This window comes from Onychostoma macrolepis, chromosome 12, assembly GCF_012432095.1.
Source record: "Onychostoma macrolepis isolate SWU-2019 chromosome 12, ASM1243209v1, whole genome shotgun sequence".
Classification (NCBI taxonomy): domain Eukaryota; kingdom Metazoa; phylum Chordata; class Actinopteri; order Cypriniformes; family Cyprinidae; genus Onychostoma; species Onychostoma macrolepis.
In genome coordinates, this window is record NC_081166.1 from 13,548,847 (window position 1) to 13,693,025 (window position 144,179).

Genomic DNA, 144,179 nt, shown 5'->3' on the forward strand with positions numbered 1-144,179 from the left:
TAGCCCACCTTTTCATCTAGCACACATCATATTATAGGTCTATAAATACTTATAATGATTGTGATAAAATTCTTATTTTTTTATATACATATAAATATCCTGGTTGGTATAACTACTGTATTCAGAGCCGATAGCAGAGGTTTCATTATATAGCACTTGCACCCACATCTAGACTGTGAATATGAAAAAGTCAAGAGGTGATGTGTCGAACAAGTTCCCACGAGAAAGCTCCAGTCGTGTGCCTCGCTGCCGGAAATGGTGGTTATTGTGGTTTGAGTTTTTGCGTAAAGCTCATTGCATCTGCCTAGCGGACACAGCGACAGTACCTCAGAGTCACTGGTCTGGAATCAGTGACTGTCGCAGTATCAGATAATGTCAAATGCAATGTTTGCAGTGTAGTTAAATCCTGTTCCTCTTTTATAAATCTCAGCTGAAATCTTACACTTCTTTGGTATTCAGGTAGCAGCTGCACAGGGGTCTCCTCCAGGTCAGGCGGCTGTGAAAGGGCACAAGTCGGGTGAAATGTGCCAGTGACAGTGACAGTATAACTGGTGCTCTGATTATTTAACCCCTATTTAAAAAAAAAAAAAATTGCTAAAAAGTATTCAGCCTCAGGCCATCCAAGATGTAGTTTGTTTTTTTATTATCTGAACAGGTTTGGAGAAATGTAGCATCACTTGCTCACCAATGGATCCTCTGCAGTGAATGGGTGCCATCGGAATGAGAGGTCAAACAGCTGATAAAAACATCACAGTACTCCGCAAGTACTCTAAACCTGTATGTTTATACTAAACAAATCTATTATTGAGTAATTTAACTCCAAATGTGAGTCCTATTGCTTATTCACTAATAAAGTTGTCTCATCTGAATCAGGAGAGAAATATGCACAGATCAAGCATGCATGACGGCACCCATTCACTGCAGAAGATTCATTTATAGGCGATGCTTAATTTCTCCAAATCTATTTCAATGAAGAAACAAACACATCTACATTTTGGATGGCCTTAGGGTGAGTATATTTTCAGCTAATTTTCATTAGTGGGTAAACTATTCCTTTAAGCTTTTAAAAGCCCTCAAATTAGATTTTATTTTTTTTTCTCCATCCACCAAACAAATTGTTTTAATATACAAGCTCACAGAATAGTGCACTCTGTACCCTGGTAAGCAGATTTATTTAGGTTCTTCCTCTATGGAAATTGTCTACTGTACAAAAGGTCATTGTGTCACTCCGTCTTTACATAACGGAAAGCTATGATGATACTAATAATAATAAATCATAACTCAAGTATGTCCTCTCAACAAACAGAACGCTGACAACATGCAGGAAGACATAAAGTAAGCACTCTTATGCAATGTTAAATAAACAAACACTGCCGATTTCATTATTGTGTAGTAATGTTAAACATTAGGATAACTTGACTTGAGAAGCTAATAACCATGATAATGATAATATTTAATACTGTCACAATGGTTATTGTGTTCAGTTGTGCACAATGAATTAATCCTTAATTCTGATCTTACTATAAATTAAACTTCATTGGTAGATACTGTACTTTTATTTTGCAGTATATAATTCTGAGTGACTACAGTTCTTGATTGCAGCATCACTAGACTCTAATGATCTATTGACTCTTCCTTATTTGTGTTTCCTTTCTCCATGGAAAATTAAGATCTGCCACTGAGACCCTGTGCATTATGGGAGGCTCTTGAAAATGTCTGTGATCCCGAAGGGAATAAGGCTGCTTGGCTTCAATCCACATCCTTCGTGAGAAAAAGCAACTTATTTGCATAGCAAAAATAAGCATGATTGACAAATAGTGGTTTATCAGTCTCACTTCTGTTATTTTTGTTAAAGTTATATGCACTTAGATACAAGTTTCATGTGAGCAGGCAGCACTTTTAACAAATGAGCACGTGTTAAAAAATAACTATATGCCTTGTTCAATAATTGATTTAAAACATTTACTGTTTAAATATACTGTAGAAAGTGTGCATGAAGCTGCACATATGAAAAATATATATTTATTCATTGTTACATCTGGAGACGTATATGTAAACAATAGGCTGGTATGTAAAAAATCAATTCAGCTATAAGCTAAATCCAAATGTTGTTGCAAGAGAAGAAATCCATAATAATGTAAAACAAATGTTAAAATATTATAAACATAAAAAGGAGTAGAAAAATAATGATTACCCTTAAACTGTATATTCATGGTGATGGCTCAAGCTTTAAAGCGATTTAATTTAATTGCAGAGAAAATGATGGTCTTTAAGAGTTTATATATGGCAAGGAGTTTATATAAATTTAAAGGAATTGCCTGGTTTACCCAGATTATTTCGATTAATAGCTAGCAAGGTTTCTAGGAATCGCATTGAGTTAGTTACATAACATTTACGTTTGACCCCAATCTAGCAGCCGATTGCATCAGTGACATGATTTAGATTATGAAACATCTATTGTCACACTGGAACAATTACTGGATACATATTGCTGACATTGTATGGGCAATATTAAACAAAATAACTCACATTTTACCTCATCACATTGTAGACACTTCCTTTATGAATGTGTGCCAATTTACTTGCAATCAGACTGTATCTTGATCTAAAATGATGATAATATTTCCATTCTTTCCATAGTTTTTCTCAAATAAAACTGAACACAATGCCTTCTTTTGTGATTCAAGCATAGCTGGAAGTATAAAATAACAAAAAACAATTGTCAATAGTCATAAAATTCACTCTTTTTTGTTTCATTGCTACAAGTGATTGCAATTCTTTGATTTCTGAAGAGAATAACTCTCTTATCTTATGTGGGTGTTGCATAGCTATAAAAGATCTGTATGAAAAATCATTATGCGTCCAGTTCCACACATCCAAATCCATTTTTCCTGAATTTTCTGAGGCAGCATGAGGATGGTTACCTTTCTGAGGTAATCGGCATCGAAACAAAAGGACTTCCATGACATTCATAACATCTTACTTGCATCTTTTACTCGGATTATCTCGGATTAATTGAATTCCAACCTTGATCCATGTATGAAAACCTGTTCAAACTGCCAAAAAACATGTTCATGTAGTCTGTATATTTTAGTTTTATCAATGCTCTGAGGTTCCCTCATCTCCCAGAAGCGTTTGATAGGAAGTGTTTGCTTGTTCAGTGTTTCAATATTTATTCCTTTTATGGTCATTTGTATGTTTTGGCACTACACATTTGTTTGCGTCCAACAGTATCATGGTCTTGTGGGATACAGAGACCAGGATCGGAATGTTCCTGTAGCTTAATTGTTATGTCATTAAAAACAAGTTCATTTTCTGCATCTCCTGCTGATCCTTTTGGCTTACTTAACATTCTTGAACTCCCATAAGCCAGAGTAATTAATCATATACAGTCATGGCCAAAAATATCGGCACCCTTGGTAAATATGATCAAAGAAGGCTGTGAAAATTATTCTGCATTGTTAATCTTTTTGATCTTTTATTTAAAAAATTCACAAAAATCTAACCTTTCATTGGATAATAAGAATTTAAAATGGGGGGAAATATCATTATGAAATAAATGTTTTTCTCAAATACACGTTGGACACAATTATTGGCACCCCTAGAAATTCTTATTGGTAAAAGTATATTCCCATTCATATTCACACTTTTGAGCACTCCAGGGTGATTATGAACATGAAATTATCCAGCCATGGGTTCCTGTTTCACATAAATATAAATAGGAGGGGAAACAAAGCCCAAATTCCCTTAATCATCCATCACAATGAGAAAAACCAAAGAATATATTTCTGATGTGCAGCAAAAGATAATTGAGCTTCACAAATTAGTGAAGTGGCTTTAAGAAAAGAGCTAGAGCAGTGAAAATTCCCATTTCCACCATCAGGGCAATAATTAAGAATTTCCAATCAACATAAAATGTTACGACACTGCCTGGAAGAGGACGTGTGTCTATATCGTCCTAATGCACGACGAGTAGGAGAGTTTGAGTGGCTAAAGACTCTCTGACGACCACAGCTGGAGAATTGCAGAAAATAGTTGAGTCTCGGGGTCAGAAAACCTTAAAATAAATTGTCAAACAGTACCTACATCACCACATGTTGTTTGGGAGGGTTTCGATAAAAATTCTCCTCGCTCATACAAAAACAAACTCCAGCATATTCAGTTATCAGACACGACTGGAACTTCAAATGGGACTGGCTTCTATGGTCAGATGAAACTAAAGAATGAGCTTTTTAGCAGCAAACACTCAAGATGGGTTTGGTGAACACAGGATAAAAAGTACCCCATGTGTACAATGAAATATACTGCTGTATTTTTGATGTTGTGGGCCTATATTTCTGTTGGAGGTCCTGGACATCTTGTTTAGACACATGGCATCATAGATTCTATCAAATACCAACAGATAAAAAATCAATAAGTGACTGACTCTGTTAGAAATCTTATAATGGGCCATGTTTGGATCTTTCAACCGTACAGTAATCCAAACACAAACCTCAAAAACAACACAAAAATGGGTCACTGAGCACAAAACCAAGCTTCTGCTGGCCATTCCAGTCCTCTGACCTGAACCCTGCAGAAAATGAGTGGAGTGAACTGAAGAGAAGAAGCACCAACATGGAGCTGGGAGTCTAAAGGGTCTGGAGTGATTCTGGATGAAGGAATGGTCTCTGATCTCTTGTCAGGTGTTCTCCTCATCAGGCATTATAGGAGAAAATTTAGAGCGGTTAAACTGGCAAATGGAGGTTTCAAAAAGTATTGAATAAAAGGGTGCCGTTAATTGTGACCAATGTGTATTAGAGAAAAACATTTATTTCATAATGATATTTCCCCCCATTTTAAATTCTTATAATCCAATAAAAGGTTAGATTTTTGTGAATTTTTTAAATAAATGATCAAAAGGATTAACAATGCAGATTAATTTTCACAGCCTTCTTTGATCATATTTACCAAAGGTGCTGATATTTTTGGCCATGACTGTACATAAGGTGCAATGTAAATTTTCTGGTGTGAATTGCATTACAGAGGATCATCCTGCACCAAATTGGTACAATTTAATAATCACTAATTTAATTCTAATTCTACTTATATAAGGCTCACTGGTCCATTATTCAGCCTATTATTGCAACAATAAAGCAAAATAAAAAAACAAACACAAAAACAAAAAACTTGCATTAAGTTAAGTGAAGGGTAATGGGAAGAACAAGATGAGAATGATTTGTAAGTAGCACCATTTACGTTTTAATTTCTTTTAGACATAATACAATCTTTCATATATTTTAATGCTACAAAGAAAGACTGAAATACAAATGCTTGTTACTTTAAGCTACTATCCTGAGAATAAACAATCATAGACTCTCTCAAAGATATACGATTAAATTAGCTAAATATATTTTGTTAAGAAACACACAGAAACCCCAGAGTATCACAAGAAGGTCACACATCACAAAATTTAATACAAAATCTAAAAACCTTAAACTACCATATATATATATATATATATATATATATATATATATATATAGATATGTACTGTAAAATAGAAAGCTACAGATTCATCTCTGTGTACTGTACGAGTACCAAGGCACTTCTGAACACCAAATACAAACATTTTTTACGTGTTACAGAGATCTACAGAGACCTCATCTAATGTAGACACAATAGATATGTTTGTATGAGAAAATAAAATGCAAATTTAGAGTTCAGTTTTCAAAGAAAGAAGATGGGAGTTATTTTAGAGAATGGTTAGTGTTAGATGGGCCTGAGAAGATGGCCAAGACATACCACTACACTAGGGCTTTTCAGTTTGGTCTTCCATTTGCATGTTTTAAAATAAAGTGCTTTAGATGACAGAAACTATACATTTAATACAGCATTTGTCATAATTGTGAAAGGAATAGAGGAAGTTCTAAATGGGAAAACAGACATGTTTCTGAGCTACACAGAAGCAAATATTTAAGGCAATAGATTGGCAAAACACTTATCCGTCATTGATTTATGCAAATACAGTAGTTGTATTCCAAGCTGAATGAATAACTTACAAATAAAACTACCATTAAACTACATATATATTATTGTATATTGTATATATTCTAGTTAGTTGAGATATAACTTTGCAACAGTGAAACATCTGGTAAATCTGATTATAAATGTTAAGAGCATTTAGCATCTGAAGGCACAGGACAATATTAGAGTTTGAGATAGCACAGAATATGGTACATCTGAACACATTTTAAACAAGTAACAATCAGATTTTTCAAATACATACTAAAATATTACACAGGTCTTAAAGGAAAATGTACAAATACGTCCAAATAAAGGCTGATGATACATGCGTAAAAGACAACAGCATAATAGGTAAAGATGGGTGAATGGATCACTGAAGAAGCTCTGGGTCTATGTGGTCTGGTCTAAAGCTCTCAGGAGGTCTCTGCCCTGAAGCAGATGCAGGTTTCCCTGTAGAGGTACATTTACCTCACAGTCATATCGTGTCAGCTCTGGCAGACAGTACGAGTCAAACGATGGGCCAAACAGTTGACTTATCATGCCTGTCAAAAATAAAAGAGGAATATGCACTACCATTCAAAAGTGTACGGTCAGTAAGATTTCTTTTTAAAAGAAATTAACCTTTATTTGACAAGGACATGGACCAAAATTGACAGAAAAGACTTCAATAATTTGAACTTTTTATTCATCAGAGAATCTTGAAATGCATCAGTTTCCACAAAAATATTAAGCGGCACAATGTTTTCAACACTGAAAATTGTAAGAAATGTTTCTTGAGCACCAAATCAGCATATTAGAAAGGCTGGAGACTGACCTGTGTGTTTGTGTGGAGGCATCATGTGGTATTGTCTGAATGACTCTGGGAAATGCTGTTTGAGATCCTCTGAGCTTCCTTTGAGAGACTGACTGCAGCCGTGAGGAGCCACCAATCCACTTTGCATACATGTAAATTTATCTGTCAAAAAGGAACAAAGGAGTGTGTAAATTTCAGTATAGAAAAACTAGAAAACAAGATGTTTAAGAGCGAGTTGATGTACCTGTTAGCACACTTGTGCTGAGAGACTTTCTGACAGAGAAGGCACAGCTGTCGACGTTCATCGTCTTCATCCTTTTTTGCATTCCATCTGCAGACTTGTGAGGAGCTACCACCTGCTGAACACATTAATATTAATATTAATATTCTGTCTTTGGTCTCACTATGTGAACTTTACGCATTTCCATTAATCTACAGATGAGATCTGAAAGATTACCTTTGGAATATCAGTGAAAGAGCATGATGAACTGAACTCTGACAGCCTCTTCCGTTTAAAGTTGTTGACGAGAGCTATCTGACCCACACTCATGCGTTTCTGTACAGGGGCAAAGCTCTCAAAAAATCTGAAAACACAAAGAAAAATGAAATCGATGAATGAACGTGACCGTTGTTATAGTACATTACCATTCAAAAGAACATTTTCTTTTCCTTTTGAATGAAATAAATAGTTTTATTCAGCATTAAATGCATTAAATTGATCAAAAGTGACAGATATTTATAATGTCCTGAAAAAATGACAGCTGAAAATTCAGTATTGCCATCACAGGAAGAAATATATTTTACAGTAAGTTAAAATAGTAACTTTACATTGTAAAATATTTCACAATAATTCTGTTTTTACAGTATTTTTGATCAAATAAATGCAGCCTTGGTGAAAATAAGAAACTTTTAAAAACATTAAAATATCTTGCCAACTCCAAACTTTTAGAAATGTAGTTTATGTAAAGGACAGCGATGCATTGATATTCCTTAAAACATTCTGCTACGTTTATATATATATATATATATATATATATATATATATATATATATATATAATTTAGCATAATGTACACATTTTCCAGATAATATATTAAACTCTTTTGGCTTTAGTGCTATGAAAATAGAAAAAAAAATTTCCTCACAATGTAAGTGAGATTTATGCATAAAAAATATATAGCTGCTTTTATATTTGGTTGTCCTTGACATCAAAAAGTGTGAAATTCTCTGTTTAGCTGCATCCTTGTTCCAGCTACAACATATTTGCACACTAATTTGCAATTGGTGTTCTTTTTTCATCTATTTGCATGCTAATTTGTAATAGACTACACTTTTTTTGCATATTTTCAGTCATTTATAGCTGTATTTACACTATAAGATGTCCTCAAACACTGATGACAGAAAACAACATTACTGGTATTGTCATAATGAAAAGTGACTACAGCATTTTACCTACACAAAATGTAACACAATTCACTTTCTTGCAAAAGACGATTTCTTTGTGTAAATCCTAATCTAGTTAATCACTGATGCCCAGTTTATGTATTGCAATACAAAACACACTAGAAAGGTAATGATGAACTCTTCTCACGTTTGCTGTGGTAATGCAGTGGTGAAGTTGCATGCTTGTCCTGGATCTGCTGCGCTTCGGTCATCCATGCATCTAATATACTGTGAGGGTGGGTCAGGGGACCACTGAAGAATCTGTCTACCCTCCTTAGAGGAAAGTGGGACGTTTGGTGCGGTTTGGTAAGGCTGCACTTGAACCGTGTCTGGACATGTGTTAGTGCTACTCTTGTTGTCAGGAGGGAATGGACCCAGGGGCTGGAAGAGGTCAGCTACACTGCTGAAGCTGTGCTGGAGGGCTGTGCTCAGGCCTGGACCTGTGTCAGACACCGGCTCCTCCAGGCAGATGGGGTGCAGCTGGAAGTCCTCACCATCCATTGGGATGTATGGAGCAAGAGTCTCCAGGTCCAGATCGCTCAGGTCCAACTGCACACAGTTAAATAACCAAATAATTACTGAAAACATGCAGTTGATGAGAAACAAATATTGAAAGACACTAAAAATATACTAGCAATATTTTTAGAAGAAGAAAAATGTAGAATTTAGTCTGTATGCCCAGAATTGGGATGAAAGAGCTGAAAATGATCATTATACACTACCATTTAAAAGTTTGGGTTTGGTATGATTTTTAATGTTTCTTTAAAGAAGTCTCCCATGCTTAAGGCTGCTATTCTTGACAACAATATTGTGACTCTTTATAACTCTTTTCTATTTTAATATATTTTTAAAAAGTAATTTATTCCTGTGGTGGCAAAGCAAATTTTTCTGCAGATATCATTCCAATGTGTCTAAATCAGTCTTTTCATCAAAAGACAAAGACTACAAATGAAACAAAAAAAGGAAAATTGTGTTAGAATTGGAATGTCATTTGATCTATTACAGACTAAATTACTTGTAAGTGTCGTACCACACTCACCCTGGAGTCTGTAGGATTTGTTGCCACAGATTCAGAGGCGAACAGCTTCTCAGTCAGCTCCACCTTTAGATCACACTCTCCACTGCCATAGTAATCTACTGGACTGCTGGGCTGCAGACATATACACCACAACACATTAAACCACTTCAACACACCATAATGTTACATAAATCTTAATTGCATCACTTTTTTAAAGAGGCCATACCAGGAGGAAACCCCCCCAAAAAACATGGAATTTGTTTAAATATATAAGTCTTAAAGGTACATTCAGAGAAAGCCCTTGTTGAAAAAAACCCAGCATATGCTAGTTAGGTATGTTTTGAAGCATGACATCTGGTTTAAACTGGGCCTGAGCTGGTTATAAGCTGGTTATGAGCTGGTTTAAGCTGGTCCTAAGCAACTATCTCCTGCTCAGGACCACCAGCTCATGAGCTTAAAACAGGTCAAACCAGCTGCCATGCTTTGAAACATACCTAACAAGCATATGCTGTTTTGTTTTTCAACAGGGAGGCCATAAGTGACCATGAAAACTAAATTACTGTTTTTGACATATAACATAACTAGTTGGATATTGGACGTACTGTAGAACAGCTGCTGCAGCCGCTCAAGCAGGGTGTGGAACAGGGTGTGCATTTGCTCACAGACGGCATGTTGGGCAGTTTTCTATCAGGACTGCCATCAGGTGGCGTCTCCACAACCCACGACGGTGCCACCACAGGAAGCTTGGTGGACTTGGAGAAGAAAGTCGGTTCTTCAAAATCTGGCCTATCTGCAAATGCACATGACAGTAACAAGTCAACACACTTGTGGGATAAAAATAACTGAAATGAGATGCAGTCTCATAGAGTTACTACATTAAGAGCCAATCATCTAACAGTGGATAGACACACCTTAAACAACACAATGTACAAATGTTTAATGCTCACTATTATCTGGCTCAAGTGAGAGTTACATGAGAATAAATAAATAAGATGTTAAAAACAACCTCAGCCATCACCAAAAGGAAATTATAGAAGAGTTGAAAGCATCACAAGGTGGTGATTTCCATCCCATGCAGTGGTTTTACGTATGAAGACATGCATTTTGATGAAAAGAGAAATTAGTATACCCATAATAGCCCTGTTGTGAGAAGAAACACACAAACACTGCCGACTGCCATTGGTAAACCTTCAAAAGCACAGGTGATGTTGAAATATAAAATTTACCTTTATTATTTTAAAAAAAATTTAAACAAAAACTTTTATACAATACAAAACTGTTTATGCTAAAGCCAACGCTAAGCCATAAGACGCCCATGTACTGTGGAGCAGATGGATTCAGCTTTCTTTTACGTTGTCACATATTGCGTACCCTGCTGCAAAGCCAAGCTACAGTGCCACTGAGCTACAGTACAACGTCTGCTGCAACATCGCAGCTTATGACCTGGGCAGTGTACGTGTGTGATTGGTTGTGATTGTGAGGTAGAGTAAGGAGAGCCAAGGGAAGGAGCAAGAGTTCATGCATGCAGAATGGGAGTAGATTTGTAATCGGGGGTTGAGGATGTGAAGAGGGTGAAGCTATTGTGGGGGGAATGGTTGAAGTAGTGCCGGATGGCGCTCTGACCAAAGTCCAGGGCAATGATGGCGTCTCCTGGCATTGGAGCTAACTGAGCTAACTCCTCAGGCTCCTCCTTGAGCTTAGTGAAAAGAATGTCCTCAGCTTCAGAAAAGGAGGAAGCTCCACCCTGGCTGAACAGTTCTCCCATGTTACACATGTGGTAGGGCTTGAACAGAGACTCCGTCTGATCCAGGGAGAAGATGACGGACTGCTCCTCAACAGAACTGAAATATAATGACAGAATGAGAAGAATATCATAAAAGCATTAACTGTGACAGGGATCTGTGAGTGTGTCATTTAACACAATACCTCAGGACGTAGTTGAGGCAGATGATGCACTGTGGTTGGGAGTTGCGATTGTTGTAGATGACGGTCGCTTGGGTCTCCATCCAAACGTAGCCCCCGTGCTTGGCTAGCATTCTGTACTGGCCACTCACCACTTGACCCTTATTGCAAACTGAAGAAGAAAATAGATTGTTAAATGTAACAAAAAATAAAACAGATGCACAAACATTTATGCCAAATGTATAAAAGTAAATAAATGTAAAGCATTTAACAAATTTTCTTTCTTTTTTCTTTATAGCTTATCATGTTGAAAAGACCATTGATCAGGTATCTAAAAAACAGTTATTAATAATAATTATTGTATATGAAAATATATTGTATAAACTGTAATAATATTTCACAATACTAATGTTTTGGTGTATTTCTTTATCAAATAATGACTTCTTACATTTATAAATGTAATTATTATTTCATTTTACATTAAACATTATAAAACATTTGTACACTTCAGACAATTTTACTCAATAATACATTTAAATAAATAAAAATGTAAATAAAACACTAGTAAAAATATCTGTGTTTTACAGCATTTTGTGACAAATGGCAAATGAATGATTTGATCATGCCAACTTTAACTTTTCTTGTATGACATTACTTGGGATATGCTCTGTAACATGTAAATGGCGATATGAACGCAATTGCTTTAAAATGTGTAAATCTTAAACTTAATACTGTCTTTGAATAAAGTCCATTACTGCATATCATGTAAGTTTAGTCATTTTTCAAATCAAAAGATCTTACTATTATGTAATACTCCAGGTACTTATCACTGGAAGAGGCCAGTAAAGAAGACCAGAGCACTGATCTGGATTAAAGACATCAGAGGAACCAGATCAGAGGTGCTGCACACTTCAAAGGCTTGTTAGCCGCTAATGCACAAGCTAATCAGGTGGGCCATCCTGAACAAGCAAATCTGAGAGCTTTTGGGTTGTTACAGATGAAGTCAAAGGACACATAATGGGATTCAGGCCATCTACTCAGCCTCTATGCCACATGTGGCAACAGCAATCAAATCACTTTCCTCTGAATGTACAAACAAAATCACATTCAAAACAAGATTGGACAGGAGCCTTTGTATACAGTAGGTTGATATTGTGGTTTAGGATGAAACTGGAAAATGTCTATTATTGTATTTGAGGGAACTACTCTCAGTGCAACTTTACACTAAAAAAGTTATGCATTGCTTATGCCTGAGATGCATTGGAAATATAATTCATGTAAATAAATCAATAAGTAATCAATGAAACACATTCTACTGTATAACCACGAAAGCTCATTTCTGTCACATAAGAATTATGAGATGAAAAGCTGAAATTAATGACATTAAATATCATAATTAAGAAAAAATTAACACATAAAGACAGAATTATGAGAATTAATAAGTTAAAATGATGGCATCGTGTCATAATTGAGAATAAAAAGTCAAAATTGTCACACTAATCAAACTCATTACATAAAAGTACATTTTTGTATTATTTTGACGTTTATGTCATAATTCTGAGTAATTTTGACCTTTATGACATAGTGTCTTTTTATCTGAAAATTCTGACTTACAATGTCAAAAAAATTTTTTTCCCCAAAATTATTGCTGTTTGTCACTATTCAAACTTTCTTTCTCATAATTATGGCTTAGAATTTCATAACTGTCAATTGTCTCATAATTCCGAATGATTACATTTTATCTCATAATAATATAACAAAAAATCACTTAAGTTTTTTATAGTTCTCTGTAATTTTGTGGTGATTATTATTGTACTATTTACTTTCATGTAGCATTAATATTTGGTAAATATTTAGGTCAATAATCATTAATTATGAAATGCTGGTTTAGTAGGCTACATATAAGTTTTTGTACTAATTTTGCATGTTTTTAAAGATATCTTGCTTTTGCAAGGATAGGAACATTCTCAAAATTTCTATAACATTCTGTAATATTTTGTATTATTCTAGTGCTTTCTGGAACATTCTAGAACATTGTGGGACTAGTCATAAAAGACAAAAATCATCCAGCATACACTTCTGAAGTTTTGGACAACTCACTTTTGGTAACTGTTTATGCTGAACTGCCGTTAGCTCAGTATTATGCATGTACCATGTAATTTTTATGCATGAGTAATAACAGATTAGCTTGTATAAGTTGTCAACATTTTTTCTGATACACAAAAAAAAAAAAAATACTATGATTCATATTCAGCATGGCAAACTTAATTAAGAAACAAGCGAAACAAAACTTTTACAGAAATTTGTTTTTGACATTTGTCATAATTATGTCATATTATGATTTACCAAAGCATTATTTTTTTCTTATGTGGCAGAAATGGGCTTCCATGCATAAAAGAGAAAAAAATTGATTTTTTTCAAACTGTTTTAAAGGTAAGATCTACTGTATACAGTAGGTTTCAGTTCTTGGGAAGCCAATTTTAAAAGCAAATTAGCCGAAAACATTAAATCTAGAGTCTACAGCATCTGTTAAGTAAATAAATAATGCAATGCAACAACCATTGAGTTTATAAATATCCCTCAACAATTCCTGGAGCCCGGCGGGACATCTGTTTCCCTCAGTCATCAAGCCAATGGGAACGCCCCAGGTCTACAAGGTTTTGAACTCAAGCAGTTTACCCATGGACAGAGATGAGAGGCATGGATCTATTCCAGACCGCGAGTCATTTCAGGACGGAGTCGAGATTGATTTAAAGATAGGTAAATTAGCCAAAACAGCTGAGACCTTGACATATTCACACAATGAGCTCCTGCATGTTTCTCGTGAGTTTGCACCAGCACATGAAATGGAGGTACGGAGAACGAAGCAAACTGAACATGTGTCTACACTAAGACTTTGTTCAGACAGGCATTTCCAATTCAAATCTGTTTAGTCTTTTCAAGTCTACATGAAACCCAAATTGTGTTTTCGTAACCTCCTGGATTTGCGTGTGGTGGATGTAAACAGGTACTCACGATTTTGGTGGCTCTTTGTCATGCTTTCAGAATCCAAAGCATGGCAGAACTCATACACCGAACGGCCAAGAAGTTCCTCTGGCCTATACCCGATCAGGCTGCTTACTCTGAAACACAAAGATAGGACAAGAATAAGAATAATGGAAGTCAAAACAAAGTGTGATTGAATTAAACCACATCATTAACCAAGATTCATGACTGTCGAATACATCTGGTGAAAACAATCCAACTTGTGCTGCTGGGAGCCAATGCTTAGTGAGAACAAATGATTACAAGTGGGACCCTTGTTTATTGGAGCTATAAATCTCTCAAGCAAGACATTTGTACTTGTTCTGTCTGATCATTATCTATAATGTCGGTTTTCCCACTTGCTGGATTAAAAGACAGAACAGCTCTCATGTATCAACACACTGCCTTCAAAAGACAAAGGCCATGTCTTTTTTTTTTTTTTTTTTGAAGCACTTTAGCGAGTGCAAGATTGAAGACAGATGCTTGTCTATTAATCACAGCGGAATTTGTTGCAATGCTCAATATCTTCACCAAATCATTTTTTGTGCTGTTGAATTCCATACAAACTCATGCAATTGTTATTTTTCTTCTATTTGAATCTTCAGTTTTACCCTGGAATAGCCTCTCATTTCCTGTTCCAGTATAGGCTTTTAATGAACTCCGTGCGGTCAATAATGAGTCCTATTAAATGGAAGCACGCAAATATCTGACTTCATCTGTTAACCCTCCTTACAACACATCCACTGTAGTGTAGCCACAGTAACCTGCTTTTGAACTAGAGTACACACGGCAGATCCCAGGGGCCACAGGTACTACGGGGGTTACTTACAGTACCAACTCCCCTGGCTTGTTATATAAGACAATTGTGCCCTTTAGATGCTTTCAAGAAATGAAGCTAATCAATAAAGCTCATAATCACTCTCCTTTACCACACACACTGATAACAATACAGGCAGTAGCACAACAGGAGTATGATAAGAGTTCCCAATAGTGACTTTTGAAATGCACATATTAACTCACAAATGCTGCTTACCTACGCTTACATATGCACAAAATAAAACAATGGTAAACACTGTTTGTTTACAAAAGATACAGCGACCTCAAATGAAATATAAACAAATAAAATAGAGTTTTAGCAGATATACTGTACACATAAAATCTTGCAGAAAAACAGACTATAAATATTGATGACTCATCGTGAACGGCACAGATTCTTGTCCAATCAAATTCTCTCTAGTCTAGAGTGAGAATGTCCCTCCCCCTCAAACCACCTGCAGCTGACTGGCAACTATGGCAAATAATGATTCATGGCTGTAGATTAAAGTAAAATGAGCTTTACAAAGCTTTTAGATAATAAATAATAAATAAACTTCCAGATTTAATAGGAAGTACATCAACACAGGAAAACAAACAAACAAAAAACTAAATGTGATCATCAAGCAATTTCACGGGGTCTAAAGTTTATAATATATTTCTATTATATAACAAAATACTAAACTAAGTGGCTTTTATTTTACAGCATAAGCACAAAGAGAAGTTTATTAGTTTCTAAATTATAAAATAAATAAATATACATATCAAGCTTAGAAGTAAATAAAAAGTTGGTTTATGTCTCATTTGCTTGCGAATGCCTTCGGGTTTGATATTTTGTATAAACATTCTATATCTAATAATTAAATGAAATTCATAGATTCTTTTTGTAGCTTTTATGTCTAAATAAAAGCTTGGGCCACTTTCATGCACACACACAAACACATATGCAATATGCACATATATTTCAATTAGTGAACCATTTCTTGCCTCTCATCACAGTAGATAAACTTCATGTCCATACTGTGTCTGCTCATGAACGTCTTGCTGTCGAGAGGTGTGTCGACATTTGAGGGATGTGGAATCGGCGCACACAGCATAGTGACGCATGTGAGGGGTGGCTCCGAAAACCCACACAGAACTTGAGGGGGGCGGCTGCTGCACACTTGGAGTTGCCCCGTGCAGTGCAGCACCTGACAGACAGAGCGGCAACACCATATTTTACTTATCACATGCACATATGCGCTGCATGAAGATGTATGATATGCTTATGTGTTCTTACCTTCCAGCTGGCTGATTTGAGGTTGACATTGCGACCTCTATTGGTGACCGTACATTTCATCCTCATAAAGAAATCTCTGCCCGTGCTCATGTCTCTCCCTCTTCTGCCATTCAAAGCTCCTGTCAATCAAACAACTTGTGCTTAAAAATCATGCATTTACTATAATTGACCATTGTGCATGCAATAAAGCTTTTTTCATGCACATTCTGAGGACTTTGGTCTGTAAGTGGGCCGTGGACGCTACAGGTGCAAAGTTCAAATGAATCAGTCTGTTGAAACCTTAACTACAGTATATTGAGTTCTCTGTGCTATTGCATAGGGATTATCTCCAACTGACCAATGAAATGGCAAGAAAGTTACGTCACTCGCTCAAAAGCTCTAAAAGGGTCAGGTGACCAGCTCATGAAAGATACAGACAGTGAGAGACAGATAAAACAAGAGGAGGAGAAACATTCGCTGTGGGGAAAGGCCCCCTAACTCTCATTCTGAGTATGTGTCAGTGTGCAAGCACACGGTGCTTACATGATAGCAACAGAAATAGTAACTTACTGAAACTAGGCCAGAGTAAAGGCTAAGTTCACACCAAGTTTGGTGTGAAAAAATTAAACTATTCAAATAAAGTCTGCTGAATTTCTACAATTGCCTCCAATGAATACAATCAATGCTACAGTCCTGTATGCTTTTTAAAGCTATAAATCTTATTGTCTTGTTATTTCTTTTTTTAATTAAAACTGTAATGAATTAAATTCAACAAAAAGATTAATAAAAAAAATTATAAAACTGAGTAAATCAAGTTCATAAGCATGTTGAGGGTTTACAGTTCTATAAAATAAAAGTATGATTATTATTATTTTTTAACAGTGAAAATTATTAATAGCATTATTACAAAAGTAATATATTATTATTTTTGTAATATATGTAATCTTATATTTTTAATAACAACAATAATTTATTGTTATTATAATTATTTAGCTATATTGATGATATAATCGATTTAAATATATTGAAATATAATTTTTCTTTGTTTTTTTATTTTAATTGTGCAGCCCTAAAACAATCACACCAAACCTGGAGCTCTTTAAAATATTTAAAAATATATATTTTTAATTAATTTAATTAAATAAAAAATCATATTTTAAATTGCAATCACAATTTTCATATATATATATATATATATATATATATATATATATATATATATATATATAAAAATTTCTCCAACTTGTTCAGCCTTAACAAAATAGGGGAAAAAAGCCTCTAAAAGTCTCTACAGAAGGGACTTAAAAAAAAGGGGGACTTGTCCTCACAGGAACCACTACAAGAATGTACAAAATGTAACATACTGACTGTGATAAGTGCTTTCAGATAAGGACATCTCCATAGCAAATTACATCCAGAGATAAAGAGGACTGGAAGATTTTTCCATTTGGATTTTAAAGGCAACAGTGTATTCAAAATATCCAAGTAAAAAAACTGTATCAATGTACTTCTGGGTAATACTGTTCTGAGCTTACGCTCACCTGATTTGACACTGAGATTCTCTCGGATTTCTTCATGATCGCAGGGGTGCGTGAAGTCAAAGATGCTGTGGCCTGTCAGTTCTACCTGATAACAGTTTGTAAGGGAAGTAAAGTTGAATTCTTAGCCACTATAAATGAAGTAACAGAAGGCTTTTATGTTTTCTCCCTGTAATTATTCTCAAGAATAAAGGAAATGAGGTGAGGCTCACCTGCGTAAGGCCCATAAATTTACTGACATTTTCTGAAAGGAATATCATGTCCCCATCTGATGTTACCACAGCAACAAAGCCTTCCAGAGACTTCAGATATAGACTGTCCATCTGGCTGTCATCCTGTGACTGGGTTTGCTGGACTGTGCGGCCTGGGGCAAGAGACAAGACAACTTAGTATAGTGCAGTGACATTTTTGTCATTTTACACTGGCAAACCATCAAAACAAACTCAAGGGACATAGACTCATATCCTGTACCATTTAGCTTGAAGTAAACATCTCAGATGCATTTAAACAGACTCATTTATCAAATGAAATTCACATACCAACATGGAATAAAAACAAGCTATTGAGATTGTTCAGCAAAGAGAGGATGTTTGAGGTACACAATGCCATGAAAAGCATCAACAACTTGAGAAAATAATTAAAGCGAGGCTCCATGGTGTGAGGTTCATGTCTGCTTCCCTGCAGATAAGGGCCTCCTCCCCTACTCATTCAGATCAGGCAATAAGGGCCCGAGCCCTGAGGCTTTAACCCCGCTCAGACATCAGAACTGTGTGTCAGCATTGTGCGTTTGGGTGCCAGCAGGTGGTCCATGTCTGCGCTCCCACCTCAAAGCCCACGGCATTCGTCCCGGTGCTATTAATACTTTACTGTGATGTCTTATTCCTCTGGCTCTCAGCCAAATACAGGAAATCGCAATTTTCTGCCATTCTCTGTCCATCTCTATTAGAATCATTTAGGCTTTTTCTGGTCATTAACAAGGTTCTCTGACAGCCTGCTCAGCGACAGCTCTTTCATGTTTCAGGAAGTTATGTTTCAACTATCAACTTTGGCTCAGAGGTTTCTCTAAAAGTTCTTAGGAAAAATAAAAATTGACATCCACTACTGTTCAAAAGGTCAAGGTCTGTGTGGTTTTTTTAAATAAATTAATAGTTCTATAGAATAAAGATGCATTTAATTTATCAAAAGTGACAGTAAAAACAGTTATAATACAAAATATTTCTATTTGAAAAAAAAGTATCATGGTTTACACAAAATATTAAGCAGCATAACTGTTTTCAACATTGAAAATAATAAATTAACAATCAATTACCGCACACCTGCAGATAATAGATAGGTGTGGGAAAAAAGACCAAAAAAGTAAAAAAACTAAGAAACAAAAGAAAATCCTGTACACTACCAATACTTGCAAAAGTATCAAAAACAATAATTTATTGACAATGTTGGGACCGAAACAATAATTTATGGACAACGTTGAGACTGAAAAGTTGTCAATAAATTACTGTTTTTGATATTTTTGCAAGTATTGGTAGTGTGCAGGATTTTCTTTTGTTTCTTAAAAATATACATATTTATTAAGTGCTAAATTAGCATATTAAGCTTTGCCATTGCACAAACTACATTTTAAAATATATTAAAATTATAATAAAAACATAATACATACATTTTTATTATAACATTATAATAAAAACACTCTGACTTTCACTCTTTACAGAATTTTCTGTTGACAATGAGACTCCAAAAGCAAGAGAGTACAAGTCTAGGAGTTGTTAAAGAGATTTCAGTTGTGATTTTTCGTTTTGACCTGAGACCTCTTCGGTTCATCTGTTTTAGGCAATTTGATAATGAGGGTTCAAAGATTCATATCTTCAGAAGGACATTTGCTGGAAATTCAGGATACAATATGATGCCCGAATGTTTAAACAATGTCTCCCCTGAGGAAAGTTCAAAATGTCAGCCAGAACAAACATTTGGTTCAGAAGAGAATCATAACCTTGTTAACACCTGTCAGTAATATTATGATTCTATGACTATTCAGTTATAGTTCCCACACACTTCACCGAATGACATGTCAGTTTTCTGGTTTTGTAATCTCAGGGCCTTTCAAAGGTCAAAGCATGACACAGAAACACATACAACACACCGAATATCACAGGAAGGCCTGCATGGCGCCATCGAAGAGAGTGTTGTGGCTAAGAAAAGAGTGTGAGAAGAAATCATAATTCACAGAAAACAATACCACTAGCAGCCCCTAATTTCCCCACACCTCATCATCTTCCTCTTTCCCTGTTTCTCCACATCCATCCATCTTCCCCCACCCACTTCCACATCACCCACACACATTTTCATCAGCAGATTCCATCTCTTCCCTTTTCATTGTCTGATGCTCTCTCTCTCTCTTTCAGAGACATGCACACATACTGTACACATGTATGTGCGTCAGGAATGGAGTCTGGAAACAATGTGCAATGTTCTTTGTCTGTCTTCCTGCATTTCTTATTGTATATTGAGGAGTACAGGACATCTCATGGACCTACCCAGCCCAACATCACTGATACATAAACATGTTTACGTAGCTGTATATATGAGGACACACCACAGACCTCTACTGAGTTTAGATAAAGCTAATTATACTACAGACTAACCTGAACCAATTTTGCATCTTTAGTATGAAACAACATCATTTTATTTATAAACCATCTTTTTGATACCGATTAAAAGTTTGAGGTCAGTATGATTTTTATTTTGAAAGAAACTAATACTTTTATTTAGCAATAAATTGGTCAAAAGTGACAGTACAGGCATTTCAAATGTTACAAAAATTCAAATAAATACTGTTCTTTCGAGCTTTTTATTCATCAAAGAATCATGAAAAATGTATCATGGTTTTCACCAAAAAAAACAAAAAAACACAATCCATTCAAAATGGCAATTTATGACCAACATGAGCTGCCTCAAGCTTGAGGGCAATCTTGTGATTAAGTTTAAAATGGCAGAAAATACAGTCAGATAGAAATTTAACAAGCCTAATTACTGTACTCAAAAAGTTTAAAATTTTTCACCAGCTCTATGAGATGCGATGGTGTGACTCACCAACAGATACAATGGAGTTTGACTCCTAATTATAGAACATACATTTTTTTTAGCTTCATACCTGAGTTCAAGAGTTTGCGTGTGCGCAGGAAGCTGATAGCTAGTCTCATGATGGAGGCTTTGTCCAGGTGGGAGCTGACGCTGTGGGGTAACGGCAGCTGATGGGCCAGCTCATAGAAAACTTCTGTCTCTTTACTGCGTCTGCAGCGTGCTGCATCACGGGACTTTTCCTTGCGCCTTTCTGAAGGATGCCTAGAAAACAGAAGAGGTTGATGAAAACAACACAATCTATAAGCTGAGCTTCAACTTAGATACTGTGTGCAGCCAATGTTTTGTATATACTCACACACAGTACTTGTACATTTTTGTACTTAATACATTTTAATGTAGAAAGGACAATAAAACAATAAACTTTAACTTCGGTTTAAGATAACTTGTTGTCTTTTGGCTGGCACAGTCAGATATTGCAGGAAAGAAAGTCAATTATCTATTAATTAAAAACAAGGCACTGCACACAAAGGCAATCCAAGCAGCTTTCTATTGGTCAATGTGGCAAATTCGTGAGTCAAATTTCACCAAACTTGTGAAACCCAATGTGAATATTTTTCCGCCGTCATGTGTAACTACTGATTGCACAGATTCCGACTGAAATGAAATGACCCACAAAATTACGCAGTGGAAAGGTACGAGTGATAGTGCCTTAATGCATTTTTTTTATTTTTTTTTTTACTAAAATTACTTTGAGACCAAACAAAAAAAATGTAAAATTTGGGGTCCATTTGTAATTAAAATAAAATATTTTCTAAATATTTTGTTTTATGATAAGCATACTTTTTGTGCACAAGCACAAACTTCGCTGAGTCAAAGCAAAAGCATTGCAAAACCACACCTGTGAGAATCTGTGCATCAAGGTTTTAATCTAGGTTTACTCACTTGCGAAGAAAAAAAAATGAGTCACAGCAGGATCAAAAACAGTTCGGTCTTAAATTTGAGACTGGTAAATTAAATCAATCAGTCAATTTGACCTCAGGTCAGGTCACAGGGCCGGGCTCATGCAGATGTCTATCTTGAGCATGTTAGTTCATGTATAATCTGACAATCCAGGGACAGTAATATACATACAAGTGTTGACAAAATGTAATGCAGCATATAATTAAAAAAATTAGTCCATATAGCATTATAACTGTATAACTGATAACTGATAAGCGATAACTGTACAGCTTAAAGGAATAGTTCACCTAAAAAAGAAATAGAGATATAGAGTATTTAATATACCATGCAATGAAACACAGATGCTAATGAAATGATTTTATGTAACCTGGAGTTACAATCTCAGATCTCTAACAGCATCTGCCCTTTTACAAATGCTCTAATGTCTTATCATTTCTTGTAAATGATCCAATTCTTAAACACATGAAATGTGTCAATCATATGTCAAGGACATTGTCAAAGTAGGGCACTTTAATTTTCCTTTAGCATGAGAAATAACAGACAAAATTTTATATGCACAAACAAATTTTAAAAATTAGTCCATATAGCATTTTATCAATAACTGTACAGCTTAAAGGAATAGTTCACCCAAAAAAGAAAATATAAGACAGTGAAATTCTCAAGAAAGCACATCAAAAATATGTGGTCATTTATCTATCCAGAGAGAACTTTTATCTTGCCAGGCAGAAGATTTCTGAGGTTTGTGGCTTGCCAGTGTGTGAAAGAGTGTGTGGCAGAGAGAAGTGAACTCTCTATGGCCTCTGTTTGTGGTGTGCCACAGTTCACTATGCCACCCTCACAACAAACCAAGCCACACTGCGCTGTTTGTCGACAAAACACCACAAGTGCTTTCCAATGAGTCACATATTATAAGACACTAACACAGATACCAACACACGTGGCCTGCATGCAGCACTAAGTTTCAGTGTCTGTGGGAGGTCGATGCTGAGACCAGGGTCTAGTGGTGTAATTCCAGTAGCAGCATCCCAGTGTGGGTCCCCTATTCCCCGGCTCACGTCAGTCTGGCTCTGGGAGTTTTGGAAAATGTGCACTGTGTGGTGCGGGGGAGCAGGAATGCCATAACCGGCGCCTCTATTATACAGCTGCATATTTGGCAACCACGACATGCCCCCTTTCTACCCTCCCACTACCCACATTTTCACAAAAAATTTGTCATTGTAATAGTAACTATGGATTCTTCTCACAGGAAATGGCTGATCGTTTTTACTCAGTAGTCAAACTCATGGGACTTATGCATAAATTTACTGTCCGCATCTCCTCGGGACTAAATGAGGAACGGCAACTTCCATTCAAACTGTTAATGCTTTCTGTCTCTAACCATAAACAAAACCACATTGGGGTTTTAATGAGAAGAGATGAAGTGCAGCTCTAAAAATTCAGACAAAATGGTTCAATAAATGTGAAAAGATAATGCAGACTCATCTAGTTCACGTGTTCAGTACATTCATTTGTGGGAAAAAAGAGTGATTGTCTTCCATGACAACAGAATAATGTCCTTCCAGAGTTTAAGTGCTTATGCAATCAATTATACAATCTATTTATCATTATAGATTATTTAATATACTATGCAATAAAACACAGATGCTAATGAAATGATTTTATGTAACCTGGAGTTACAATCTCAGATCCCTAAAGGCATCTGCCCTTTTACAAATGCTCTAATGTCTTATCATTTCTTGGAAATGATCCAATTCTTAAATACATGCAAAGTGTCAATCATATGTCAAGGACATTTTCAAAGTAGGGCACTTTAATTTTCCTTTAACATGAGAAATAACAGTCAAATTTTTATATCCACAAACTAATGCATTAAAAAAAATTCTGCTGACTGCAAAATTTGCATAATGAAACATTTCGCTGCATTTAAACACTGCACATTGTTCCTTCATTCTGAAAGTAAGACATGCATGGAAAACCATGAACCCAACAAACAACAAAATAAACAAATGTAGAAACAAATAATTAAGCAATATCACACAAGCAAGAGCAGGTTCAATAAACAATACGTTAATACTGAGTAACTTAAATTCCAGAGACATTTTTTAAACAATTTTTGTAACGTAAACAAAAATAGTCCTTTCAAGTCAAAACAGAATCAAATGCGGCACATCTTTGAACAAAACACTCCATTTTTGGAGTATCACTCTAAACAGATTGGTATTTTAAACAAACCAGTTAAGCAAACAATTCAACGACTCACTCATAAGGACAGTTGTTATAAGCTACTTGTGAACGAATCACTTGAGTGAATGATTCAGTGACAAAGGTCAGTCACTTGTCGCCACCTACTGGAATATCAGTGTAATCTACCCGTTGCATAATCAGGGTTAAAATGCTTAATAAGGCCATCAGCATTATGAATATTGTACATAACTTGTTAGACTTTATTTATAATAACAAAAAATACACATTTAATCATTCCAGTGGTTCTGTTATGAACCATAAAGCAAACTCTTCTCTCACAGCCAGCTGGAATCAGTAACCATCACCCAATGCATGAGCTCCTAGCCTATTTTTTCAGTAACACAATCCAGATCTACACTGCCCAAACACCCCTTAGATGTTGTGAGCTGAACGTAAGGTTTATCTCTCTTCAGAGATGTAGTTTTTACAAACCCTTTGACCACATTCTGGCTGGATTCAATCCTTCAAATGAAGGGGAGTTGTGTCCTCTGCCCTCTACTATGCTACTGAGTTATGTTCCCACACAGTCCAGCTGCTGACCTCAACCCCCAGCTACACTACAAATGCTTTCGACATAGCTGGCTAAACAACTTCTGAATTAGAAATGCGCTACAGGTCAAGGTAGCCTGAAGACGGAGGCCTGCTGGCCGTTTTCGCCTCTTTGTCCTCTCTTTTGTGACCTTTTCATCTTCCGTGGCATTACTGGAAAAAAAATGACAAGACTGACAGCTATGTAGCCACTCCCACTTGTAGTGTTCTTCACGCTAAAAGTGTCAGTCAGGCTCTCAACAGGAGGATAGTCTGTATTTCAGCAAGAGATCTCAAGGGAGATTTGCGTGAAACAGAGCTGTCACGATTCCTAAAGCGTATATAAAGACCTATAGCAAACACAATGGCGAGACTGCTGTACCTATCACCTACCGCCTCAGGTGTCATCACGCACAACCAAAGCAAAAGCTGTCAAAGGGAAGAGATCATGTGATTAGCAGGCCGATGTGAACCCATTCCTCCCTCTATCTCTCTCTGCATCTCCCCTCTCAACCAGATTAGGCCAGAGTTCACCGAGAGCCAAGAGCCAGACTGTACAGAGCGCCCATTCACTACAGATAATCCTATTTTCCCTAACCTCAAAGAAATGGCCAACCTTTAGTTTCCCAAGTAATAATCTAGTGAAAGATTCGGTGTTAAACAGAATATGATAACTAAACCCAGAGTTGTACTGCATATATCACATTCCTTCTCTGCACCAAGCTTTGATAGATGTCATTAAAACAGCACAGTTAAATGATTACATTACCGACTGGCTCTAATTACAAAAGACATCACCGTGTTAATGAAACACTTAGAGCAAGTTAAACAAACCAGCTGAGAGATAAGAATCGAATAAAGTGATGGAAGTAACCAGGGTAGGGAAACATAATGGCCTGTTCACACATGAAAAAAAGAGGTGAACCCTGATCTGATAACCTCAGTTTCAATTGGAACATTACGTCCCCGTTAACTAGCCAGCAAGAAGCACAATGAGGAACATTTCGCCCCTCTTCAACATGCCTTAAGCACCAGAAAGCCAGTGTTGGCTTATTTTACTACTAAATCAAAATGTTGTCAGTATCTGGCAAAATCTGACTTATGAATGTCATCCATGCAGATCACCATGACAAAATTTTCACCAAAAACAAATATATTATGATAACTGATAAAGACATTTGAGTTGCTAGGGTAAAGACAATGACTGACTTGGCACAATTTCTGGCTAGAATATCTGAAGGGGAATACTAGTCAAGTGACTTGGCATAAAATCTCTAAAAAGTAAGAGTAACATGGCAGCGTGGCATGTAAAAGGTAAATCATGTAAAAGATCAATCTTTTACATGTTATTTACATAATGATAGAAATTGTAAAATTTCAAAATAATGCAATGTTTTCAAGAAAAAATATTAATTATTAAGTTAATTATTATTTTTTTACTGCAACAGAAAAATATTACTTCACTGCACACATGTTCACTTTGAATGTACTTACTGAATAAGAAAATCGAGCTCTAAAATCTCATGAAACAAATAAACATGACTGTAATGTTAAGTTGATGAAAACAAAATGTTTATGTACAAACTTTTAGGTAAAACATTTTACAGTGATATTTGAATTCAACAGGTAGTTATTTATTAGCAGACTCCACTAAGCAGCTGACGGTCTCTGAGGGTCCAACTCTTTGAATAAAGATTTGCTGCTTTTTGTTTTGCCTTAGTATGTATATCATGAATGCATACTGAGCAGAATAATTATTTTAATCCATTCGTTTCATAATGAGATGCAGTAAATGTGTTATTTATTTCTTATAGCAATTGAACTTGACTTTTAATAGCCTAAAGTTTCAAGTCATTTGAGCCCATTAACAAGAGCGAGCTAAAAATAGGGTCCGCGCACACCTCTCCAATATCAAAGTCTTAAATAAATTAAAATTGCGGGGTGAGATTATGGGGGGAAAAGTTATTATGTAAACCGTATGAGTTCAAATACAAAACCAGTAAGTTTAGGAAACCTTTAATGCGATAATGTGGCTCAGGTTAAAACAGCAGTTTACTCCGCTCTGGTGCCCGTGTCATTCGAGAATCTCAAATTAAGGTAAACAACTCAAGAAAATACGTAATTGATAATCCACGCAGTAATGAAAAGTTTCCTGCGCCTTACCTTTTTTTCTCTCTCTCGGCTGTCATGATGCGCCTATGCTGAAGACAACCTTGTCTTGCGTAGCCTATAATGAATTCAATTAACTTTTCCGGGAAAAAAAAAGTTTAAACCTGTATTTTCTCACAAATGCCTTTATTTAGTTATTTCTCCTCCGTAATGTCCATTCTCATGACATTTCCAGTAATGACCGGAGCAGTTAGTGCAGTCTCAGAACACTGCCGAGGATCGCACTACCTCTCCAGAGTGACTCTCACTGACCGGACTCTGCTAAAGAGCTCGCGAGCGCCACCGCTGCTCTGCGCGTGTATCAGCTCTGTGCACTGATTGGTGCTCTTCACCTCTCGCCTGGCTCTTCCTCTTCACACATGAGTGCTCTAGAGTTCTGTGCGCCTTTGGCCTGTGAAAAAGTTCAGTTTCAGTGTCTCATATAAAATAAACATCACGTGAAGTGTCCAAGAAGGATTCAAAACGATTCAGGGCTGAATTTTAATCTCTGAACGTGGACAAACAAACAAAAATGACCGCCGACCGTGGAAAAATAACAGTAAAGCGTCTTTTCCAGGAGTAGGGCTTAATTGGAACAGATTTAACTTTAGTTCAACTCCATCTTGGACCAATTCCCATTTAATAAGAGGCTTCTACCAGTGTACCATACAAACAAACATGTAATCGATCCTCTGTTATGACTTCAGAAACCATGGAGTTGATGGAAATCATAATTGTAATGGTTAGAATGACTGTTGAAGTAGCCTACATCTTACATCAAGCTCATTTGCAATAATGCACACACATGCATGTTGGTTTCACCATGTTAGCAAGAACATCTCATTGATGCAATAGTTTTCGGTGAGGGGAGGATGTTTGCTGATCCCAAACCTTCAGAGAAACCTGTTGGTATTAGCATATTTAAGGCAATATATTATTCAGATTATTTTGTGAGTCATTCAAATAATCCAAAAACACAAAATGTCCTTACAAGTCAGTTTTGTTTTTTTTAATGTTGCAACTTGCACAGTATTTCTGAGAATGTTTTTTTTTTTATTTTAATAAAAAAAAAAAAAAATTTAGACTTACAAGTACAGCCAAACCTTTAGACTCTATTTGACTTTTGCAATTTGATGTGCTGTTTCCTTGGTATGGGTGTGTGTGTGTGTGCACATAAAATTCTTGCAACATATCACCAAAACACATCATTTTTCATACATCTTGGGGTTTAATAGGTTAAACAAAACATTCACATCCTTTAGATGACAGTACATTTGGCACATAGTAAAATGCTTACGAGATAACGCTAGTGTATCCAGAAAAGAAATACCTCTGTGCACATGAAGCTTCACCATACAGAAACTAAAGTCCAATACCAGATGTATATAATACAGCACTATCATACATATGAAACATTTATGTATTTTAATACTGTATGCGCAAATATTCAATATTCAGCCAGAGAAATCTTTGCATTTAATTTAAGAGGTAATTCTTAGTTTATTTACTCTGTTTTGACTTTGAAGACAGACCATGGATGCATCCTATATATCAAGTTCATTCCTTTACAACTAAAAAGGAAACAACGGGAGAAAATAAAGCTGAACAAGACATTTGGCATGAAACAGTGAGGGTAACAGACAGGAAAGTGCCTGTGAGAGAAAAGGCTTCAAAGACAATCTGCAACATTGACCTAGCTACCGTGATCAACCCACAGACACGATTAAAAATAAAAGCAACGAAACAAAAGAAACCTCAGACAGAAATAAAAGGTCAGCAACCACTTTTAAAAGAACAATAAAACACATCTTATTTAAATCGCTATTGAATTGCTAAAGCAAAAGTCATCACATTCCAGAAGGTTTTAATTAGTACGCCTGAAATGTACCCTTTTTCGTTTTCGTTCACCTCTCCTTTAGAGTCTTTCACATTGCACAAGTAAATAAATCAACTACAGGGGTTCACAAAATTTAAAACAAGACTGAATAGTCCGAAAGATATACAGAGGTGTGTAACAATTATCTGAAATAAAGTAACACAAAAAGACGAATGACTTATTGACACAAAAAGGGAAGCATAGCTACATGTATATTGAATAAATTAAGAGCTCACACATTTTTCCACTACATTCCACAGCTTATGTACTTCAGCAAACTATGTACATGAGAACGGCAGAGAGAAGCATGAGAGAGAGAGCGAGAAAGCCTTTGGTGAAGCTCTAACACGAGAAAATCAGCACAAGAGAGAAACCGAAACAGAACAATTTGAAAATAAAGAAAAGAACTAGGGGAAATGTTTTCAGGGTATTGCACATAGATATCAAAAACATGGTTTTCTTTCTATAAACTGATGCTACTCAATAACGACACAATTTGCAAGACCATGCAAACAATTGCCTACTCTAAGAAGCTTTCACAGGCTTTTGGAGCGAATACTATGTACATGTTATGTTCTGTACAAATCGACCGGACAGCTATGGGTACTAGTCTGTCTGCCCACGACTATACCTTCGTATGCATAGCGGCGGGACACGGCACGCACATGCACGCACACACACACACACACACACACACACTGTAGTCTTTGCACAGTCGAACGCAAATGAAAAGCCATTGCAAAACAACATGAAAATATCTGTAGAGCTTCAGGAGGGCAAGGGCCTCTCGCTCTCATTCATGCAAACACATGCACACAGACACATACATGTCATGCACACACCTACTCAGGCCGACACTTCGTAACACAACCCATATACAGCAGGTCATCATTCCAAATGGACCTTCATAACACTGATGGAATATATGTCTTTGTATCTTCTATAAAATTGCTCCCAAAATGTCACCTGAATACACAAAAAGGCATTTGACTGCACAGCACTACATTTTTTAATTGTCACGTATGCAGGGTAAAATCCTCCTCAAGGGCAAGACCTTTCCATCGAGGGATTACGAAGACCCGATCGGTGTCCGAAATTGTAGTACAATCATTGGTATTGTCAATTTTGGTTTAAGGTAGTGCGTTCCGACCCTTCCTTTCTTGGGCTCTGGAGAACATTCGTTTTCTGATTGGTTGTCAAACTTGTTGAGGCCTGTGATGAGATCCATAAGCAGTACAGTTTTTTTTTCTCTTTTTGGAGATTTAGAGAAGAATAAAAGAACAAAAAAAACAGCAGTAAAGGGGAACTGAACCACAGGGACTGGCTGTTCTGCTCTGGTCCGGTCTGAGCCCCGTCTTCAGAACATTTGTAGAGTGTGTGTTCATGTATTGCGATGCGATGAGGGTTTTTGAGTGTTTGTGGGAGTGTTTAACATATATTTGAGTTGACAGACACCAAGTTAGGCTTTAAGACAAAGCCTCCTCTCCAAAGTAGGAGAAGCCCTTGAATTCATCCTGGTTGATTTGTTTGATGATGGCCTCGTCTACTGGCGTCAGCACAGGGTCCTCGCGAGTGAAGTCCTGGTCGAAGTTATTCACATCGCGCTTGGTTTTCTATAGCAAAACAGACAACAGAGATACATGGGTTTATGAAGGTTTTCTGAGGTTCAACTTTAAAAGGGTAGTTCACTCAAAAATGAAAATTCTGTCATCATGTCGTGCCAGACTTTTGTTCATCTTCAACCACAAATGAGGACACTAATGAAACCTGAGCGATTTCTCAGGCCCCTGAGAAAGTCTATTAACCCAAAACATTGACACTTCAAAAAGTTTATAAAGAGATCAAACAAACCTCATTGGTTCTTGAGGAAGCTCAACTGTACTTTTTTGACTCGTGAGAAAAAAACCTAATTGGTTCATGCAGAAGATCAATCGTGTACACTAAAAAATCCTGGGTTATTTATTTATTTTTAACTCAAATGCCATTTTTGGGTAATTTTATCAGTTTTTGGGTAGTTTTTGTGTTACCCAGCTCCTGGGTCAAATATAACAACCCAATGTTTGGGTAGTTTTTGTATTACTCAGATCCTGGGTCAGACGTAACCGAGCGGTTGAGTTATTTATCGTGGGGAATTTGCGTCGTCTTCTGGAGAGAACAGTTCTAAGCGCCATCGAATTGATGCATTTCTTTGGTAAATACAGGTTTGTGTAAATTTTATTTTATATATAAAATCGTTACTGTGCTGTATATCGTTCAATTTCATGCAGAGTAACATACAGGTGCGCGGTGTGAATCACAAACTTCGGTCTTATCGCGTGATGGAAAAGCCTAATACTCTGCATAAAATAAACTATTTTATTCATAAAGATACAGAATACAAATACTTTGGATGTTAAAATAGGATTTAAACTTAAAAAGGATTTAAGTAAATATGTAAACATTATTTCATGTATAACGTAAAAAATAAGCTATATTAGAAAATATAAAAAAAATATAACCCATTAGCTGGGTTAAATCAGCCCATTATGATGGGTTAAATAAACAACCCAAGTTGCTGGGTAAAATTAACCCCAAATGTGTTCTGTCCTATATTTACCCAGCCCGTGGGTTAAAAACAACCCGGTGTTTTTTAGAGTGTAATCAGTGTTGGGAAGGTTACTTTAGAAATGTAATAGGTTACAGATTACATGTTTACCCTATTTAAAATGTAATAAGTAGAGTAACAAGTAGTGTATTTTATATTGTGAAATTTAATCTGTAAGTGGATGTGTGTGTGTTCTTATTTATGCTACATTGTGGGGACCAAATTTCCCCACAAGGGTAGTAAAACCTGAAATTTGATGACAGAATTTTCATTTATTTTCGTCAAAACTAACCCTTTAAAAAATAATGATAATACTAATAAAACAAACAAATGTCTGTATTGCTTAAGATTCAGATTTTGTCCCCAGTGCTGTTCTAAGAAGCAGTGCAGACTTTCAGTTAAAAGCCACAGGTGCGTATGTAAATGTAGATGCTGTAGAAAGTGTGGTGACGAAACGGCAGCTCAAAGTTACTCAGAGGGCAAGAGAGTAAGTGGCGGTCGCTTTTTCTCTGAACCTTTCTGTGACCTTTCCATCTAAATCACCCATTGTGTACATATACACACACGCATACACACAACACACTCAGCCCTTCCCCCCGCCATGGGAAAGCAGAAGTTGAAAAGTGCCGTTGTGGCATCCTACTTTCAGTCTAGACCACAGACGCTAAAGACAGAGGAACATGAGAGATAAAGTCAATGTGCGCATGCTGTGTTGAAGCATTTTGCAGAAAAAAATGATGTCTATGAATTGTGATGCATTTCATGATTTACATTTTACATTTATGCAGTTGGCAGATGATTTTACCCAAAGCCACTTACATTGCATTCAAGGTATTTACACTGCATTTATACCAGATTGTGTTTTCTTTGGGAATCGAACCCATAACCTTGGTGCTGCTAGTGCTATGCTCAACTGTTTGAGCAGCAGAAATGGGTTAATTCAATGTGTGCGAATCATGTATGCTTACAATGCGAGGTTTAAAGGGGGGCTTGATCTTCCTCTGCTCCAGCAAGACCCAGTCGATCTCTCTGAAGAAAGGGTGGACTTTGATGGCTTCCTCTAGTCCCTGGGTCACCACACAGCCCAGACGCTTACTGGGGCTCTTTGTCATGAACTGAGGAAAGGGAATACATTTTACATTACATAATTCATAAAGAAGGGGTAAATACGAACAGCATTTAAGAACTTTAAGCATTTTTGTGGATTATGACAAAAAATACAAGGAAGATATCACTGAAAATGATTCTTTTTTGAGTCTTGAGAAATCACACTTGTCATTCTAACAGCAAAAAATAAATAAATAAATAAATAATCTTTTTAGCCAATCATAGAACTGCAATGCTTAACAATAAGGTTCACTAGCTAATAATGTTAGTTATGCCATGGTCTGTCTGAATACTCGATTCTGATTGGCTGGCAGGTGTTGATTAAATTCGTTTAACCGCACAGGTAGTTCCAGGTCAGTTTAATCACGTTCTATATTAATGCGCTTCCTATAAACATTGGTAACCATAGTAACATACAGTTACAGTTGAATAGTAATATAGACGAAAATAACCGTCATTTTTATCGCTCCGGTCAAATATTGCAGCGCAAATATAATTAACATCTTTAATATGTGAATGCTGGCATCTTTAATATTTGAATGCACTTCGCGGAGGCAACCACCCGACACATCGTGTACTCAAATCGTTTAATGCACAGCTAGCCGTTGATTATCCCTTACTTAATGCCTTAGGTATCATAAGAATACTTTTACAGCATTCATTAATAAAGGTTTTTGTAAATCTTTATACACAAATAAAAATGTATTCATACACAAATACATTTTAACATTTAATAATATTAACATTACATTAAAAAGACAATGTATAGATTTAATAATTATAATGGGGTCATAAATTAAATTAAAATAAAATAAAAATAATTTGAACTATAAAAAAAGATTAAACAAGATGCTTTGTCGTACTTATAGCAAAAATACTGAAGAAAATTTTCTTATGAAGTGTTAATCAAAAAAACGAGCCAATCAGAAACACTCTTTTTGCTGACACGTCTTTGGAGAGCGGGGTTTTGGAGAGAGGGTATGCGGATTGAATCAACAGATGGTTTATTTCATTCGGATGGAAATTTGCAAAACTGATACAACCGCTTACAACAACATTTCAAGCAATTCATGATTTTTAGTGCACAAATATTAGAAAAATGGATGTATGTGTATGTGTATAAAATATGCCACAAAATTTGTGTATTTGTAAGTCGGAGGTAAATATACCAGAACAGGGGGATGAATGAGGAACAAAAGGGAGGAAAATGAACAGAGGAAGGTTGGAGAGGTCAGAGGGAAAGTGCAGCCAGGTGTATGACCATACAGTGGAGCTCAATATATCACTGTTGGAAGAGAAAAGATTTCCGAACAGAAGTGGAAAAAGAAATGATAAATGGGCCAACCACCACAAACCACATACACAAACAAAGAAAAGATTACAAGAAACAGGCCGCTTACAGCTTTCAGAATACTGACGGCTTCTTTACTGAGCCACACAGGATAAAGCACGTCATCATGGAGGATGGACTCAAAAAGATCGTCCTCGTTGTCAGCTTCAAACGGAGGCTGACCAGCCATCATTTCATACATGAGAACGCCCAGAGCCCACCAATCCACCGACGGGCCGTACTCCAACTCCTGCAGGATCTGAATGAGAGAGATGAATGAGATTCAAAATTATGTCAAACATGTCAGCTGTAGGTTATGTTCATTATAATTTACTAGACTTACTTCAGGTGCAATGTAGTCAGGGGTCCCACAGAAAGTGGTGGTCGTGACCCCATTCAGAATGCCCTCTTTGCACATGCCAAAGTCGGCCAGTTTACAGTGGCCTTCAGCGTCCAACAGAATATTATCCAGCTTCAGATCTCTGCAGTGACAGGGAAGAAAAACAATTAGACCATATTTTACATTTTTTGTGACTTGCTTAAAGTCTTTTAAGAAGGCTGTTTAAAATGGTTTTATTAAGGGGTCGGCATGCATGTCAGACAGTAAGCTGACAACTGATCTACAGGACCTTGAGGGCCAGGGCCATTCTGCAGACCTTTACAACAATAACACATGGCACTCTGCCTCATTTATAACTCAAGCTGCTCCCCGTTCCATTCCTGAGATGGCTGAATGCAAGCCTAGGTGTTTGCAGTGCTCAGGGCTGAACATTTGTGTAGGTAAAAACGACAGCAGCCTCAGGTAAGCTCTTAAAACCCTTCACTTCACAACAGGCACATCAACATTCTGAGCCCTCATGAAGCCGCCAGTCATGTACTAGACAGCTCAATGTTTCTCAATCCCCAAATGCAAGCAGAAACAGAAATTATAATTTTTTTTTCTACAGCTATTTTTAAACTAAAACTACAAAAACATAAGTAAATAGAATAATACATATATTGCATTCACACACACACACACACACACACACACACACACACACATATATATATATATGCATTTCAAAAAAGTTATAAATTGATTTGCATTTTAATGAGTGAATTAAGTATTTGATCCCCTATCAATCAGCAAGATTTCTGGCTCCCAGGTGTCTTTTATACAGGTAAGGCGCTGAGATTAGGAGCACTCTCTTAAAGGGAGTGTTCCTAATCTCAGTTTGTTACCTGTATAAAAGACACCTGTCCACAGAAGCAATTAATCAGATTCCAAACTCTCCACCATGGCCAAGACCAAAGAGCTGTCCAAGGATGTCAGGGACAAGATTGTAGGCCTACACAAGGCTGGAATGAGCTACAAGACCATCACCAAGCAGCTTGGTGAGAAGGTGACAACAGTTGGTGCGATTATTCGCAAATGGAAGAAACACAAAATAACTGTCAATCTCCCTCGGTCTGGGGCTCCGTGCAAGATCTCACCTCATGGAGTTTCAATGATCATGAGAACGGTGAGGAATCAGCCCAGAATTACACGGGAGGATCTTGTCAGTGATCTCAAGGCAGCTGGGACCATTGTCACCAAGAAAACAATTGGTAACACACTACGCCATGAAGAACTGAAATCCTGCAGCGCCCACAAGGCAATCCCTGCTCAAGAAAACACATGTACAGGCCCATCTGAAGTTTGCCAGTGAACATGGGTGAAAGTGTTGTGGTCAGATGAGACCAAAATCGAGCTCTTTGGCATCAACTCAACTTGCCGTGTTTGGAGGAGGAAAGCTGCCTATGACCCCAAGAACACCATCCCCATGTCAAACATGGAGGTGGAAACATTATGCTTTGGGGGTGTTTTTCTGCTAAGGGGACAGGACAACTGCACCGCATCAAAGGGACAATGGACGGGGGCCCATGCACCGTCAGAGCCAGGGCATAGAAAATGGGTTGTGGATGGGATGGAGTGGCTCAAGAAAAAGCACATTCTCCAGAGCTTAATCCCATAGAAAATCTGTGGAGGGAGTTTCGTCAGCCTCGAAACCTTAATGACTTGGAGAGGATCTGCAAAGAGGAGTGATACAAAATCCCTCCTGAGATGTGTGCAAACCTGGTGGCCAACTACAAGAAACATCTGACCTCTGTGATTGCCAACAAGGGTTTTGCCACCAAGCACTAAGTCATGTTTTGCGAAGGGGTCACATACTTATTTCACTCATTAAAATGCAAATCAATTTATAACTTTTCTGAAATGTGTTTTTCTGGATTTTTGTTGTTGTTATTCTGTCTCTCACTGTTCAAATAAACTCACCATTAAAATTATAGACTGATCATTTCTTTGTCAGTGAGCAAACGTACAAAATCAGCAGGGGATCAAATAATGTTTTTTTCCCCCACTGTAGATAGATTCGTACATATAGCAGAGGGTAAACAACAGCAATGAGGGGTTAAATGATGGATATGTCTTTTGCTGTGCCAATACGGAGTCATTTTACTCCCATTAGGACTCCTCTCTCCAGCAGTGATTTTAGTATCACTGAAATAGTATTATAGTTTCTATTACATTATTAGTTTTTATTTTAAAACAATCCATTTATAATTAAAATTTTAAATAACGTTTTGGTAATTTTGTTGTGTTTTTGTCATTTTTGTTAAAAAACTTTACAATTCTTATTTTTATTAATTTTTATTTCAGTTTAAATTTTAGTTACATTAGTAGGCCTAGATTAAGTTAAACTAAATGAAAATGAGAAAGTATTTGAGAAAATACTTGAAGAAAATACTTTGAGAAAATATATATTTTTAAATATTTTATTTTATTTTCAGTTAAAATGTTTTTTTTTTTCAAGTTACGAAAATGTTTTCATCCAGCTCCAATCCAATAAAGATTTTTAACGAAGGTTCCCATTACCAAATGCAAAGAGATCTCATTCTCATTTCAGAAGATCGCAGAAAAAAATAAGATAATTTAGTGCAAAACAGAAAAATACCATTACAGTAAAATCACCACAATTGTGAAATATTATTACAGTTTACAATTATAGTTTCCTATTTGAATATATTATACAATTTTATATATTCCCCATGATGGCAAAGCTGAAGAAACATTTCTTATTATTAATGCTAAAAAAACTGTTGTGCTGCTTTTTTCTTCAAAAGAGAATAATTTTTCTTTTTTAAGACTATAAATATTTTTATTGTCACTTTCTAATCAATCTAATGCATCTTTGCTGAATAAAATTTCTTAAAAAAAAAAAAAAAAAAATCTCATACTGACCCCAGACTTTTGAATAGTACAACACACAAAACCACCCCATCAGCTACTTAAAATCTGGATTTAACAAGCCAGAGGACATGGAAATGCATTAATAACTCTAAGTTTTACTGAAGCAATGTGGCTAAACCCAAAAACCACAGGAGGAGCACATTACGATAATATCTGAAATGCAGTGATTGCAGAGACTTGTCCCAGCATAGATAGTTTGTTTTCTACAGGGGGATGTTTGTGCTCCATGCCACAGAGTGGAAAAAGAAAAACAAAAAAACAAAACAGTACACATACAGAGGCTGGAGATTTTGTAATGCCATTTTAAAGGTTAAAGGACCTAGTACATGTCAGCCAGGAAACAGTCAGAGAAATCTGGCCAAGGGCATTCAGTGGTAAAAGGCTTTTCAAACATGTAGAAACATTAAATACTTAGTGGGGGTCACATGACAGTTTAACGTGTTCATATGAGGCATGCCGACCATGTCAGCCAAGCAGTGTCTGCATGGTTTCAGATGGTCAGACAGTTCATTCCTTCATTACAGATCTGCAGGAACAAACACTAATGATTAATATTACTTTGCATATCTCATAACAAGCAGGTATGTGCAGAACACCAGTATATTCCTTTGTATGTGCACATTGTGTGTAGATGTGTGTTACATACAGCTGGACAAACTGGCTGGAACCTGAACGAAAGCAGGAATGCTCGGAGGAGCTAATCTGATTGTCATGCCTGATAAATCCTGTTTTCTCAATGTGTCAGAGCAAAATAAAGAAAAGAACTAACAAAATAGAAAAAGACCCAGCCCAAATATAATGTATTACAAATTACATTATGAATCATTTTAATGCATTATACTCTTTAATAACCCTTTATAATACATTATACATAAAGACTTTAAGTAAAGTGATTTTTTTTCCTTTCCCTTCTTTCTTTCTTTGAAGAAAAAATTTCAACACTGATAATTATAAGAAATGTTTCTTGAATACCAAATCAGTATATTAGAATGATCACTTGACACTGAAAACTGAATAATAAATATAAAAAATTCAGATATGCCTAAAGATTTACACCAGATTTTTAAATATGTGACCCTGGACCACAAAACAAGTCATAAGGGTCCATTTTATTTATTTATACATGACCAGTTTTTCATTGATGTACGGTTTGTTAGGATAGGACAATATTTGGCCGAGATGCAACTATTTGAATATCTGGAATAAAAATAAAATATCAAAATACTGAGAAAATTGCCTTTAAAGTTGTCCAAATGAAGTTCTTTGCAATGCATATTACTAATCAAAAAGATGTGTTTTGATATATTTACAGTAGGAAATTTACAAAATAACTTCATGGAACATGATCTCTACCTAATGATTTTTGTCAGAAAAGAAAAATCGATAATTTTGGCTATTGCTACAAATATACTCATGCTACTTATGACTGGTTTTGCAGTCCAGGGTCACATATATGACAACAGAAAACTGTTTTTAATTGTAATAATATTTTACAATATTACTATTTTTACTGTATTTTTGGTCAAATAAATCCAGCCTTGGTACGTATAAAAAACATCCTTCAAAAACATTAAAAATTCTTACTGACCCAAATTAATGTATATTTTTTTTTTACAGTGTATTGGAGCATGGCTGGTCTTTCTGTGAACTGTGCCTTCCTCGAATTGCAGTTAATGAGCCATAGAAGAGTCTTATATCAATGTACTATTCACCTGAGAATAGAATCCTCTCTGGTTCGTGTAAGAATGTGTAGAGCCACTGTTATCAAAGTCTCACTGATGTACCGACACCTTCTTCAGATGCAGCATGGCTTCTTTAGGTGAGTGACTGAGGCTGAAGGGAAGTGTACTGCCAATAAGTTTCTGTCATGCAATCTTTAATGTGGTAGGTGGAGCAGGAAAGGTTAGAAGAGAGAATGCTGGGTGCCACTATGACCTCTTGATGACCCCATGTGTTTACATGTTTATGTGTCATACTGAGGGATACAGAAGCCAGGGTGTGGTTCATCAGGTGTGCTGTTTACACACTTCTGAGATAAGGATTCACATTTCTCTTGTAAAATCTGTCTATCATAATGCAACATGAGCTGTTGTATTTTTATGATGCTATTCAAGTGATTAAAGACTACATGCATTTGTAAGGAAGCTCAAGATCATTTCTCAAGCCACTTAAAAGTGTACAGTAATTTTTTCCCCCCTCATTAAACAAGTTTTACCCTTAAAGAAAATGATATAATGATTCCTAAATGATCCTGCGACACTGGAGACTGGAGTAATGCTGCTGATAATTCAGCTTTTCCATCACAGGAATACATTACATTTTAAAATGTTAAAATAGAAGACAGCAATTTTGAATTGTAATAATATTTCACTATATAACTGTTTTTTTTTTGTTTGTTTGTTTTTTTAGATCAAATAAACAGCCTTTTAAGAGACTTCTTTAAAAATTGTCATGAACCCATAAAAAATGTTCATGCGTGTGTTTTGTGTCAACAGTTTGATAAAGCTGTACAGGACAGCAACAGAGAGCCAAACAGGCCTGGCCTTTGATGGTTGATTGGCAAAAAAATGTCAACATTTCTTTGCTAGCATCATTCAAGCACAAATCTTTTTGTGAGGCACTGTTCCGACATGAGGGTGGGACAGCCCAGGTTTATGTAACTGTACTATTTTTGACAGCAACCATGAAACTTGGAAGGATTTTAGTAATATGCACTTAACATGACAATAGCCAATAGAAATAGCTTTTTCCTGCAATCTAAAGCCAGGAGCTGTCCGCTGTACAGTACAGGTTGAGTTAAAGTGGACTGTGTACCGCTCAGGGTTCAACAAATGCTTCAGTGTTCAGGGCTTTTCAACGGACACCACTGATCTGATAGCGACAAAACTCACAATACATTTTTCTCTCACTCTATATATGTAGATATTAATATATTTCTAGGTCACCAATTAAGTAAAGACTCTCTGACCCCTTTGGGATTCGTCTTCCACACTTCCTCTGAGCTCCACCGGACAAACGTACACACATACACATGCCATGCATGGTCCCTCGCACATACACATAAGTGCATGTACACACATAATTAGGCCCTATTGAAATGCCTTCCTGTGTTCCCTTTGTGTGCAGAGTGATTTTTCCATGGAGTCCCTCATCACTTTAACATGATGCCTCTGATCAGCCCCAGTCAAAAAAATCTCAGCTAAACATACAGGAACAGAGAGAGAAAGTAAAGTGAGCTAAAGCTGAGAAACAAGATGGTTTACAGGTCTAATCAGACAGCAAGTCTGTACACAGGACAAGCATTGACCTGCACAACAGACCAAAGAGATACAATTTACTATGTCTTTGCTTTGGCTTTCTCATTCTCACTGTCTTTCTCCCCTCTTTCTTAAAGGAGAAAATGTAACACTTTATAGTAAGTATGCACTAATAAAGTACTTACAAATTATTTGCAAACTATCAGTTTATAGTTAATTCATAGTCTATAAACTATACAAATAGTGTTACACACAAACACACACACACACACACACAAAACTAGAGAGAGAGAGTTAGGTTTAGGGGATTGAATATACAGTTTGTACAGTATAAAAACCATTACGCCTATGAAGAGTCCCTGTAAACCACATGTGCCAATATGTGTGTGTGTGTGTGTCCTTAATGTATTTATAAACATTTAAAGGGACAGTAAATATAAATGCAATTAATGTTCAATAAAGGCTGGTTTAAAGCACTTAATTAATGACATTTTCCCATTTTCTGTTACCTAATCAAAAGTGAGAACTAGTCACTCCTTATTACAATTTAACGATTCCTTTGCTATGAGCTAATTAAACAATAATAATGGTGTTAATTACAGTGATAATAAATATAATATATTTTAAAATGTAATTTATTCCTGTGATGGCATAACAGAAATCATTCAAATATGCTGATATAAAACATTTATTTTATTATAAATGTTGAAAACAACTTAATATGATGCTTAATCATTTTTATGGAAACCTTGATATATTTTTTCAATTTCTTTACTGCCAAAAAAATCGTATCAACCCCTAACTTTTGAATGGAACTTTTGAATAGAAATAATTTGTATAATAAGATCTTGACACACTTTGAGTAATCTAATACACGTTGCACACAGAAATATGATATACTAGAAGTGTACACTCTGTACTTGTACATATTAGAAGCGTACAGTATATATTTTTTAGGATTTCCTCCCTAATTTGTACTCCTCACGAAAGAAGGAGAAAAGGTGGAGAGGGTTTGGTATTGCTGGAGGCTAAAGAGGCTTCTCATTCTTCAGAATGGTGCTGTAATCCACTAATACATCCTACCTCCACTTACATTCCTCAACTCTTCCCTGAGGCCAGATCTATCATGCAAAACCATCTATACATTTGCAAGACCTAATAAATTGCAAACCACAAATAAGGAAACATTTGATCGTCATATCTTTAAATCATGCAATGAACTATTAATATAATTCAGTGTGAAATATATCATTGGTGTTCCTGCAACCATTAATCAGATCGATCTTCAAATGACTACTATTAACAAAATTCAAACCCTGCAGAAAGAGCTGAGTACTAACAGCTCACTTGCATTAATGAACTAAAAAACCCTTTATTGGACTAGAAAGAATCCATATAAGCATCAAGACATTGAAATGGCAAGCACTTTTGACATGATAACAGGGAAGATAATGATGGTAATCTCAAATGGGGGTCGTGTGAAGTTTGACCTCTTGTTTCTTTGCAGGTCTCAGCAGAAATGTACTACAGTATCTACCCAAGATTTGGATAAGGAATAGTGCTTTTGTGCTTTTCTCAGAGCATGTGGCCCAGTACAGCCTCTGTATTCAGCTTTCAGCATATCTTTTTGCTTGTAACCCTGATTGTGTGATAAACAGACGGAAAGACAGCGAGATACAAGTTCGTACCTGGGAAGGAATGAATGTGTTTGGCTGTGTTTGGGGGTTTGGGGTTAAAGTAGCCCCCAAAGTAGCGCAAAGACCATATCCCAAATATCAAAACTCAAAATATGTAATTTCCTTAAGTCATTACCTAAAATATATATTTTACAGTCACTGTTATGCAGATTGATCATAAACACAGCTAAAAGGCTTCCTACCAGTGGTCATTCTTCACAAAACTTAACATCTACCACAGTTTTATCATAGGTAGAATGCAAAATGTTTCAATGCAAGCATTTCAGTCAAATGTAATTGATGCAATATTTCAGGAGAAAATCCCACGGGAGAAAATTCCGTGCAAAAAATGCAGATTTGGCAACCCTGCATCCAACACGAGCTGCATCCAAAGTGATTTAAATACTCCGCATATTTGTGAAAATGTTTGCGGGAGCAGGTAGTAATGGTCAGAAATTCAGCAGGAGCGAGATTAAGAAAACAGTCCAATGCAGCTCTTTAATACAAAAACGCATACAATGAATGGTGCCTGTAGAAAGCAAAAGCCGAATCCCGGACATTTGGTCATATGGTCACCCTAGTTTTAATCAACAGGTGTGACTCTCAAATTGTTCTGTACATATGAGAACACTGAATGCATTCGATTCACTTTCATAACTGAAGCGAGTGTGAACACACCATACTGATCACGAACGTAGTGTGCATATTTGTCAAAGGATTAGTCCTTTGAGACGCTTCACAATTGTTTAAAGTTATCGGCTTCTGTTCAAAAAATAAAAGCTCTGTCTGAACTGTATCAGGAGCGCAGAGCTGCAGTCAGCACAGAGTGTACACTGTATCTTCAGCTGTGCCTGGGGAGCAGGAAACCAGAATAAGGACTTTACTTCACTGAGAGAGGTAAGCTGATACTAAACGCTACATTAACAATGGTGTGATCTTTTGCTAACTCTCACGGGTCAAATAGGATTAGCATCTGCCTCAGAGCTGGAACAAAAACAAGCATTTAAAGTCTTTGAGTGCCAGTTAGCATCATGCCTGGGTACGGTTGGCATCATTTGTGGGAGCTGAAGTCACACTGCAATCTCATGGCATGACTAGTTCTTGTATTTAGAGTTGAAGTGTACAATTTGTACACAGTTAGTGTCACCAAAAATGAAACATCAAATCAAACTTTCGTAAATTTGTCAATATTGTGGAAAATACCAACATGAACATAAATGTGCAATAAGAACGTAAAAACAGTCAATTGTGATTGCAAATTGACTTTCAAGGTGAAGTGTGCATTTTTTCTTTGTTTGTTTCTTTAAAGTAGGTGTTCTTATCCTACCTTAATATGCAGAAACAGATATATGTAGGTAATAATAATTAGAATTTACTATTAATAAATGTAATTTTTGCATTAAGTAAAATTGACGATTGTGATTTTATGTTGACTTTTAAGTTGAAGTGTGTATTTTTATTTATTTATTTTTTATTAAAATAGGTGTTCATATCCTGGTTTAAAATGCAGAGAAACTATATGTAATAACTACAATAATAATAATAATAATACATTTTAATAAATGTTTATTTATATATGCATTTAATATATGTATTAAATAAATATATGCATTTATTAAAATTTTATTTATTTAAATGTCAGTGGTATGAAATGACCACTTTTCACAAACCACTTAATTTCTGATTGATAAAATTCTGCATTGCTTTTTTACCAATGAAAATCCAACTCATTAAAAAGTCACTCATCATTCATAAACATGACACATTACGTAAGTAAAATGGGCTGTGACAACATTGTTTGTAGATTTTTACTGTGGGTGTGTATACCTGTAGATGACGCCGTGTTGATGCAGGAACATAAGCGCAGATGTGACCTCAGCTGCGTAGAAACGGGAACGAGCTTCATCAAACTTTCGTGAGCGTTGGATCTGAAACATCAGGTCTCCTCCGTTCACATACTCCATAACAAAGAACAACCGATCCTAGAGAGAAAAAAATAAAGAAGACAAAAAGACAGAGTTGATTTTCATAGAACGGACCCCACACCCAGTAATAGCGTGATTTAAAATCATCTATAGCTTCACTGTCAATCCTCTTGTAGTTTCACATTACATTTGTCCAGATAACAGTTAAGCACTGCACATGCCAATGCACAATCAATAGAGCTAACAAATATGCTTACTTGATTACCTTTCTGACTCACACTATAGGAAACATTTCTTGTAACTAATAAGGAAATAATAAAGGAAAGTTTGGGATGTTTGTATTCCTATTCTATGAATTAGGAAAAGAGCATATCAATATAAAAACTGCGTAAACATCTTATCATACAAATTGTTCTCTTCATCCACATCATTTATGATCAGGAAGTGGAGAACTTTTATAGAGGCCTTATGATAAATCAGTCCCCAATTCAGAGAAAAGCAATTCTGGTAAAGCTACGCGAAATCCTGCAGAGTTTAATATTTACCTGGCGATAAGCTGTACATGGGGACATGCCATAGACTTCTAGTTTAAAAAAAAAATATTTTATATGAATTATTATATATTAGGCATTAAATTCTCTCTTATACTTTAATGAATCCATTATGTCCTTCATGCAGTGAAGATTTCCACTTCCTGCAGCAGCAAGACCGGTCCAGCACCATGTTTGACCGTTGTGATTTTTTACGCCAGACGTACTGATTCATGGGTCCAAAAAGGTTCCAGTTTGGTCACACACATCCTCCCACACACAAGAAAGCTTGTGTGCTGTTAAGCACACAGCAAAGGTCAAGGGATTATAAGGAAACAAAAAATGAATACACACTCAACACAACTATCTTAAGTCTTTTTAAAGGAATAGATCACCAAAAAAGTTTTATTTACTGAAAATTTACTCACGCTCCAGGATTTAGCATTACATGATCACCAGTGGATCCTCTGCGGTCAATGGGTGCCGTCAGAATGAGAGTTCAAACAGCTGATAGAAACACAACAAATAATCCACATGTATTCCACACGAGTCCAGTCCATCAATTAACGTCTTGCGAAAAGCTACATGTTTGTAAACAAATTCATCAATAGGACGGTTTTAACCAGCTAAAATATGAGCCCTCTATCCATAATATTGCTTTCTTCAGTGAAAAAGTCATCTTCAGGAGAATCAGGAAAAAAATATATACAGATAAGCGAAAACAGTCCAAAACCATTCTAAACAAATATCTTGGTGTATTTTGATGTGAGAGTGGATGAAATTTTTCACTGAATGAAGCATTATTATGGATTGTGGACTCTATGGACTCTGGAATTGTGGCCAGAGGCAATAGTTTACAGTTATAATGCTTTAATAATGGATTTGTTTCTTACAAACATGCAGCTTGTCATTTCATAAGGCATTAATTGATGGACAGGAGTTGTTTACTTTGGACTCTCATTCTGACGGGACCCATTCACTGCAGAGGATCCAATGGTGAGCAAGTGATGCAATGCTAAATTTCTCAAAATCTGTTCCAATGAAGAAAAAAACTCAATCAACAATATCTTGGATGACCTGAGCGTGAGCAAATTAAGGTGATATACATTATAACAAATCATATATCATCTAATTCCAGGAATGAGCTGTTAAATGATCTCCTAATCTCTTATCTGACTATGGAGTCACTATATGTAGATTTTTTACCAACCACACAGGACAGAAGTAATACTTGCCAGTGCAAAAGTCAACAGCATGATGCTAGTTTGTAGTGAGTGGTTGGCAGGATGTTGGTATGTGGTTGCTAATCCATTATTCTTTATTTGTTAATGAGATTTCTCATTAACTTTTAAAAGTCTTTAAAATGTAAAAGCACATATCACAGCATACCACAAGCTTAAGTTCATTAGAATTTGAACAAAACCCTAAGTACTTTTACATGAAAGGATCTTTTTATTTTGCGCCAATATTACTGTACTTACGCATTATGCAGAGAAATATTCACATGAATAGTATACCAAATCAATCAGGATATAGGTATATTAAATAAATCTTAATTGTGAAGCGGTGGTTGTTCTTTAATGCAGCATACATAATGAAAGGCTGCAAGAAATATTACACTGGCATACTCCCTCACTGACAAAAATCGTTTTAAGCCGTGACTTCTTATGAACAAAGTTCTCTTATGTAAGTGTACAAAAGCCCACTTCTGAGTACTTTGTTCTTTATTCAGAAAGGAGGAATTTAAACAGGATGCTTTAATAGTTTGAGTAAATGTGCCAAGAAATCTGAAGGAGGCCCACCCAATCCAATATGAACAAACATTTCCTGCCCCTAATTAGAAATGAACAAATAGTTTCTTCCGTTTGGGTTGGACCACAAGACAGCAGCTCTGATTGGAAGATAGCGGACACAGCACTGCCCCATTTGGGTTAGTCAAAACTACCTCTGCTTTTGTTAGCTTACAAGAAGAATTTTTGATATCTTTGTGTCATGAATTCAGAAAAGTACATTGTATCATTGCATCTGGAATTATAGTGTATGTGTGTGTGTTTTCTGTCATGCTATAACAGACGGGTGGTGTAAGGAAACGTCTGTTTAGTCTCATCCATCCTTATATAACATGTTATGAAAGACATTTTCAATGGCTTATTTTCTAAAGACTGCAGGTGCAGGACGCTTCTGACGAACCGGTGCTGAAAACACAAAACAGACATACAGCACACAAGCATGATAAGACCTGTAATCTGCATTAGCGGAAGCCTATAGATGTAGACATACACAACTCAACAACTTCACCAAATCCGTGTGAAGTAAAACTACTTACTGTGGCAATAGTGCTTATTTAAATAAGTATGCTAAATCATTATTACACAACCATTTTATTCAGCAGGCATGCATTAAATTGTGACAATAAAGACCTTTAATATTTGACAAAAAACTCTATTTCAAATAAATGCTGTTCTTATTTAAGACGGCGTTTTAGTGCCATGTTAAAAAATAAAAGAATCTAAGATTACGAGATTAAAGTCATGACAATACGGGAATAAAGTCGAAATAATTCGAGATTAAAGTTAAAATATTTTGAGAATAAAGTTGAAATTACAAGAATAAGGTCGAAATATTTCGAGAATAAAGTCAAAATTATGAGAATAAAGCTGTAACAATACGAGAATAAAATGGAAATAATTTGAGAATAAAGTTAAAATCGCTGCTTTTAATATAACACAGCTCAGCTTTAAAATTCTGTCAGTTTTATCACAAAATACAAATCATAAATTTCCTCTTTATTTCGAGTTATAGCACAATATAAACTTGAAGGAACATCAGAAGGCATGAAAAAACAGCCTAATTTAATGAAACAAATATTGTAATCTGAAAGATGATTGATTCACGTTGCTTAAAATGAGAGAGATTATTCTCAAAATATTTTGACTTAATTCTCGTATTGCTAAGACTTTTTTGCTCATAATTTGGACTTTTAATATATTACAAAATATTTTACAACTTTAATCTAGTAATACTCTTAGCTTTTTTTGTTTTAACATGGCACTTAAACGCTGTTGAACTTATTTATAAAAAAAAAAAATAATAATAAATATAAATATATATATATATATATATATATATATATATATATATATATATATACACACACACATATATTTTCACCTATATTAATACGTTTCAATATTATGAAATGTTTTTGAGGGCAGCATATTAGAATGATGAGTAATAGCTGCTAAAAATTCAGCTTTGCCATTACAGGAATAAATTACATTTTAAAACATATTAAAATAGGAAATAGAAAATTTATTTTAATTACCTTACTAAATTACTAAAAGACTAACACACAATAAGCTATATTTTACTTCAAATTGATAACAGCTTTAGAGTAAAGGCTTAATAATAAAAAAAAAGCTTTAAAAATTAAAAAAAAAAAAAAATCACATGAAAAATGAAAAACTATTTCTGAATCATCTTTATCCTGCCCATTCAGAAAAACGTTTGCTGGTACTTTACTCTCAGGGGTAAGGCAAGACAACTGTAGGAAAAACTAGACCTTCAAAACAAGGGAGTGTCCTGCAGCTTTCTATGTCTAAAAAGGTTTTATAATGACTTTGAATTAGGTGCACACACACACACACACACACACACACACACACACACACACACAAAAGCTAATATATTCAGAGCCAGCAGTCTAACAGACTGATGTAAAAACAAGTGAGAAAGGAGAGCAATACAGATTAAAAAAATTGGATTGAAAAAGAGCAAAAGAAGGATGATGAAAAAAGGAGAGATGTTGTCGTGCTTAGAAGAAATTTGAGCTTAGGTTTGGCTGCACTGCAACATTGTTCAGTTTTGAGAGTGAATTTAACTCATCAATCTACTCTGGAAAAAGAGAGAGAAAGGGAACGAGAGACAAGCAAGACATGGAGAGAGGGGGGTGGAAGAAAGAAAATGAGACTCAAATCAACTTTTCCTTCCTTTGGATAGAAGACGAGTGAGTGCACCACATAAATTGTACAAAAGGAAGAGGGCAAAAACTTCAAATATAAGACAATAACACAAATCAAGAGAGTAATCTGAAAGTGCATGTCTTCTCATTTCACTCTAATAAAGACAAATTAGATATTAAAGAAAGAAAGAACGAATGCAAGAGATCTCAAAGAAAATAAATGTGATGCAATCTAGATCTTGGGCCTTTGTTCATCTCAGTAATTATTTGCAACTGAATTGAAAAGTAAAAGATCAGGGCACAGGTTCACTGAACACACTCGAGTCTAGATCGCTTCACAGTAGCGAAGGGAAGTACGTAAGGGCTTCTGGGTTGCTATAGTGCTAGAAATGTGAGCAGTGAGCTGTGATAATGACCTCATCTGTGCCTGTCCTCAGCTGGGAGTGAAGAACACACTCTTTTCACACTAGCACAGTGTCCATAACTGTGACAAACCACAAGTCAGGACAGAGCCATAAGCACTCAAATAATTCGCCTGTAGTTGCACATTCTCTCTGAGTTTGGGAAGTTATGCAAAATGATTTATAAAAATGAACCTAACAATATTAGAATACTCACACTGGTTGACACTACTGTCTTGTAGAGCTGCTTTACAGCAGAATACTGTCTCCATAGTTGAGTTCCCATAAATGATTCTGCTACTCCAGTTTATCTCTGTAAAGCCAATTTGACACTATCTGTAAAGCACTATAAAAATAAAGGAGACTTCACTTCATTCACATACCATTTTCAGCTATATCATGTCATATCCCAGTCCTCCTACACTCAAAAAAAAAAAAAAAAAGCTTGGTTAAACATATTGACAAACCCAGCGACTGGGCTGTTTTGACCCAGTGGTTAGGTTAAATGTTTAACCCAAACTTCTGCGTAGTTTTATTTAACTCAACTATTGCGTAGTAAAAATGACTATTTCTTTCTTTAAATGAACCCAAAATAGGTTGGAAAGTAACATTTATTAATATGTTATATAAATGAACATTTATTAATAAGTTAAATAAATTATAGCTAAATACATTTTGATTATTGCTGATGCCTCAGGTAATGATGCATCTGATTTTTAGTTAACAACCTATTTTTGGTTCATTAAGCCAGCCACATAGTAATTTTTAAACAGTAACAGAGCTAATATAATATAATATATGTATATTTAACTAATAATAAAAAAGATAGTTATTTTTAGTATATTCCGCCAGGTATGAGACATAATCCTTATTATTCTTTTGTTTTTATTCAGCCATTATCAGCCTTTATACTGGCAATAAAACGTTTACCAAGTCACATCGCTTCAATCCCAGTATACATTTACCCAACTATTATCAAAAGTATTTCTAAATAAATACAACAAAACATTTCTTGCGACCTTACGTGAAGTATTATGACAAAATGCATTATGAAGAAGAATTGGACCTGTTCTGCAGGTGCATTAGAGCTAATATTAGCATCATGCTTCATAAGACAATTTATGAGATTAATAGTACACTTTTACTCAGAACTCACTATGCTATTTATAGCCTTTTATATCGCTGCACAAATGAGCATTTCAGATGTACACATTCATCTCAAGAAAATCACATACAAATATCCTATCGTAGTAATTATTTTGTCATAATACTTCACGTAAGGTCGCAAGAAAATGTTTTGTATTTATTTATGAATATTTTTGATAATAGTTGGGTAAATGTATACTGGGATTGAAGCGACGTGGCTTGGTAAACCTTTTTTTTGCTAGTATAAAGGCTGATAATGGCTGAATAAAAACAAAAGAATAATAAGGATTATGTCTCATACCTGGCGGAGGTGTGAAAGGTTCTGTTTCCTTAAACTAGTTTGTCATGCATTTCTTTATTTCAACACATTTACAGGTAAATCCTAGTATTTTAAATTTGTGATTAATCATGATTAATCACAGTCCATGACTGTGATTAACGCAATTAAATTTTTTAATCGATTGACAGCACTAATAATATATCAAATAAAGAACTATCATAATATAAAAAGTGACATAAGGGCGAGTAGATGATGACAGAGCTTTAATTTTTGGATGAACGAGTACTTTAACTGTTGTTTATCTGTAGTTTTAAAGTCCCAGTGAATTGCTCTAGCATGAGCTAACCCTCTGCCCCTCCTCCTTTCTGCCTCTCTCTTTTTCCTAGGCAATCATTCAGACTTCACATGCTCCATAATACTCCTCATGGTTCTTCTATAAGGCCCCTTCTTTTGGCTATTTTCTGTCTGCAGGAGCATGTCTGCCCGCAGTCCCAACAGGCCTCATCAGAAACAGTTGTGTAATGTTATTTACATTACTGCAGCGTAATTACAGTTGATAAGAATATGGCTACGATCCCAAAGCTGATTAAAACCAGAGGCAACAGTTCAAAAAGAGTACACAACTCCTCGTTCCCCCCAAATCACGTCTTCCTCCTTCTTTCTGCCCCTTTCCCGCACTACTACTGCCTCCAACCCTTCGTTTTTGCATCTCTTGTATTGTACTCTTTTTGTGAGTGTGTGCTCAGATGTGGGTAAATGAGAATGAGAGGGGAGATAGAGAGGGGGCGGTAAAAAGAGAAATGAGGACACTAGATATCACTGTGAGTGTAACTGGGGCATGGGAGGGGAAGCTGAACAAGAGACCAAAAGAAGTGAAAGTGCAAAATAGAGAAGGACGGGGAAAAGAGACAGAAGATGAGAGTGATAAAAGCCTGGGTGAAAAGGATGTCAGAGTCATTAATGAGCACAATTCATTGACAGAACAAGTACCACTTTAACTTGCCTTCACTATCTGTAAATACAGTTGTGTGCAGAAGTTTGTGCACCCCTGGTGATTAAACGAAATTCAAAGAAGTTAACTTACTGGACATATTTCAGCGATTTTTAAATTCACACGCTGGTGTCATTTTTTTAACTTAGAAAACAAAACCAGGCACTTTTTAGGATCCTAAACCACTTTAAACTGCTAAAGGTTTCATAACCTCAACTGACTCTCTTTTTATACAGTTTAAAACAGACTGTCACCTAAAACCACATTGCCATACATGATCTAAAAACACATTAGCCATCAGAAAGAGGCCACACTGCCACCTCCTGGACAACATCTGTTATTAGCAGCGAAATCCTGATAAAGTCATAATGTGTGTGGCTCTGCCATCTGCTGGATTATGAGAAAACATTGAGATTTTTACATGATTGTTTCGATTTTTTAACATTAGTTAATGTATTAGGTGCCATGAACTCAAATGTTAAAACTTCATTAGCATACACTACAGTTCAAAATATTTGGGTCAGGGTCAATCTTTTTATCTTCTTCTTTTATTTAGCAAGGATACATTAAGTTAACAAAGATTTACATTGTTAGAAAATATTTCTATTTTAAGTAAATGCTGTTCTTTTGAACTTTCTATTCATCAAAGAATCCTGACAAAAATGTATCATGGTTTACACACAACATTAAGCAGCAAAAACCATTTTCAACATTGATAATAATAATAAATATTTAATATTCAGCATAATCAAGAAATATAAAATATGCACCAAATCAGCACATCGCAATGATTTCTGAAGGACTATGTGACTGGATTATTGGCTCCTGAAAATGAACCATCGTAAGAAAAAAATATTTTTTATTGTATATGTGAAAAAATAAATGCAGCCTTAGTGAGTATTGAGAGATTTCTTTCAAAAACATTTTAAACATATTATAAAGCCTTACCTTTTGAATGGTAGTGTCTATAGAAATTATCAGTAACGTTGTCCAATAAATCCATTTATTGTTACTTCATGATACCTAATGCATAAACTAAACTTTATTGTAGACTTAGCAATATTTTTTTTAATAATAGTTCAAATTAATTTTTGGTTAGTTTACTCACATACAGTTATTGTACGGCTTCAGAAGACTTGGAATGAGGTATGCAAGTTGTATGGACTATGAATTATTGCATAGAGCTCAATGCATGAAGTTCTATTTTGGAACTTGACAGTATAAATTCATCCACTTTTATGGTATGGCCAACAGAAGTGTGGACAAAATGTCTCCATGACATGGAAAAGACGGTAGATCTAAAGTGTTTAATCTCGAGTCTGGATTAGCGAGAAATTGGGTCTTGGTTTAGTGACTGTTTTACCTTTGTCTGGAAACAGCAGAATAGCTGGGTGAGATAGGGATGTTTTCTAGCCAGGGCTAGAATGCGTTTCTCTGTCAAAGTGCAGTCCACATCATCATCTTGAAGGATGACGTCTTTCTTCAAAACTTTCACAGCGTAAACTTCATCTGTGCCTTTCAGCTCTGCCAGCATTACCTACAGCATGGAAAGGGCAAGGTGAAGGTGTTGATTCATATACCAAATCTGAAAAGTACTGATCTGTGAAAAACGCTCACCTTGCCAAAGCTGCCTTTGCCCAGCACTTTGATAAAAGAGAAGTCTGTGAGACTCATCCTCTTCGTCTGGATGGTCTTCACATCTCCATTCTCCCGACCCTCGGTCGCTGTGCTCTGAACGCCGCTGCTTGCGGAGGAGGAGGAAGACTTGTGCTCCTGGCCGAATGAAAGGGCCTTGCGGATACTCTCCAGTTCTGCAAGCTCTGCTACAAATAGACAAACATAAACATTAGACTTAAAGGAATAATTCTTTCAAAAATGATCATTCTGCCATTATTTACTCACACTAAACCTGTATGAGTTCTTTCTTTCTTACATAAAACACAAAAGTAGAAATTAAATTAAATTACATTCAATTATACTGGATAAAATTATAAAGATGTTCCATGCGGTAACAGGAATATAATTGAAATTGGAGTTGGAAGAATTTCTCCTTTTGTGTTCTACGTCAGAAAAAAAAAAAAAATGTAGAGGTTTAGAACAAAAAATGACAGAAAATCCCTTTTTGGATTAACTATCCCCTTAAGTGTGCAAATATAATTATTATGAATATGTAGTAATGAAAGACTAAGATTGCAGAGAGTGTGAGAGTGTGTGTAATTTTGTACCCTGGTCGCAAGGTGAAGTTGGAGCTGATTTGCATCGGTCAGATTCCTCTGATATGGGGGCTTCTGTTGTGGGTTGCTGAGGGTCCTGCCCTGGAGTCAACTAAAGAGAGAACATTTTTAATATCAATATTAAATATTAAAATACTAATGTTTTTAATATTTTAATGCCTTTCTCGCCTAATCTTTTACATCATCGTCACAATCATCACTGGCCTCATTTTACTGCATCATTATTTAAAGTGATCATACTTTAATTTTGTCCCCCTGCTTATAATGTGCTTTTCTCATGTGATATGAGCAACAGTATTTTGTAACTCATTTTCTTGTGTTCTGTAGATTATTGCATCAACCCATGGTCCAATCTGGCCTCCCCACATTCCTCAGATATTTAGGCCGCTCACCTTTTTCCTGCGCTGGGTACTGTTGGAGATCTTATCTGGCGTCACCCCGAGATCAGAGAGCACTTTAGCAATTTTTCTGGCATCGACGCCACAGCTAGGAGCTACATTACTTTCACAGCGCCGATGGACATTCATTTTACAGGCTGGAAACAGGCGAGAAGGCAGAAATGAATACATGGCAATAACATCAGATTCTTGATTCTTTACAACACTTACCTTTGCACTGCAGGCCTTGCCGCATTAGTCCCCAAAGTAAGGAGCCGCAGTGGTCGCAGAAGGTGGGGACTTTGTAATTATGAATGCTGAACATGTGTGGAATGTTTACACTGAAGCGCTGGGAGCCAACCTGTAAAAACAAAACATCATTCATGCCACAATACCCACAATTCAACTGATCACTCTGACGAGGAAATACTGCAGAGATTTTAGTAGTTTTAGGCACATGAGGCTCAGTGTTGTTAACTAAAACTACAACTAAAACTATGATTCATTATTAGTAAAGTAAATTATTTGTTTATTAGTTCATTTTAAAAAAGCTGCAAATAAATATTAGATGGGAAAAACTAAAACTGAAAAATTCAAGGTAAATTTTGCCTTGGCAAATAACTGAAATAAAATAAGTTTAAGCCAAAGTACTACAATTACTAAAACTGGAATTTAAAAAAGAAAGGTAAATATAAATATAAAAAGAAAAGAAAAAAAATACAATAATAATGCTTTTAATTAATATCAAAATAATATTAAAATAGCACTGCATGGGCTATTGTTAGAATACTAGCATACTGAAAAACAACACAGTATACACTGTACAGTACACTACTTAAAAAAAATAAAATAGTATGTTTCTCATCACATATCATGCATCAATATCTAACATTTTAAAAAGTCCTCATGATCTTCCTACAGTACATTTATAAAAAGTTGTCACATTATCTCATGTTATATTATGTGTGGTGTCCCGCTACCATCTCAGAAATACAATAACTACATTTTAACAAAATTTTAAGTAAACATGACAAGAAAGAAAGAAGAATGTTGAAGAATGCTGCTGATATGATTTGTCACACTGTAAAAAGAAGGTCAAGATAAGTGCATCGTATTCTGGGAAACACGTTATTTTCTGTTGTGATAACTGTAAACACATTGGCAAATGTATTAGGTCATAATGTGTAGTATACATACTTCAGAAACAAATACAAGTATGCAAACTCAAACATAGCTTGAGAGAGCAAGAATGTAGAACTGACCTCTTCAGGAGTATCTTCCTGTTTCTTCAAGCCAGCACATTTTGTTATAATAAGCTCATGGCATCTCTTATGGACCACGCAGGTACACACTGAGAGATTTGGGGAACAGGCAAAAAGTTAACATTGCATGGTAATAACAATAGAAAAAAAAAAAAAAAACATATATATAAAAAGATAAAGATTGGATTATCAAATGAGGAAAGATTATAAATGATTTTATTGTCATTGTACATAAGCGAAGAGTCTTACTCACCCTGACACTGATACCCCTGTTTCCCCAATACACCCCTGCAGAACCAGAGTGAAATAAATGTGTTAGACAACTCTGGCATACAGCAAGATGGTTCAGTTCTGTTTCTGACCAGCAGAGGGGGAGTTGTGTTACAACACAGACACTGCATCTATAGCTGATTGTGTCAGCGGCAACAAGCAGCATTGTGTGGAGCCACACAGATGCACTATTCACCAGGTATGCAAATAGTTAGACCTAACAGTTATTACTGTACAGGGAGGAACTGTTTGCAGAGATAAAAATAAACATCTGTCTAATCTATGAATGCATCCCTTTAGGCCCTCCACACAGGCACATGAACAGTCGATCTAATTTGCGTTCAATATTAATATTCATTACAAAAATCTTTTGTTGGAACCAAGAGGAGTGCCTGTGATTAGCATCAGGTGTCATCATGCATCGACTTGGAAAATGACATAAACAAAAGCTTTTATATGTCTGAAAGGGATCTTTATAGACGTAGCTGTTGTGAATGAGATAAAGGGTGACAGGTAAGGGGCGCTGAGGGTCCTACCAGATGAAATCTCTGCAGTGGGAGCAGTAGGTGGGCTGTCTCAGGTAGGTGGCCATGAACTTGTGACCGTTGACCTGATGGACGCGCCTCCGGACCGCTCCCTGACGTTTGCGTGGACGCATCCTCTCACGGAACACTCTCTCCTCATTTTCAGTGGATGATGCTGCTGCAGAGTAAAAAGACATGGAAAAATAAGACAGCTGAATGTTAATATGTTGAATGTGTATATATTTTAAATAAAACAACTTATTTATTTATTAATGTATGTAATGCATGTATATACAGTATGTGTGTCCACATATGTATTTATTTTTTTAATCAGCATATTAGTAAGTTTGTATGTCCCCTACACTGTAAAAAGAAAAAAAAAAAGGTTGACTTAACTCAAAAAAAATAAGGCAACCTATCACAATCAACTTTTTAAGTTAACTCAACTAGCAACCGACAACTTAAAAACTTAAGTTCATCTAATGAATAAAGTCTACTGAGTGTTAAAAGATCTGTCAGAGCAACCAAATATGTTTTAGCAATTTGCAATACTAATCGTTTTTTAACAATCCACTTTCTTTTAGATTTACATTTATTTTCAAAGTTTTCTACATAGCATGGATAGTATTTGTCTCTTAAAAGTAAAGGCAAACATTTATGTTAATGAACAAATATATTAAACAAGTTGCAATGAGATGCAAACATACAGTAACTCAGCATACGATTCTCAATTTGAAAAGTTGGGAGAACATCTGGATATGTTGTGAACAAATACTTGAGTATCTAAGTAAGGTAAACAAAACGACTTTTGCTAGCGACATGTTTAGAGTATTTTTGTTCAGTTCACACAAAAAATTTACTTCTAAAAATTCTTTGTTCAGGCTACGTTTTTACATTGGTTAGTAGAACTTTTCAAACGGAGTCATCTTAACAAACAATTTTACATTGAACAACATTGCACAAGTTCCCAGCATGCACTGCAGCTTGAAAATATTTTATGTTAATTATTATTAAAATATTATCATTGTTTTACATTTTGCTGGCTTAATTTATGTTGCTGCTGCTGTTGTTACTGTCAGCTGTCATGTGGATCAGACTTCATATTTTGACTGATTTAAAATTTGTTTATCCTCACCATGTTTGAGAATCGTGTGCTGAGGTACTGTATATTTGCATCTAATTGCAACTTGTTTAAGATATTTATTCATTAACATAAATGTTTGCCTTTAGTTTTGAGAGGCAAATACTATCCATATTATGTAGAAAACTTTGAAAATAAACATAAATCTAAAAGAAAAGAGTAGTGTTGCTAAAACATATTTGGTTGCTCTGACAGATCTTTTAACACTCAGTAGACTGACTTTTATTCATTAGATGAACTTAAGTTTTTAAGTTGTCGGTTGCTAGTTGAGTTAACTTAAAAGGTTGATTGTGATAGGTTGCCTTGTTGTTTTGAGTTAGGTCAACTTTGTTTTTTTTACAGTGCAGGGTTAAAGAAAAAAAGTCTACACTACCATTCAAAAGTTCTGAAGAAATTTATTTTAATTTTTTTCAGCAAAAACACATTAAAATGTTCAAAATAAGTGCAATTAACAAGTAATGTTCTTTTGTACTTTCTTTAAATCAAAAACCCTGAAAAATATGTAGTAAAAAAATCGTAGTGCATCATAGATTTCAACAAAAATATTAAGCAGCACAACTGTTTTAAACATTGATCATAATAAATGCTACTTGAACACCAAATCAGAGTATTAGAATGAAGGATTATGTGACGCTGAAGCGTGGAGTAATGATACTGAAAATGCATCACAGCAATAAATTAAATTTTAAAACAAATTCAAATAGAAATTAGTTATTTAAAACTGTAATAATATTTCACAATATTGCTTTTTATAATATTTTTGATCAAATAAATGCAGCTTTGAAATAGGCTACATAAAAAAAATTTTAATCACACTGACCAGTGTACATTTTGCATTAATTGATTTTTATTTAAAATTATATTATATTATATTATATATATATTATATAATTATAGTGCTTTCATCACTGTCTGTGCCACTAAACATGAGCTAAAAATAAAAGTCAGTACAAACACTTTCTAAAGTGAACACACATCCACACACTCTGGTACAGTAGAACTTTGGTCAGTCACCAAACTCCAAACATTTGGTCGGTCCTCAAGAAGCCTCATGATCTTACATTAACCCAGCCAGCAGAGAAAGTGAACAAACACATCATTGATTCTCAAGCAAGTCTTCCCCTCACTTTCCCCCTTTCAGGGCTGCAGTAATTGTGTATATGTGTGTTGATCATGAGAGAAACTGGCGGCCGAGGACCACCTGACCAACCATGTGACCCACTGCCATGGCTCCATGCATTCCAGCAGTCAGGTCATGCCTTTTGGGGGGACAGCGTTCCTTCATCACACAAACAACCGTGAAATTGCATTTCACATCACTATGTGTGTTGTGGCATTGCCCATAATGTCCGTCAATGAGAGAGAGATGTTTCCTTGGAGGAGAGTAGAGAGTCTAACAACTTTCTCCCTCTTGTTTTGTTCCAATAAACTTGCCATCCAACTCCTCCCACACTTCTGGTCTTTCAGTACAGCAGTGTATGTGTGGGCTGCATTATTTTAATGCTGTCTGTAAGGGGAGCTGCTGCAGAGGTGTGATTACAGCTACGAATCCCTGTAGGGCGGCACGCAGCCCCCGTAGAGCAACTAGGCTCGGTACAATTACCATTGCGAGGTTCCTGGGGGACGTTCGGTGAGCGTGTGTGTGTATATCTGCATTCTGTCTCATGTCAGGGTGCTCATGGAGCAAGTTGTGTGTGTGTGTGTTGTCTCATATCAGAGCGTCCTGTCTTCTGGAGCAGGCAGCTGCTCAGGAGAACAGCATGGCAGCTAAAAGGGCCATTAGTGGGATAGATGTGCTTACATAATACATTATCCATCTGCTCAAAAAGCAGGGCTTAACCATAACACACCTATACCTCCCAGCACAACACAGTTCACGTTAGAGTACCACACATAAATACACTGACAGGGAAGACATGATACCAGTGGAGTTCATACTGTCTGCATTCACTTTATAGATCTAGTCAGAGTAGTCGCCCTATTTAATTTGACATGAACATGAGGCAGGAAGGAAATCAATAGCTTTCTTTCTAAATCTAGTGTGCTGACAAACTAGACAGCATTTTAAGGCATCATAGGCCCAACATAAAGGCAGTAAAGTGAGGTAAGGCATCATTGCATGTATAGTAAAGTAAAGTAACAGAGTCAACTATTTTAAAATATTTTATAGTTGAATTTTCTAACCAAAATTAACTATTTATTCATTATTACAGATTCTCTTTACTTATTAAAGCATCATGCTGTTAGCTTAGCAATATGCTAACTCAAACTCAAACAAAACAAAAAACTCAGTTTCTTCTGTACAATGTTTCTGCCTATGTGTCTTTGTGGAACATGTTATTTTCAGGAATTTCCAGTATGGAAAATGGAAAAAATATTGACATAACAGAGCTTTAAGGCAGTATGACACATTGAAGCCTCATTGTTGCTTGTGTCAAAGTAAATATGCTGCCCACTCTGACTAAGCTCTGTATGGAGATTCCTGGATCTAGTTTGTATTTCGGTTTATTATTGAACCAGGCACAAACACACGCATTGTTATCTGTATAATGGTTGTCAGATAAGGATGGTTTCAATGGTCGAGACTGATATCTAGAGATAAGGTGCAGAGAGGTGCAGGTGGCTAATACAATACTGACATGCTATTTAATGCTAACAAATATATATGGCTATATATATATATATATGTCACCATTGAATTAACAGAATTCTAAGGTTGTATCTGACATTTTTGACAAAACTGAGTTGGGGGCGACACAGAAAAGAATCAGTATCAGTATCTACATTACAGTTGAATCACTGATGTCTCATGGACTATTTTAACAATGCCCTTACTACCTTTCTGAACATGGTAGTTGCGTTGCTGTCTATGGGGGGTAAGAAATCTCTCAGATTTCATCAAAAATGAAACAAAGGTCTAACAGGTTTGGAACGACATGAGAGTGAGTTATTAATGATAGAATTTTCATTTTTGGGTGAACTATCCCCTTTTAAGTTGAACGACTAAAATTACTAAAAGTATAGAAGTAATAAAAGACTAATAAAAATGATGAATTTACTAAAATTTAAACTAGGATTAAAATGAAAACTGAAAATATAAATGAAAATTAGTGCTGTCAAAAAATGAATCGTGATTAATCGCTTCCAAAATAAAAGTTTTTGTCTCCATAATATATGTGTATGTACTGTGTATATTTATTTTGTATACATTTAAGAAAAATATGGTCATATATAAAATCTATTTATATATGATAGATATTATATGAATATAAATATATACATGTAAATACATTTAAATATTTTCAAAATATATACTGTATGTGTGGGTATTATCTACATAAATATACACAGTACACATATATTATATATATAAATGCTTCATTCATTCATTCATTATGTAAACAAAAATGTTCATTTTGGATGTGATTAATCGCGATTAATCGTTTGACAGCACTAATGAAAATGAACACACACGCTGTTTAGTAAATGCTGACAGTCTGTTTGCAATAATAAGAAAGAAAGAAAGAAAGAAAGATCTAAAAGAGAAAGAGAAATCGGTGTGACAGGAGTACAGTACACAGTCACACTTTTATAATCGTTATCTATCTCATTCAAGTCTGATGACATGCAGCAGGTGAGAATGCATGAACACGTTCCTTAGTGACTGTGTCCATGGTGATCAGGGACGACTGCACGTGCGTTTCACCAAACCACGGTCACTCCCTTCTATACGCACATACTCATCCTTCTACGTCTCTCACGGTTGCTCTCTTTTTGTTCGTGTATATTTCGTTCACTATTCTCCTGATTGGCTTTTAGAAGGCTGAGCTGATGAGAGTTTGAGCCGAACGGCTGTGTTCGCCCACGGTCAGACAGCCAAGAGGAGCTCGGGGCAGCCTCCACCCACGCCAATGCCACTTCAGCCCCAGACACGCCACCCACAAGCACTCTCCAATCCAGCCAGAGCACAGCATGGGACCAATTAAAATGGCATCAATCAGAAAAAGAGAGGGATAGAGAGAGAGAGAGAGAGAGAGAGATTGCAGATCTGCTTATAACTCAATGACAGTCGGTTCCATAACTTCAGATTGATCAGTGAGCGACATGAGCCACACAACCTTCAACTTCATCATCCCAGGTAAAGTTTAAAGAGTTTAGAGATAGAGAATTAGTGCAGATTGATAGCTCCCTGCAGGTACATGCTGGTACAATCTGGTTAGTGATGGTTTGCAGTCTAGCTGGTGGACCACCTTAGCCTGTTGAATTTGATCTTTCTGTTGAAACCAAGATAAATTTGCTGGTTAATACCAGCATCCAAAACGCAACGTATGCTGGTAATGCTGGTCTTATCAACAGGACCGTTAGAGACTCAAGCTATGTAGGCTATTAGGTAACATGCACTTAAAAACGGCCTTAAAATCATACACTGTAAAAAAATTAAAAATGTTATAATAAAACTGATTACTGGAGTATTTGTAACAAGAATAAACTATTAAATTTTTTGTACAAAATTTCATGCTTAATTCAATGTGTTCCTTTTCATTTGAGTGAAAATTGTTTCCACACAAAATGTTTTTTTTTTTTTTTCAGTGAGATCTTGGCCATTCAGAGTTATTACAAATGAATCATTGTGAAATCTAATTTACATTAAACACATTTACGTACATGCGTAATTAATCGGCACAAATTGCAAAAGCTATAATCTGTTATGAAATCATCTGGACTCTGGATTAAGTGAATAGAAAGCACTGTTTGAGCTTGTGCATGTAACCTTCCATAAAGTGTGAACAGTTTGCTCCAGTATTTTATGGTGCTACATAAAAACATATATAGTTAAAAAAAGAAATTGTGTTCATAAACAGGTTAAGTGTATTTACAATTATTTCCGTTTAGTTCAGTGCAGCACGAACAGCAAAAATAGGCTCAGTGCTGCAACTGTACTTGCAGCTACTCTCCTGCTGTGTGAATAGAGTAGCCTGTTAACACAAGAGGCAAAATAAATACACTTGGAAATGCTAGAACTTAAGTCATGTGTAATTCTCATGACCAATAACTGCAACACACACAAACAGCACATTATCAAATTAAATAAGCGTTACAGTACACACTACAGATCAAAAGTTTTAGGTCAGTACTTTTATTTTTTAATACTTTTATTCAGTAAAGATGCATTAAATTGATCTGAAGTGGAAGTAAAGACATTTATAATGTTATAAAAATTTTAAACTTTCTATTAAACAAAGAACTATATATTAATATATAATTAAATAATATGTATATAATATATATTCCACAAGAAAGAAGCACAACTGTTTTAAATATTGATAATGATAATAAAAAAAAAATATTGAGTCCCAAATCAGCCTATTGGAATGATTTTCTGAAGAGTGGAGTAATGACTGCTGAAAATTCAGCTTTGCCTTCACAGGAATAAATTACATTTTAAAAGAACAAAGATTTTAAATTGTAATAACTTGTAAAATATGAATGAATTCAATTGTAAGAAAATCTTACCAACCCCAAACTTTTGAACAGTTACTTTCAAAGACAGAAAGAAAGATTCCTTCAGTCACGTAGTTGAGTCACAAGAATGTTGTCAAGCAGTCATGTCTCTGCCAAGCTTGGCAGGTGATATCACAGTCGTATTATGGAGCCACTGTAGCGTAGTGATCTGAGATGTTATCTAACTAGCCATCTGTCACATGACTCTCTCTCTTGCTTTCTAAATTACAAAACGAGTGCAGATTATTTCTTTGAGTGTCCTTAAATTGCATGAAGGGAAACACGTTAAGATCAATTTAAAAGGTAAGATAAATCTTTAAGAGATCCAACATCAACATTGAAAGTACATATATTATCGAACATAATACTTTACAAAACTGCATATATTTAAGAATTGGTGTGTTTTCATAATGTCACGCAAACCGAGCCGGATTTAAACGCTAAAGATCTACACAAGAAACTAATCCGAATACTCAAGACGGCAACGTCACTGTTCAGATTTTGACCTTGTCCACTCTTTCACCCTTGTCTCCATCTCTCTTTCTTTCTCTCCTGCTCTCAGACCTCTCACCCACTCTATCCATCTATAAGTGTGAGCACACAGGCTCGTTTCCATGGCAACCCCTGCAATCTAAACCATCTCAGTGCCTGGGCCGCTCTGCTGAACAAACACACGCAACGACCGCAGAGGATCCCCTGCTCAACATACAGATTTGGATTTTAGGAAAGAGGGAGGAGTAGGGAAGCTGACAAGAGAAAGAGAAAACCTGGAGGAAATGGAATAGACAGAGAACATTTAGCGCACTGCGGCTTCAAATACAGAAACTCATTAAGGAAAAGAGAGAGAGAGAAAAAAAATATAAAATCTATTAATAGCCAATACCGCCTCTCCTAGCAGCCCTGCATACATTTGCATGATAAGCAGAAAAAGGCTGACACTCGCTGAGCGGTGAACACATGAACCCTGGGAGAAAGTTCAAGTGTAGGATGAACAAGAAGTGGATGGGGACGGCCAATCAGAAAGAAGATGGACAGAAATGGGGTTAGAGGGGTTTGTTAGGGACAGCTGTAGCAATATTTGGTCTTTGCTGTGACTGTAATGCGTGTGTTCAGGAAGTATATTCCTGATAAGTGTTTTAAAGCATTTCCAGAGTTTTTTTTTTTTTTAAATATCTCAAAGTAGATAGCGTTTGAATATATAGCATAATAATATATGAATGTAATACAGAATATATGGCAGCATAACGGTTATTGAAGATTTTTTTATTGGTATCGGTTAATATTGGATATATTGATCAGTACTGGATACTTATTTGGGTAATTTCTCATATACCACTGCCATCAATCACTCACTAACACAAGCAGATCTGAATAAAAAAGTCTCTTACACTCACAAAAGATGCATATATTTGACAATAAAATACTGTAAAAACAGTAATATTGTGAAACATTATCACAGTTGACTATTTTCCCTTTTAATATATTTTATAATATAATTTATTCTGGAAAGCTGACATTTCAGCAGCCCTCAGTGTCACGTGATCCTGGTTTATGCCAGTTTGGTGCTCAAGAAATATTTCTTATTATTATCAATTTAACTATCAATTTTTGTGGAAACTCTGATACTTTTTTACAGGACTATTTGCTAAATAGAAGGTTAAAAAAACAGCATTTATTTGAAATAGAAATCTTTTACAACACCATAAATGTCATGAGTATTTTGTGTGTGTATGTATGTTTGTGTATATATATTATATATATATATACACTTTTAAATATTTATTCCTGTGAAGTGTAACCCCCCCGGGTTTGCACCACCACACCTCGTTCTTGTTCCGAGTGGGTCTCGAACCCAGGTCTCCAGCACTGGAGGTGGGAGGCCTCTTTTTGAGATCAGTGAGGTTTACATGCAACAGCTCTTGCCTACGACAGTTACAGAAACAAAGCTGAATTTTCAGAATCATTACTCAAGTCTTCAGCATCACATGATCCTTCAGAAATCATTCTAATATGCTGATTTATAATCAATGTTGGAAACAGTTGTGCTGCTTAATATTTATTGGGACTTGTGATACTTTTTTCAGGATTCTTTGATAAATGAAAAGTTAAAAAGAGCAGTATTTAAAAGTTTGGGGTCACTAATTGTTTTTTTTTTTTGTTTTTTTTTAAAGAAATTAATACTTTTATTCAGCAAGGATGTGTTAAATGAATAAAAAGTGATAGTAAAGACTAATATTGTTAGAAAAGATTTCTAATGTGAATAAATGCTGTTCTTTTTAACTATTTATTCAATGAATCAAAGAAAAAAAGAGGTTCCAAAAATATTAAGCAGCACAACAGTTTTAACACGGATAATAAATCAGATATTATATATATCATATTATATATATCTCTATCTATCTATCTATCTATCTATCTATACACACACACATATATATATATATATATATATATATATATATGTGTGTGTGTGTGTGTGTGTGTGTGTGTGTGTGTATGTGTGTGTGTATTATGGCATGCCATTCAGGAAAATTTGAGTATACGGAATGGAATAAAACTTGATTATATGGAATGAAAGTATGAATGTATGGAATGAAAGTCTGAATATATGGAATAAAAGTTTGAATATATGGAATGAAATTTGAATATATGGAATGAAAGTCTGAATATATAGAATAAAAGTTTAAATATATGGGACAAAACTTGATTATATGGAATGAAAGTATGAATGTATGGAATGAAAGTCTGAATATATGGAATGAAAGTCTGAATATATAGAATAAAAGTTTGAATATATGGGACAAAACTTGAATATATGGAATGAAAGTCTGAATATATAGAACAAAAGTTTGAATATATGGAATGAAAGTCTGAATATATAGAATAAAAGTTTGAATATATGGGACAAAACTTGAATATATGGAATGAAACTTGAATATATTGAATGAAAGTATGAATATATTGAATGAAAGTATGAATATATGGAATGAAATTTGAATATATGGAATGAAAGTCTGAATATATCGAATAAAAGTTTGAATATATGGGACAAAACTTGAATATATGGAATGAAACTTTAATATATTGAATGAAAGTATGAATATATGGAATGAAACTTTAATATATTGAATGAAAGTATGAATATATGGAATGAAATTTGAATATATGGAATGAAAGTCTGAATATATAGAATAAAGGTTTGAATATATGGAATGAAAGTCTGAATATATAGAATAAAAGTTTGAATATATGGGACAAAACTTGAATATATGGAATGAAACTTTAATATATTGAATGAAAGTATGAATATATGGAATGAAATTTGAATATATGGAATGAAATTTGAATATATGGAATGAAAGTCTGAATATATAGAATAAAGGTTTGAATATATGGGACAAAACTTGAATCGGGGTGATGATTGACATTAAAGAATATGTATTTTGAAACAAATGGTATCTTACTGGTAAAAAAAAAACAAAAAAAAAACGGAACACTTACTTGTGTGAACAGCACATTTGTGTAGTTCTGTAGTAATCTACATCGATGCCATTTTTGTCGACAAATAAAAATTAGACAAAAATTCCCAGTCAGAACTGACGTCCTGTGTGATAGATGTGTACATCTGAATTGTAATGTTCTGATCTAACCGCGGGAAAACTCTGCGCTGTTGCATGTTCTACAGGATTGAACAACAGTGCTTCAAACTGATTCAGAGCGGTTTGCAATAAATGAATAGCACACATTTATGACAGGCAACTGCTTATGAACTAATGCTGATTAATTATAGCGATGTTTACTTTACAATGTTGTAAGAATGCATATTTTATCTCCCTCATGAACTTGAATGAACAGCCTGCAAATAAGAATTCCGGTGTATTTCGGTCTTGTTTCGGGGATTCCAGTCACAGGAAGGAAAGACTAAGGACATTATTTGACATATTATTCAATAAATAGATTTTACTATCAGGATTATTATAGTTAAGTAGAGCCATAAAAAGTATGCGTTAGGCCCTGATGAGCACAGAATTTAGCTCTATTTTGTGTCTTTTTGCACTTGAATTGTCCAAAAACACAAACAATTATGTCAAACTGTCAGTTTAGTCATGTATTCAGGTAACAGTTGTGTGATACTTAAATGCTTAATTAATGCATTACAGTTTAACCAAACTCAGTAGATTTTAGTCGAATAAATCTACTGTATTAGACTAGACTAAAACTAAAACAATTCAAATGACTAAAATATGATTAAACTATACGGCATTTTAGTCAAAAGACTAAAACTAAATCAAAATGCTATCAGAATTTACACTGTGTGAAATGCCTGAGATGATGGGATGTACACTCCAAACTGATTTTTGACTTTCATGAGCTGTAAGCTCTAATCATCAAAATGAAAAGAAATAAACATTTGAAATATATCAGTCTGTGTGTAATGAATGAATATAATATACAAGTTTCACTTTTTGAATGGAATTAGTGAAATAAATCAACTTTTTGATGATATTCTAATTATATGACCAGCACCTGTATATATATGTATATGTATGTATGTATGTATAAACACACTTCACCCTCTATCAATTGCATATTTATTCTCTAACTGAGAAACTAAACTAATACTAGGTTTCTTTTTTCTACAGTCTATCTACTCGTTTTCTTAAAAAAATTAAAAATTAAAAAACCTTGTTATGTGGACTGCGTTAGGCTAACCGAAGCTTGTCATAGCACTTGCTCTTTTGTTGGTTTTGATTGCTTCTTTTGTCCTCATTTGTAAGTCACTTTGGATAAATGCGTCTGCTAAATTACTAAATGTAAATATATATATATATATATATATATATATATATATATATATACACACACACACACACACACACACACACACATATATATACACATATATATATACACATACATACATACAGGTGCTGGTCATATAATTAGAATATCATCAAAAAGTTGATTTCTTTCACTAATTTCATTCAAAAAGTGAAACTTGTATATTATATTCATTCATTACACACAGACTGATATATTTCAAATGTTTATTTCTTTTAATTTTGATGATTAGAGCTTACAGCTCATGAAAGTCAAAAATCAGTATCTCAAAATATTAGAATATTTACATTTGAGTTTGAATAAATGACCATCCCTACAGTATAAATTCTGGGTATCTCTTGTTCTTTGAAACCACAATAATGGGAAGACTGCTGACTTGGCAATGATCCAGAAGACGAACATTGACACCCTCCACAAAGAGGGTAAGTCACAGAAGGTCATTACTGAAAGGTGTGGCTGTTTACAGAGTGCTGTATCAAAGCATATTAAATGCAAAGTTGGCTGGAAGGAAGAATTTGGGTAGGAAAAGGTGCACAAGAAACAGGGATGACCGCAAGCTTGAGAATACAGTCAAGCAAAGCCGATTCAAACACTTGGGAGAGCTTCACAAGGAGAGAACTGAAGCTGGAGTCAGTGCATCAAGAGTCACCACGCTCAGGCGTCTTCAGGAAAAGGGCTACCAAGCCACTTCTGAACCAGAGACAACGTCAGAAGCATCTTAACTGGGCTGTGGAGAAAAGAACTGGACTGTTGCTCAGTGGTCCAAAGTCCTCTTTTCAGATGAAAGTAAATTTTACATTTCATTTGGAAATCAAGGTCCCAGAGTCTGAAGGAAGAGTGGAGAGGCACAGAATCCATGTTGCTTGAAGTCCAGTGTGAAGTTTCCACAGTCAGTGATGATTTGGGCTGCCATGTCATCTGCTGGTGTTGGTCCACTGTGTTTTCTGATGTCCACAGTCAACGCAGCCATCTACCAGGAAATTTTAGAGCACTTCATGCTTCCTTCTGTTGACAAGCTTTATGGAGATGCTGATTTCATTTTCCAGCAGGACTTGGCACCTGCCCACACTGCCAAAGGTACCAAAAGCTGGTTCAATGACCATAGTGTTACTGTGCTTGATTGGCCGGCAAACTCGCCTGACCTGAACCCCATAGAGAATCTATGGTGTATTGTCAAGAGGAAGATGAGAGACACCAGACCCAACAATGCAGATGAGCTGAAGGCCACTATCAGAGCAACCTGGGCTCTCATAACACCTGAGCAGTGCCACAGACTGATCGACTCCATGCCACGCCGCATTGCTGCAGTAATTCAGGCAAAAGGAGCCCCAACTAAGTATTGAGTGCTGTACATGCTCATACTTTTCATTTTCATACTTTTCAGTTGGCCAAGATTTCTAAAAATCCTTTCTTTGTATTGGTCTTAAGTAATATTCTAATATTTTGAGATACTGATTTTTGACTTTCATGAGCTGTAAGCTCTAATCATCAAAATTAAAAGAAATAAACATTTGAAATATATCAGTCTGTGTGTAATGAATGAATATAATATACAATATTATATTTCACTTTTTGAATGGAATTAGTGAAATAAATCAACTTTTGATGATATTCTAATTATATGACCAGCACCTGTATATACACATACATATATATATATATACACATACATACACACACACACACACACACACACACACACACACATACACAGACACACACAATATATCTAACCATCACATGCCACCATTGTTTTGAGTGTGTATCTGTGTCTGTCTGTTAATCCATGGCTGAGTCCCACCTGCTATTTTAAGACAGTAAATCCTGGACAACTGACATGCTGCAACCGACAAACAACGTTTTCACTCTGTAGGCGCACGCACACACACACACAGACACACACACACAGACACAAACACACACAGACACAAACACACACAGACACAAACACACACAGACACAAACACACACAGACACAAACACACACAGACACAAACACACACACAGATACACACTTTCTGCTTATTCCTTTTTTCAACCTGTGTTGGTTATCCTTTAATATGGTTAAATGTATCGAACAGTGGGATGAGTCAGAAGCCTGAGGAAGGAGGAATACATTTGGCTGATGAGAGGATCACTATAAATAGAGGAGGGTAAAGATAGAAGCACAGCGTCTGTCACCTCTCATCAGAACGGTGAGCTGATAACGGCAAAAGGGACAAACTTACTCAAAGCAGGTGGGAGCCAGGATACTTTATTGCTCCCATTTTCTTTTCAATATCTCAAGATTTATGAGTATATAAACACACTCAGGCAGTGGAACAGACAGAAATATATTTCATTTATCCGAATGCAACATCTGTGACCAGCGTAGCTTGGTTCAGAAGCCTCTGATATCATCAGTCTTTAAACAGCAATGAACATTTGCGCTCTGAATTGGGCTTAACTCACAAAAGAGCCTAGTGGGACGTTGGGTCAGGAAGGTAGGAACGTGGGTAATTTTACAGAAAGCAAGGACACCACAGTGCCTGAGCTATTCTGGTCTGTGTAGCTTGAGGTGCCACTGAAAATAACTCAACTGTCCTTCATATCTAAAGAAAGTCTCTTCCCTGTATGTGTAAGACTCACTGATTGGATCTGTTCGTGGAAACATGACAACACTCTCCCACCTCTAGGTACCAAAAACTGCTCTCACCTGCTATTGGTGGTATGGTTGCCATTGCAGCAAAGATCAAAGGTCATGACTCGGGATGGGAATTGTTAGAAATGTAACAATTTGTGTTAAGGCCCATTCATACTAATTACTAGGGATGCACTGAATATTCGTCAACCAAAATTATTCGGGAGAAAATAGCAAAAAAAGCTCTTTCGGTGTTCAGCCGAATAAGTGAAAAGGCCAAATAAATTGTACCGATTAATGACGTGACGTCATCGATTACAAGCGCACAAATGCAGCAAACATGTCGGCAGTGTGGAAGCATCTAAAATTGTCAGCGAAAGATGCAAAAGCACAGACAGTGAGAGACTCTTTAGTATCGCATGTTTAGTATTGGTCTCAAAAATGGCCAAAAATATTATTTTACTAACTTACTAATTTTAAGTTAAATTACGCTTTATTGGTATAATGTCTGCGAATTTTTTTTTAAATGTTCAGTGTTAAGTAAATATTTTTAAATTCTTGTTCAGTAATTGTTTCTTTAAAAAGCAAGACAAAACAGTAAACAACACATTTTGGCTATTTAATGTATGCAATGGTGAAAAAAAAGGCAAAATACATGGAGAAAAAACATGAAAAACCATGTTCTATATTTGGCCTTCAGCCCAGTGTTTCATTTTGTTTGGCTTTGGACAAGAATTTTCATTTCAGTGCATCCCTACTAATTACATTAACTATCCACACCACAACTATAACAGCACAGAGAAACATCATTGTCGGAATCATTTAAAAAAAAAATTTCCAGCTGAGGAATGATAAAAACATTGACAGCCAATGATTAGAGAATTAGCCAGTCGATTCTGCTTTAAAGAGCTCAAGCATTTAAAGTGGCAGACAATGTAACTGCAGTGCATGCTGATAATAAACAGAAGGTTATTGTGCATTGGTTTGGACACTAATACAGTTACCATTCTTGGCGTAAAAGGGTTTTATAATCCGATTTCTCGTAACTATTGCTGTACCTTAATGTTCTGTTACATTAATGATCCTTCTAAATGAAGTGTTGCTCTTAAAGTGCATCTTTAACTACACATCAAAATACACTGATTTAGGTCTCAAAAACATAATAGTAATAATTCCTGGATCGTGGTGTCAGACATAATAACTATGTGACTCAGGTTGGTTGAGAAATTAACTGATTTATAATATTTGTGATTCAGTAAAAAGAATAAAAAATACACTTGAGAATCAAACTTTATTGGTTGTTTGTTTTTGATACACTAAATGTATCAGTTCACAAGAGTCATTTGCTGTAGAGTAAAACTTCACTGGTCGAGCTGTTTGTTTATAAGTGGCTCATATAAAAAAACTGGCTCATAAGATTCATTAGCTTGGTGATCGGATTTCACTGGTCATGCTGTCCAAGAGTCATTCAGTCAGGGAGTTAAACGTAATTGGTCATGCTGTATGTTCTATGCTGAATAGTAGCACAGTATTTTTAACATGCAGTGCGAGAACCATTTTCAAAAGCAAACATCATGAAAATCATTTGCTTCTGGTATATATATATATATATATATATATTTTTTTTTTTTAAACCAGAACCAGTTCTCAGTTCCCAACCCTAGTCATGACCTAAAAGTGTGCTTGCTGGGAGTTCTTGAGAATGTGCACATCTATTGATAATTTATCAGTCTCTACTAATATACTGACCTGATCTGTTTTTTGTTGTTGGGATTATCACACCCGTGTCAAATCACCCAACCCAGGCAGGTCAGAACAAGCAGACTGCTTTGGATCAATATGAAAGATCAACCAGAGATCAATAGTTGTGTGTACATACAATCATCAACAACAAGGCTTTGCTTAGGCCACTGGATATAAACTGGAGGGATGCTGAGCTCTCATTTATGCCCAGAGCAAAGTCGCACATTAGCACTAACTGACTGTTTGTACGGAGACGCTAGAATTAAGTGATCTCCAGCCAAGCTCATCCTCAGTTTACTGACACCTCTGAAAAGAGGCCTATGATTAACGCAACATCCAGACAACACAACTATTATTTAGACACAGAGCTTGTATGTGTGTGTTATATTGTCTGTTGTGGCTGTATGTGGATGTGCCTTTGTGTGGGCGCTGTGTAGTTGTTTGTTGCCCCTTACATTTGTGTGTTAACGTACACATTTACAGGCCTATTATCACAGCTCATTGATGCATTAGCCTAGTGTGTCAAAACACCAATAATATGTAAAATGAAAAGGAGACATAATAGGGTTAGTGAAACCTAAAAATAACGTTGGGTCATCATTTACTCATCCTTATGTCAATCAAAATGGGCAGGACTTACTTTTTGTTAATACTGTTCTTCATAAAAGTAAAGCTCCAAAAATGACAAAAAGCATCAAAACAATAGTCCACATGACTCATTTGTTTTGTTCAAAGTTTTTTGAAACCATACATTAACTTTGTGTTTAAAAAAGACTGCATGAGCAGAACAGTCCACTCTTACATATACAGATACACTCTTAAAAAAGCTTTCAAAAGAAGTGTTTTGCAGCGATTCCATAAGAGAACCATTCAGTGAACAGTTGATAATCAATCTAAATCTTTTAATAATCTGAAGAACCTTTTTCCACTCTAAAGGGTCCATGATGTTATAGGTTCTTCATGGAACCATAGATGATAAAAAGCCTTTATTTTTAAAAGTGTATAAATGGGAAAATGTTCCATATGGTGACTGTAAGCCTGATTTTTAACGTTAAAAGTTTCTGATACAGGCATTGCAGTATTCATTATGGTGGCTGTAGGAATGTCCATCCATCTTAAGAGGCAGAAAAAATCTGTCAAATTTTATTTCTGACCAGTAACAGAAGCCCAGAGGCATTATGAATATGACTTCCCTTAAAGCGACAAAATCCTAACTAAATGTAAGCATCTCATTCACTTTTGATGTCACTGATGACAAACCTTGCAACATGCACTGATGAAATTCGATAGCTGCAATTGCTTAATAAAATAAAAAGACATATGGTTTTGGGATGGCATGAGTAAATAACACAATTTTCATTTTAGGGAGAACTGTCCCTTTAAAACAGAGAGACGGTTGTCTGAATTTTGTCTCTATTGTCTGAATTTTGATTGAATTGTTATTCAATGAAGATTATCTGTCATGATCATCTCCACTAATGCATCCAGTCAGTTATAACCTGAGTGGGGAATTAAATAAAGCTATTTCTCAATCAAATTCCAGCATTGCTGCTTTGCGTCTGCATCATTAGTTTACCTCAACTGAAGACAGGTATCTCCCAGCACCAGCCTCAGGTCTGTGAGTGGGCTCTCAGGACATATGCTTGACACCCCCCACACACACACACAGAAGCGTTAAAGAGTGGGATTTCCCTAATGGACGCTGCTTCATTCCACACACACTCACACTTCCGATCACTCACAAGTTTCTTGGCACCAGGCCTTTCTAATGCACTAATGATGATTTCATGAATCTATCAAACGCCCACCATCAGGGCAGAAATACCAGTCCTCTGATCATTACTATTCAGTTGTCAGTGATTGCACAAAACTAGTGTTACATTTTTATTATTATTTTTTTTTTTTGCTTGTTTTAGTGACAATTTGGTTTAACAACATAAATAAAATGTTTGAATATTTGGTTTACATTAACATGGACACCACCAACATTTGGAATCGGTGAGATTTTTTTAGTCAAACTATTTTAAGGTCCAATTCTATTAACAAACCATTAACTATGCCTTTTGCCTCAACAAACTCCTAATTTGCAGCTAATTAATAGTAGTTGGTAGGTAGTTCTTAAGTTTAGGTATTGGGTAGGATTAGGGATGTAGAATATGGTCGTGCAGAATATGTATTTTATAAGTACTAATAAACAGACAATATGTTAAAATTTTAAAATTTAATTTTCAGCAGCCATTATTCCAGTTTTCAGTGTCATGTGATCCTTCAGAAATCATTGTAATATGCTGATTTGATGCTCAAGAAGTTATATTATTTTCAAGAAAAATGTTTTATTATCATCAATTTGAAAACATTTACGCTACTTTGCATTTTTGTGTAAAATGCAATATATTTTTTGTATGATTTTTGATGAATAGAAAGTTTAATTTGAAATATAATTCTTTTGTGACATTATATATGTCTTTTTGATTGTATAAAATATAAAACAGCTGACGTCACTAGCCCACTATATCTGGCTTTGCTGTCTGTTTGTTTCTTGGGTTAATTTGCTGTGGACTCAAGAGTCTCACCTTCACTGGAGGATCCCATCAGATCGATGACGACGTACACTTTGCCCTCGGGCTCCAAGTCGATCTGCAGAGAGGAAACAGAGAGAAGAAACCAATCAGAGGAGACCATCTCAGCACAAAAAGGGAGACAAAGTCATCCAGAAGCACATTATTCACTGACTTTGTGAAGGCACTCCGTAAACATCCCATTCAACATCACCTTCACTTTTATCAGCTGTTGTCAAAGTTCACGATCCCAGTAATAGATTCCCTCTGTGAATCTCCCTCTACAGGGATGGGCCCCTAACTAACTTCCTGCTCTCTGCCTCTTTTTGCTGTCTCTATGGATGGAGGGTGGCAGAGAGTTGGCAGGGGAACTGCTTGGGTTTTATAATTCCTTTTTAAACAATTTCCTGCCAGTGCAGCACATCCCCGAGCGACCCACGCAGACCCCACGCGGGCCCGACGCCTAGCTGAGATTCGACGCCCACTCGCCATCAGCTCGGCACCAGATCCACAATGTCAGGAAACCACTGCTTAATCTTATTATGCAGAGAGAGAGCGAGAACACAGGCCCCGCGGTGCATATGTGGAGGTGGATGGAGGTGTCGAAGAGAGAGATATCGAGCTGCATTCATAGAGCATCTCAAAATAGGAGGCCTGTTTTATTTTTCTCTTCACAGCGATCTAGATCATCAGGGACACGGCGGACCCGGTGCCAGATCAGCACTCCCGGTCTTAGCCTCTTCCTGAATACAGGAATTAGGACACGAGGAACAGCACAAGCTCATCTGATGCGCTCTGCAGCAGAAACGACTTTGTTTGCCTGGATTTCAGTCACAGTTTGTACCGTGGGAGTTGCGTTTCTGTCGCTTTGCCCCGAGTTTAACCTGCTCTCTCAGCTGGAAGGGGAAAAAACTGATTTATTCCTTCCACTCCTGATGAAATCATCAAGTTTTGCTGCACTTTTGTAAATGGAGCCTGTCGCACGGAACATATCAGACCTGCGGTCATCTGATGAAATTATAACCAAAAGTGGCTTTGAGATGAAAGTTGCGACTGCAGAGCTGCTGATGATGTCATTTGAAATGCTAACAGGGTGATGACATGTCTGTTATTCAGCCACGAGGCCCCTCCCCCACCCCCCCTCTTCCTGTGATGTCATGAGATTCCATTCAACAGCAGCCTCCTTGAGTGTGTTTGTCTCAGAGGTGCAACGGCCACTAAATTTAGCAGAGGAAGGAAAGGCCACTGCGTGCGTGCGCGTGTGTGTGTGTGAATGTGCAAGGATGGATCGGTGTGCTCTAGTCTCCCTGATGACACTCTCCAGGAAACCAGTATCATGCTTTGCTAAACAATGTTGGCAAGACTGCTTCGCTGCTCATGTGAGTGAGTTTGTGAGCTTGTCCGGCTGTCGCCGACTCAAAAGCTCTTTTTCAAAGCTGCTGTCATCACACGGGCTCAAGGACAGCCTGCAGACGGCAGTCTAGTTATAGTCATTAGCACACACACACACACACACACACACACGCTACAATGTAAAAATCATTTTCTTTAAAATGATTTTGGTTACACTTTATTTTAAGGTGTCCTTGTTACAGTGGAATTATATATTTAAACTTATTTAAGTACTGAGTAATATTAATTAACTACATGTACTTACTATAGGATTAGGGTTTGGCATAATTTATTGTTATTATAATAGTAAGTACATGTAACGTGTAACAAGGACACCTTAAAATAAAGTGTTACCATGATTTTTGTGTTCCCTTGTTTCAAGTATAAACCTTGCCAACCCTGCTAGATTTATGCTTAAAAAAATATTTTAAAATGAATATTTTTCTTTTTCTCCAGTGCAAAAAAACTAAACAAAACAAAAAACTACTTGATGCAAACTTGTGTAAGATGAAACAAATTTAAAAGATTAGGATAATAACATTTATTGAGGTTTATAAATAAAACAAGAAAAAAAAAATTGCCATTGTGATAAGAAACAAAAGATTTAAAAAAAATTAAATTTGATTATTATATTAAAAATTAAATACGCGTCATTATGGACAGTATTTACTGGGTAACAAAACAAGAACATGATTTATTGCTGTATCTGCAGAAATAAAGGGGTGTATAATGAGCATCAGCTGGATCCTAAAATAACAATAATGCTTTTGATTTTGTTGTCTTTATTCACATGCTCAAACAAATACAGCAAGAGAGCAATTCATGTGAATTTTGGCCCTCCATTATTAAAAGAAAGAGAGCCTGTGGCATGATACTAGTCTTATATTACATTTAGTGTAATTACAAAGCGACTTACAAATGAGTACATCAGAAGCAATCAAAACCAACAAAAGACCAACAACATGCAAGTGCTATGATAAGTCTTTGTTAGCCTAACGCAGTACACTACTAACTACACGTAGAACGTTTTTTTTTTTTTTTTTAAGAAAACGAGTAGATAGAATATAGAAAAAAGAAACCTAGTGTTTTTTTTTTTAATTATAAACTTATATTGAGCCATCACATATTGCTCAAATGATGCTGCTATTATGTATCTTAAGTATCTCAGTAAAAATGGGGCAAATAAGTCTGGAAATGCAATTTTATGGCAGTCTGAATTGTAAAAATACGGTGGGGCCTGAGATCTCTGATCACTAATGAAAATGCAGTTAGAACATAATACAATTCACTGTAAATGATCAGCATTCCAACAAATAAAAGTTTGAAATTGAGCAGAATCTTAAAAAATATTTCCTTTTCATTTTAAGTCATAACATTTCTGTCCCTTTTGAATAATTAGTGAGTGTTAGATCACAATACTTACAAAGAGAAACAGTTTCTTCCTGCATTGAACTTTTTCTGTGCCGTTTCTCTCTTCCTCATTTTGTAGCATCTCTGAGGCTTGCTCTCTGTCCTTTTTACTCCCCCTTTTTTTTTTTTAAACAATAAGAAATCTCATGCGTACCACTGCAACCAACAGTTCACACCTTCACAGAATGAAGATACACACGACTCTGCTTATACTAACTTATAAATTCAAATTAATTTAAATTTAAAATATAAAAGTATTGAATAATAATAATTAAATAATAATGATAATATTAAATATAAATGTATTATAAGAACACTGCAATATTAATTTTAAAAGAAATAAATATTTTAATTCAAAATATTTAAAGAGAGGTGAACAGTTTTAGATTTGAATTAAATTACATTTTAAACTAATAATACTACTAATAATATAATTAATATTAATAATTACTATATATTATAACATATAGTATATACATTAATATATTGTACTATATATTCTTATAATGCAATATACATATACTTGTATATCTACTTATATAACTGCTTATATATTTGTATAAACATGAGTATTTTGCAATAAAATTAAGATATTTATATAATTTTGTACTTTTTTTGAGTACATTCATGTGTAGTTCATTGCCTCATATATCAAAAGTCTCAAACTTTTGCTCAAGTCAAAGTAATGATTTTAGACCTGTTTGGTTTGGTTCACGGCCTAAAATTATTTATTGAATACTTTTAAAGAATTAAATGGGAAAATACTAAGCTCCTGAAAATCCTGGGCAGTCACTGTAGCACTCCATGCACAAAATCAATTATAACAGTGGATGCTACTGGGGTCAAACTAAAGGCATCATACGGATATCATGAGGACGTAACGGGAGAGCAAAAGAGAAAAACAGAGAGAGAAAGGGGAGAAAGGGAGGATAAAACCCAGAGATAAGCCGTGGGACATAATCAGCTCCTCTTATGCAACACCCTGCAGCTCAACCTCGTCCACACCCACAGCTCAAGAGGCTCACTGCCACACTGTCCCTCCCCTTAGAAAAGACATATCACATATGAGATCTCTTCAATATCTCAACTGTTTCTCCAAGACAGAAATGACATGACATGGAGAACACATAGAAACTTTTGCCTCACAGATTTTCTAAAAGACCCTAGTAATCTCACATGTGTCACCTCTAGAGTTTCAGATCTCAGTACATCTCAAAATGTGCTCAGATTGGCAAAGTCTTCAACAGACTTAGCTCAAACATTTCTCAAATTCTAGATATAAGTCAGTTCTCTTACTGAATGTTAACAATTCTCTCACTTGTTTCTAATTTAGGAATTTTAGGAGAACCATCAGAGTATCAGAAAGCACAAGCAAACTTTTTCCATGTACAGCAAGATGTTTTTAAAGTTGGAAATTCCAAAACAACAAATAATTTACTGTTCAAAGTTACAACAAAAGTATTTGGACCGTTTTACAACTGATCTGGGATGTAAGTAGAACATGTTGAATAGTTAATGTGATGAACTACACCTGTGGTAACTCTGCAAGGACACTTGTGAGAACTTGAGGAGAACTGACTTCATACATCCACTAAAAATCACCTCAGAACCAGTTTCACGCATGCGCATATGCCACTGTGGTGTGTATGTGGTAAGGCTATCGAGTACAACACGAGGAAAACAAACTCTTGCTCTGGTTACTGTCCTCCAGTGCCTGAACGTGCACCCGTCATTGGCCCTAAGTCTCTTGCTCGCCCTCTCTCTGTTCTAATCAACGCTGTGCAAACAGATACCCGCAAGCCACAGAAAACACATGCCACTCACGCTCTCCCAAACACGCGTCTCCATGGAAAAATGCTTAGTGCTCAACGGTCTAAAAGCAAGCTGAGATTTTTGAAACAACAGGTTCTGTCAGGACCACTCTCGTCAAATGATAGAGACTTAGCATACAGTTTGGTTTGGCGGTATGGTTCTGTTCTGGGCAAAAACTCCCTGCCCATCCATGCAGCCTGTCATGAATGAGCAGGGAGAGCAGCAATAATAATAACCCCCCAAGGGTTACCAGAACAGAACCAAGCAGATCATTAATGTACTTAATTACATTTAGTGTAACACATTACTCAAGATTAGGGAGTCTGATTCAACAGGAATGTCAGAAGCCAAGTCCTGACTGTGGCAAAAGGAGGAGTTGGGGATGGAGGAGGGTAATTGCTCCCGAGCAAGCAAAAGCTGCTGAATAATACTGAATAGCGCTTATGTAGGGATGCTGTGATAGGTGTCGTATTTCTATAGGTAGATGTGATCAGCTGAGAGTCAGCTGATGCAAGCTTGACTCACGTGACCTGCCAGAACTAACGCTAACGCTTAATATTCAGAAAAAAAAAAAGCATATACAAATTGTCATCATTTAAAGGAATAGTTCACCCAAAAATGAAAGTTTTGTCATTTACTCACCCTCCAAACCTGTATGAGTTTCTTTCTTATGTTGAACACAAAAGAAGATATTTTGAAGAATTTTGAAGAACCAAACAGTTGTTGGTCCCCACTGACTTCCATAGTATGTTCAACATAAGAAAGAAACTCGTAAAGGTTTGGAACGACATGAGCGTGAGTAAACAATGACAAAATTTTCATTTTTGGGTGAGCTATTCCTTGAAGGCCCATTCATGCCAAAAGCGACAACTATAAAGATAACTACATTAGCGTCCTTACCAATGCACCATAACGTTCTGTTTATTATAAGTGCATGTTGCCATTATGTCATCAGTGGCTTTAAGTTCCTGAGCTCTTTAATGCATGATGGATTCCTATTGGCTGTCAATGTTTTGCACATTCATCAGCTGGAAAAAAATAATTCCAACAGTATCCTTCCTTTGTACAGTTATCGTTACAGTTGTGGTGTGGACTTTCTTATTCTCATAGTATTAGAAGAATGATTATTAAAACTTTACAGTTAGTATTATCATTGTAGATATTGTCCTTCAGTGTAAACAGGCCTTTACTAACCCTCATTTTCTTTCAAATCCGTGTGACTTTCTTTGTTCAGCAGAACAAACATTTTTTTTGTCCATTCAATGTAAGTCACTGGAAAGTCATTAACTTTTATATGGGAAAATAAACACTGTTTATTCTGTTGTGTTTCACAAAAAACACAGACAGAATTTTTATTTCTTGGTAAACTATCCCTTTAATATGACAAAGTTGAATTTGTTATATGATGCACTGAGAAGACAGCTCATGCTAGATTTCCACCGTGTACATTCAGCACTAACGTTATACATGGAGGTGGTTGCGATTTATGGATCCGTGTCTCAGGACTAAATATAAAAAGTGATGCGTCAATCCCAGACTGTACAAAAAAGGCGTCCCGTTTCTTTAATAATGAAAAATGAAAGGAGTGAAGCTGTGTTCAAGTAGTTCATTACATTAAGCCGTTAGTCCTATTAGGACTGTTGATTTGACTAGAGGATAGGGAACTGAGACTTCTCTGTAGGGATGCGTGAAGAGAAAGAAATACTGCGACTGAAGACAGTCCCTGCACTTGGGAAATCAAAAGTAGGTCCAGGAAGTTTTAAACACATGTGCCACTGATTTCTAAATGATTAAACATTGAGGAACACTTTCTCTTCCCTCCTCCTCCTCAATTTCACCCTCTCCTCCTTTATACTCTCCTCATCCATTTCTTACTCTCTCTAAGACAGTTTGAGCTCAGCAACGGTCCTCCTACGTCCATCTGTCAACAGCAGAGCCTCAGCATGGTGGCGGGGCGGCACGCACGGCTCCCATTCACACTCAAAATCACACACAAACGTGCCCATACGAGCACATTCAGCTCCACGAACGCACCGGCTCTGAGTGAAACCTTCAGAGCTCCATGAATTACTAATAAGACACCACACCGAGGCTAATTGTGCATAATTCATGATACAGACTAATAATGGGAGCCTTTGAAGGTCTGATTGGAATTCAGTTTGAATAAACACTAGGTCCTCAGAGGGCTTCACGGCTTTAATTTAGTAAATAGCGCAAAAAGAGACCAGACAAAACGAAAACAGCCGTCTGGAGATAAAATGCTCATGTAACTGTGGGCACAGGAACAGACAACAAGTCTTTGTGTCTCAAGCATCATGAGGTGTGAATTACTTTGATTTAATCTCGGCATAAAATGAGTGCACACACACACACACACACACGTAAGGCAATAGTTGCGGTGCAATGGTGTGTGTGAGAGTGTGAACACACAGAGTGTGAAAAGGGTGCTGAGAGGATTCAAGTCTGTTGCCGGCTCCTGCAGAGAAGATGACTGCAGATATGATGATGGAGATGATGGGAAATTCTGTCCCCACTCTGGGCCATATGAGCATTTATTTAGGAGAAGTCGTCATGAATCTGCACACATTCAAACCCCCAACCCAATCCATAACACCCTTGCTTGCCTTCCCTACCTTCACTAGATGGAGCTTTACACACTTTCCAGACTCTCAGCCAACCCAGAGATACTAAAAAGTGAGATTTTCTCAGTAGAAATGTATAATATGTTTCATTAATAACATTAACAAGCATAATTTGCTGTTACAATGCCTAAAATTTATTAGAAAAACATTTTTAAATATATATGTCTAAGAAATTTGGGGTCGGTATGTTTTTTTTAATATTTTTTGAAAGAAGCTTCTTTTGCTCAGCAAGGATGAATTTATTTGATCAAAAGTACAGTAAAACAGTAATATTGTGAAATATTACTTTTCTATTTTAAAATTTTAAAATTTAATCATGTCCTTTAATGAATATAAGGTTTAAAAGAACAGCATTTATTTGAAATAGAAATCTTGTAACATAATATTAAATGTATTTACAGTCACTTTAGGTCAATTTTATGCATCCTTACTGAATAAAAGTATTCATTTCTTTCAAAGAAATAAATTAATACTGTTGACTTTTGAACGGCATTGAAGGACCTTAAATGATGAGGACCAAAATGTCAAAACACACAATCTATGCCAACATTTGAACTCAGAAAAAAGGCTTAAAATTTTTCATATAATATGAAATCAATCACATTCACATTTTCCATCACTTATTTTCGTACTATATGAATATGCCCTTGCATCTACAACAACAAGTTAGTTTAAATCCATCAGCACTAACTATAAAGAGAAAATATTCATATATGTGGTGTATTATGCTGTGGAGGTGAGAGTACAAGTGTGTGTAACTGGGTCATGTAGATAGCGGTGCAGATCAGGCATATTTTCCAGAGTATCTCATATATCACCTGTATTGTTCCCTTTCACTGTAAGCATGCTCAATGTGCCCCAGGCAAGAGCTCAACGCAGCATGTGAAAGCTAGACAGCCGGCGGTCACATACACAAATCTGCAAAGCACACACACAAACCAAACTACACAAGATGAACAAATGAGGACAGACACAATTAAATACAAATTTCACCAGTCTCTCATCGAGTCATTTCATGAAATTAATTAGTGCTGCTGGATGAACTGATCCTGCTTACCCACAATTCACCCTTCCCCCTCAAATTCCGAGATTTGAGAAGTGATGAAAAACACTGGGATCTGATGTGCGACAAACACCAGGCCAAAGGCATGATGAGAAGGTTTCTGTCTGTACAAGTCGACATGTCTAGAAGCACAGATATGGGATTCCTAAGAAATCCCTGATGGGTGAAGGAACTCAATCAACACCCAGCTGTGATGTGCTTTGGCTTGGGAAGAGGGTGATATGGGTTCCTGTGGCAACGGTATGCCAAAGAGAAGGAGGAGCTGGTGTTTCAGCCGCAGCCTGGCCTATTTGCGCAAATGGCCAGGGAGAAGTGAGGGCAGATGATGTCAATGTCCAGTAACCAGGAAGTACTGTATAGCTAACACCAACGTTTAAGAGGAGACAATGGAAAAGAGAGCTGCTGGGCATAAACCTGTAAAATACTGAGTGCAATCGATAACTGTAATGTAAGCTGTAATGCAGTGGAAAGACATTAAGGAAACTGCAGGCCTTTAAAGCTCATTATCTGCGGCTAAAGAAACACTCCTAGTGAAATGTGTTTTAAGCATTCGGAGCTGGTTTGTAATGGACTGGATGTAATGTCAGGGCCATAAATATCTGTGAATTTAACAAGGAGAGCTCAGACAACAAAATGGAAGGGAAGGAAACCCAGTAGAGAGAAGGTGAAGGAAGCAGAGGAACAGCAGGAGGAGGACAATACGAGGAAGGAGAATGAATGAACATGAAAAAGACAAGAGCGAGTGGCCACAAGATCAGCAGAAGTTCTCCCTGCCACTTGTGGCCACCTCTTTCTCCGACTCTTTACAGATGACCCCCTCAGTAAAAGGCCGGTAATTGAAGGCAGAGATATTCCTATAGATAAGGACCACTTTCGCTGGTGATAATGGGATTGTTGCTAACTTGAGCTATAAGGGTGTCGTGGATGATCTGTGCCGGGTCAGACATTCCATAAAGAGGCTGATGGAAGGCTTGTAAATTATTCAGTCTGTTCCTGCCTCACACAACAGAGATGGGTGGCGGTGTCTCAGTAGTGTCTGAGACCCATCCAAAAGACCAGGCTCCAATTACCTCTTCCGCTAAACGCTACACAGACAACTAACATGACGTTCAAACCCAACTAACCATCGGCTTAGCATAAGGAGAAGATGTGAGCGCCCAAAAGTGGTGCAATTTCTGAAAACTTTGTTGCATCGGACCACAACATGCGGTTGGGGAACGATTACAGGCCAGAAACCCAACAGAGAAGTGGTAAAGCAACAAACATGACACAACAGCATCTTCTTTAGGATCTGAGGTCCTGGTTGGTTACTTTTTCCACTAAACAGTTTTGTAACACTGCTGCTACTGTTTCTCTACGGTTCTGTTTGTGTTTGTTGAAGTAGAGGAGGTTTTCTAAATTAGTAAGCATGCTCTCCTTGTTCCAAGCAGAATAAAGCTCCACCTGTGTGGGTAACAGTGGGAGTGAATGTACGGATGAAGCTCATTGGATGTGTATTCACTCCGTGAAGAGCGTGGGTTTCCCGGGAGATGTCTGGCTCCAGCTTTTGGTGCTCAAATGACGTGCCAAGAAACAACTGGCTTCCTAAAAATTAGTCTCATTTGGCTTCTTTTTAAGGTACACTGTACCTCTATGCATTCATTTGAGATTACTTTTTGCTAAGATTTTGACATCCTAAGGCTCATTATACCAGTTGTCTTTTCTAATTACACCATGTATTCTAACAGAAACAATAATACTCAAACAAATGAAATATCACATCACAAGCTGGTTTGTGCAAAATTGATGATTAAATAATTGACATCCCTTTAATTCATAAATTGGAATTAGAGCTGAATTGATCTTATCCTACAGGAAGTTGAACTGGAATGACAGGAAGAAATTTACTGAATTACAATTAAAAAAAAAGGTTCTCTTACACCCTGGTTAATTTATTATGTATGATGAAATATACATAGTAAATAACTTTATTATCCATTTATTTCTCATTCTGTCTATCTGTAAAGTCTAAAAAACATGACAATTTAAATTTCAAAAACTATTACCAAGAGCTGGTTTAAGAACAACTACAGGAACTTCGTTGCTTTTTACTTTATACTCCAATTCAAATTCAGGAATTGATTTGGAGTTTTAAACCTTCTCAATGCTCAAAACCCTCATTACCAGACACCTTCGCCCTCTATCTACGGTCATCAACTCTGAAAAGCAAACTCTTGCTTTTATTAATTTGTCTAACGAGACATGGCAGATGAAGATTGTACTTCTGTGCCTTTCTGGGAAATTAGACATACCAGAGCTTCCATGTCCGAATCATTGTTATCAAGCGTGTCTGTGGCTATGAAGCCTGACAAAACGTTCAGCTCCAATTAAGTCAGATGCATTGGCCATGATTAACATATGGCAGAGACTGCCCTTTTTGTTGAGCCGTACAAGCACTTGTGCATTTGAATGATAAAGTTAGCATGTGGAGACTAGCAATACTTGCTTAAGCAGTAAAATAAGTTTAGCATATACCTAACAATTTTCAACTTGGCAAACGCTTTCACACACAGGTGGAATAAAAGAGCTGGCGGAGAGACAAAGGGCTTAGGATGTGTTATGATTAGGCAGGTCGTCTAAGCCGTTATGAGGGAATGCAGAGATTAAATTGATTTCCTTCTCACTCTCTCGCCTGACACATTTACAGCGTGAGTTGCCAGTGACAGGAGGGGAAGATTGACCAATGCAGCGACATAATCGATATATGCTGACCTTTCCCTGGGTGTCTAACGACCAAACATACAAAGCACTCCCAACTGCAGCCCCTCAACTGGGTGAAGATTATATAACAGACCAACTCATAATTCCAGGCATGATTAGAATGCTAAGTGAATCTCTGACTATTTTTCCATGACATTGAAACACATAACACAGCAGGATCAAAACAGTCCATTTTGAGACTGTTGTAAGAATAATCACAAGTTTGTATGTGTGTTATATGCCCTATAAAACACACAATAGCATGCAATTAAGTAATATTACAATCTATAGTTTATTTTTATTTAAAAAGATACAATAAGCAACATTCTTAAAAGAGAACAAAAGGGCCAACACTATTAAAACTCTAATGGAAGCCAGTGAATTGAGCATCACTTGTCCTTTTTGCAGTAAAAGTTCCTATTTCTTTGAGTGGACAAAATCCAAAATAAGGTGAATGGCAAGGTGAAACACTTAGTTTCATACAGCTGTGCTGTTCTACACTATAATTATTAGAAAAAGATGGCTAGATGTGTGACAGGTTGTAACTTAGAGACATCTAGCAAACTATTTGTCAAACTCGTTTTACAGCTTGCATAATTAAGCATTGATTATTTCCCTCTCCGTCATGGGAGCAGTGCACTACATCTCATGAAGGCAATTTGCAAAATAGCTTGACTTGACGGAAATGGTAAATGTAGGTCTGGATTCAACAGCAGCAGAACATGTTTTGTCGAGAAATGGGAAAACCCCCAGAGCGTGAGAACCTATGAGGAAGGCTGGGAAACAAGAGGCTTTGCTGGGGAGAAGCCCGAAAACTGACCAGCCCCCGTGTAAATTACGGCCTAGACAACAGATCAGTGGTTTTCAATTTTGCAAGACTACATTTCGGATGTCTCCACACCAACTTTAGGTCTTGGAGCAGCTATATGAGGAGATTATATAAATCAAGAGTGATAAATAAAGGCAGACATCCGTAATGTCATAGTGCTGGGCTACTTCAGGACCAGGACTGAAAACCACTACACTAGATTACACCAGTGTTTCTCAATTCTGTCTCAGTAGAAGTGCACCACAACCTTGGATGTGAGAGAACAGCAAGACACCCACTGTTGAGGGGCCTCCAGGGGCCAGATTGAAGTGATTACACAATGCCAATAAACTGTGAAATGAACATACCCAATCTTCAAAGTGCCTACTGCCATTCTGCAGCAGGTCTTCAAACTGTATAGTGCAGTTGGCCACAAAGTCATCATAGCCAATCGGTGCGTCATGAAAGACAGACAGTTCGATTTTCTTCCCATCATAAACCTCTGTTACGAACTCATCGTTCCAAGTTGGACTATTTGTCTTTTGCTTGGTAGAAGTTTGGCCCACACGGGAATCGTCCACGTTGAGGGCGATATACGTGTCCAAGAGGAAGGTCTGGGTCTTTGGTCCCACGGCATGCCGGAGCGACCATGCGGTAGGTTTCAGATCCAAAGCTTCACAAACCTTGATCTTCAACACTCCATTAAAAACCACCATGATGATGCTCAAGTGAGATGCAGCTGCCTTCTTTGCAAGAACAGACGGTTTCAAAAGCAGGTTTTGATTCAGGGGGTCGCTATACCCGTGGATGTCATCACGTCATCAGTGTACATGCACTTATAGATGGATGCTGTGATGATTTAATCCCCCAAACCACTAGTCGGATCAACCTGATTCTCTCATTAGAGCGGAACAATCAAATAGGATGCAAAAAACGCGATATGCAAAACCAGAGGCTCCTATTTTTGTTTACGATCCGTCTTTCCTAGTTACGTGAAGCATACGTAAACAAGCGAATTCCCTACGTCTGGAGTAGCGCTGAGTAGAGGTGCGAGTCCAAGAGGCAAAATATCCCAAATGTGATGGTCTTCAGCGGGGCTTGTGTTGTACTATTCGTTTTCCAATAGGCGTTGAGTGGGAGAGGCGTTTGGGATTCCTCCTTCTCCCAGTCTGCTGACGAACCGCTCGGAGACTATTGCCATCCACTCGCCGAGATATTCAGCTGCTTCGCTTCTTTGTTGATTTGAGAAGGCGAAAGCATTTGAGCTACACGCTCATGTTAGTCCTTTACGCTGTAGCCTTCCTCCCTGTTCGCCCTCTCTCTCTCTCTCTCTCTCTCTCTCTCGCTCTCTTTCTCTCTATCACTCACTCACTCACTCACTCTCTCCCTCTCTCCCTGCGCTCGAGCGCCAGTTCAGGAAATGCGCAAAACACGTCAGATGATTTAAGCCGCGCCGCGTCCACTCTGCACCGGATGGGGGAGCGTGTGTGTACAGACAGAGGAGCAGCAGCGTGGGGAAACAGAGGGAGGCACCCGAGGGCTGGATTACAAGAGTCTATTGGGTTCATTAATGGACCAAATAATGTCTAAGGTGTCTGTAAAAGGAAGGGTTAATGGTTTTGTAAACATAAGTAATTTAATTCTATTTTGGACTCTATTTTGGACATGCTACAAAATATCCCCCCTGGATGTAATTTTTTTACTGCATGAATATGATTAAAATTTGATAAGGGCCCATACTGACTCTTTCAGTCACAATAGAGTTTAATTTGTTAAATGAACTAAAATGTATGTGCAACATTGTTCTATTGCTGCAAGCAGATTATATCTACAGTTATTGTAAAATATGAGATAGGCCTATTATAAAATTTCAAAAGCGGCCGAGGTTGCAGGAAAATATTTTTTATCTTTTGCCAGTTCTGTAAAAAGAAATGTTAATGAGTCATTTTATTTCATCAATATTAAATCAAATAATAATAATCTTTTAATAGTCTTTATTAAATAAAGGGGTGAATCACATTTGACCTGTGGATCACATGTGTGTGCAATTTCTTATGATAGTAGGAAGATTAAGAACCATGTAAATCAATCTCTCTCTCTCTCTCTCTCTCTCTTTCTCTCTCTCAGTCACTTGCATTTGCAAATTGTCACATGCATCTTGACTTTGATAATAACTACATCTGGGACTTGTTCCAAATCACAACATTTCGGTTGAATATCTATCCCGCATAACAAAATTATATGGAGGAATTGTATCACAAAGCATCACTTACATGAGTATACAGTTACTCATGAGGCCAGAATGTATTGATATAGGCTACAAGAGATGTTTGAAAATAGAAAGTGTTCTACTTATGTAATTTAGTGAACTCTAGTGGCGGAAAACGGTGCTACACAGGTAGCATTACAGGAATTATTCACGCAAGCAAAGAGAAAGTAGCCTACAACAGGATGTTCAAGTTGGCCGATGGCATGAAACTAAACAAACCAAACAATTTAAGAAGAATTAAAGGAATATTGAGTTATAGCAAAGAGATGGGACAGACTTAGTCATCATGCATGCAATGAAAACATTATTCCAGTAGATGGCACTGTAGGTTCAGGTTACAGTTTGCCAAGTGAAACATCTAAAGGCCAAATTATACCTCGGTTTTTACGCGTACGCTAGGAAACGCGAAAAATTCGAGCTGCGTACACCTTTGTTTCTTACCCATAAAGGGTGCATAGCCTATAGTAAAGGTACACACAGATTATTATATAATACGTACGTACTTTAATGGTAAATATTAATATCTTTTGAAAAGGTACTGTTCCAGTACAAGCTTTGCACCCTTTATTCAGTGTGCGTGACGTAAATTTTCGCAGCCCGAATTTTCGAAGGATTATTGTCAGCATTTACCCACTCCTGCCAAAGTTTGTTATGGATTTTATGTGCATACATGGTCATATGATCTTATCAACACCTCAACTGATTACTTCAATAGTTTTTCGTTTTATGCTTTATGCTTGCCAAAAATTTAGTCAGAATACTAGTAGCAGGCTATTTTTGAATGACTGTCAATGGAGAAAAACATATTATTCTGGATGGAGGGAAGTTCTGCACATAAAGCGTATACTGTGCAAATTTACCACTACTTTTCAGTATTACTACAACTCTTTGTGGACAATGCCTCGCCTTTATTTGAATAATTGTTTTCTGTGCCACTCTTTTTATTGTGGTATAGTGATGGCACGAATAAACAAACTGTGGTTGCTTGCTTTACATGTTAATCAGAAAATCTACCCGCTAAGACAGTTTCTTCTTGTGTAAGGCAGTCATGCCATAGTACTAGCCAAACTCCATTGGGTTGAACGCTCTGCCCCAGGGGTGTCCGAACTCGGTTCTGAAGGGCCAGTGTCCTGCAGAGTTTAAAGCTCCAACTTGCCTCAACACACCTGCCTGGAAGTTTCTAGTATGCCTAATAAGACCTTAATTAGCTAGTTCAGGTGTGTTGGTTGGAGCTAAACTCTAGGACACCGACCCTCCACGGCCGAGTTTGGACACCCCTGCTCTGCCTTATAGGGCTGCATTACCATTCCAGCCATGCAGGGGGTAGTGTTGTGTTTATTTAGGCTGACTGTGCTCAGACTCCAGAAGGAAGGTTAGAAATGCCTATTGAGCTCTTATTCATTGGACCCAAATGCACAGAGAAATGATTGATACTCTGTTGTGTTTGTTTATGACTGCCATGAACATGGGAACTTGCAATCATTTCCTTAAAAAAAATCAAGCAAGCACAGCGTTAGATCTGCATGTTACAACATTTTTTGGATTGCTTTTGAACAGCACTTTTGATCGCTTCTTTTGAAATATTTGTGCATTTTATGTCTCAATTTTTAGATGTCCAGTGAATAAAAAAAAACTGACAAAGCTATAGATATGATTACATTTTTTAAACAATTCAAATGTTTCTGAATTATGCATCCATACAACTTTATGAAAACAGAACATAAAATCAGTCTAATTATTGAACCATTGAATAAAATAATAATAATTAATTAATTAACTAAAAAGAGTTCTGTTCCAGTACAAAAGCAGGGTGAAGCTGAAGTCTCCATTTCTTGCATTCTGCAAGTTTTCCAATACTCTAATGTTCCAGAAGAGAGAGAATCTTGCTTTAATTATATTCTGCTATAATCATACCCATACTGTCACGCTGATCAGCGCATGTTAGTGCACAATATGAAACTTCACTGCTGATTTCCTCTGTTGTTCTGTTTTGGGTTTGTAACATATACTCACTAATTTGTATTCAAGCAAAAATGAAACAAATTTTATCCTGTGTTGCTATGGGATCGAGATGTACCAGAGTATTGGGTGTCAGATTGTAAGAGAAAACACAAGGAATTAGTTTGATCAAAAGGAATTATTGTCTTTGAAAGCTTGATTAACATTTCAATCTGACATGTTATATTACACCGATCATGTTTAGGAGCATTAGCTCTGAAAGTTGATTGGCAAACAGGTTCTTATAATTCCAGCCACAGACTTATTAAAAGGTGCAAGATCTTGCTCTTTAAAGCTCTCAAATAAAGTCTGAGACCTCGGCTGGCATTAGTTCCTCTCTGCTTAAGGAGCACAAAGGTGTATTGATTTGTTTAATTCCAACCATTGTGAGGGAAAGGTGGTCTCGCTCTTAGATTCAGCTGCACAGGAGTGTGTGGTCCTTTCACAGCACACTCCTTTCGCCTCCTCTCGGGTGAGCAAACCTGCTATCACACAGGTGTCCACTGTGGAAAGGTCAGGGGAACCCAAGGCCAAGAGAAAGTTCATGTACTTGGGTTACTCCACGCGTTCATAAATTGAATGCAAACCAAAATCAATTTTAGCATGTTCTTATCTTGTTGGCTGCAAACCATATAAAACAGGTGCTCACCTGTTTAGTTATATGGTTATTATCAGATTGCACCACAAACAGCATATAAACTGTTTCTGAATCTGCATATGTAAACAAAAAGACAGATTAAAAAGATTAAATTACAAGTACTTTGCAGAAACAATAAAATAATATTTCAATTATCAAATTGTAACTATAGAAACAATGTAAACATTTAAATTAAAATGATTAATTAAAATACTCTAAGCTATACATATTAACTGCAAGTCAGTTATTGCATTGCTTTGCTTACTATTTGACACCACAGTGTTTCTCAGTTCACACTCTAGATCTGTTGTACCTTAGCAACTTTTGATGGATTATGTTTTAGCCAAATCAAGTTGGTTTAAGAGGGGTGTGGGGCCGTGTGGAGCCTGTAAGTTGATGTGCATGCCCTTAAGGGAAGTGTCATTTTCTGGATCTGAACAATGGTGGTATAACATTGCATTGTAACATTAGTGAGAGGATGTGCCTGCGGCATACACTGTAAACCTATACACCCCAAACTCTTCCAGTGAATTACCGAGGACTCATTTCAGTCCAAAAATACCTTCTTTATGTGTTCATGGATGTATGAGTGTATATAGCTATGGGCGTGTGTACCACTATACAAAATACTGTGATTTAAATGAACGTTTTAGGTGTGGTGTTATGAGTGATATTGATAACAAATCTCTTGACTAGTTTTGCATATACTGTACAAGTCATCTCTTCTATCTAGTATGGTATATACATACACTAGTATGCATATATATATATATATATATATATATATATACTGTATGAATGTATGTATACATTTAGTGAGCAATTTAATGTAATGTGAATATGGTTATATTATTGACTATATTATATTTATATTATGAATATCTTGTCTCACCAATGCTTGCTTGTAATTAGGGCACTAAGTAAAGCTGCAGACCCTTTGTCGCAAACTAACACAACTACGAACCACGAGTCCAGCCATGCAAATGTATTTGCATTAAAAATCCCCTGTTAGGCAAAAAAAAAAAAAAAAGATAGGAAAATGAGAGGTAAAGGATCCATAGAGTACATTTAAAATCCAAAATTCTTTATTTTTAGAATTGTGCTAACATTCATGAAAAAACATAGGCCTAACTTTTAGATGGTAGTTTAGATGGACAAATGTTACAGTTGTATGAAAAGGGAAAGCTGAGTGGGACACAATGGCTTACATACTGTATTAGAGATGCTACTCTATGAATGAGCAGGTGATGTCAATCCCCTTTTATGTTCTCATGCTAGTAGAGACATTCCTAGGAGTATTTCTCCAATTAATCCTTCCCATAGGGTTTTTTTTAAAGACCTTGCTTAAAAGTTATAAAGTTACGAACCATGAACCAAAACAACTAGCTGCAAGGTGATTCACAACATTACAAACTTTGATTTGAAGCAAAAAGTATTTCAAAATCTGACAAAAAGACTTAGACTGCATACTTAACAGATTTAATGAGGAAAATAACTATAACCCGAATTCCAGAAATGTTGGGATGAATTTTTAAAAATTTGAATAAAATGAAAACTAAAAGACTTTCAAATCACATGAGCCAATATTTTATTCACAATAGAACATAAAAAACATAAATGTTTAAATGGAGAAATTTTACACTTTTATCCACTAAATGAGCTCATTTCAAATTTGATGCCAGCTACAGGTCTCAAAACAGTTGGCAAGGGGGCAACAAAGAGCTGAAAAAGCAAGAAATGTTGAAAAGATTCAGCTGGGAGAACATCTAGCAACTAATTAAGTTAATTGACATCAGGTCTGTAACATGATTAGCTATAAAAGGGATCTCTTAGAGAGGCGGAGTCTTTCAGAAGTAAAGATGGGCAGAGGCTCTCAAATCTGTGAAATAGTGCGTAAACAGATTGTGGAATATTTTAAAAACAATGTTCTTCAACGTCAAATTGCAAAGGCTTTGCAAATCTCATCATCTACAGTGCAGTGGAGAAATCTCTGTGCGTAAGGGACAAGGCCGAAGACCTTTGTTGGATGCCCATGGTCTTCGAGCCCTCAGACAACACTGCATCACTCATCGGCATGATTCTGTCATTGACATTACTAAATGGGCCCAGTAATACTTTCAGAAACCACTGTCGGTAAACACAGTCCGCCGTGCTATCTGCAGATGCCAACTAAAGCTCTATCATGCAAAAAGGAAGCCATATGTGAACATGGTCCAGAAGCGCTGTCGTGTCCTGTGGGCCAAGGCTCATTTAAAATGGACTGTTTCAAAGTGGAAAAGTGTTCTATGGTCAGACGAGTCCAAATTTGACATTCTTGTTGGAAATCATGGACGCCGTGTCCTCCGGGCTAAAGAGGAGGGAGACCTTCCAGCGTGTTATCAGCATTCAGTTCAAAAGGCAGCATCTCTGATGGTATGGGGGTGCATAAGTGCATACGGTATGGGCAGCTTGCATGTTTTGGAAGGCATTATGAATGCTGAAAGGTGTATATAAAGGTTTTAGAGCAACATATGCTCCCCTCCAGACGACGTCTATTTCAGGGAAGGCCTTGTGTATTTCAGCAGGACAATGCAAAACCACATACTGCAGCTATTACAACAGCATGGCTTCGTAGTAGAAGAGTCCGGGTGCTGAATTGGCCTGCCTGCAGTCCAGATCTTTCACCTATAGAGAACATTTGGCGCATCATTAAACGAAAAATACGTCAAAGACGACCACAAACTCTTCAGCAGCAACAACCTCGCAGCGCATAGTACCTGTCTTCAATTCTCCTATGGACAAAATGAATGGGATATTTACTTCCAGAACCCAACTGCTGCTCTCTATAGAGGCCTGAGTCTATCACATTTTAATTCATTGAACATAGCATTTGAGTCACACGCAGACCATAAAACTGAGAGCAGCTTCAGTGGACAATGATGACTGTATCTAAGCTTCAGATACACACAGCTCATATCTCCCTGTAAGTTACCAAAACCATAACAAAATGCAAAGATGTGGTTGTGAGTCCTGATAATATACAGGTGTGAGTTTGGCTGTAAATAATCGATCTGTGTGTGATTGTAAGCATATAAAACACTCAAATACAGAACTTTTTATTGCTACATTTTGAACAATAAATACATAATTAAGGCAATTAGGACAGATATCAATCATATCAAATCAAATATTGAGACAGGAATATTAATGGAAAAGGAACATTTTTTAAAATATATATATATGCAAATAGCATACACTGTAAATCAAAGGGTGGATTCAAAAGGGATAGTTCACTCAAAAATGAAAATTCTTTCTGTTTTTTTTTTTTTCATACTACGGAAGTCAATGGCTACTGTCAACATTCTTCAAAATATAAGAAAATCATACAACTTGAGGGTAAGTAACTGATGACAAACTTTTCTTTTTTGGTTGAACTATTCCTTTTCAGTAATTTACAACCATTCATCTATCCAGTGACCTATAGTGACCTATTTCTGTTTTTAAATGAGTAAAAGTAGTTTTTCTTAAGCCCATTTACTCAAATAAAGGAGTGACAACCGCATTCTGCTGCTGTGTAAAAGTAGCTTTGAAGAAACTCAGCGCCATTAACAATGAACACACACACACTTACAAACCAGCAAACGTATACAGACTCACATACACACACGCACCGCCCCAAACACAGTGTCAAATCCTGCCGTTGGTCCACTGGGAATAGCACAGGTTTAGAGTGTCAATATCAGCCCAACCCTCCATTAACACTTTGTCATTAGCGCACATTTAGACCTATCAGCACAGGCCTAACAACCTTGTTTAGACTTAGAAACTTCAAACATACACGCACACCGACATGCATCGCATGCAGACCTAATCTTACCCACAAAGATCTTTACACTGACAGACTCCAAAAACAGGCCCCCGCTGTTGATTTATAAACCTTCATGACCAAGTTTGATGAAGCCGATTTGTGCGGCTTTGCGAATGCTTCTGGTATTTGAATTAGCAGTTAGAGTGTCACGGTGGAAAGGTCAGATGGCACGAAAAGCGTCATGTACAGGCTTCCCCAAAAGCCTCTCTCTGCTTATTCCTCAAATTGCTTCCATAACTTTGTGGTTAAATGTGTTGCCCCCCGTTTAGCACGGGGAACAGGGCTTGAGAGCAGGACAGCTGTCTTAGAACAGGTCAGATGACCCAGTCAACTGGACTGATTCCTGTCCCTGCGTCCCAAGATCTGCTTTCAGTCTCTGGCAAGCAGAAGACGAGTATGTAGTCAGAATGTTTTCCACATTGTAGAGAGTGTATGGTTTCACTGGCATGGTAGACGGTTACAAAATATTTACAGAACACTCTTCATAACACCAGAACAAGCAGAAGCTCTTTGAGAGTACAGTCACAAACAACAACAAGTATCACAGAGGGAGGCTGTGGCCACTTTAAACAGGTTATCTGTGAGCGTGACTAGTCCTTAATGGTCCAAAGAGTACAAATCTAAGAGTGGCATCAATCACTCGTTTCGTTCCATTCCATTTTATTCTAGTTAGTGTGTATGTTTTCTTGACAGCTGTATTGAAAGACAGTGCGTATGGTAATAATTTGTTGATTTTGGGCTCTGACTGCTCTTTTGAAATATTAAACCGTTCATAAACAAACTTTGTATTTGTGGTTACGAAATATGTTTCCCGTAATCACTGTATGCAAAAGATCTATTGCTTGAATAATTTGATGGAATTATAGTGGAATGATGACAGCCGCACAGCACTGTTATACTGTATGTATTCTTGTACAACGGTACAATACCACTTATGGTATGGAAAATTAATTATTCAGGCAAATAAGCTCATCATTAGTATTTGTATAAAATCTTTTTGTTTTTTTAAATGTAGTTTAAAACATACAGTTAGGTCCATATGTATTTAGACACAGGCACTTTTTTTTATTTTTTATTATTATTTTAGCTGCTGACCAAAACATATTCAAGTTACAGTTATATAATGAATATGGGCTTAAAGTGCACATTCTGGGCTTTAATTTTAGGGTATTCTCATAAATATTGGAGGAAAGGTTAAGGAATTACAGCTCTTTAATATGTACCTCCCCCCTTTTTCAAGGGACCATAAATAATTGGACAATTGACTCAAAAGCTGTTTCACGGACAGGCGTGGACTAGTCTTTCGTTATTTTTACATCAATTAAACAGTTAAAAGATCTGGAGTTGAATGTGCCATTTACATTTGGAAGCTGTTGCTGTGAACCCACATCATGCAGTCAAAGGAGCTCTCCGTGCAAGTAAAACAGACAGTTGTTAGGCTTCAAAAACAAAACAAATCCATTAGAGAGATTCAGAGTAGCCAAATCAACAGTTTAGTATATTCGGAGAAAAAAAGAACACACTGGTGAGCTCAGCAACTTAAAAAGGCATGTACGTCCACGGAGGACAACAGTGGTCGATGATCGGAGAATCCTCTTCATGGTAAAGAAAAACATCCAGCCAAGAGAAGAACACTTCAGGAGGTAGGTGTGTCACTGTCAAAGTCTACAATCAAGAGAAGACTTCACGAGAGCAAATACAGAGGGTTCACCACAAGGTGCAGACAAGGCCAGATTAGACTTTGCCAAAAAACATCTAAAAAAGCCAGACCACTTCTGGAAAAGTATTTTTTGGACGGCTGAAATTAAGATCAACCTGTATCAGAATGACAGGAAAAAAAAAGTATGGAGACGGCTTGGAACAGCTCATGATCCAAAGCATACAACATCATCTGTGAAACATGGTGGAGCATGATGTGATGGCATGAGCACGCATGGCTTCCAGTGGCACTGGGTTACTGGTGTTTAGTGATGACGTGACAGAAGACGAAAGAATTCTGAAGTGTATACACTGTAAAAAAGAATTCCGTACAATTTACGGTAAAAAAACTGTTTTGAACCTTTGAAATACACTGATAACCACCAAATGCAGGTGGTGATGAGAAAGATGATGAACCAAAGCCCATCACAAGCAGCTTTTAATTAATAACATATATAGAAGGTGCACAGTGTCATTCACACAGACACTAAACACCATCATGGTGAGACTCATTAAACTGAAATATGCAATAAACATTAATTTAACAACAGTAGATGTAACATACAACCCTAATATACATAATTGATAAGAAAAATTAAGAAACATAGTTATTTCAAAGAAAAAACATCAAATTCAAACAAAATTTGAAATGCAACGCAGAGAATTCTGGGAACGTCAATTTAAGGTTTTTCCCTGTAAATTTTACATTCTTTTTCACTTCCAAAAACAGTATTTCACCGTAAAATTGAACCATAAAACTGAAATGTCTATTACAGTTTTTCACCGTATGTATTAGGGGAACTTACCGTTAACCATTTAACAGGTTTTTACTGTAGCATTTTCATTGAGTTCCAGAGTGAAGGCAGTCATTGCCTGCAAAGGATTCTCAACACAATATTAAAAATAAACATTTTATTTATGATTATATTTATTTGTCCAATTACATTTGAACCCCTGAAAATAGGGGGTGTAAAAATGTATAAAAATTCTTGTAATTTCTAAGCATTTTATGTTATATTTTTGTTCAGCCCCTTGAAATAATTCTTAAAGTCTGCACTTCAATTTCATCTTGATTGTTTTATTTTTAATTCTGTTCTAGTGGCATACAGAGCCGAAATTATGAAAATTGTGTCAGTGTCCAAATATATATGGACCTAACCGTATATGCCAAGTTATAGAAAAGTATTGTCTTTGTGTTTATTGTTTTTTCATACGGCTTTGTAAATCTTTTATACCACCTTCATGAAAAGTTTAATGTAACGTCTCTAAAAGCATCATTAAATATTTTTATAAAATATTTAATTTAATTTTTATAAAATATGTTATAATTTGTTTAGTTTCATCATGTATGGAGTAAATATCATTTTTAACATGACTTTGTTGGTTGCACCCATTTTATTTGTCATCTAAAAGCCATATTAATAAGCAGTGAAGTTTATGTTAAAATATATAGTTAAATATTCATTACAGAATATTGCAGTATTTATTATAAATTATTTATTAGTGCACGCATTTTATTTATTTATTTTTCATTTCTGTGCCCTGATAATCTCAGAAAACATGAACATCTCCCTCCCCTCACAAAAACACCACTTCTCAGATGACATGTTCATTGGAGCGAGGGCTTGGTAATAATTTTGTCCAATACAAGTTTCAATTCCTCCCTTCCAGCAACTTATATGAAACAATTATAACACTTAGCACATGATAGCAATTCAATGATCCAACCAATTCCCAATGGACAAAATCAAGTCCTATTATATTCTTTTTAACTCGTTAAAGAAGCCACTTTTTATATACGTCACAATAGGGAAGAAAAGACGACTGCAATTTTTGGTTCATGCGACTTGTTTATGACAAGTCTATGGCGACTAATAAAGTTTTCTTTCAAGATTTTTTCTTTTATGAGGCATTTCCTTCATTATAACCTCAGGACAGTTTTATCACCCTAACCTTTTTTTTTTTTGACCCTCACAAAATAGAAGAATTCAGAATGAAAAACATGCTCCACATAGAACAATTCTACTCAAGTGTATATTCAACTGTATGTCTTTTTGATGTATTTTAATACATTAAAGGATAAAATGGAGTGTCACATCAGCGGCCCATTTACAGAACATTGTACAGCAACACTTGTACAGGACTCAGTTGTGGAAATGTACAGTGCTCTATACCGCACATATGGATGCATTCCTCAAATGTATATGAAACATTAGGGCAGCCACTTCCTGACCGGGCCACTCATCTGCTATAAGCCAGCATTCCCAATAAAACACTTGGGAATGCGAAGGATCAGCTGTTAATAAGATCTGTGACAAAGTTAGATTTATATGTCACAGGTGTTTCAACACATTACACACCATAACGACATTACTGTAATTGGTACGGATTAGCAAATATACTTACACCAGAGATTATATCACTTGACCGAAACTAATTTTGATGAATTTTATTGGATAAAATCTCTAAAAATCTTAAACAGTGTATCCAAAACGAGCATATGAAAATAAGCAAGAAAACATAAGAGTGAGTAAATGAGAGCGAGACGCGAGAGAGAGAGAGAGAATGAAAGATAGTGCTTTGATTACAGTCTGAGAAGCATGTTCCTGCCCAGACACTGGTGGTGTCACTTCCCTATGCATGAACATTTAATCCCTCTGCCTGCCAGGAGGACAGAGGGCTGAAACTTGATCACCCAGGGGGCCAACACACAAGAGGACAAGAGAAGGAGAGTGAGAGAGAGAGAGAAAGAGAACAAGCACTGACATGATTTAGCATCTTAGATAATGGCGCAATACTCTGATTAACTGTGTTAAAACTTGAAATGATGCACGTGGTGGAACATCGGTATGAACTATCATGTGAACGGAGTCAAATGTTACTTCTAGCCAGTCATCATCTTCTACAAAAATGCTCCCGACACACTACTGTGAACTCTCTCTGCGTCAACGACCAGATGACACTGATGAAACTTGTAGCCCTACATGTCTTCTCCTAGTGCTTGTGCTCATGCAAACACACACAAACACACACACACGCGCACGCGGCTAAGCGCAGCCTCTCCCGGCGCTATCGGGTTTCGCGTCCCTCCTGAGAGGGAAGGTGAGCCAGCTTCATTAATCATTTAGAGTGTGCGCTGTGAGTGGAGGACAGTGTGATTGCTGGGTGTTGGGTGTCTCTGCTCATGGCCCCCTACACAACTGCCTTGATTTGAATAAAGAAAAAGGCTTAGACCACTGCATGGTCAGCAATGGGCCTCCAGGAAAAAAGCAACGCTGCCCAGCCACGTGGGCAGATTAGCAGACCTCTTTCTCGCTCATGGCCCATGAAACATTAGACAGGTGCAGGTGTGTGCAGAGAGCTGCTTGGATTGCCCGTTCTTCCTCTGTCCGTGCAGGTGGTGATGTGCATTAGCTAGGATGCTAGATCACAGGGTGTAAAATGCTTTTAGCGTGCTGATTAAAAGATGATTAAAAATGGTGGATGTATCAGTTAGAGAATGCCAGCTGGTTTCACTGTAACAGATAAACATATGGAAAAGTGAAATTAAATGGATAGTTCAACCATAAGTTAAAAACTGTCACCATTACTTACCCTCATGTCATTCCAAACCTGTATAGCTTTCTTTCTTCTGTGGAACATAAAAGACAACATTTTGAAATTGTTGTTTTTGTTCATACAGTGGAAGTCAATGGTAACCAAAATGGTTTGCTTACCAAAATGCTTCAATATGTTCAATATGTAGCCACAATTTTCATTTTGGGGTTTTATTATTCCATATTACTTAGTCCACCCAAAATCACTCATCTTCATGTGATTAAAAACCTGAATGACTTTCTTATTTCTGTGGAACATAAAAGAAGATGTTTTGAGGAATGTCTCTGTTGTTTTTTGTCCATATTCAAAGTCAACCAAACTGTTTTGGTTACCAGCATCCTTAAAAATATCTTCATGGGGATGAGTAAATGAGTACAGAACTTTTATTTTTGGCTGAACTATAGCTTGAAGTAATATGATTAAATTAATGATATAGTCCACCAAAAAAAAAAAAAAAAATTTCATTATTTACTCACCTTCATATGATTCCAAACTTGACTTTCTTTCTTCTGCAAAACACAAAAGAAGATTTTGAAAAATCTTTTTTTACATTTTGTTGTTGTTTTGGACCCCATTCACTTTACTTTAATCTTTATTTTACACTTTACTAATTTTACTTTCTGTGGTCTGCAGAATAAATAAATCATACAGGTTTGGAACGACATGATGGTGAGACCCATGACAGAAGTTTCATTTTTGGGTTTTATGATTCATTCCATATTACTTAGTCCACCCAAAATGAAATTTTTTTTTTTTACTCATCTTCATGGCGTTCCAAACTTGCATGACTTTCTTATTTCTAAGGAACATAAAAGAAATGTCTCAACTCTTTTGTCCATACATTCAAAGTCAACCAAACTGTTTTGGTTACCAACATCCTTCAAAATGTTGCTAGGGTTTCTGAGTCCATTGCACAGAATTTACTATGGGGCCCCCTCAATATCCAGTTCAGTGTGGGGGACCATCATTTGAGCCCCTCTTAGCCTCTGGGCCCTATGCACTCTGACCCCCAACCCCCAGTTGCTATGCCCCTGTATGAATAATGACAGAATTTTAATTTTTTGCTGAACTATTGCTTTAAGTAATATGATTAACTTTTAAAGGTATAGTCCACCAAAATTGGAAGCACTTGTCATTATGTACTCACCTTCATAAACACAAAAAAGAACACACACACACACACACACACACAAAAAAAGAAAAGAATGCACAATCTAATTTTGTCCATGCAGTGAAAGTCATTATGTCAAACACATTACTTCTTCATTCTAAACATTCTTCAGAGTATCTTATTTTGAGTTCTGCAGAAGAAACACGTCATACATGTATGGAAAGACGTGATGCGGAGTCCCATTCAGAAGTTTCATTTTTGAGTGAACTATCATTTAGGAGAAACCAGCAATCATTGCAACAATAATTCATTCATTAAAGAGTATGCTAGTCCTTTAAGAGCAGGCAAACATTCTCTCCATCATCTCCTCACTTCTCCATCATCAAGGTCAGAGTCTGGAGCCCCAGACAGCAGCCAAGCTCGGCTCACTGTCTCTGACGCATGGTTTAGAATGACACAGCAAAGCTAGCGTGGAGCAGCTCCCCTGAATAAAGAATGGTTTTCAAAATGGACTCAAACTGACTCCCTCTGTCCTGCTGCGAGCTGAAGCCACTCTCTGAACATCCACCATCGGCCATCTCTGCTGCTGCGGCTGCGGCTGCACTCAGGAGGTCTCAGACTGGCTAACGGCTGCTCAGACACCTCCTCCCCTTCACTGGAAAATGATCCCAGCCATGTATAATCAATCAGGTCCTTTTACTGAAAACTCAACACTTTACGTCTGCATGCACGTGTGTGAGAATGAGCATGTGTGTCGGTAGGCTATTGAGATGGGTGTGGACTTTTTTTTACAAAAAGACAAGTAAAATACGTAACACAATATCCCACAATGCAAACATGAAACATGCCATGCAAATTTAAAGGTTCTTGGGGGAAAAACGTGACCACTGTTTCTGAATATTATGCTTCATAGTATTTTTGGTTTGAATATATCAGTAGTTAACTTGAGCATATTTGAGCTAAGATGGTTGAATATGACAATAACACAATGCATAAATACATATGTGAGATGATGTTTGGTTACTCTTTGAATAAAGGGTAGCATTTTTTTTAGGTTCTACAAGGAACCCTTTATTCTAACACTAATCTGAAGGATCTATAATGTAACATCAAAAACTTCTATACAACTTAAAATTGTTTTTACTTAGTGGACAATTCTTTGCTGAACCTAAATAATTTTTAAAGAACCAATAAACAACCTATACCTATTTTTAAGAATGTTAATTCCATTTAAAATTACAGTAATAGTTTTATAACTACCATATACCAAGGCCAGTGTGCAGCATATTCAGTCTAAAGGCTTAATATGTTTTGCTTTCATATGCAAACTAACATAAAAATATTTTCATGACTCGGTGAGAGCTTGCGTATAATGTATATATTAGGTCACCATAAAACGAATTTACTAAATATCTGTGTTCCTCTGGAACCAAATGCTAGAATTACAATGTCCATATGAAAAAGTACGCTGGAGTCATGTTACATTCCAAAATAACTCGTCAGATACACGACACCAGAGACTTCTCGTCACAAACATCAATCCAGCAAACCTCTGGTGCCCGCCATCCATCACTAATAAAACGATTCATTTAAAGCGATATTTCATTTCTTTGTCCACATTTATTTTATGTTGCTCACATTTAACTTTATTTAGATTTGCATCTTGCGCAACAATTTAGATGATTTTGTATTAGTCTAGAAAATGATGTATAGCCTATGAATTTCCATGCAAACAAAACATGGAAGTGAAACTACAGTAATCAAAAGGACATTTTCAGGAAATAGTTTGCCTCACAAAACTTTTTGTTAATAATAACAAAAACATTTCACTGTGTAGCTATTGGTTTCCCCCTTTATTTTGAGATTATAATACAGCAGTGTCTGTTTTTGGAGTGTGTTGCGCGCACTCCTTCCCCCGAGGTGCATGACATCCAAGTGCCACTCTATCTCCAAGAGGCAGGGTCAGTTTCTGCGACACAGCTTCTCTCCACACTTGCCCGTATGACTCCCCAGGAGGATGCGCTAGCCGTCCTTACACACTAGGCACTCTGTAAGAGATATGATAACCAGAGGGCGGGCTGATAGCTAAGGACAGTCTAGGAAAGAATCTATTGCGCGCGACGAGAGCGCGTAAGAATTAAATGATTAGCGCGTCATGATACTGCAACTAAGTGATTGAGCAATGCAAGACACTGACTCAAACTGTTAGCTTTGCTTTTGTTTTTTGCTGTGGACTGATTTTAAACCATCTTTTCATGGAAAATGTATATCAAGAACTGAAATTCTTCAGTTGGGGGAGCCTCGTTGCTTGAGTTTCCAAAGTGGATACTGCCTTAAAAACCAACGTTAAGATACGTGCGGGACACCAGGTATCCTATTGCCTTGAACTATGTCTATGCCACCAAGTTTTGGATTTACCCAAGAGCAGGTTGCCTGCGTCTGCGAGGTCCTTCAGCAAGGTGGAAGTATCGAACGTCTCGGACGCTTTCTGTGGTCCTTACCTGCTTGTGAGCACCTCCACAAACACGAGAGCGTATTGAAAGCGAAAGCCGTGGTAGCTTTCCACCGGGGTAACTTCAGGGAGCTCTACAAAGTTTTAGAGAGCCACCAGTTTTCTCCGCACAACCACCCTAAACTGCAACAGCTCTGGCTGAAAGCTCACTATGTCGAAGCGGAGAAATTACGCGGTCGTCCTCTGGGTGCAGTGGGAAAATACCGCGTGCGCAGAAAGTTTCCACTTCCTCGCACCATCTGGGATGGAGAGGAGACCAGCTACTGTTTTAAGGAGAAGAGCCGGTGTGTGCTTAAAGAGTGGTACACTCACAACCCGTACCCTTCTCCTAGAGAGAAGAGAGAACTGGCCGAGGCCACGGGCCTCACCACGACGCAGGTCAGCAACTGGTTCAAGAACAGGAGGCAGAGGGACCGTGCAGCAGAAGCAAAGGAAAGGTAGGAAGAACACCATTACTCTCAAGACGCTAAACAAGCGAAAATTCTGTACAAAAGCGGAAGAATGCTCACCAAAATGACTATAGCCATCTAAAAAACATGCTAAATAAATGCAGCTAAATAAAAATGTTTGCATTCATTAGTGTACTTGTGTGTAGAATAAAGATATTAATAAAGACATAAAAGAAATCATTATAGTCTTAATTATTACAGAAGAATCTAAATGCCACAAATTTAAAACAATTGGGCTGTAAGAAAATATATAACCGCAATAGCACATTTTATAAATGTGTTTAATTTGATGACATCAATGGCATGGCAATTGATGCAGGAGGTTTTGTCACCTGCCTTTTTAATTAATGAGTGACGCTAAAGTCACAGAAATATCTAAAAGGAAAAGTAAACACAAAAGTGTTAATATTATTAAATATGGACACATATCTAATGTTATTGTATAATCTATAAAAGATTGGGTTTTTGTGTAAATGTTTAATTTAAAAAAAAATCTTTAAAAAAAATCATCTCATCTCACTTAAACTGATCGGAGCTGAAGATAACTAACGTATGATTGTTCTAACCGTTCTAAAGTTCATAAATATAAAAACCATTTATATAAATATAGGCCTAGCTTTTGCTCGAAACTTTAAAAAGGCCAAAAATGTCCTCCTAATGGAGAAAAATAAAAGTATCACATTTTATTTGCCACATTTAGTCATGCGCGGTCCAGGTGTTTGTATGTCCATCAGTAAGCGGCGGTTGTTGTTTTTACTGGCCCGCTAATGAATTTGAATGATCTGCTCCAACAGGGAAAACGATGGTGCAAATCCAAACGGCCACAACCCACTGACCTCTCACGTGAACGAAAACAAATCTCTATGTGAAAGTTCAGAGGACGACAAATCTCCCGCGGCGACCCCGGATCACAGCTCCATGAGCCCAGCCATTCTTATGCCCTCCAGCTCAGGTCTGCCACCCCTGCACAGCTTCGCGCCTCCGCCCGGCCCCAGCGCCTCCATCATCCCCGTCAGCGCCTCAGACGCTCAGAGCCACCACCACTTCTCCATGCACGACGGCCTTCTCAACCCCATGACGGCCAGCCTGGTGGAACTTGGATCATAAGAAATAAAACACTTCATCTTTGACTTTTCCCTCAGTTACTAGCTTCGTTATCATAGGCTACCAAACATTTTATTAATCAAGCTTAGAGGGCATTAGACAAAAAATTCCAAGAACTACCAGATGACGGGCCATCGTTTTTCCATAAAAATTCTGTAACAATTCAGTGTAATCAAGCGATAGTTTTTGATATGTCTAGCTATAAAATGAACTAATAAAATATATATTTAATAACGTCAAAATGTGTGGTCTCCTTGAACATTTACAGGTCACTGCATATGCAATTTTAATAGCTTCTTCGAAAGCGGATCGGACAGAATCTCTTCTGCTGAATTATTGTTGCAATAAATGCCAATATAAGTAGAAACATGGTAGCATGTAAAAAGAAGAAGAAAAAAAAAAAAAAAGTAATTACCAGGCCCTTCAATTATTTGGATTTTCTTTCATAAGGCATGGCGCTTTGCCATGTTTGGATACACAAACCTATTGTTTTCTTTCTTCTTTAATTAAAAGGTACGGTTGTCAGTTCAATTTATAAGTTTATTATCTGGTTGAGTGCTATGCCAAAACATAGCACTCCAAAAATATTTTCATCTTTATTAGTAACAATATATTATTATTATTATTTTTTTTTTTTTGGCACAATTTGTTACAATAATTTGTCATTCTTCATAATTTTATTAGCTCTTCATAAATTGTTCATCGTTAATTACACTCAGCGAGGTAGAAGAAGGTGCAATTAAGTATCATTGCAAGTTGCTTTTACTTAAAACGAAAAGAGATATTAAACTAATAGTAATTCTTCATATAACATAAAATAGAACTTCACTTTTTTTGCATAACATTTTGCAACTTTCGTTTTTAACTTGTATTTTGTTCCTTTATTTATTTATTTTTATAAACGAAATGATGAACATATACTGCCCCCTATTGGTAACGGTATGTAGTTATAAGCAGTGGCCTAAACCTACTCGGTTTCTCCGACAAAGCTGAAAATCACTACTGAGATCATTTAAACTATTTCCAGAGATATTACTTATTGGACTAAAAACAGTACACAGAATCTCTTAGATTACAATTTGCATCTAGACGGATGTAGCCTAGGATGTAGGAACAAAAATTTGGGTGTTATATTAGACAACAAATTGTCTTTTGAAAATCATATTTCCCATGTTACAAAAACAGCATTCTTCCATCTTAGAAACATTGCCAAGGTACAGAACATGCTACCTGATTCTGATGCAGAAAAGCTAGTTCATGCATTCATGACCTCCAGAGTGGACTATTGTAATGCACTGATTGTCCTGCATCTTCAATAAACAAGCTACAGGTAATGCAGCTGCTAGGGTCCTTACCAAGTCAAGAAAATATGATCATATTTTACAATCTCTGCACTGGCTACCTATTAAGTTCCGTATGAGTTACAAAATATTGCTACTTACTTTGTTAACGGTCTAGCTCCTGCATACCTAGTCTTCTATCATGCTACAATCCATCACGCTCCCTGAGGTCGCAAAACTCTGGACTTTATATAGTCCACTAAAGAAGGCAGAGCTTTAAGAGCGTTCGGGGTTCAGACACACTCTTTCTGTTTAAATCTAGATTAAAGACACATCTCTTTAGCCAAGCACTCACATAATGTATCTCATAACTTTGTACTTCAGTTATATCTGATCAAATGCACATTATCATTCTTTTCCTTGGGTTGAACACATCATTTTTGCTTGCTTGGAACAGCAGCTAGGTCAAATTTGTCTTTATTTGCTTCTCTGTTTCTGCCACGGGACTGGCATCCCGGAATTACAGAAGCTTCGGTCTGGATCCAACCCTTACAAAGTTCTGAGATGACCAAACACTGATGCCAACCCCCCAGATGACCTTAGATACAACATACAAAACTACCAAATTTTGCTATAAGTTTGATCGCAACATATAATCATTGCTGTTAATAGTGTTCATCGTCTGTTTGATTACATGTCATTAACTAACTGTATGATTTTACTATACATTTCTGCCATATGGACATCTAAATACTAAATATAATGTAACTATAAAATAGAAACTTTTTTTCTGTAAAGCTGCTTTGCATCGTGAAAAGCACTATACAAACAAACTTGAATTGAATATCTCTGTGTGTTATTATACGAAGGAACACAACTCCCCCAAACCATCACATTATCACAGGATTCACATTATTCACATATTTTTCTTGTGAAAGCAAGAATTTATCATCTTTTAACTGGAATTTGTTACTATTATTGTCATCAAAGTGCCTAGGCCTAAAGTTATGGAGGAAGAGATGAAAAGCTAACAAATCAGTGAGGATAAAATATTTACATACATATTTTTATGTTAATCATTTTAAATTAAACATCAAACATTTGAAAACCAAATGAGAATAAAACATGAGATCATTTTCTTACAAGGTGCACGTCTTCCATTACATTCAATTCAATTCAATTCAATTCAATTCAATTCAATTCAATTCAATTCAATTCAATTCAATTCATTTCTTTCAAAGGCTGCTCGACTTCACTCATTTCAACCCGCTAAAACTGGATTAATTGCAGTCTTTTAGGGTTTAAGTGGTGCCAAACCTGGGGTTCGTCGTAATTTTTCAGCTTTTTATGAACGAAGATGTTTGAGATTGCTTTATCCAATAGTCACCGCATGATGGCGACATAAGCACATGAATAGGATGTACAGGCTTCCTACTGTAAAAAAAAAAAAAAAGAAAAAGTTCATGACACATTAGTCGCACTTCCTAAAGCTGTACATTTCAGTCAAACAGTCGTTTTCAGATTCACACTGAAATAAAATTGTTTTATGGGACAGCTTTGTCAACCGTGTAAGCAGCATGTGTATAAACATGTTTGGGGGGAACTGTGAGCGAGCAAACATATTCACCGCTTAAGAATATAACGACATAACCACAAGCGATTTCAAAGGTAAATCCAATGCTCTCACAAAGTAGTAATATGAAATGTTTTATAAGAATCAGAATGCACTTTCACCGACCAGTTATGTGCGCCGAGGCCGTGATCCCATAAAAGGTCAAACGGCCTGTTACTCTCATGAGTGCGCGAATTATAAAATTCTATTTTGTTTTTCAACCTCAGTTTCTTGAGGTTCCTCAGTCATGCGCACGATTAGCTACATGTGTTGTGGTATGTAAATCTACAATAAGTGATAATGACAAGGATACTTATGTTTTGTAGACTCGCTCGATCGGCGTACTGTTGCATCCTCAGGCGAAAGAAACGTTTGTTGCAGAGCTTTTGACTTGAGTGGTTGCTTGTTTAAAAACGCCATTGAAAAGCGTTTATTTACACGGATTGATTATTTGTAATCGAATTGGCAATATTTTCCCACATTGGCTAATTTATGAATTGATTATTTTAATATCGGCTATTTATCAAATTAAGCAGAAAATGTGAAGTAGACTTAAGCTACAGGTAACACTGCAACTGTCAAATTGAGTCATTTTCCACTACATTTACTTCACTATTAACATGTTAAGTTTAAACTTAAGTGTAGCCTTGAAATTGCACTAAATTGCACTTCTGGTGTGCTAAAAAGGCGCGTCGCGTTTAGATTATTTTATAGCGCAGCTCAATGCAGCACAATGAATCCAGGTCAAGGGGAACTGCCGCGTGAATAAACACGAATAAAAAGTTGTGCTCAGTTAAGCGATCAAATCAAAGGGGAGAAGAGGGAACAGAAATCCTCTCACAGTAAACGACACACTCTTTCTCTTATATGGAATGCTATTAAGACACCACAAACAAGCCGTCCTCTTGTTATTTAGCCGTATGGTGGTAGTAAGAGAGAAGACTGAAACTGAATGATGGCATTATTAGACAGATAAATGTTTTAAAACTGAGGTGATTACAGTGCGCTCTTTGGAATAATGTGTAAGTAATGTGGTGGCACTAGTTTAATTCCACGTATCGGCGAGTTTTTGATTACCTGGTTAAAATAAGCCACTAGTGAGTACAAAAAATAAAATAAAATGATACATTTAAATAAAACTTTATTATTTTGTTTCGAATATTAACGTTAGTTGATATGTCCACAAGCACGTTCAGTTTTGTGTTTAATAGTAATGTGTTTCATCTGTGTTTATTTCTACTGTAACAAGACCAATAATTAAAGGTGTGTATGGTCACCTAAGCTTTTACGATTCACGATCATAATTGTTTGTCTCTTTTGTCGTCTAACATGTCGGACTTTGATGATCGGTTTTCTTTTTTTTTTTGCCTTTATTTTTTAAATTTTTTAAAATTCATTTTTTTATTTTTCTTTAAAAAAAACAAATCAATAATAATAATAATTGTAAAAAAAACATTAGTTAATTTATAAAAGAATAGTCTAAGCTTTGTTTTTTCTTTTGTTTTTTTGCCTACATAGGCTACTACAGTCGCCAATTATTAAAAAAGAAGTGTAGTTTCCTACTGTTTTACGAATATTTTCTATTGTTCTTTGCCAGAAGCATAAAACATTTCCATCAATTATTAATATGGAAAAGAAAATACATATACATGTGCGCTGGCAACACGAAAGCTGTAAGCTACTCTCCCTTTATTCACATTTATAGGCTAAATATAATTAATTTTATTTTAAACTTGTTTGCACCAATGAACAATCCCACTACCTCAATGATAATGATAATAATAATAATAAATAATAACAATAATAGTAGTTGAAATTGAACGAACTTTTAGAATTAATGAAATAAAAGAACGAAAGCAATAACCTCTTCGACTCTCTTTTTTGAGTTCTGTTTAACATCTAAATGATTAAGACACTCCTAAAATAAAAATAAAAACGAACAAGAAACTAATGTACAGAATAGCAAATGTAGTTTGTATTTTGTTTTTGACAAAATGCCACAATGTCAACTCATTAAATAAACAAATAATACTCTGATAGTCATTATATTAAATTATATTTATTTGCATAAAAGTGACCCATAACACTGTGTTTTCAGCGCCATTAACCCATTTACAGTATAAAAACGAGCAGAATGAATAGACACTTAAAATCTCCAAGCACTTAACAGACAGTTACTCACGCTTTATGGACACAACATAAAGAAATTTGCAGGAAAGAGAGTGGCGTAATTGCGATATCATACAAGCATATCTAGACAAGCCTAGACCTAAGGAAAACTTTGAATCAGACATGGACAATTCAATATAAATCTCGAGATAAAATTAGTATGAACATCTGTTGTCGAGTAAAAGACGAGGGGGGATAAAGGTGCTTTTGACTTTTGACGATTGTCTGATAAACACAAAATAACAAAATTGTCTCTCCGGTTCACTCATTCATTGAGCATCGAGTTCTACTTTCTCAAACTCCACTTCATAAATGCCTTTTAAAATGCAAAATATTCACAAATGAACATGCACAATGGTAGTGTAGGCCTTGGAAATGAAAGGAAAGGGCGTCAGTCCGTTGAAGCGCTGGAAAAACAGCATGCTTTTCTCCTTTTGTCGAACACAAGGTGGCAAAATGGCCGGCCCCCATGTTGCCCACGATTTCTCACAAGTTCATTTTTCTCTGGGCAAAAATGTTCCATATTTGTCTGACGGTGCATCATACATCGAAATCAGAGTCACTGTCAGTAACTGAGAGAATGGTCCCGCCGTCGCCTCGTTCATTCATACTGGAGACGCTGGTAGTGGGGCTGGCGGCCGCGCAAGGGGACTCGGCCGAGCTGTGCGGTGTGCACCCGGACTCTGACATGGAGCGCAGGCCGCTTTGACCCAGTCCGTGGTGCTGAAGCCTAAAAACACGAGGAGTCAGAAAATAAGATTATTTATGCGATATAATACTAAACTAGCCTATACATACATCACAGACGGTATTGTTCGAATTCGACGGGTTACAGTGTCTCTAATAATCATTATAACTGATTTTAAATGTGAGATCAGATCACACCAAAAAGAGTAAAAAGCAACTTAGTTACACAAGTCGATTTTTATATAAGGATGTTTATATTTATATTTATGTACACGCTTATATTTTTCATAAATATTCATTTCTATTAATTAAAATGGAAATGTATTTCTAATTATAAACAATGAGCTCTAGCCATATTTAATGACATAATAATAATGTTTTATTTATATAGCGCCTTTCCAGAGCTCAGGACACTTTACAATAAACATCAGAAATGTGAGAGTAACATCAAACAATAATACAGAAAGTAATTCGAAAATCGGACATATAGAGTAATGTATAGATTAGACAACATAAAACAGAATAAACAGAAATCAACTTAAGAAAGGTAGCATTCTGAAAACAAGTGAGTTTTGAGCAACGATTTAAATTCAGACAGGTTATTGGCAAGACAGAGTGATCTGGGAAGAGAGTTCCATAATTTGTGTATATGTTTAATTAGATTAGGCTATATCAGTTTACACTACATGAAAATTATATGTGTTTGTTTTTGGTAAATTTATTTAGCAATTAAAGAAATCTATATGGCAATACACTGCCAAATATACATTTTTCAAAACACGTATATGTTATTATATAGCTATATTTTATTTATATAATATATTATATAAATAAAATATTTTTAATCACAAAGGAGGTGAATTTTTTTTAAATTGTTTCTGGGAAAAAATAAAATCAATTATCATAACTAAACTGCAAATTGATTTTTGCTGTTGTGCTGTCATGATTATTTTCCTATTTGCTTAATTAATTAAAAGCCCCACATTTAGTCATTACTTTACATTCAAAACGACAAAATAAAATAACACGTTTTCTAAAGCTTTCGAATTTCAAGAAATTGTCTGCAATTTTAATGCTGCAAATGCAAAAGCAATAGCAAAATGCCTGTTTTTTGTTTTCAAATAATTAAAATAATATCGTTCGATTTCTTTCTATCAATATCGAGCACATCGTGCAGATTGTGTGACAGCATTTGCTGTCTATTGAGGTTTACAAATTGCCTTTATATCTCGGCAAATATTCGTTTGATTTCCTCTCCGAATTCAATTCAACCCATTAAACTGACCTGTTTTTGGCAGCTGCCGCTCTGTCTCTTTGCCTTCGATTTTTAAACCAATTGCCCACTTGAGTGGGAGTCAGTCCAGTGGCTTGTGCCAGTTCCCTTTTCTTGCTCGGATTGGGGTAAGGATCCTGTAGGTACCACTCCCTCAACAAGCCGCGAGTCCGTTCCTTGAAACAGTGCGTCTTCTGTTCGCCATCCCAGATGGTCCGTGGCAAAGGGAACTTCTTGCGGACCCGGTATTTATCAACGGGTCCGAGGGGACGACCGCGCAGCTTCTCTGCCTCTTGGTAGTGCGCTTCGAGCCACATCGCTTGCAGCTTTCCATGAGAGTCTTTGGTGAACTTGTGGTTTTCCAGGATGTGGTACAATTCACGGAAGCTTCCAGTGTGATACGCGACCACCGCTCGGGCTCGCTGGATGGACTCGTGCTTGTTGATGGCATCGCAGGCTCCCGGTGCCACGGGCAAGGACCAAAGGAAACGTCCAAGTCTCTCGATGTCCCCGGTTTCCTCCAGCGTCTCGCACACGCTGGCCACCTGTTCCGCCGAGAAGTTTAGGGTGGGCAGCTGAAACATCGGTAAGTCCTCCGGGGATCTCGCTCTGGGAATGCTGCCCGCTAGAAGCAGAGGGCGATCCGCGAAATTGGGCAGGAAAAGATGTGAGGGATAAAGCTCTAAAGGAGACCTGAAAACCATGGAGTCGCCGGACAGAGACAAACAGACGGGAAAAGATGGCAAAACGGACGTCTTGTTTGCGCCGCTATCTCTGCTATGCCACCGAACGCGTAATATCTACCCTTAATCAACTTCGAGTGCAACGGTGAAACATTTTGTTTCGCTTTTCTATTGGTCTTCCTGGTGTCGTGCTGCGGTTGTCATGGCAGCCCTGCCAATCACTGTCAAGCTTGCCGGTCATTAGCCAGTGCGCGCTGCCCTTCTCCACATTTGCTTCTAGCGCGGGGTTTTATCATCGCTCCAATCAGAACTGGCCACTCACTGCGGGATGTTTCAAGCAGGCGAATGGTGCGCCAGTTCACTCGACGGTAGGAGGATTAATAGGTGGAATATTGCTATATTACTGCGAGTATGCTTCCGCGCGTGGGTGTGAAAGTTTGCGAGCTAGCCAACAGATAAATAACCCGCTGTTATTTACCAAACATTCATATAACGTAGAAGGACTGGGATTTTTTTTTAGCCTACATTAAAAATCTGTTTTATCTGTAAAATTTATTTTACAGTTGTTAGTGCATAAGCACCCCCAGGAAAAAGCGATTGAAACGGCGTTAGCATAATAAATTGATTAAATATTTTTACATCTAAAAGACACAATAACATGTTTGAATTAATCGATCCTCAAAACATTGGCACTTATTTATGGAATTAAATGTGTATTTATTTTACATAAGAATGTAAGCTTTGTTCAAACGGTAATCGTGATACTTTAACGTTTAAACACACGTTTTTATTAGCCTACAACATAATGCGTATTCCATGTAATTATTATTAGTTATTTCGCCCCTTTATCAGTTTAAAAGGCAAGATAAAAATGTCAGTAGGAAACGAGATCGGCTTGTTAGGCCTGAGTCGAATACCATTCTTTCACAAGGCTTTTTGTTTGCACAAAGCGTGTAATTAATGCCACAAACAAGTTAATTCACTTGGCCTAATTGTCTGTTTATCCTGGGGCTTAGCGCTTAATGGCCTTCTCTCCAGTGGGCACACCACTACTGTCTTACATTAAATATTAATGTGTACAGTTAAAAGGCAGTGATGTCTGCAGATTTATCATTAGTGATTAATTGGCTATTAGATTAAGGAAAAAAACAACAACAACAACAACTCGTTGCTATAATAATATGCATTTTGGAACGATTTAAAAAAAGGCATTGCTTCAAGGCAAGATTTAAACATTATCTTTTCTAGGCTACAGGTGTTGGCATAATAATAACTGCAAACAAAAGCACTAATCTCGCGCCCCGTAGACAAGTACCGAGACGTCTTTGTTCATCAGGATTAGTTAATTGGTGGAATATCGTGTTCACTGCAAATATGAACCTCTATTTACACACGAACTGAGCTCAAAAATCAAGCAACGCGCTTTAAGGAGCACGTTTTGTAAACTTAAAAGAAACCTAAAGGTCTAAATTTAGGATAGCTTAATATTATGGTTACTACAGTTCTGCAATACCACAGCTTAAAACAAAATACTAGCCTTTTAATGCAGAAATGATGATGGTGATTATTATTATTATTATCCTTTGCTATTATTATTATTATTTTATTTTTTATTATTATTTTTTAAAATTATGGTGCTTCAACGGATTTTTAAGCGGGATAAAATTGGATAATCCTATATAAACCTGTATTTAATTGGTGTTATACAACCACTGACTAACATATTCACACAGTAGCCTATATTTAAGTTTAGTGCACAGCTGAACTTTGAAATGACCTTGAAATGATATTCGGTCAAAGGGACAGTCACATTCACCTCGCATTAGATCTGAGGAAACACTAACACTTTCAGGCACGCATTAGGTCGACAGTCAAAACCATTTATTAAAGTTACAGATAACAGGATACAAAATTAATCTGCGATTACTTTTGGATTTTCGTCGCTGGAGAAGTCTTAATAATCCACGGTAAAGCTTAAGGCAGCTTATCAGGGTGGCATGGCTTAACAACATTTACAAATCTGTTACAGAATTACAGAATAAACACGAAACGTAAATTTGCCAGATGAACTTGTTCTTCATAAAATTAGTTTCGTTGGCGCGCAATTGCTCCCTGTGAATCAATACGGCAAAGGGTACCCACAGTATCCTCAAGCAACAAGTCGCCCTTCACCTTCAGCGAGCTTCCAATCAGACACTCTAGAAACATCTGCAGACAACGCTTTCCCGTGCTGACCAACAAAGAACAATACTAAACACTATTATAGCACGCACTTAATTATAATTGAGGCACCTGTTAGTTGAAGTTCAGTCTCTTCAGGCTTGTTTTTAATTTCTCAATTTCTTACTTCAATAGAGGCAGCATCGTGAACCAAACGACCTAATCAAATGAGCTCAATATTCTTTTTGTCTGATAACTAACGGTCCTTGAAAACCTCAAAATTTATATATTTGAAATAAAAAATGCTGTGAAAATTATGCTAAAATGTGCACATGGAAGTTTGTGTAGGCTATTAAAACGGAAGAGAATGAGAAGTGCGTTTTAGAAGGGATATCAAAATTGACAGGGATTATTTGCATGGCATATTTTAGATACCCCATGCATATTTAATTAAAGTCTGCAGTGTGTTAATAGTCTCCCACAGAACAGATGTTGAGCCATCTGAATGTTTGAATGTGACTTGCTATGCTGGATATGAAGACGTTACCTGGGCACTAAATTAATCATTCATGTTGGACAGCTGTCTACAGCCACCAACCATATTCATCAGTTCATATTTAAAATATTTATTGCATATAATTATATCTGCCCTGCTTGTTTTACCATCCAGTTCTTTAGTCTGAAGCACACTAGGCAAATGAGCATGTTAAACTGCTATATAAAGTCAACAGTTCTATGTAAAAGGACAATGCCTTTTATTTCTCAGAAACTACATTAGACTGGAATTGAGCAAAGATAAAAACCTCAGTTTACAGTAAATCTGAGATTAATCTGCCATTGTCATTGCACACTGATCCGTGTAGCATATGGCTCACACGCATGTAATGTTTTAGCAAGAATGAGGTAAAATGATATTGAATAAATCCTCCTTGGTCAAAGCTATTCTATTAATCAAAGCTATTAATCCAAACCTCTCATCAGAAGTGACTATGATAATCTTATTTTGGTTAAAAATGCTTTTCTAGCCTGAACATGCCTGGCCGGGCCATTGCAAATGTAAATTGTGGCCGCCTACTTACAGAAACATAAGCTCATCCTGTCTGAAGTGAGATTTTCTGCAACAGTGGCCCATAAACCAGTGTTTAACAGTATTGTCATTGGGACAAGCTGCTTAATGGTACTGTGCAGTTTACCTTGATCCATGTGGCCAAGGTTCAGAGCATAATTTGTTTAATAGCGGTAATGGCCATATGACAATGGATTTCACCAATGGTACTTTGTGCGTCAAGAGGTTTTTCCATGCTGAAATCTGTTTCTTAAAAGGGTAAAGGAAATGTCATGCAATATGTTTTTTTTTTTTTTAAATCTGCACCTGAAACTGAAGCTTCAGGCATCTTTATTGCTCGTTCATGAGTAAGAGCCAAAAGCTTGCCTGTCCTTGCACTACAGCACACAGCCTCTCTCATACACACTCATTCTCTCATTTCCAAATTCCTTAATTTCCTTCAAGTTCATCCTAAGAGCAGTAAGTCACAGGTCATCTATGTAAATTCACATGCACTTTGAGGTGATATATGTTCAGGGGTTTATCAGTATGACGTGGATCATGGTACGTTAATGGTCAGCACATTAAGTACCTTGTTTTATCCCATGTTTAGCAAATACAAAAAGAAAGGCAAACCACATTAAAGTATTTTGCTTATTGTAAAATAAATCTAAAATATTTTATATCCAAGAACTACAAAAATAAGTTAACAACTGATAAGCAGTAACTACTGTAAAATTCGTCGACCTCATCCTCTTCTGTCATCAATAGCAAATTCAAAATTTGCTCCAGTCTTATATTATATACATACAAATGTGTCTTTTACCCTTCTTAATGTCTTTTCAAACCTGTATGACTTACTTTCTTATGTGGAACACCCTGAAGGTGAACGTTTGAAAAAAGACCAGAGCTTTTCAAGCTTCAAAAGGATGTAAAGCACCATAGAAGTTTTATAAAGTGGATTCATATGACTCATGCACTAGCCTTGTGAGGAGCAGATGTGAGTTTCTCAATTTTAAACCAAAATTGAAAGTCATTAGTCTCTGATAATCATCTAATTTGTGAGTTTTTACCTGCAAATCGGATCAGTTTGATTTGTGAATGAATCATTCAGACCACTTTGTGAAATGAATCAACTGATTCATTGAACAGATGTGACTCAAAACAAAGATTTGTTCTTGAATCGACATTGCTACTTCACTCATAAATTCTCAAGATTCCTACTGAATAATGAGAAGTCTGTTTGTTTCTTATTCAAAGCTATCGTATTGCTTTAGAAGAGCTGGAATATAGTGCATGAGAAGTATTGACCACCTGTATGATGCTTGGTTCTGTGTGTGTGCAAGTGCTCACTTATTTTCCTTCAAAAAACCACCCTGTGTTACACGATAGAAAGATACGAGAAAGAACATGATGATGAGTAGCCTAAATAATCACAACATTTTCATTTATTATTAGGCCTATTTATAATTTTATATTATATTATTATTTATATTAAATATTTAAAATGATTTTAAAAAAAACTGTATATATGTATGTATTTATTTATTTTACATAATAATATAGTTTGCCATTCTGCTCTGAAATAGTTAATATTTCCCATGATTTCCGATAGAGAAATGAACTCTTGATGAGTGTGAACCCTTTGCATTTTTATAATGGAAACGAAACCCAGCATTTTTCAAAAAGAAAAGGATAAAGAAAATTAGAGAGACACAAGCCTCAGACAGAAACTGAATGAATAAGAACTGAACTGGACAAGGCGTTCAAGACAAAACTGGTGGATAATTGATGCATGCAGTGGAATGCCAACATGGAGACTAACTGAGTGTGAAGAACAACCTCAGAGCTCAAGACCGATACTAACAAAAAATAAAATAGGTGATTATAACAATAAAGAAAAACAGCCACTAACTGGGGAACAGAGGTAGCACAGCAGCTGGACCAGATTTAAAGGGTGTTAATGCCAATTTATGTTGACAGCAGATGTCATATTGCACAAAACACTAAATCCATTCACATCATGATTAAAGATGAGATGTTTACATGATGACTTTAGTAATGGACAATATTTCAAAGAGCTTCCAGCTGTTTCACAAAGCAAAGCTAATGACATTCACTGCATCTAACTGCCTCTCTATGAAATATATTTAAGTGAATATGTCCATGCTTCATTATAGTTGCTTTAAGTCAATAATTTGCCTGACGTGCTGGGTCCATATCGAGATAAACTCATAAACCACTCCACAGGTGGAAAACCAGCACGCTTGCTAATATAAAACACAGAGCTCAAGATTGACAGAACACACCGGTCTCTGTTCTCACGACGAGCGAAATTCCACAAGAGGTCAGCGTGTAGGCTTAAACACAAAAGTTGAAAAGCGTATTTGCTGTCTGTGAGCTTCCTCGTAAAAGAGACTGAATACAGCGTCACGACGAGCAGAGAGGACGGTAGAGAGCGAGAACGGGCGCAATTAATTCTCAATTCGGCTAACACCAAGAGATCAGAGCAAGGGCTAGGCTCATTAAGCGTCACATGCAAAATTAAATGCTAAACAGTTGCTAAACGGCAAAAACATTCAATTCCACCTCGACAGGCAGTCCCCCTGCATGATTTCTTTGAAAGCTCAGCCCCTCCTTCCACTTCAATTCGTGTGTCTGCTTCTTGTAATCAAATGACACGCGTGTTTCTTATAGTATTTAAGACAAGTGGTGCTTTACCACTCGTTCAATCTATAATCGCTTGTAATTAATCTTATGCAAGCTGATTAACGTCCCCTTCAGTCTGATATATCACGAAAGGTCAGATTTCAGTCACAATTTAGGCTGTCAAGGAAGAGGTACATCACGTGGCTCTTTGATTCAGACTCACCATTCAGACTCTATTAAAATATGCATTGAAACGCCTGACAGACCGCTCTGTGTGTATTCCTGGAGAAACCTCAAGACGACGAGAGGACGACAGGCTTAGGTCGGGCAGGCCGGTGAAGTGCTGAGGGAAACCGCAGCCTGATCTACATGGAAATGCACTCTTCAGACAAGCTGATTTTGGAGAGCTGAGGACAAACGCACCCCAATATCACAACCCCTGTCGCTCAGCCCCATCCCGGGTCTCATGAAATAATGATAGGTCAAGGCCTGTCCCCATTCTACCTCAAAAGCAGACTTAAAATGATGTCTTTAGTGAACATGATGCGTCATGCTGCAAGACAGGACCACAAATGTAAAGACCAGTCTTATAGTTTGTTTGAGGACCTCCTCATGGAGTCTCGTCCGATTAACAGCGTATATGGTAATCCTTCTGATTCCTCCTTGTGGGGTCTCTGAGGACAAGCAGAAGCGAGACTAAAGCCTGCAGAGTCAGGACAAAAGGGGTCTGCGATATACACAGCCTGGGGTGGAGATTGTGGGTTTAGCCCCTCATCTTCAGATCCAGGCATGCTGTGTAGATCAATATGGAATATGGAATGCTAACATAATCATTATGGCTTTTTACTTATGTATACTGAGGCCTCTCTGTGAAATTTTTCTCTGATCTTCTTACTCTTTCATACTCTGTCCTTTGTCGAAATGCAGCGCTGAAGCCACCAAAGGTCAAGCTGTAAAGAGAGTCACACAAGTGCTGGCTTATTGTCATGAAATAAGAAATTATTCATGATATTGATGATGATAATGCTGAGATAACAATGGCCAATGGGAACCCAATGGCTTTTTTTAGTTTAGATCAGGGGTCTTCCAAATTTTGGCACTAAAGCCAAAGAATAATACATTTTATTGTAATATTATTGTAATATTATTTACTATGTTGACAGTATACACTATTGTTTACAAATCTGCTGTCAGGAAGATTATTTTTCTTAATGAAGAAATTAAAACTGACAATAGAGATTTTTTATTTAAAAAATGCTGTTCTTTTCAACTTTCTATTCATCAAAGAATCCTGAAATAAATGTATCATGGATTTCGCAAAAATATTAAGCAGCTTTTTTTTTTCAACAATGATAATAATAAGATTTTTTTTCAGCACCAAATCAGCATATTATAATGATTTCTGAAGGATCATGTGAAGGATCACTGAAGACTGGAGTAATGGCTGCTGAAAATTCAACTTTGCTATCTTTGCTATCTACAATTTAAAATGTATTAAATTAGAAAACAGATATTTTAACTTGTAATTGTAATTAAGTTTTTTTAATTTAATTTTTTATTTATTATTATTTATTTTTTTAAAACATTTTTTAATAAATTCAGAGACTTCTAAAAACATCAAGGAAAAAAAAAGAAAAAAACGAACTAACCATAAATTTATGAATGGTGGTGTTTTACCAATATTATACTGCCACTAACAGTTGTTCTACCCAATTTTAAAGTATGTTTAGATGTACCTAAAAATAAACAAAATCATACATATTTCTTAATTTTAAGAATTATTAATATAATCATGATTAATCTCATGATTTCCAATCAGTGTTCAGAAAATACAATAAATCAGAAATTAAAGCTTTCCAAATGTTACCTTTTATTGTTCCCTGTTATTGAACTTAAAACAGGTTGTAACAAACCAAAAGAACACAGCATTACGTTTATAACAATCTTTGAGCAACAGGTCTGTGAGAAAAGGTTTAAAAAAAGAACCAAACCAAATCCATCAGCCTGTAAGATGCTTGTACAGACATTGTTAAAGAACATAAGTGCTTGTCTAGCCTCAGTGAACCGGGCTGCAATCTTAATCACTTCTGACAGAGCAAACTGAACATTTTCATTCTGATGTAGAAGGAAGATGAATCAAAATGTAATTGTAGAAGGACTATTAGTATATTTCTGAATTATGTTGGACTATTTCAGTATGCAGGATTGGTCTTTTATCTTTCCGAGACTGATTTGTGATGGTCAAGGCATTCAAAACACTTTGAGTACCCTGTCATTTCTCTGTTTCTTCTGCTTTACCTGTGACAACTCTTTCCTTGCCACTCTGGGAGGTCAGAGGAAGCGGCACTGTCAGCGCTGCCGGCAGCCATAACGATAGGCCCGAAGAGAGAGGCAGAGCCATGAAAAATTCATCAGGCCTCTGCATGGTGGGGGGAGGGCAGAGGCAAGACTGGTGAGGGGGTTTAATTTGCCCAGGGAAGAGCGCTGCCGTGTCCCGCGCTCCAGCGCCGTTGTAATTAAAGGGACGAGGCCTGCGGAAATTGGCTCGGACCCCGCTGTAGAGCACCGTCAACCCCGCCTGCCCGTGCTCTCGTCGGCCTATTCCAAAATCAATTATCTCCACAAAACAGCTGTAAGGCCCTCACCGCAGCCTCTTGCTCCTGAAGTGAGGAAGACATTTGAAATTCATTACCATATAAAGCAAAAGGTCCTTTACGTATTAAACAGCACTCGCCTTTTTATAAATTGTTTTTCCCCCTCAAACCTGATGACAATTTGACCACTTTCAGCCTCCTGGTGTGAAAACCAAGCAGCGAGGGTTGATTGCATCATTTATAAGGAAACAAAGAGAGGGAGGGGGCATGTCAACATTCAGATGTGAAGGCTGTCATCCGGTTTATCAGTTTCATACCACTTTTATGCTGTACAGTAGCTAAAAGTTTACTGACCTTGCTGCGCCAGAAAGCTCAACCTTCACATTGTGTTCCTCTGACAGATCCTCCGATAGCAGGAGACAGTTTTTTCATGGCGAGGAACCTGAATCCACTGCTATCCTGCCACATCTGAGTGTGAGCTTACATTGTAGAAAAACGAGTTGGAGAAATGACACAGAAGAGGCAGCAGAAGGGAAAAAGAGATGATATGAAATATTAAACTGCACAGTGAGGCTCTGTCCAAGGCTAAAACAAAATAGGAAAACATCACATTGGTGTTCGTCTCTCACATTTTTACCCTCCAATCTCCCCATCCCTCATGCAAAACACTTCTAACAAGTCTTTTAATTACCACCTCTTATACCAGCTTCTAGGTCACCATGTTCTGCTTGGCTAATGTAAATAATTCAACAGCAACCAACTGGGTACATTTCTGGACTGAAAAGAGCTGCTTGCCACACGTGTCTATTCTCCTGGATCATACCGGCGTCGGCTCATAGTGGGCCAAACACGGAGCCATGAACAGCCAGCAGTTTCAGTGAGAACATTGGCCATAGAGTGCAGTGTGAGGGAATTCACTGAGGGGTGTGCAATGTCAGGGAGTGACTCATCGTGTCTGACTATTCCAGGACAAAGAGACGATAACAGACGACTCACCGGGGAGCTGTCTTCTCCCACTATTCACAGTCCACCGCACTCTCTGTACTCTAAAGTTGGTCAGAGGGGGGAGAGAGTTCGAGTCAGTGAATCACAATGTGTCACGGGGAAGTAGGGAGGGAAGATGCGCAAGGGTGTGCAATAGGTCTGTTGACGCCAAAAGGGGCCGAGCTGAGCTTGTCGGCGGTAAGCGACGTAAATACGAGGTGAGAATTCCACCATACTCCGGTGGGATAGGGATGATGCTGGTAGCGGGGCTCAAGCAAATGTTCATGTGGAAGGCAGGAGCGAGGTGTACGTGGTGCCCTTGAGACCAGGGTGAATGTGCCCTGATGTCATGAGTGTCACAGTGTTAACGATCACACACAACCTGCCTGAATTATTCAGCTGCACTGAACGACATTAAATCTGAAGAAAAAAATAAAAAATAATCAAAATGTGCTTTTGAAAACATTGCAGAAATTACATAAAATGACACAAAGACAATACTTGGGATAAGAATCATAAAGAATTGAATGATTCAGGTTCAGGTCTAATTTGTGTTTCTATGATTCATTTAGTACTTTTAAGGAAAACTATATTTGTGACCCTGGACCACAAAACCAGTCATAAGTAGCACGATAGCATATGTGTAGCAATAGCCAAAAAAAAAAAAAAACATTGTATGGGACAAAATTATCCATTTTTTGCCAAAAATCATTAGGATATTAAGTAAATATAGTGTTCTATGAAGATATTTTGTAAAATTTCTAACGTAAGTATATCATAACTTAATTTTTGATTAGTAATATGCATTGCTAAGGACTTCATTTGGACAGCTTTGCAATTTTCTCAATATTTGGATTTTTTTGCACTCTCAGATTCCAGATTTTCAAACAGTTGTTTAAATATAAGTTATAGTAAACTGAAAGCAATTTAAATTGAAAGCAATTCTCTGAAAATGTGTGTTTATACATTTTTTAATGATTTAAGTATGATTGATTCAAAGATTATTAAAGAGATGGCAAAAATGCATTATAATAATCAACCTTAATGTTATAATTAACAACATTACTAAAACATAAAATGTCAAAATATTTTTGTATGTTAAATATCGATTATATTTATAAAATGTTACAGGCAAAATGTGTGTCTTTATACATATTGTCATATGAGCAACTATCCAGTGATCTATGTCTCACAATTGTTAACTAGTGTGTTTGATTCTCGAAAAAGAACTTAAACATAAGAATCATTTGCTTGGGAATCAAAACCACATTGGTTGTACTGTATGTTTTTGACTAATTCAGTAATTTGGGAATCAGACTACATTGGCTATAGTGTACACAGATAAAAAGGTGTAGAGACAAGTTTCGCTCAGAAATTACCAGTATATTTAACAAACAATTACAATTAAATGCAAATTACAAAAATAATTAAATGTGAAATTTTGAAGCAGAAAAACTGAAATAGTATTTTCTCGTAAAAAACACACTCCAAAATAACTTTGTTTTATTTATTTTTCAGTGTATGTCTAGTGCTGTGATTATAGTAACAGCATTGCATCCCCATTGAGTATTACAGTAAACTCTGTTAGAGAACTTTAGCATAGTAGCCTATTTTGTCAGCTTTTGGTGGAAGAATGCACAAGCAACTACAGGAAATAAACATTATTTCTGTCTTTTTTTTTTTTTTAATTATGAAATGAAATTACACACCGTTACTATTTGGGTTTAGTCTCTTTCAGCATGAGACCTGTTCTTAGCCAGCTAGCGTAAACATATCAGCAGTCAACGCCCTGCAGCTGAGGCAAATAAGCCCCTGAATCAATTAGTCCTGAATGAGGCTCCTTTAGTAATGTTAATGATGCACTCATTGACCACAGTGTTATCTGTCCTGTTAGAGGGGTGGCCTGGAGCTCTTGCCTGCAGGTGCCCTCTTGCTAAAGGAGATAGAAGGGCACAGACTCAAGTAAAACGCCCTAAGTGCATTATTGGCAACCCCGTGTGACAAACTTTTCTAGAGTTATATCATTTCCTCAAGCGCTCATTGTCTGAGCATGGGAGGAAGGTGAATGAGGCAACTCATTGCCATTGTTTTGTGAGTCTGTGCATATGTTTGTTGGGCTCTTTTGTCCTGGCTAAGAACCCTAAGAGCCCTTGAGAAAATCCTTCACAGATGGAGCAAGAATAACTTCCCAGACTTCGGTCCCATCGTGCTTTGTGACAGACAGCCAAAATACGTTTGTCAGAGATACTTGAGACACACATCTTGTCAGCACACAAGGGCCATACAAGAACACCGGAGTCAGCAAGTCCTTTACCTAAACACCATTCATTTACCCGAGAATCTTTTATAGACTAAATGCAGGTTGTACCTTATATTTGCACATAAATCATGAAAGGTTAAACATTGTAGAAACAAATCTTTTCCTGTTTAAGAAGTAGAATAACTCACCCAAAAATTTAAATTTGCTGAAATGTACTCACCTTTAGGCAGGATGAGTCTAAACAGATTTGGTGAAATGTAGCATTGCATCACTTGCTCACCAATGGATCCTCTGCAGTGAATGGGTGCCGTCAGAATGAGAGTTCAAATAGCTGATAAAAACATCACAATAATCCTCAAGTAACCCACATGACTTCAGTCCGTTTCTGTAATAAATCAATCATTAAGAGGTTTTTTTGTTTTTTTTTACTTCAAACTGCTGTTTCCAGGTAAAACACGAGTACGCTGTCTGTAATATTACTTTATCCCTAGTGAAGTCTTGTCTGAATCAGGAGAGAAATATGCACAGATCGGTTTAACATTGATTGATTTCTGTCTTACGAACACGCAGCTTTTCACTTCACAAGACATTAATTGATGTACTGAAGTTGTGTGTATTACTTTTCCTGTTTGAACTCTCATTCCGACGGCACCCATTCACTGCAGAGGATCCACTGGTGAACAAATGATCTAATACAAAATTTTTGATGGATATCTACATCATGACGTGAGGGTGAGTAAATTTTCAGCACAAGGAGTATCTTACACAGAGTATCTGTTTCTCCATGCAACAGAGACATGTCTTGTTGGTGACATACTTTTCATGCTCCTGTATCTCAGGAAGGATGCAGAAAAATCTCTCCCTCAGTATCATGATGTAGCAGCTGATAACATTCCATTACAGCAGACAGCAGCCCTGAAAAACACATAGATTATGTGCCATATTAATCAGATTGCATTAGCAAGTGACCTTTTGAGCTCCTGTAGTCTCTAATGGAGTTTCTATGTTCTTCAGTGACATTGATCAGGGCAAGTAGCCTGAATGGGGGAGGAAAAGGTGATGAACATCCATCCCAAATAACTCTCAGGAAGGTGCATTTTTGAAAATCTGGATAAAAGATGCTTTCTTCTCATTAGTGGTGTATTTTGTCTACCAACAGCTTTAGATATCAACAAAAGATTTCTCCAGCAACAAACTCCCTGAAGGCTGGTCTCACCTGGGTCTGCAGTGCAAGTGGAGCTGTTTATAAATAGTCAGGTATCCTGCCAGCTTTGACACATTCACATAAAAGTTTCATTTGCAGAGAGAAGCTGAGGTGAAGGATGTTATGGAAAGGAGAATTCTCCTGGAGGCCAAGATCAAGTTTCTTTATAACACCAATAATTTATCTTGTTGTAAAAATAAAAAAAAATAAAAAAAGGATAACTCATTTCAAAATAGATGGGACCAAGGACAGCATCCGTTCACATTAAAGGAATGTTAAAGTAAGGCATTTGAAATGAAATGCAGAAATGTAAGGCTAGTATTTTTGCAAACGTATGAAAATGAAATATTCCGTAAAAATATTTTATAATTATTTGTGCTATAAAGCCATCTAAAGCATCCTTTTTGAGATGGTACTTATTTCTATAGGTGGATAAACGTCTGGTTATACGTTTTTAAGGTTTAAAAGGACAAATGAAAATTCTGGCTTTATTTACTTACTCTCATGTCAGTCCAAACATGTATGACTTTTTCTTCTGTGAAAGACAAAAGAAAGTATTCTGAAAGTGTCTTACTTTTTTTTTTTTTTTTTTCAAACAGTGAGAGTCAGTGGAGTCCAAAACAACTTCGGATCCTATTACTACAACTTAAATTAATGCATAGTTGCATGCTAAAAGTTCAGATTTATTGATTTAATTAAACATTTTAAGATGCAGACATTATATTGCAAACAGTTATTTATTTACACTATTTTATTCTGTTGAAATAATAATAATGATCATTACATCAACTTAATATTGTGACTGTGCCAATCTGCAATATTTGATATTTAAACATTTTAAAAAAAAGTTGTAATGTAATGAAACTGTTGTAATAATGTTGTAACAAAGTTGTAATAACGTCTTGATAACGTTGAAAATTGTGCAGTGAAATATTCAGCTCCCAGAATGATTTTTATTTTATTTTTTTTAAGGTAAAGACCTGTTGGTGTTTAGTGCTGTTACGTTTGACATTAAAAGAGTTTATTCTATTTTTATGTTTTTTTCATTGTTGTTGTTCTGTATAGTAGTGTTAGTGGGTTGGGTTGTGGGTGTTAATCTAAACATTTGTTTATTAAATATGGACAAAAAACAGCTGAACCATTTTTCGAAATAACTTCTGAGCGAAGAATCAAAACTATTTTCTTATATGTATATGAATAGTACGGGCAGAAGAGCTAAATGCCCTTGCTCACACAGCTGTTATGCAGAAGTGTATATTTATTATGAACAGTGAAGTGAGATGTCACTTCCAGCCACACAAAGGTAATTCCTGCACCTCCCAATGAGAGCTGAAGAACAAGACAATAATGATATTACCAATTAGCCGCGCACGTCAAATGTCAGCGTCATGTTTCGTCGCTTTGTTTGTACGGTACTAATAATGGGAGCATCTGCTCATGGTGCATTTCAACCTAGGTCTTTATCTCCTGCCAACAGCAGACTGAGTGAACCGGCTCGGTCTACTCACTGCCTACATTCTATTGATTCTCCTAAAACCCTCAACAATGGTATTTGTATGCCGGTTTATTCTGTAGTAACGTAGATATGCCAGGCAGAATTAAAGTGGGCCAAACAAACGCGGCAGGCGCTGGCTAATTGTGCTGTGAGATTGTGTGTGTGTGCGCGAGAGAAACAAATGAGAGGTTCAATTTGATATAACCCGCAGCTTTTCCGTCAGGCATCTTGCTAAGTACTTTCAAGTCTTTGTGAGGAAATAATTGATTTGTGGATGTGCCTCCGGGTGTGTGTGAAAAACGTATTATGATATTTGTCGAATAATAGCAAATAATCACTCGCAGGGAGGGAGGGCTGGTTAATGGATTACTGACTAATGGAGAAAAAGTGATTGACAGTTGGGTCAAATTGACAAATCGTGTCTGTTTCATTACTTATTCCGCTGAGGAATGTGCTCAGTGATGCTGAATATTTATAGTCTCAGCTGCATTGAAAATTGTGTGTTTACTTGAGCCTTCGAGAAATAAAACGTTTGGTCAGACTCCCTCCACTCAAACAAAAAATATCTTCTCCTAAGCCTTGCTTTTTTTTTTTTCCAAACTAGCAGCAGCTCATTTCTGGAGTCATACCTACAGTAATGATGTCGAGTCTAATCTGAACAGGGAGACAGCAGAGAGGATATTGAACAGTGGAAAGGTTAATCACCACTGCCTGGTTAGCCAGGGAAGACAAGCTAATTCCTCCGAAAGGCAAATGGCACACAGCTCTATCGGAGTGCAGATAAGCAGTGTTAATACACAGGCAGAATGGGGACTCAAGGGCTGAGGCTCTGTTATCGGCCAGCCCTGAGACGGGGCGACCTGGAAACAGCCCAGCCCTTGCCCTGAGCACAAAAAAAAAAAAACCCTCAGACAGCCTCTCAAGCAGAACTATCACGAAACCCTGACCCCCTAAAACCATCCCCCAGATCCGTCCAAACTCATTTACGACACAGCTTCCAGAAACCAGCGCAGAATCCAACCCCCAGTTTTTCCCACCCAAGCGCAGACCCCCAAAACTAGCCTATTAGGAGGCATAGCTAATTGGAAGATCAGGCAAAGGCATTAAAAGATAAGATACTGCGGCAGCTTGCCTGAAGTGTGGATCAGCACACCAATGGGAAACTATCAGGTTTTGTGATGCAATCGGTGTGTGAATGCAGCCCTGAAATTGTTATGTTTTACAAATTGATACGGTTTCAGTCTTTCCACTTCAAAATTTCACATTTAATTCAATGTGTCACTTCCGGTTTCTTTGTAATTATTTGTGAAAATTATCAAGTGTACATTAACACATTTACATTTTTTTTTTTTTTACTGTGGTCCGGGGACCTCCAACGGGCCGCATTATTCTGAAATATTATATTTGTTTATAACAAATAAATGCATTTGTTTTAATGTACTTACACACACGCACACACACACACACACATACACACACACACACACACACACACACACATATATATATATATATATATATATAAGATTGAAGCAAATAATTGAATGGTTAAATAAATAAATAATTAAAAAATAAGCAAAAATAAATATATAAGCAAAAATCTATTAAACAATCATAAATTAGATTAAAATAAATAAATAATTAATATAATTATTAGATTAAAGTAAAAGTAAAATCAATAATTAGATTAAAATAAGTAAATAAATAAGGAAATAATCAAACAAGCAAATAATAAATAATTAAATTATATTTAAAAAATTAATAAATTAAAATTAAAATGAATAAATAATAAATACCATTAGATTAAAACAAACAAAAAATAATAATAAATACTAAGATATTAGTAAATACAATTTTAATTAAAAACAAACAAACAAACAAACACAGTACTACAACAATATTTTCCAAAGAACATTTTAGACATATTCATAATATTACTTTTGGACAGTAGAAATTGTTTCTCGATGTAAAAACCTTTAAAAGATGCTTTTTTAGTATGGGGGATCTCTCGTATGTGGACGATCGTATTTGGGGGTTCGTAGCATTTAAAAGATTAAAAACCCCTGCATTAATATGTGATTCTGCAGAATTCAAGGCTTAAAATTAGCCGCAATCTCTGATTTTCCCTCTCCCCTCTTGAGGGAACACAAATACGCACATCGGAAACTCATCAGCCATTGTTTCTTAATGTGGTATGAAATCCCATTTTCTGGTGAATGCAAATTCCTAACCTGCCACAGGATAAGCCTGGTTTTACATGTAGCTCTTTCATTCAGCACGTTACGGTATCACTGCAGAGGCAAAGCATGCACCCCTCCACCAAGTATCTGTTGTAAGATGCTTTTGCTTTTACTTTCTTAGTAATAAAACATAGGCATATAAACATCACTTCATTATCAAGCAGCCATTTTGAGCAAAACTGAACAGGCTGAAGGATATCTCCATTATTAAATGGATTTTTCCAGTGGAACGTCAGAGATGGAGAAGGTCAAATGATTTGCGGTTGGAGCATTAAACAATAAAGGAGCCAACGAGTTTGTGAAGAATGGATTAATATACAATGAGCGGCTAATTAGCATGATCTAGAAAATCTCAGTGAATGGGTTGAAGGCCAGATACTGTGTCTCAAAAGACAGATTTACCTCAACATCTACTACTGACTCGATATAGGTATAGTCCATCCAAAAAGGAAAATGTTCATTATTTAGTCACCCTATGTCTGATGCTGTTATTCTTTTCTGTAGAGCATAAAAAGAAAATCTTTACAGAATCTTCACGCAGCTCTTATTTCATAGCAACGCATATTTTAAACTCAAAAAGGACCAAAAAAGCAAATCTTGGACCTTTTCAGTGAATCATTTGGTACCAACTCAAAAACCAAACTGAATGATTCATTAATGAATCAGTTGGATTCACTTGCATACAGAACTCACAGACTCGATGATCCGGAATAATGATTTCAATTTCTTTCTGTTCCTCGCAAAAAGCTGTATATGACTCATAAGGCTTAAGAAAACTTGTAATATACTGTAGTGCATGCAAACTTAATTGTGCTTAATGTTATTTTTTTGTATATTTGCTATAGCATTTTATTATTTTTGGGGGGATATTTGTAAGCAGTTTGTAAGATTTTTGAAGAAAATGAGAACATCAATGATGCATTAAGACATTTATAATATTGCAAAAGATTTCTATTTAAAAATGCTGTCCTTTTAAACTTTTTATACATCAAAGAATCTTAAAAAATTAGCAACATTTCAACATTGATAACAGTAGAAAATTGCTGTTTCTAGAGCACCAAATCAGCATATTAGAATTATTGGTCACACTTTATATTAGGTGGCCTTAACTACTACGTATACTTACATCAAAAAATAAGTACAATGTACTTATTGTGTTCATATTGTATTGCAGAACACATCTGCTTCTATTGAGGTGGGATACGGGTAAGGTTAGGGACAGTTTAAGTGGTGTGGGTAGGTTTAAGGGTGGGTTTAGGTGTAAGGGATGGGTCAACAGTGTAATTATAAATGTAATTACAGAAATTAATTACAGATGTAATTACATAAAGGTATTATTAACAATATAAGTACAATGTAAGAACATGTATGTACACTGTAAAAAGTGATAAGTTGACTAAACTTTAAAAAATTGAGGAAACCCGTTGCCTTAAAATTTTTAATTAAATGATAATTTAAAAAAATAAGTTAATTGAATTGTCAAGTTCACTTAACTTTTAAAAAAAATTATTATGTACTTAATTTTAAGGCAACGGGTTTCCTCAATTTTTTTAAGTTAAGTCAACTTTCACTTTTTACAGTGTACACAATAAGTGCATTGTACCAAATGATTCATTTAAATGTAAGCACATAGTAGTTAAGGCCACCTAATATAAAGTGGGACCAAATTATTTCTGAAGGATCAGGAATTTTTATTTACTTTACCAGAAGCACTGAGTGGTTCATGCCAGACTCTATGTTGACATGACAGCGCTCTTCTAAACAGCTCCAATCCGTGCTCTCCTTAATTAGGGGAAGTAACTCCGGTATGTCATCGGCAGAGCTGTGCTGGGGTGAGGGAGGGGAGGCGTGGGACGTTTCGCACAATCGCAGGGTCAATGAAGTTGTACTTCTCCCCTCTGAGCACTGCTAATTTGCTGGAGGAAGTGCTGACAGGACCTTTCTGTGCCATGTTTTCCTTTCACGGCTCCACCTCTCTTTTTCTAACAGACCTCCCGTTACAGATCTGGAGTGGTGGGAATCCAAAGGGGCCAGAGCGTAGAGAGGGAAGGCCACTGGTAATGATCCACTTCACATGGGCGTTTATGAGCCGGGGGGAAAAAAAGGGAAAAAGAGAGAGCCGGAGAGAAAGGGGGAGAGCTGATTTTGGGACCCTGAGAAAGACGGGCTTGACAAAGCCTGCCGGTGGAGAGCCGCATTTAAGGGCATTCTCCCTGCAGTGCGCCGGCCCCTCGCTGCAACGGGCCACTTAACACAAGAGCACCTCTCACCTGCCAGGCAAACACTGCAGCCTCACTGTTTACTACCAAGCCCACTCTGGACTCATCTGCCCCAATTTAGCCACACCGAGGTGCTGCTAAATATTTGGCCCGCTCAAACAAAAGGGTGACAAATACAAGAGGCACAAAGGAGGTATGAAGTAGGCATGAGTAATAAGCAAACGGCACAGCCACATGCTTGAAGGTCTTAACAATGCGTCAAGTAAAAAAAAGTCTCTCTCTCTCTCCTTTTTGACTGGACTTTTAAAGTATTGATTATATGTCTGTTGTTTTGTTTGTTTTGAATGGATGTTATGATGTCGTATATAAAAATAAATAAAAAGTTGATCAAAAAAGTCTAAATTAAAATGAACAATGTGTGAATGTGTTTAAGGGAAAAGAAGCAGACTAGAAGACAACAGGTTCATGTGTGGTCAAAGGAAGTAACTAAAATAAAGCAAACCACAGCTCACAAGAAAGACAACAGCGCTCTGATACACCCAGAATGCAAACAAAGACAAAAAGAAGCCATCTTCTTAAAATATTAAGAAACGCCTACTCCACCCTTTAGCCTCGTCTCAAACCCAGCTCTTTTTTACCATTTGGACAATGACTTCCTGCTTCCAAATTAACCACCATTCTGACCCAAGAGGCCCCTGTCTCTATTGAGTGGCCCTCTAAGCCCCCGAAAAGTTACCCCAATTTCCGCTTTGCTTTTGTGCTGTGTTTGGTCAGACTGAAAAGCTCAGTTAGGCCATTGTTGCAGTGCGGGACAGAGGGAGAGAGGGACATTGTATAACATGATCTCCTTTAAGGTGGTTCTGATTGTTGGGAGCAGCATGGGTCTGAACCCCAAGGACAGAGCCCAGGATATGACCCATAACTGTCCAAGGGAGAGGGCTGTGCAGTAATGAGTACTTTCGCACAGGAAGCGGTTAAAACACACATCTCTGGCTCTCCGTTCGCCCCTTCACGTCACTGTTTAAGGAATGTGAAATCAAGTGCCTTTGTGTAAATCATAACACAATCAGTGACAATCCAATTGTGGAAGGTGTCACGCATACAATAATAAAGTTGGACTGATTGACTGATGGGGAATTTTACAGTTCATTATCCAATCAGGCGCCAGCGTCGTGATGGGTGCTTGTCACTCGGGGAACTCTCCTGGCGGGGGCAGATGTCACTCTGATGCTGTTAAGATGACAAGCGCCGGAGGACAGTGCGGAGAGACTGACATTTTCTCTTCCCTCCCTCCGATGAATGGAGCGACGAAAGAAAAGGAAAAGCGAGCGGAACAAGAGGATGTTGCCATGTGACAAGCTCCATTCTGGCATTTGAATTAAACCTCAGACGGAGGAAAATAAGACAAAGAAAATAACGCGGTCTGACAGCGTTATCGTCGTGTTTATACTCCTCTAGTTAGATATACGCTGAGCGCTGGCAGAATGAAAGCATTACAGGTCTACATTATCCCACTATTGAAACGCTCTTATCTCTGTTCTGTTGCAGCGGAATTGGGGGAAAAATACGAGGATGAATCGAACGAGTAAAGGTGACAGGTGAAAGACGAGTAGCAGAATGCGACGGGAACAAGTCCAATCTTTCATACCTGAACGCGTGCGAAAAAAACAAACAGGTAAAACGAGAAAAGCAGGAAAAGAGGGAAAGCACAGAGCGATCTCTATCTACTCAGAATGAGGGCCCCATTAACTTGACCACATGCCCTTTGCACACAAAGGCTGCAGCCCTCAACTCCTCCCATCCAATTATGTGTGATTAGGCTGAGTGTGCTGTGTCAAGATGGAGGGTAACAATAAAGACATGTCACTCTCTCTTTCGGGTTGCTATACCGTTCTCAAGCTTGAAACGCTCATGTGTGCGCCACTGCGGTCCCAAAGTAGGTGCTTCATCAACCGTCACACCCTCTGGGAAGCAACGGTCATCTCCGTCACGCTTTTTGAGGTTACCATGGGTGCGCTGTTTAACGGAGAGGGCCCTTGTGTTGATCCATTGGTGACTCAAACTGCAGAGCTGAATGATGTTTTCAGAGATGGCGAAGGAGGGGAGTGCGCTCAATTAGCAGCCTCGTTAGAGGTAGTGATTAGCGAGGTCTCGGCTCTGAGAGAGGCCCCCTGGGGCACGAGCAGGGCCACTGCCACTTCAGCGCCGTCACCACAGGAACCCCCAGCGTGTCCCACAAACCCCAGATGATAACAGACAACTTTTGTTGTGCAACTGTTTCTGGTAATTATCAAGGCAAGGGCTGAAACGATACGCTAGCATTAGCGACGGAGAAAACACAACCATCGTAGCTTACTGAAGGGAAGAGCGATTAGCCACCCAGGAAATTAGAGACTAGAGAATATCTATTTATCAGAAAAGAAAAGAAAAAAAACATCCAATGAGAGTTTAAAAGAGTTTGTGATGGCAAGAAAATGTGTGTGATTTGGAACTGCCGTATAACTATGCTGAGAAAAACGGAAGAGGGGGGTTGGCAGGGGGGCGATATTAAAATTCATGACTCTCTCTGCCAGCATTTGTATAAGAAAAAGATTAAGAGGGGCCCGGGTGGAGAAAGAAGCAGCATTATCAGCTTCTCTCCTGCACCGAGCAGCCCGTCTCTCTGCGCTGAGACTCGGGGGTTAAGAGGATAACTGCCCTTCTGCTGGACACCGCAGCTGCTTCTGCACTCATATCCTGCTCCATGCTCCAGACACATCACCTCATTCCCTAAGGATATAGAGTATTCACTCAAGAATACGCATTCACTCAAAACTTAAAAAAGACACACAAAAAAACAACAACAAGCAACAACATTACCACCACAACAATAAAATGTGGTGTCATGGGTGTGACCTGCTGGGCTGTGCACATGGTTTAAACAAAACAAATCAAAACAATTTATTTTTGTTTTATTTGTGTTTGTTTGTTTCATCATGAATGGAGATATAAAATAAAACAAAAAAACAAAACACAACAAAAAATAAAAACCAAACCAAACAAACAAAATAACTAAACCAAAACAAAAAACAAAATTTGTTTTTATTTGTGTTTGTTTGTTTGTTTGAACATGAACAATAAAATAAAACAAAAACAACAAATAAATAAACACCAAACCAAAAAAAAAAAAAAAATAAAAATACTGAACTAAAACAAAACAACATACAAACACTTCTTATTTCTAATACAGAGGAATTTAAAATGGTTGAAAATGCATTCATTTGTTGTTGTTGTTGTTTTTGTTTCATGGCTAAAACAATGCAAAGTCAGAGGTCAGTCAATGTTGAACACACTAATGACAATTTATGTAGAATGATGTTTTTCCCACAGTAAATAATTGGGGGTGTGAAGTAGTGTTAAAAAATATTTGATGCGGAGTGAGCGGTCTTAAGGTCTGGTATTAGCGACCTCTGCAAAATGGAGCTGTTAAGCAATTCTCCAGAGACTGGTGAGAGGTGCTGCTCCATTATGTGTGCATGTATTCCCAAGGCAAACAGAATCAGCTCCCATCTTAACAGGCTCGGTATTGCCGCCTGCTCTGTCTGACAGCAGATAAGAGGAACGATTCAATCAGGGGCTAATCCTCACCTGCCTGTTCCAGACCGCATGGGTTCATCTGCATACTTCACCTCAGCATCCTGTCCGTGAGAGTCAAGTTTCCACTGTTTGTACGTGAATGGGTGGAATGAATGAATAAATGAATGTATATGTGAGAAGAGTGAGTAAGAAGGATAATAATAAAAGAACATGAGAAATAAATAAAAAACAATTAAAGGAACAAACTCAAATAGAGAACAAAAAGAAACCAACCAACAAACAAACAAGCATAAAAATGGAAAGAAGCAAACAAAATCAAACAGAAACTAAACAAACTGTTTTATTATTCAACAAAAATAAAACAAACAAAATGAAACAAACAAACAAAAACGAACATAAAAACAAACAAAAACAAAACAAAACAAAGGTGTGACAGTATGACTAGCTGACCGTGGTATAACCCCGCCATAGCTACTCAAATCTGGAAAGACGTGAAGGTAACCTTACCAGGGTTTAATCCCAGGCTCTAATTGGAGTGAAACTCTACCTGTCTCCCTGATCCTGGGCTCAAATTGGAGGGTAACTCCACCTGACTTATTAATCCTGCATTCTAATTGGCTGGTAACCTTAGCTGGTGAACTAATGTGAATTTCTAAGTGCCACACATTGTGCCATGTGTCTCAAAAATATCTATCAGAGCACTGACTGACGGTATTCTATGTCACTCCATTCAAAAGGGCTAATTTTCCCCACACTCTCTCACACCTTTACAAGTTCATACCTGTACTACAAATTCTCTTCATCCTGTCATACCACTGATTTTAAATGAACAACACTGAGTGTTTAGTGTGGGAGTAGATACGTAGGTTTGTAAACGTGTTTTGTTTATTATGTTGTCTTAGAATATAAAAGGTGAATAAAAGTCACCTTCTTTATTCTCGTTAGGTAATAGGCAAAAAAGAATAGGCAAAAAGTGTCCGTCTATAAATCACTTTAACAAAAGAAAACGCAAACTATTCTGTTTTTTTATCTATAGCATATGTGCGCAGGAGTGATTTGGGTTCATAGATGTAAGTGTGATATTCAAGTGCTGTTGTCTCTCAGAAGAGATACAGACAGATAGAGACTGACAATTTTAAATAAAAAAAACATGACATGATGACAGAGCAAAGAATTTCCCCAGGCCAGTCGATCCCTGTTACAACAAATATAATAATAATAATAATTATTATTATTATTATTAACAATAATTATCACCACCACCACCACCACCATTTATTATAAAGTATACATACACAAACATATTACCTTTTTTTCTGAGAAAATATAAATGGCTGATAATCAAAAAAAGAAAAGAAAAAGCTACTGAATATAACAGAATGCATTAGTATATTTTTAAATATATTTTATATTAAAATTCACGTTAACATTTTTATTCTTATTTATTTTTTATCAGAGATTAGGGCCTGTTTTTTTTTTTTATTAATTTTTTTATATGGAATAAATATTCACTAGCATTTTCCATATTCGTCTAATGAGATCAAGCAGATTTTTATGTTTTTCTTCTTGCATGCTCTATTAGATTAAAAACAAAACCATTCAAAAAATCTAAACCAATCCTGAACCGATACATGCTTATTTTCTGTCTTTAAGAGGATTGGGCAAGTGATTAACATTTCAAGTTATGAAATTATTTAATTGAAAATGACTGTAAATTTGCCATGAAATTTGACTGATGTTTTCGTGGCTGTTTTTAATTAGAGGGAGGCTTAAGGTTAACAAACAAATATCCAAAAACAAAAACAGCTGTCTGGTATGCCACGCACATCTGTTTCCTGACCAAAGAGATTAGAGTCTTCACCAGACACTCGCATAAACATTCGATACCTCACAGACTGTACCATAAACCCCAGCAATCAAAAAACAATTCTTTTATGCCAGTCAAATTCATACGACATGATAACAGATTGCTCCTCCATCACACACGCCCGGTCCAAATTTCCATGTGAATGTACAGTCAAAAACATAACGGATGTAATCATCGGCAGAAAGAACATGCACATACAGATTCAATTTGCGATCTTGATTTTCAAGTGCAAAACTGAGAAATGAGTGAGGTAAATATGAACACAGCTTCTCCCTCTTCCTCTTTCTCCGGCTACGTGCGCGTGTGCGCGTGTACCTCTAAAAAGGGTTACAAATGAGAGCCAGCCCCCAGAGAGTATTCAATTTGCTCCTTATTTTCTCAGACAAATGTGTCTCTTTATCAAAGTGAATAGTCCAACCCAGGAAAGATAAACAATAATCTCATTCAGCGCTTAATGTTTTCCCCTTGCACTGCACCCAACTCAGCCCTCTCTTATCTCACAGCCAGGGTGCCAAGGGTCTCGGCGTAGATTAGCCAAAGGCATCAGACAGATAAGGACTATAAATCCAAATTGCATATGAAAAATATTAAAGCATTATGATGTATTAATCTAGTCATTGCATTATTTATCTTAATCGTTGAGTGGCAGTGTGTGAGCTGCTCTGCACAATGAGAGAGGACACCTCATCGTGTGATGGGTTTGAGAGGAATTACACCACCCGTATCAAAGACCGCCGGCGGTATTAGCACCCGCTTTCGTTCCCAGACGCCTTCCGGGTGTTTCCAAACATATTAAACTACTGTATGTTACATGTAAGGGATGACAAGTTGAAGAACACATCGTTAAATGCATCTGTCCATCCGTACCCCCTCCTGACCTCCATGGCCCCGTACCAAGCGATCGGCCCCTTGTCAAAAGGGGGGATTCTCAGCAGGGTAGTGGAGGAACTGTCAGGTCATCTCTGATGTCTGCCACGCTGGCCGCACATCTCCCCATAATCTGCCCTAATCTCTCGCCCGCTCACCTAATCAGAGCAATGAAACCTGAGTGATCGGCCGGAACAATGGGCGAGAAGAGCATTTGCTAAATTACTCAGCTAAAATCATATGGTGCTGCTTATTCAGACACTTATTCCAGTCAGTTATGTTACCAGTTGATGTTCTAACCGATTAGGTGTTTATGGGTATGTGTGCTCTTCTGGAACTAATGGGGTTGACAGGGTTTTTTCATTCACTTTCACTGAATAGATTATAATCGTGTGATCTGCATTTCTGGTGCACCATGAGCTCTGCTTTGTTTACATCTCAACCATGACTTGTGTATTGTGTTTTAGTCCTTTCTCAAGCATATCGATTAACATGAATGATATGAATATAATATTTCATTTCCATTACAACATCATTAAGGGAATTTTCCGTGTTCGGCTAAAATCAACAGTACTTGTGGCATAAGCTTTTTTAACAATTTTTAAAACATTTTTAAGGTCTTTTGAGAGTTTTAGGGATTTAGGGATATTTTTACACTAAAATCATGTTAACACATACAGTATTGTTTGTTTCATGGATTTACTATTTAGTTTTTCTATTGTTTATGGATTGGCTCCATTCACTTCTATTGCAAGTCCCTCACTGTACACTCCTAAAAAATTGAGGTTCCAAAAGGGATGTTTTGCAGTAATGCCATAAGAACCATTTTGGCTTATATGAAGAACTTGCAGTGAACAGTTCTTAAAAGAATTATTATTTTTCTTAGTGTAAAGAACATTGTTTTAATCTGTGTTTAAAATGTAATAAGCAATGTAGCCATTTCAATTACTTTATTAAAGTAATGTAACTGATTACATTTGATTACTTTTTGATTACTTTTCTACATTCAAATTTCTATGTTTTTTCAAAATTTTTCTAAACTGTTTTCAAACATTTAAAGCAAGCGGAGTTAACCTTACAGTAGTACTCAATACTAATTACTGTCAGACTTTCAAAATCCTTCATCACTTGAATTAAGATTATATAAATGTAATTTAAAGCACAGCCACCACAAAATCAGACTTCAGCACCTCTTTTCACTTTGAGATCGTTCTGAGGTTAAATACAGATTTAAAATCATAACTAAATATAGTTTAAAAGCTATGATACTGTTTTTGAAATCAAATGTTTGCATATCTATGACAGGAAACACTGGCATCTAAAAAACTAGGGGGAACAGTTAATCTTAAAAAAAATAGAGCATATTCATAAACCCAAATAGGAAATAAAACTGTTATCTCATATTTCAGAGCAGTCAGTGTAATTTTGGAAAGAAATCAATCAAGTCTGTATGTGTGTGTAAATATTTAGATGTAACGCACTTTTGTAATCATTAACATTTTCATAACTGTAATTTAATTACACATATTTCTCAGTAACTGTAACAGATTATAGTTACATTTATTTTGTAATTAAATTACATAATTCTGTTTCATGTAACTTGTTACTCCCCAACACTAATACAAAGAACCTTTTTACACTATAAAGAACCATTTGCGTTATTCACGGAACCATGCCAGTAAAAAACATTTATTTTTAAGAATGTAACCTAGATTCTGTTATTTTTTTCTTTCTTTCTTTTTCTTTTCTAGTGCTGTTGATTCATCTTAACTTCTGCTGAACCCGGAATATTTCTTTAAGGAATTTCCTCAAAAAACAAACAAACAAACAAACAAAAAAAAAAACAGCTTAAATTTTCTAGAGGCAGCTCATGTGTCTAAAAAGCTTTAGTAGTTTTCCATTTTCACATGTACTTGGAGCACCACCACAATAGCAGGTTTTCACAGGAAAGCCAAGGCTGTGTAGTTATTCTGAGTGGAGTGTCCTTCACATTAAAGAAACAAAAATTACTCATACGCCAGATCATCTAACCCTTGAACAGATGGAAGGTATACAAAACATAAATGTGTGTGTGTGTGTGTGTGTGAAAAGAAAACTATTCATTTCCTTCTACTCGCTCCTCTTTCCCTTTGGCTCTGCGTAATCGTCATATTTTGCCACCATCGCCGGTTCTTCCCTGACTACTGATGCATGAAGTTGTTTAAAACAATGAAATAATGCTGTCACATCAGACCAGAGGGGAATTGACGTGATGCAATATCCTTTGTTACAGGGACCATCTGATAAGTGTCATTCTCGGTGCGCTACAGGGGGGCAAAGATGCCCACCGGGCTCCGACGGGGTGGCAGAAATGCACTTCCCTAGTGGCCTTTAGCCAACGTCACCACATGTGTCACATAATCACAGCATCAAAACTGACAGCAAGGCCTTTTCCCTGCAACAAACATTCCCAGGCTGCCTGTCAATCATTCCGTTTCTTATTTCAATCTAAACCTCGCTTACTCTAAAACCATCACAGTTCCTCACTGAGTAAAGGGAATTTGAACATCACCCCTGAGCTCTCAGAGAGGAAGCTGTGATCACACTGCCGGGCTCTGATTAATAATCACTCGTTATTCACACTCACTACACTAAAATTACGCCTGGGGGAAACACTATTTCTGCCCACGGCAGGGTGCCCCGACCAGCCCCCCTTCAGCCAATCACGCTGCAAACTTACGGCCCCCTCAAACGACATGCTCCGACGGTGCTCCTAATCTGCAAAGACAACAATGGAGACTAATTACACGTTTACGTCTTCAATCTCTGCTCTGAGTGTAAATACATGACAAGGAGGGAGTGGAGGAAGAGGAGGAGCAGCGCTCAACAGTTCAAAGTCAAAAGCTCTCTGAAGGACACAATGAAACACTTAAACACAGATCCTCAAGTCCAACATATTTTTCGCCCCCTCTATCTGGCTCACTCATATTCAGCTCAGTGCAGCAGGACATATTCAGATGCTCCGATAGGATTGTTCATCCGGCTTGAACTGTATCTGTGTCGGTGAGGAAAAACGCTCACAAATCTGCTGGCGCTTTTCTGTCCTTATGTTCTTTTTTTCTTACATTCTAATCATTAAGTCACATCAGTCAATAGCTTTATTATCTGCTTGCCTGCGAGCCTCTATCTTGCTATCGCCCTGTAGAGTAATTGCATTGTGACAGGGGATGATGGGGACTGAAGAGCCTTTCATTTGCAGGTTAGCGTTTATCAGTCAGAGCCATCGCACGGGGCTGTCACTCTGCCATCGGCTCGCTCGGCCTGTCTGATGTCCTTCACGTAACTTTGCACGACAGCAATTTTTTTCATTTTGGCCTCTTTATCCTGGTGTTTATAGAGGTGTGTGTTTGAGCAGGGGATGGAATTCAAGAAGGATCCTGGATTAATATCAACACAATTTTGAGATTTTTGCAGGTGCTTCTTTTTTTTTACTCTACATTGCACATACCGATTTGTCCATGTCACTACAAAATGGGTAAAAATGTTAATTAACTATGCACAGACCTGAAACATAATGAATATTAAGTCACTGATCAAATGTATCACATTGCAAACATTGCAGGGTTTAAAAGTCTGAGAATAGAGATGCATTTTTCCAGTTGAATACAGTTTTTTTTTCATTACAAATGATATAATCAGCACATCAATTTCAATGAAATCTTGAATAGAAAAATTTATGCTTCTTTCTTAGTATTTAATATGTGCATGAACTCCATAAGTTTGTCATACCTGATGATCATGTTCTTCAGCATGATTTGAGAATAATCTCATGCCTTAAAACTAGTGCAGAAGCTTAAATACTTCTCATAATTTTTTTTACAATAATTAGATTTTAAATGTTTCAAAATCCTCACACTTAATTTATTTTCCCACATTCTTCAATATATCTTCTTTTGTGTTCAGCAGAAGAAAGAAACTCATACAGGTTTGGAAAAACTTTTTCCTTTTTGGGTGAACTATCCCTTTAAGTGAATTTTCGATGTGCTATCTGAGTGTTGATCCCCACAGCACAGTAAAACTTTCTTAGTTGCCTTTATAAAGAAAATTGTAAACAGAAGTCAAGAGTTTTCACTCACTCTTTCTCATCTAGAATGGACTGAATGACTGTCACGTGTACAGGAAGACTGGAAGATTAAAAACTGAATGTGTCAATCAATAGCTCTGGCGCAATTGGTGTCACAATTCTAGACGGCCCTTCTCGGCAAAACGTTGATCTTAGTGCCTCTGAATAGAAATCATTGATTTATGGTCTTCCATCACTGTGTCCCTCTTCCCCTAGCAAATCCTCTCTACATTCCACTCTCTCCTTTGTATTCGTGCCCTTTAACGGTGTCCAGGTTCAAAAGAATTAACCTTGATTGGGATAATTGTGCCCAGGCCAAAGTGGATTGATTGTGTTTTCTGAACCTGTTCTCTTCCTCTCAGTCTCTAGTCCCCCCTCCTTCCCTTCTCGTCTCTCATTCGCTGACAATTTACCTCGCCCTTTCTAGCTGTCATCATCACAGCCAAGATTTCATCTTTGTCCTTTTCTGTTCTTTTACCACAATTTGAACAATTCAATGCCAAAGCAGCCACTGTAAGACAGACATTGTGAGATTGCTATAGCGCAGGACTTTGCTTTTGTACAGGACATTCGGGACAAAGCCTGAGTGACAGCTATCTATTTGTCTTCACCCTCTCTGAAGGAATAGCCATGTTACAAAAGCACAACACCACTCCAGGAGAGCTTTTCACCACGGTTCATCTGAACAAACTGAAATGTCAGAGCAACAATGCTGGACTGACTTTCAGCTGGTAGTATAGAAATGGGAATAGTAAAGAATTTAATGATTCAGGTTTCTCAACGGCTTAATCAAGACTTCTTTTAGCACTTTTAAAGTAATACATATTTTTTCGAAAAAAAAAAAGATATTCCATTGCCAGTTGATCAAACGATTTCAAGTCAAGTCACCTTTATTTATAGAGCTTTAAATAAAAAATTAAGAAAATAAATATAGAGCTGAGTATCATCAGCATAACAGTGAAAGCTAACACCGTGTTTCCTGATGATATTTCCTAAGGGTAACATGTAAAGCGTAAAAAGTAATGGCACTAGTACGGAGCCTTGAGGTACTCCATACTGCACTTGTGATTGATATGATACCTCTTCATTCACTGCTACAAAATGATGGCGGTCAGATAAGTACGATTTGAACCATGCTAGTGCACTTCCATTAATTTCCTCAATAAATTCAAAAACAATTATTGCAAAAGGTGTCTTTACACATATTTAATTACCTTCCTTTTCTGTCTTTTTAGAGGCAAGATGAATGCAATCAAATAGCGGTAAACTAAACAACAATACTAAACAAATAAAAGTGTGTTAAAATAATTAATTAGCTAATATTTATAAAATACTTCTGCAAATACATGTGTATCTTTAAAAACGTCTTATAAACAATTCGTCAGTAAGCTGTTGTAAGTAGTAAGCTATATGAGTCACTAAAAAAAACTGGTTCATATGATTTATTCATTAGGGAATCAGACTACCCTAGTTGCACTGCATGGGGTTGATTCACTAAAAAGAATCGGTTCATTAGAGTCATTCATTTGGGACTGAACAACACCAGTTACACTAATTGCAATGTATGTTTTGAATTCAATAAAGGGAGTCAACACATAAGAGTCGTTCATAAGGGAACTGGACTACACTACTGGTAGTGTACCGAACAGATTTATAAGAGTCATTCTTTCAGAAATTGGACTAAACTAATTGTGTTGTATGTTTTGAATTCACTAAAAATATAGCTAATATATACAAATCAGACTACACTAGTTCTATAGCTTGATTCAGTAAAAGACCTAATTCATAAGAGTAATTTTTTCATGAATCGGACTTCACTAGTTGCGCAGTATCAAGATTCAAGATTCCTTTATTGTCACTGCACAGATTACAACGAAATTAGGTAGCAATCCTTGGTGTTATTCACACATAACATCAAAAGGAATTGGAACGGTATTAATTTAAAGTGTGGGATCTAATAA

At 36.7% G+C, this 144,179-nt stretch overlaps 4 protein-coding genes and 1 long non-coding RNA gene across 9 annotated transcripts; 1 reads left to right on the plus strand and 4 right to left on the minus strand.

The window, feature by feature from the left end:
• Window positions 1-5,202: 5,202 nt before the first annotated feature.
• Window positions 5,203-27,038, minus strand: epas1a (endothelial PAS domain protein 1a). Of its 2 annotated transcripts, none has more exons than XM_058793294.1 (16): window positions 26,769-27,038; window positions 20,944-21,134; window positions 18,005-18,156; window positions 17,796-17,880; window positions 16,276-16,394; window positions 15,984-16,186; window positions 14,175-14,281; window positions 11,184-11,331; window positions 10,881-11,098; window positions 9,860-10,047; window positions 9,279-9,389; window positions 8,388-8,788; window positions 7,254-7,380; window positions 7,041-7,152; window positions 6,818-6,958; window positions 5,203-6,545 (listed from the first exon to the last, which is right to left on the minus strand). In XM_058793294.1, the coding sequence occupies exons 1-16, from the start codon at window positions 26,792-26,794 to the stop codon at window positions 6,394-6,396; spliced, it is 2,481 nt and encodes an 826-aa protein (XP_058649277.1). In that variant the 5' UTR covers window positions 26,795-27,038; the 3' UTR covers window positions 5,203-6,393. The 2 variants fall into 2 exon arrangements, with proteins under 2 accessions (XP_058649277.1, XP_058649276.1); XM_058793293.1 differs by having other exon boundaries at window positions 7,041-7,155.
• A 910-nt stretch (window positions 27,039-27,948) lies between these two features.
• Window positions 27,949-87,428, minus strand: prkcea (protein kinase C, epsilon a). 4 transcript variants are annotated; one of them, XM_058793506.1, is made up of 15 exons: window positions 86,399-87,428; window positions 74,180-74,243; window positions 55,771-55,936; window positions 55,218-55,252; window positions 54,965-55,053; window positions 53,934-54,063; window positions 53,718-53,860; window positions 53,317-53,416; window positions 52,709-52,914; window positions 52,455-52,628; window positions 43,685-43,839; window positions 33,994-34,132; window positions 33,721-33,909; window positions 32,182-32,328; window positions 27,949-30,242 (listed from the first exon to the last, which is right to left on the minus strand). In XM_058793506.1, exons 1-15 carry the CDS (start codon window positions 86,744-86,746, stop codon window positions 30,096-30,098), a joined length of 2,232 nt encoding a protein of 743 aa, XP_058649489.1. In that variant the 5' UTR covers window positions 86,747-87,428; the 3' UTR covers window positions 27,949-30,095. The 4 variants fall into 4 exon arrangements, with proteins under 4 accessions (XP_058649489.1, XP_058649493.1, XP_058649492.1 ...); XM_058793510.1 differs by having other exon boundaries at window positions 87,055-87,423; XM_058793509.1 differs by lacking the exon at window positions 86,399-87,428 and adding an exon at window positions 74,340-75,240.
• An 11,143-nt stretch (window positions 87,429-98,571) lies between these two features.
• On the minus strand, window positions 98,572-100,317 carry LOC131551450 (uncharacterized). The gene is made up of 3 exons (XR_009273771.1): window positions 100,196-100,317; window positions 100,074-100,110; window positions 98,572-99,994 (listed from the first exon to the last, which is right to left on the minus strand). It is a non-coding gene; the product is annotated as an uncharacterized LOC131551450 (long non-coding RNA).
• Window positions 100,318-103,095: 2,778 nt separating this feature from the next.
• On the plus strand, window positions 103,096-105,482 carry six2b (SIX homeobox 2b). The gene is made up of 2 exons (XM_058793969.1): window positions 103,096-104,136; window positions 104,943-105,482. Exons 1-2 carry the CDS (start codon window positions 103,577-103,579, stop codon window positions 105,253-105,255), a joined length of 873 nt encoding a protein of 290 aa, XP_058649952.1. The 5' UTR covers window positions 103,096-103,576; the 3' UTR covers window positions 105,256-105,482.
• Window positions 105,483-110,248: 4,766 nt separating this feature from the next.
• Window positions 110,249-113,186, minus strand: six3b (SIX homeobox 3b). Its single transcript, XM_058793919.1, has 2 exons — window positions 112,286-113,186; window positions 110,249-111,043 (listed from the first exon to the last, which is right to left on the minus strand). The coding sequence occupies exons 1-2, from the start codon at window positions 112,975-112,977 to the stop codon at window positions 110,854-110,856; spliced, it is 882 nt and encodes a 293-aa protein (XP_058649902.1). The 5' UTR covers window positions 112,978-113,186; the 3' UTR covers window positions 110,249-110,853.
• Window positions 113,187-144,179: the final 30,993 nt, after the last annotated feature.

Coding starts and splice junctions, on each gene's coding strand:
- epas1a (XM_058793293.1), bottom strand. CDS start 26,794: ATGACAGCCGAGAGAGAGAAAAAAAG. Junction 11,099..11,183: donor TGCCTCAACTACGTCCTGAG/GTATTGTGTTAA, acceptor ATTATATTTCAG/TTCTGTTGAGGAGCAGTCCG. Junction 6,546..6,817: donor GCCTCCACACAAACACACAG/GTCAGTCTCCAG, acceptor TATTTTTGACAG/GCATGATAAGTCAACTGTTT.
- six2b (XM_058793969.1), top strand. CDS start 103,577: ATGTCTATGCCACCAAGTTTTGGATTTACCCAAGAGCAGGTTGCCTGC. Junction 104,137..104,942: donor GCAGCAGAAGCAAAGGAAAG/GTAGGAAGAACA, acceptor CTGCTCCAACAG/GGAAAACGATGGTGCAAATC.
- prkcea (XM_058793506.1), bottom strand. CDS start 86,746: ATGGTGGTTTTTAATGGAGTGTTGAAGATCAAGGTTTGTGAAGCTTTG. Junction 74,244..86,398: donor GTAGGCACTTTGAAGATTGG/GTATGTTCATTT, acceptor TCCTCTCTGCAG/ATCGACTTGGAGCCCGAGGG. Junction 55,253..55,770: donor CACTGCAGAGATTTCATCTG/GTAGGACCCTCA, acceptor CTGGTTCTGCAG/GGGTGTATTGGGGAAACAGG.
- six3b (XM_058793919.1), bottom strand. CDS start 112,977: ATGGTTTTCAGGTCTCCTTTAGAGCTTTATCCCTCACATCTTTTCCTG. Junction 111,044..112,285: donor GCGGCAGCTGCCAAAAACAG/GTCAGTTTAATG, acceptor TCGTGTTTTTAG/GCTTCAGCACCACGGACTGG.